Genomic DNA, 141,520 nt, shown 5'->3' on the forward strand with positions numbered 1-141,520 from the left:
TATAATTACGTTCATTAGTGCCGTCGGGAACAGTGGAACGTCTTTAGGTTGATCAGTCCTGATCAGACCCATTTCTGAGCACAACAGGCTGTTTATGGCAGAGTCTGTTCCTCTCTCTGTTTGGTTAAGACAAGAGTAAACAGTGGCAGTAGACAACACAGACATTTTAGGAAATAATTTCAGTGACTCAACTTAACAATTTTTTTTTAACTTTTCACTTTACTTAGTTTTCTTAAAAACATTAGATGTTGCCAGAAAACAAAGGGTGGTTTCTTGGTGGACTCCTCTTCATCAGCAGAAACTTTGTCACTTACTTACACTGACAGAAACCTGCTGGTGTGACAACTTCAATTATTTACTAGTGTTCACCCATTTAGTGCTCAAACCACACAAGACCTTTGTCTTGCATGTAGATAAAATGATTCCTCTTACAATGCTGTAGTCATAAGGCTGATTGTTTTGATATTGGATCAGTAATAAGCGTGAAGATGCCGAGAAGTTTAATTGGGAAATAAATCCAAGCACATACAACAGGGGTGACACTTAGAAATGATGACAAAGAAACAATAGAGACTGTATTCTGTTTAATGACATCATCAACAACCTTTGGGTGTTGTGTCATGAAGGTTAAAGCACAGAGTAAAAAACATAGACTGAACCTGCCTCAGTAAAACTAACACAAACCTTTCCATTAGTTCTGCTCACTTCCACTGTTATAATGATTCACTCTATCACTTTGACAAAGACACAAGTGACCTGCCTCCAGTCTGATCTAATTATAGAGCAATCGTTTCCCAATTCCACAAAATAATGGCAGAAAGAAAATGATTCTCTTTGGCTGATTTTAAGGTTTGACTGATCACAAGATGTGGCTTAGGTGAAACAGGACATGTTGTGTAACACCTTCATGCCTAGTCTCAGCGTTGTCAAGCAGCTAAAGCACATACCATTTACACCAGGCTTGAGTCTGGCTAGTGTCTATTCCATACGTAACAATGATAATATGAAGAAAATCCTTTTTTAAGCGAGAATATTACAGATGAAGCTCAGGTGTCTTGTTGCAAACAACCAGTTTGCTGAACAGTCTTTGAATGTTATTATCATAAGCTCTCCCTTTGACTTATAAACACATGGTCTATATACATGTAGATCATTCATATACAATATATACGTTGAGGGCCAAAAGGCTGAGACCCACTTTCTGATTCATGTAAATGTGGTCTCAGACTTTTGGAATCTTTTAAAACACAAGAAAATTAGACAATGCATTAGTGAGAATATGATTTTACTACACATTTGCTTTTCTTTTGTTGGGTTATAGCATAGACAATATTGTACAAATACCATCACTCAGTGAGCGACCGTGTTCTTTTAAGAGAGAGAAAATGTTTATCAAAGTGACAAATGTAATTCACAGCTTTTATACAGTTGATATTTTACAGCTTCTTTGAGGCAGACACATTCCGCGTTTCAAACTTTAAACAATGAGCATGTATTTATTATCTTATATTAATTAAAAAACACTGTGGTTTTTTCAAGAAACTTACTTCAGTAAAAATGTTACTTATTTGAATTCAATTCAAAGGACGGTGGTATATTTTAAAGTCCTGTACTGTATGAACTGGTATTTGCTCTTAATTCATGATTTGCAGAGACATAAAATAACAAAACACTTAAACACACCGAGATTCTTCATATTTTACTCACTGACTGAATCTCCGTGAACATGAAAGTTCTTAGTGAGCTTGTCTTAAATGTGAAGAATATTTTTACACATTAAAATAACTGCTCCAAGACAAAGAAGGATGTACAGAACCTCAGTGTCCAACTTGCTTTTGGTTGACCTCCAACACCTGGAGCACAGTTCTCATTCATGTAGAGCCCAATTCTGTCTTTTCGGGACTACTTCAATGACAAACCATCTTTACATGTCAAAGACCCAGAGAGACTAATTTCGTCCTGTCCTCACATTTCCAGTTCAGAATAACACATCATCCAAACAGATGCTCTGCAGGACCTACACGTTTCAATGCAGGATCCCCCCCCCCCCCCTTTTTTCTATACTTGTTCTCCTTATTTGGGCTCGGAGACATTTTTGAAGCTCATGTACAATGTGCTGACCAGCGTCGCCTCGTCCTGCATTGAATCGCCGTTGGACTCTCGCTGACAAATGAGTGTGAACAGCCTTTTGGGAAACTGGTCGCTGAACGCAAGGTAGATGCAGGGGTTCGCGCAGCTGTTCAGACTGGCCAGCAACATCAGGATGGTGAAAATCGCAGCTGGAAGAAGAGGAGAACCGCAAAGTGTCACAACGTTGCAAAGAAAGACAATTTGATACTTATTAAAGAGTTGTGGATTTCGCGCGTAATTACGCACATACGAGAGCGCACCGAGGCCCCAACTGTACAGTTAACAAGGGTCAGGGAGATTCCCCAAAGCGAATGACACAATCAAAAATAATGAAACAGAGAAACCAGTCCGAATAGTTTAACGACTTACTTTCTTTTGGTGCATGTGTATCCCAGGCGGACCAGAGCTGGACAGTGAAGAATGGAGCCCAGCAGACAATATAAGCCAGCACGATAAACACTGTCATCTTCAACGTCTTGATTCTGGCTCTGGACATACCGGCCACACTGCTGGCTCTGGATGGCAGAGGGAGACCTAGCCGCTGCTGGGTCTTTTGGTACAGGTTGATCTGGATGGCCTGGCAGATGCGCACTTGGCAAAAAACGATCGTAATGACGGGTAAAACAAAAATGACCAGCGTTGTCCAGGTTACGTATGTCTGCAGTCCCCATGGCTGGACGAAGTTCGCCCAGCAGTCTAACACACCGGGTGCTACCTCGACCTGTGAGAAGATGAAGACCTGGGGCAGGCTGCCAAGCAGAGAGACGCCCCAGGCGACGCACACGGGGATGTTCAGTTTGGTGCGGGAGCGCTGGAACCTCACCATCGGCTTGCACACAGCTTGGTATCTGTCCACCGTCATCACCACAATCATGTAAGTGGATGAGAACATGCCCAGGACCTGCAGGTACTTCACCAGGCGGCACACCAGGTCAGGTCCCACGAATCTGTCCGTGATGTCCCACATGAGCTGCGGACACACCTGGAAGAAGGCGACCACCATGTCCGCGACGCACAGGTGGAACACGAAGACGCGCATCCGGGACATCTGTTTGCGCTGTCTCCAGAGGCCGACGAGCACGGAGGTGTTGAGGATGGAGGCGCAGACGAAGATGACGCTGAGCAGAGCGATCTCCACTACGGCCAAGCCCTCATCCCGCGCCAGGTCCTGCGCGCCCGTAGAGTCGCTGTCATTCAGAGGACACATCGTGCCCGGGTGGTGTGGAGCGATCAGAGCTGCCAGCGGACCGAGACACTCTGAGGGAACTAAAGAACAAATAGATCCATTACATGGAAATCTGAAACGGTTCCAACAAATCATACATGGCAACTGTTCAATAATGAATGACACTTTTTTGATTCTGATGAAAACTATTTGTAATCAACATACTTAAAAAGTATACTTAAAAAGCTTTGGTCACCAAGGTATTTTATTTCTACCCACCTTTAGATTACTAATGTGTCCGCCTAAAGTCGAGAGTAAAGTGTTGTTGAGAAGCAGGTTGGGGATAGACTCTGGAGAGGAGGGAGGTCGGGCTCTGGAAGGTCTCTCCAGCTGTGCCCCTGGGTTTTATGTGAGGATGAAACAGGGAGGAGCTTCCATGTACTGTAAAGAGTTGGAATTCAAAGTCTGACGTTTCTTTAATTACAGGAGTAAAATAATCCAAAGCCTGTCAATGTGGTCAAGTGACATGACTGAAAGCTCCAGACTAATAAACGAACGATTTTTTCAGCACCACTAAGACCTATATGAGTATTCACAGATGGGATTCCTTAATACAATTATACATTCCATTACAAGTACTGCATTCTGTTATATATAGTATTATCACATAATAATTAAAAGTTATGCAATGGAATGGGCACTATCAGTGAAGCTATTTCATATTATATTTACGTATTGGAAAAGGCCAACTAAATATAGTTGCAGGTATCCCTCGGGATCATTTTGACTACTTTTAATTAAATTGGCAGAATAATATTAACATTGTTTTATGACACCCATAACATGTCATACTGCAGGTTTTGTATATGGAATAATACTCTACAAAGCATTCATTATTATTATCGGAAGGATCATTTGGAATCTCCCCCAGAAGAATTTTTATTTTTCACCAATGGACTATTTTTTCTATGCCAAAATCTGTTGTACACATATAATAAACATTAATATTCCCATCTCCAGGATGAATGGATAAACGTCTCCACAAGCGGAAATCAGCTGTTTGTATCAGACCATGCTCCGTTTAGCTTTGGTGATCAATGTATTAATTATCGATAAGATTGCCTAATTAATTGTGAAATCGATAGAGTGTACATTTCTTCATATATTCAATTGTCTGAGACCATGTCCATTCCCGATGTCGTCATGCCTTTCTCGGCCAATCACAGTACAGAATAGTTTGACGTCCCATTTCCAACCGGAAGAGAGAATGTAAACAAGATAGTTGAGGAGAAGTAGAGACTTTTGCTGCGGGGCTATCATGAATACATCACCGTTTACTGGTTTTATAAACGATCTAATGCCCTCGGACTGACTTTGTTTTACGCTTCTGATAAATTGTTCAACTTCCGCGATCGATCACAGTCTTCGTTTATGCATATCTCGTTAGCTAGCTGCTAGCCAACGTTAGCTTCAGTGCTAATCTCGCTGCGCTCACGGTTCAGCGGTAAAGTAGCCACTGATGCCTGAGGAGGGGGATCACACTGTGCCCCTGGTTCGATCCCTGAACACACGGATACAGATCAGCGCCGTGTTCTGCAACCGCACGGCCCGTGTGGTCCGACCGCTGTGGATAGATTACCAAGGCCACGCTCAGAGCTACGATGATTTACAGCCCGGGACTGGACGGAGAATGTCCACGTTTGTTGGTAAAGCAGCTTTTCCACCATCATATGTGTTTGAATAACTGCGCATCAGAGCTACGTCTCATAGAACAGGGACAGCTCATATAGGGAAGGTTGGTGTTTGTGTAAAATAGCAAAGACTACAGCAGAAGCACCATTAACAGAATAACATATATCACCTCATCTTAATTTGTGGACATGGACGTGTTACTCCCCAAGATGAAGTTTGTTCAGATATCTCCGGGTGTTTACTCTGCAGCAAAAACAGAAATATAACCAACAGAGTCACCAATCAGTCTGTGGGACATGCACCATTTCATTCAACACTTGATGTTTTGATTTGGAGTTTAAATAATCCATTTGCCTGTTGTCAGTGACATGAAACCACCAGTGAGCTGTGCATGATCATTTTTAACGACCGACGTGCATGTTCCTCCAGGTCACCCGTGGATGTTCAGAGATGCAGAGACAGGTGATCCACTGAGGGTGAACAGCAAAGAGCTGTTCCTTCCTAAACCAGCAGAGGGGGGAGATGCTACATTTGCTAACATCACTCTACCAGGTGAGATTAACCAAATGACCTTAAATACTAGTAATCATTTGTATAATAAGACAATTCCACGTGTAGGTACATGTAGTTTTACCTAGAATTGTCTTAGGACATACTAAAAAACACTGCGTTAAAAGGTTTCCTCTGAATCCTTCTGATCACTCCCACCTGACATCCGAAACATTGACTCCTTCCCTCAGTTCAAATCCTCTCTCAAAACCCACTTTTTCAGGATTGCATTCACACTGTAGTTGCCATGCTGTTTTTACTTGCACTTTTAATTTTAATTGTTTTGTTATTTGTTTGCTCCTGTTTTAAATTGTAAAGCGTCCTTGAGTGACTTGAAAGGCGCTGTGAAATAAAATGTATTATTATTATTATTATTATTAAAGCAGAAAAAACAGCTTATGTTCTGCCTGTCAGTTGTCTAAAAATGTATTTTTAATAGAAATTATAGCATATATACCTCAAATAATGTATCGTCATTGAAAAGGGAATCCTACATAAATGAAACACAGCGAGTCAGGTGCTGTAGTGACCAGTTACTGTAAAAGTGCAGTATGGAAGATGAAAGACGGTGTGTAAATTATGAAGCCTGTCCCTGTGCATTGTGGTGATTGAAACCAAACGTGGGTATTTAAAATTAATTGTAATCCTGCCATATTTCTATGAACGAATGACATTTGATTTACTGTATTCCACTAAGTTATTCTATGACACTTATGTTATTCAGTAATTTGCAAGGAAATATATGGAAAGAGATGTTAACTTGACATATTGCAAAAATATGATTGGTTTATACAGTTTACAGCCTCAAGGATTGTGCTGTTCAGGCGATTCGGCGTCTCGTGCGACCAGAAGACTACAGGAGGTTGGAGATAGCGCGGTGTCTCCATGAAGAACTGGAAGATCGACCCAGTGTGCTGAAAGACCTGCACCGCATGAACCAGCGAGTAGAGCAGCATCTACTGGAGAGGATCCAAGGCCAGGAGGAATGAGACATGAAACTGGACGGACATTTTTTACTTTTGGGCAGCAAATCCATATTAAACATGATCGGAAAGGCAAAATTGAAAAATGAGATAAAATGGATATATTTTCTTTAAATTAGACTTTGTTTGATCTGCTGCCTATTTGTCATCTTCACTCAGTGGCTTTAGCAAATGTCTTCCTCAGCAGCAATAAACTATAAGTAGCTTTTTCCCCTCAGTAAGTGGAGCTTGTATATAAAGTGACGACAGCGTCCTCTGTGGGAGAGCACTGTTTGTTCTCCAATATGTTGTCTTAAGGATTTCAATGTTCATTTATAAATGGCCACTATAGAAATGGGGAATTTCTTGCCATCTGTTTGTGTTCTGCTCTACTTTATATTGCCATATACTTGCATATTGTGTTACGTTAACTCCTTAAACAAAAATCCTATTTAATTGACAAGAATATTTTTTCATGGAATCAATCAAATTGAGATGAGTCTTTGTTAAACATTTAGGGAGAATAGAAATTATGTTGTGAAACTCCCCCTTCAGTCCACCCACACAGATGTTTTCAAGATTATGCGAGTGTGGACCACATGTTTGACCAAGAGCTCCACTCTCCTGTTAGTACTGTACTTCACTGACCCCATTCGTATTGGCTCTTAAAGGTTTGTACATCTAAATCCCCCCCATTTTGTGGTCTAGAGTATTTCAAATGTGCAGAGGCTGTAATATTATTACAGGAGATGACTGGTTACCAGCTAACTTCAAAACTCCCCTTAGAAAACACACTATTACGTTATCTGAGCTGTAAAAAGAAAAAATCCCGAGCCTTTACACTTTAAATGATTGGGGCGAGTCTCTTCTACAATGTTGTACTGCAGCTCATTTCCTATGGAAAAAAAATGTGATAGATTGTCTTCAAATTTTAAAGATTTCGCTGTGAAACACTCGGCGAGGGGCTTATATTTTAGATTTGTCTACTTTGTGTTCCTTTTCCTCTATTGTTCTTCTATGGAGACATTGTTTATTTATGTATAAAGGAAATATATACTGGTGGGCACATGCTGTGAAGAGTATTTACTTTAGTTACTTGCTCAACCCTTCAAACAAAATCATGAAACTGAGATCATTTCTTAGACTTGATTAAAGCATTCAAAAACTATTACATCTGTTTATTTTGTGAAAAATACAGGAAAACAGTTAAATCATTAGAGTCTAATGACCAGAGCCTGACTGAATTTTCTCTGCTCACCACAACTGGTCGAGGCAGATGGTCGCTCTCATTGAATCTGGTTCTGCTTGAGGTTACTCCCAGTAAATGAGGGATTTTTCTGTCTCCAGCATTTCCAAGGCGCTCTATCACTGTAGGAATTTGTAAGGTCTTCACTTTCTATGTAAAGTGCTTTGAGATAATGTATATTATGATTTGCTATATACAAATAAAACAAATTGAATTGACAATACACAAAATATTATCAGCTACCCGAGTTGGCTTAGTGTTTTATCAATTTATCTGCTGATTGATGATTTAGAAATAACTTAGTGGTGTCTGAAACAAGAAATCGATTTTTATTGAACAATCTATGGTCCTTTCTTTGCTGTAATCTTTGTGATTCACTGATATCAAGCGCACAAACTTCTCCGGGTTATCACAGCAGGGGTACTGTGGCCAAACGTGTTGCTAAGCGACAACGTAACAAAAGCCATCTTTGTTTGTGTGTGTGTGAGACTTCGGGAGCCGAGTGCAGTATTAATATGAATATGCAGGACAAGAAGAAAACATGGGACTCGAGTCGTTTCAGGCGAGAGCAGTAAGTCTTTGTTCACGGTCTCACTCACGTTTATAGATCCAGTGTTTGTGGATGATGTGACAAAGTTCAACTGAGTGAAGTGACTGAAACTGATGCTGATGGTCCTTCTCTTTTTAACTGCAGTTTTACTTTCTGGCCAAGGAGTCACCCAGTGATGTTTCCACATCTCCAGACAGATCACTGGAGCAAAATGAAAACAATGGTAAGAGAAATTGAAGAAAAAAAACGTTTCCTACGTATGGACTCAACTCTCAAGATTTGTTAATAACAAAAACCTAACCTTCTTTGTATTCATGCGATACTATGTGATGTTATCCCCATCTATAGATTCCAGGTGGTCTCACATCAGTCCCAGCTGCCTTGCTGAAGGACAAAGGTTTGTACAAATTATCCTATTAATAGACACAGTAGAGCACAAACCTCCACCAATGCCAGTCCCCTTAAATTCAATCAACCCAACTAACTCAGACTCATAGATATCAGTCCTCTAAATACATAGGATTGTTTTCATCAAGATCCATCAATTATTCCCTGGGAAACTGATGCAAATGTATATACAAAAAAAAAGCCCTATTCACAATGTTAAAGAAAGTGATGAGACAATTCCACCCCTTTCTTCATTCAAACTTTATGCCTTTTTTTTCCATACCCTGTGCATTTACTTAGTTTCTTTAAAATCCATCCAGTAGTTTTTGTATAATTCTGCTGAAAAATCTAACAATTCAATGATCAGGGGTGAAAAACATAATCTCCTTGTCGGAGGATATCAAATAAAACTGGAGCCCAGTACAAACAGAGCTCTGGATAGACTGCATGTTACAACTGTTTTAATTACATACCCTAGTGTATGAATCAAACAACACCACCAGCCGCCTGTTACCTGCTCTGACGCTGGACGAACCAGCAGCTCTTGTTCACATCCCCTCCACAGTGCGAGCCTACGGTAGGTCCCACATTTAGGAGAGTCTCAATATTTCTGTTTTATTTTCTTCCCTGCGCGTTTCACTCTCACATGTTCCTCTGTAGGCATCAACCATAAACAAACCTCACCTCAAAACATGCCCCAGTACAGGAACGTGTTCAATAACCGAGCCAGGATGGGATTCTGCTACTGGACCGTGGAGAGGAAGGCTCCAGCTTGTGAGTGATGATCCAAGCTTTGACTGCAATGTGTCAGATATACAGAGTGTGTATCACCTATAGGTGAATGTGTGACGTACATATTCATATGGGGGTGAGACCCACACATATCGTAATCCTGATTCGTCTCAAGGTTTTGCACCTCACAGTTAAAAGACATCCCTCACTCCGTCCTGATGTCGAACTTGGTTCATTGTTGTGAACAGCAGGGCCTTCGTATTTTATACTATTATACTTATTTAGGAGTGTGCATAGTGATTGAGTGTCATGATCAAAATCTGCTGCATCTACAGTATATATGTAATAATCACCATGCTCTGTATTTCATAAAATAGATTATAGGCTTCTGAACGTGTGTCACAAGCAGTGTTTATTAAAATATGCATCTTGCATTGTAAAGAATAGACTCTATTCTGTACAATACAAACTCTGTTCAATGGAGTAACGTGAGTCCGTTATTCAATGGCCAGAACACAGATGCATCTTTATTCCTTCTTTACAGGTAAAGGCTACAGCTTCGGTGCCTACAAGACCTTTTTGGGATTACCAAAAGTCTGATGAGGGTCACTCAGATTCTTTATATTTTCTCTCTGGATTTGCTTAAATGACTTAAATGAACCAGATGATTCAACTCTGAGGTTATCATCTCCTCTTTACCAAAGATAAACACAGTTAAAAATCTGTCAATATGCGGTTTTTGCTTTCTGAAAAGTGATTTGCTTGTTGTCAGTTTGAAAGAATAAACCTGCAAATACAAAAATCCTGAGTAACTGCAATAATGTGTTTACAATTATTTACACATTAAATGTGTGCTTTATCTACTATTTGCTCAAAAGCTTTGACCAGATCAATGGGAGTATACAGTGTCTGACCAATCACTTTCAGTTACAAGATTATTTCCTGCAGAAATTAATTTATTCCTATTATTTATTATTATTATTATAGATGCACTGTGTAGCTTTTGGCATATAGGGCATGATGGGCCATTAGGTCACGTGTGTTAGCGATCTCTTTTAAATCCCTTGTTAAAATATACTTTCAAAACTAATCGTACCTCTTTTAGAGCTCTTTCAAATAAATATAGTCTGTTAATGTTTGTCATTCCTTAATTTTTTCTGTTCTCACGATTTTATGACCTTTCTGTTTTATTTTGCTGCCCTTGTAGAGCTCCTTGTAACTTAGATTTTTGAAACGTCCTCTTTAAAAAATATATAAAATAAAATATGCATGCTGTACCTAGCAGACCAGTTCAGAACAGAGGGCAGAATACAGCTCATTATAAAGCCTGGGTCAACTCAAGCCGGAAAATGGAGCCAAAGAAATGAATGAAGAATGAAGAGCTCCCGGAGGGGTTCACTATGTGCTCCAGACGCATATGCAACCTTACATAGAGAAACACTTTAATTCACAAGCATTACATTACACAAAAGGTCCACACTAATATTTTGGATAATATATTACTTGAATTAGCTTAGCCTCCTTTGGGAATCTCAATGCTACACCACATCAATATCCTGGAAACATAACTGTTTAAACTGTTTTTGGAAAGAACTCACATATTGGAATATGTATGTGTTTCACATTATTTTGTTTGTTAATCCGTTAGCATGTCTGCGCAATAACTCTAAAAAAATAACGTATGGAAACACTGTCTCCTACAAATTATAAGCACTGGACAAACTTCACTCTGCTTCAACCTGTTGCAGATACATATTATACAGATTTGTTTACCAGCATCAATTACCAGAGTCGTTCACAACTTACCCTGGAAACTTGTGCGTCACAACTACCGGTATTGACCAAATATACTTATATTTATGAGTGTGTGTAATTAAATTAAATTAAATTAAATTTAATTTAATTATACACACTCATAAATATAAGTCCAAAAACTCTGCCTCCTTAATCCTGGGCAGTTCTCTTCTGCGCAGGAGGTTAATAAAAAAACATTAAATGAAAATCCTCCAGAATCAAAAAAATGTCCCCACTTTCAAATTTTCTGCAATTTTTTTTAAGAATGTGAGCATGTTAAAACCCTCAACAAGCCAATTCATTTGCCTGAATAATAATAATAATCCTTGACTGTCTGTCACTGCCTGTCAGTGCTCGGGCCTTAAAAATAAAACCATAAATCAGATGATAAATGCCACCATGACGGATTATTTGCTGACTTGGATCATGTGAAAAACAACGACATCACCAGATGGACGTGTTGACGCAGGACTCAGATACACAATAACTATAAATGGGCAAGACTGATTTGAAAAAAACAAAACATGAGCATCTTAAATCAAATCATTTCTGAAAGAGCAGGACATAACCCAAGTTGTGATTAAACTGTAATATTGTAAACTATCACATTGATATGCTCAGTATTTCAGTTAGGCATCATTTGTAGCTGATGTAAGGTGTCTGACTATTTTACTTTATATTTCATTTTATATCTCAATAAAGGATTTCTGATGGATTCGGACAGACTAGCAGGACAAACTATTTATTTCTTTATTTAGTTAGCTAACTATGTGTTTATCTATTTATTCAATTGGGACGTATGGTCTTCCATATACTTTTGAATCGATCCAGGACCAGTTTTCCTGTGTTGTTTTTGTTCAGAAACTTTATCACTTCAAAGTTGTTGAGGCTCCCGGACAGAGACGCGTTTACTGACCCACCGTCAGGAAGCTCCGCTTCGTCACTGTTACGCACCTGCTGCACCTGAGAGGTAACTCCACTGCTCTTCATCACCAACTGTTCGTTTTATCCATGTAGAGAGCGAACTAGTGAAGTGTGAGTGGGATAAATATCTGTAAAGTCTCCATAAGGCGTGTGACATGAGCCAACCCCAGTATTTACTCCCTGAGCTGCTTTTTGGAGCTCGTGAAAAAACGGCTAATTCTAGCAGTTAGCTAGTTGATTAGCTGGAGTAGAGATGCTAAGCTAAAGCTAAGGGTCTCATTTGTCGACGGAGTGTCAGACTAATGTTCCGCTGCATCTCAGGCCCAAAGTTTAACCGTTTTACAATTACATTTTATTTAAAAATAGATTGACTCCATTATTCTAGGCTTGGGTCATATAACAATAAGCATTACAAAAAAAAATTGACCGAAAGCAATTATTTATAATGTATAAATATTTATTTTTAGCTCTACAACTATATCTTACAATTATTGAAGTTGGTGAAATCAAGCCTCGTCATCACATCAGTAACTCCTTCCAATGTTGTTGAACAGCAGATAGTCATCAGTGCATGGTCAGGCACATGCAAAAAGTACGACTCTGTTGATGGGTTCCCAGGCCTCTAGAAAGTCTGCTCAAAGAAATATAAATATATCAAAATCTGTGATGGTGTGGACTAAAAGTATGATGATTTGACACGGAACGACCCTGTAGCCATGGTCAGTTAATTCAAATATTGGTGTTATAAGGCTTATGTATTAGTAAATAAAGCCGGACCCATGATGATCAACAAAAGTTACAGATGCTGCAGATTGTGAACACTAACAAGAATACAGGAAATGCCTGATGATCACACAGAACTGTTAATTCATGTTATTTTTGTTTTTGTGTTTAATAAGGAACATAAACATGGACAGTAGCAGAAAGAAGTTGACGATCAAGTGGCGACAAAAAGCCGCCACCTCACCCGTACATCTTGAGAGGAGAGGAGCTGGCTCAGCCACACCATTGCGCAGGGATATGTCACCAGATGAAGATTCAAACACTTCATCCCACAGTGACTCTCCAGGACCTGAGGCCTTCAAAGCACTCAGTCTGGACACCCCCAAGAGAAAAGCAGAGGTGCTGGATAAAAGTGTTCCCTCTGTGGGAAAAGATAAGCTGAGGAAGCTGTCCAGAAGAAACCACAAGTCATTCACTACTTCAAAGGTAAATCTTTTACTTGAAATGTTGCTCTACCCATTGACTCCTATTTGCTTTCTAATGCATAATTTTCAGAAATGACGTGTTGATTTGTCCTGTCGCACTTAACCATCAGCAAAAACCTTTGGGCAACTCACCCAAGCAGCTGAAATCCACAGACGCCCAGCAGGTGTCACTACCTCCATCACACTCATTTATCCTGAAGAAGAGGGAGAGGACATCCCAAGAGGGATCGAAGGCCATCTACAGGATGGCAATGTTAGCTGCCCTTGACGGAACAAATGCAAGACGCAGCCCTCCTTTCATCCCAAAGACTGAAGTGTCTTTGCCACCTGTGCCTTCACCAGTGGAGACTGAAGTGCAGAGTCCGGCATCACTCGACAGAATTGTTGTTGATATTAACTGCGCAAAATCCAAAGACAACTGGTTCCTCCCTGAGATGAGTGAGGACACAGAGACCCTAGGTGATAGCTCTGATCTGAAAACAAATGAAAGGGTAAGTCAACCAACACTCAGTAACAAAAATATTTGTTTCAATATTTAATTAATTTAATCTATTTCTTTATGTTTTACAGCGTGTTGTGCTGGAAGGACAGGACTCACCTGGGAGGTATGTTGCTCAGGACTCTGTATTTGTCCAGACCACTTCTCAAGATACAGAAAAAGAGCCAGAAGATGGTTGCAGCTTGTCCCTCCCTAATCTGGAATATATCCCGGATACTTTGTGTTGTTTCATGACTCATCAGGAGGGCTCTTCTGATGACCAACAACGCCAGAGTCCTTCAGTTTATCTTCAGGGATCTGCTGTGTCCCCTTTCCCCTTTATGTCTACTCATGAAACTAGTGCAGCTACTGAGGACATTGAGAATTTCTCATCACCGCAGAGGACAGTTTTTATCTCCTCTAAGCAGCTGCAGCCATTAAATACTGGCCCTTCAGAGACTGAGACTTTCCGCTCCTGCAACATGAATGAACCCTTTGCTCTGCCACTCATCTCAAATACAGGAATATCCAAACCTCACTCAAGATCAACGACACGCAGGCAGTCAGACGCTGGTTCTAACATTCATTACCCCCCCTACTCTTTTACTCATGGTGGCACTCCCAAGAGAAGATTTTCCCTGGGGGCAGAATCTGCGTGGACCAGTTCCCCCAACCTGGACAATCCGGCTGGTTTCATAGACACTCACTGCCACATAGACATGCTCTATGGAAAACTTGGCTTCCGCGGAACGTTCAGCAGCTTTCGAAGGCTGTACCAGAGCAGCTTTCCTTCAGAGTACAGAGGCTGTATCGCAGACTTCTGCAATCCTCGGGTCATGGTGAAACAGGCCCTGTGGGAGGGTTTGCTGAAGGAAGACATGGTATGGGGGGCATTTGGGTGCCACCCCCACTTTGCCAATGAATACTCAAGTGTCCAAGAACGCAACATACTGATGGCTATGCGACATCCAAAAGCTGTGGCATTTGGTGAGATGGGGCTGGACTACTCGCACAAAAACTCAACTAACACCTCCACGCAAAAAGAGGTATGTTCTTAATTGATAGAAACAGTTTATGTTGACCTAGATGGTTATGTACTCTAATTTTGAAGTACTCTGACCTGTATTGTGTTTAATGAAATAATGATTTTTTGCGTCTTGATTTGTTTCTCTGCTTCTCTGAGAAGGTCTTTGAGCGTCAGCTGCATTTGGCCGTGGCCATGAAGAAGCCGCTGGTGATCCACTGCAGAGACGCAGATGACGATCTACTGGTCATCATGAAGAAGTGTGTTCCCAGAGAATATAAAATTCACAGGTGTGTGCTGTGGAAAATAGACTTGTTAATATAATTTTATTGTACATATATAATTCATATTTGTTCTATTTAAATTTATAATCCACCCCCTTAAAGAATCAATCCCCATTCTGAAATCCTTTATTGACATTTGTTCGGCCACCTCTAAGACATGTAATTCCTTAATCTCCCTCTATAACTTTAACTGTTGCACATTTAATGAGAATTTTCTCTCGACCCCTTGTTTTGTTTCCAGACACTGCTTCACAAACAGTTATCCAGTGATCGAGCCCTTCCTGACAGAGTTCCCCAACTTATACGTGGGCTTCACAGCCTTGATCACGTACTCCAGTGCCACCGAGGCCCGAAACGCTGTCCGCCAGATCCCTCTGGACCGCATTGTGTTGGAGACAGATGCACCTTACTTCCTGCCAAGACAGGTCTGTATAAATTAAGGCCCTAGAAAAACCAAAACACTGCTTCAGTATTTTTCCCAACTGTCAATATTATTATAACTGTAAATTATTTGTGATTTATATCTGTATTTCAAGGGTCAATGTTTCTCTTGTGCGATTTAAAACATTGTTCATCTTTTTGTCATTAGATGCTACTAAATTCATTAAGCAAATTTGTGTGTAAGTCTTGGTTTAAGTTGTAGCTCTTGATTGTTTTAATATTCTTTCACAATACCAAGAAGGGATAGAGACAAGATATATTGATATAATAATAAATTCAACTGTTGCCACCTATTAACCAAAATCTTCTGGTATGAATTAACACCACTGGTACATTCAAACTGGGGAGTCAATTATGACTGCGTACATATGAGTGTGTCTCACTGTGAACAGGTGAGTAAAGCTGTCTGTCGGTTTTCACATCCTGGAATGGGCATCCACACTCTGCAGGAGCTGAGCCTGTTGAAGGGAGAAGACATGGCCACCGTCGTCTCCACGATCCGAAACAACACCACTCAGCTGTATGGAATCTGATCATCAGGCATGATGGAGGAGATAGAAATAAGAGGCTCTGCAGCTGGTTTGTGACACATAAACTGTTTTTATGTGGCTTTTTGTTCAAGATATATAAATCCACTGATAAAGAGATGTTGCTGTGTTGAGGAGCAGTCTTAATATAAAAAAAAGAAGCCTGAACGTGTCTGACAGAGATACTGTACATTATTGTTTATCTGATTATATTTTGCGATTGTTCATTGAAGAAATTAATTAATAAGAAATTCTAGTTTTAATTTGTGTTCTCGTTGTGTTGCTCTGCCTTGTTGAAATGTGCATGTATGTTTGAGTTATCTGCTCTCGGCGTAGTTTGATTTCTTGCGGTGCAGATACATTAAAGGCTTTAAATTCTTAATGTTTACATTTCATTTTATTTACGTTCTCATTAACCTAAATACTGATTTAAGAGCATGTGACCAAGTGAAATGAAAAGAGTAAAGATAAGATTCACCATCTTTTCTTATTTTCTAAAACACAGTGAAAATGTTTGATTCTTGCCTTGGGCAAAGCTGATTTGTTACTGAAGACTCGGTGGTGAGACTGGTGCATTAGCCTGCTTCGATTCCACAGTGTTCGCCTCTCACATTTGGTTTGAGTGCTTTTTATTTTGACAATGAAGGCTCCTGACGTGGAGTTCCACTCTGCCATCTGCGGATTAATGGAAGGTGAATAGAGCTCTTGTGTATTTCTGGTCTAACAAGAGGGATGTGTTAAAAATACACATGTTCCTATTTCTACCGGGTTGCTAATGAACGCATATTTTTCCAGGTGTTTTAGCTTCTTTTCAGCTTGTAGGACAGGGCACACACTATTCTCAGTTCTATATCAGTGCTTTTCCCTCTGGGCTTGGTAAAAGGTAGCCACCCTCATAATGCAGGTAAACTTAGTCAACGAGAGTTTGCATTCAAAGATGCAGTTCCATTTGAAAAGGAATGAATGTTCTTTGTTTTTATTTCTGAATGCAGCATAATACAAAGGTTTATCACAAAATCCATGACTTGGAAGCCTCTGTCAATTGTGTGTACTGATTAAGAGGGAGAAATCAAACCAATCTGTTCTTCCATCTCTTTCCAATTCCTCATTTCACCCATAACCTTGACCTTCTCAGATATGAGACTGAGACGAAATGATATCTTTACCACCACATGTAAGTCTCTGAAGACAAATAAAGACTAATTTATTTACTAAGTTATATTCTGTACTGCAGCAAGTGATTTTGAAAATAAAATATACAGCGGTGACCTAAATTTGTGTATGAGAACCATAGTTTGACAAATAAATTAAAACTCTAGTTTTATATATATATCAATATTGAATTGATATTAACTATTATTTTTAACAACGATCTCTCACTAATGGTGGCACTGAGATGTGGTTGAAAGCTCTGAATATAGACATACTCATAGATTCACTTGATGAACATCGGTTAATTGTACAGATTAACTACCAACAGTGTGAGTAACAATGTTTTTAAGGCAACTGACATTTTTACTCATATTTTAATGATCACTTTCTAATGAAGTAGAAATTTAAAGAAATAAAAAGGTAAATCTGCAAATCGTGTCCTTAATCTTCAAAGTTAAGATGGTCTCTCTGAAACAAAAAGAGACAATAGTTAAAAATAACATTTAAAATTGTAAGTTCCATTATCATACTATGCATTGGTCGAGGGAAACAACTTGTGTGTGTACCTGCTGCCTCCGTGTTTCCCAGCAGGCGCTGAACGATCTCCCGCAGCAACACGCCGTACTCCTCAAAGTCCTCTGGTGTCATGGTGATGCCAATTTCAAATGGGGCACTCACCTGCTTAAGAGCAGAAAGACACGGGTGATTTTTGGTGCTGTGCTGTTGTCACGAGTGTGATGTTTTCCACTCACTGTGATGTGCTGGTCCTCGGTGGGTTGACTCTGCTCCTCTGTGATTTGGCGGCCGGCTCTCGGAGGTTTCCCCTTGTTCTGTGTTTAAACCAGATTTATCATGATTGTAACCAATTCAGCTACACTGGAGAACAAAATGCAGTCACTGTATTTTCCTGGCAATGATTGCACTATCCATATCACAGCTTTTGACTCCAGCTGACAAATTTAGATCACATCCATGAAATAATAGAAAACAATACCTTTTAGTCAGAACATTCTAAGCACAAATTTACTCATTAACAGATCATATTTTGAAACTTGCTGGAATTCAAAGAGTGGATTCAGCGGCAGGAGTTTAGATACGCTTGCTACGTTGTAAGGCTGAAAACTGAATAAGTAAAATATTGATATCTGGAAGGTCAGACAGTTTGAAACAAATAACAAGTCCTCCATTATGGTATATTGAGTAATGTTGACAGTGAAGCTCAAGGGAGGATTCACTGATCTATTTTTGCTGTTGTTTCATAATGAGCCCTGGAAAGCATCTTACCGGAGGTTTGTGTGAAGGGCTGAGGAAACTGGAACCTGCGCTGGTCGACTTGCACCACAAGGTCAGAGAACACAGTAGAAAAACCAGCAGCTGGGTGTTTCTTTTCAAAAACATGGTGGAACCAGAGTCTCTGCTGCAAAATGATGACGCAACATAGAGCGTCAAAAGATTTCAAATCAAATCTGCTGTTCTAAATCTGACACTGATACCTGTAGTTCTCCTTTTATAGCCTGACTTTCAACCCCTCCATGCAGATTTAAAATGCATTGAACAGAATGGTAACCGATATTGTCATATCTAGGAAGCATTGGACCGTTCAAATGTTTGAATTGATAACAAAGTGGACATTTCTCTTTTGACCTGCTAATCATCTATTATATTCAGTTTGGTAATGTGGGTAATAGCATTGCAGTCAAAGAGATCTAGTCTATTCTGCATGTGTACGAGAATATTTAAGAACTTGTCTATTACTTAATGGACTGATACCAATCACCAATAGCGTTTGTTCAGTCCGAACACGGCAACTTATGTCAACACAGTTACACCGCAGCTAAATTCCATTTCTGAAATAAATAGAAACAAAGCTACAGCAGAACTTTGCAGTTCTCTTCTCAGCGCTCCTCAGTTACCAGTAAAACCTCTTGTTGACATGACGATGTGTTAGTTATTAATTTAGATATTAACGCATGGTTTACTTGTATAACAAATAATTCCACATGTGACCTGGATATAAGTTATGTCTATTGAAGGATTTGATTTCAGTGGAAGTATTATTCGCTCCTTTTACAGCAAATAAACACCCTTTATAAATCCTTGTTATGAATTCATAATATCACAAAGATTGTAGCATGAGGAATTCTATTAAATACTAAATACTTTTTGAATTTACATTTGAATTTACACTGAGGCATAAAAGGGTGCGGCTGTGGCTCAGCAGGTTGTCCAATGACCAGAAGGTTGGTGGTTTGATTCCCTGCTACAGATCATTCACATACATTTCATTTGTATATGCTGCACAATGATGCAGGTCAGAGGATCTTAACTGACCTTGATTTCATGAATCCAGACCTCTGCTGGAGGTCATAGTTGTAGTACATCAGCTGAGGAGACCTCCTGTATGAGAGATGGAGGCTGATCCACTGAGATCATGAGGTACAAAATATGAAAATGTTTTTTACCAAATTTATTTACACACATTTGTTTTTTTTCTCGGACAGAAACACCGGATCTAGTGAGTCTTGGATGTGCTTCTGTTTTCTTCCTCAGGGATAATACCATCTCAGGGAGACGGTGCTGTAGTTACACGAGTGGCGCCGCTAGTTGGCGCTTAGTCCACATTTCGCCAGCGGGACAAACACTAACGAAGAAGTGAGTGAGGCTAACACACAACAGTAGCCTGGAGATGAAGGTGGAGAAGAAATCATAAAAATGGACAAAAACAAGAAAGCATTCAAAGTGACTGCTTCTTCGGTAAGTTTCCTACAGTTACAATTAAAATGTCGGACCCTGTTTGGCTGTGAGAAGTTTAACTATATAAAAAGCTAACGTTAGCTACCCGGCTAAACCATTAGCAGATACAAGAGTTGTGTTAAAACAGTTCCAGGTTGTTTTCTGCCTATATTCACTGATGTTGTGTTTCCTACAGTTAGTGGACCTTAAAGCTGAGCTGTACAGGAAGCAGGAACAATTCAAACAGGAGAAACTCGGGCAAGACAATACTGGAGCTGGATCGAAAGCTAAATCCAACGTGAAGGTACAGTGTGTTTGTGTCGTATCTGACCTTTTACTCGTTTAATCTCAGACAGAAAACACCGTAATCAGCACATATTGTCCTGATCCTCCTGTAGAAACCGAATGTCTGGAGCAAACCAAACCCGGGTGTGTCCGCTCGGGCTGAGAAAGATGCAGAGCAGCTGGACGAGGAGCAGAAAACTCTTGATACATCAAGGTGAGTTCAACACATTAACAGAGGATTTACTGCCATGACACTCGTATGAAGGAAACGTCTCACTCCTCATCCCTGCTCTCGCTACAGGCGCAGGTTGGAGGAGAAGGCCAAACTCTACGAGCAAATGACAAAAGGAAACTTTCCAGGTCGGCGAAGATTAAATCAAACTCTCACGATAATCGGTTGCGTTACAAAATGTGCCCGTGCCATGCTTAACTTTCTGTGTCATATCATCTCAGATGAAGAAACCGAGGGTCTGTTCCTGGTTGATTTCACGCAGAAGATTATTGACCAAAAGAGAGAAACATTTGCACAGAGGAACAGGGAGAAAGATGAAGAGGAAGACTGCTCGATACCTATACCTGCTCCTGAAAACCCAGATGAGGAATGGTAACTCTATAAATAATAGTTATTAAACTGTATTCATCATGAAAGCATAAGTCTGGCTGCATGCTAGTACACAGTTTTTCGAATGTTTTGATTTTCTGAAGGGTGGACTTTGTGGATGCTTGGGGCCGATCTCGAAGATGCATGAAGAAAGACCTGCCCGATTTTAAGAATGTGGACCATGATGTTAAAGGAAAAGGGTAAATTAAGAATTCCACAAATAAGTAACACTTTTAAGTTACAGGCAATCTTTTATAAACATAGAAGACTAGATATTTGTCATGCTGACCATTGCAATTCTAAGCGTTTATAATTATTCAATGTAGGAAATCCTCATCGGAGAAGACTTTACTCTCAGAGGACATGCGTCGAGAGCTGCAGAGGCAGGAGTGGGAGAGGGAGGAAGAGGAGGCTATGAAGAGGCCTATTGGACCAATCCACTACGAGGATATCCGAGCACAAGGTTTCTATCAAAACATTTTCAGAACCTTTCTGCTTTTGTTGAAATTAAGGTTTTTTTTTATGTTAAAAAAAAAGTATGAAAAAGTTCTGTGTGTTTGTTCATCTCAGAGGCTCGAGAGCTTGGTGTTGGATACTTTGCGTTTTCTCAGGATAGAGAGCATCGCAGGAAGCAGAGAGATACTCTGGACATGCTCAGAGACCAGGTGAGCTCCTGATCTCCTTACACACACAGGGTTCTATATTGATAATCATGGTTTATATCACATGGCACAAGTCCACAAGTTCCATTCACTGGTGCTAGTTTAATGGCAAAAAAGTTAAATGGGGCATGGTGCATGGTTCAAAGGTGTTGTATTTAGCCTTTTAATCAATCATTGGTGTGTTTAGGATTACCTGTACGAAACCAATCCAAGGCCCATCTCTCATCTCCCTAAAAACTAGGTGTGCTTGCAATTTTTTTTTCATGTATATTGTTTCTCCCTTGCATCTGTCCTGTTCTTCAGACAACAGAGCAGCGTAGTAAAAGAGAACGACTGAAGGGGAAGAGGCAGGCCATCCTGCAGGCCAGATTGGCCAAGGTAAGACAGAGGAAGATTAAGAAGAACAAGCTCGATGGCACTGAAGAAGAAGACGGAGACGAGGAGAAAGAAGGTAAGAATCCACCCTATGTAAGTCACCTTGTATACTATATAATGATGATTTCATCGATGATATTAAAGCTTTAGTGTAAATTCTTGTCCCCCAGCAGAGGAAGATGAAAGTAAATTGATGGGAGCCCCGCCGCCACCAGAGGACTGTCCTGAGGTCAGTACTGTGAAGAGGGTGCAAGTTGAGATCCAGGAAAGGAAGGACTCTAAACCAGGAGTTCCTCATGTCAGAGAGTGGGACAGAGGCAAAGGTAACAGCGAATACGTAAATGTGCATTTTTAAATTGCTGATAATCACCTTACATCAAATGTATGAGGGAGTATGTTGGAACCAGGCGTGGATCAAATGAGTGTGTGTCTTGAACAAGTAGGCCTTTTACTTTTCAGATATTTAGATAGATGTAAAAGCGGTGAAATTAAAGTTTACCTGACTAAAAAAGATAATATTAATAATGAATGATTTCCATTTCCTTCCTTTGTCCAAAATGACTAAGTTATTATATAAAGATAACCATGTTTTATTTTAGGTATGTAAATATGTATAAACTGACCTGTCTTTAAACATCTGCACATGATCTAGATATATGGTTCCAAACAGCTGTTTTGTCTGTTTTTTCTTGCAGAGTTTATGTTTAGCGAATGGAAAGATCGGCGCCGGGATGAGCGAGAGTCAGACTTTGCTCCTCCCTCTGCATATTTCTCTGATGGGAAAAAACATGCACCATGGAAGAATAAAACTCAGGAGACTCAATCCAAAATGTCCTTCAAGTGGTCCAAGGGCCCTGAAGAAATATCTGAGAGTCAAGAAAAAACAAAACCTCATCCTGAAACTGCAGCTTCACCACCACAACCTCAACAAAATTATCCCCCTACTTCACCGCCCCAGACCACGTCACAGCCACCCCTCTCACAGCCCCAAGTTGTTTCAGCCCCTGTCTCTGCTCCTCTTTTTAATCCCCAATATCCTCCTCCTCCTCCATTTTATCCTCAATTTCCACCTACTCATCCTGCCCAGTTTGCAGGTCCACCTCACTTACCTCCTCACTACCCCTCCCAGTATCCACCCCAGTTTCCTCCCCAATTTCCACCCCAGTATGTCCAACAGTATCCGCCTCAGCCTCAGAGCCAGGCTCAGCAACCCCCCGTGCCCTCGCAGCACAGCCAGGCTGAGCCGCCTCCTCCGGGTTCTTCTCAGAGTCTGGATGACATGTTGTCCTTCTACAGGAATACTATGTGAACTGACGTTTGCTACGTAGTTGACTCATATAAGGATTTGTAAAATAATACTGCTGTTTAGTTTGGGCCTTTTTCTTATTCTTGTCAAAAGAATATCGGAGCCTAGTGTCACAGTCGGATGATAGAGGATGATGCTAGACATCACCCTGCACAAAGGTCCTGAGGCAGCCAGAGGAGTGAGACAATAACAACTTCATTATATAAACTGCTGTGACCAAGTATGGCGATATAAATACAGAAATCTCTCAGTAAATCGGCAAACCATGATAATGTGATGAACAGGATATTAATGGTATATCAAGCTTATTATAGATATTTTTAATTGAATCCATTTTGGTATATGTAGAGTTCAATTTCATTCACTGGAATCCTTGAAACAAACAACATTGTTTAGCCCTGTGATGACAGGTCAGTGTGTCTGTTCATGACTCATACAACAGACCATCTGGTCACGTGAATGTTGTTTGAAGATAATTGGTGAAGGCCACAAATTCCCTTTAATCATTCAAACACCAGGTGTCACTTGAGAACTGTTCTGTTTGCACAACTGATTCTTGCATTTAATAAATAACAGGAGTTTTTTTTGTCCCTGTAAAAAATTCAGTGAATTTTTGATTTCTGAAAGTTTTGCATTTACATTGAAAACTTCAAGACGTTTTTGCATATAATAGGGTATGAAATCATGTGGTTAAAGCTTGGAAGTTTATTGAAATCTCAGCACTGAGTTGCAGTATGTCAATGTCCACCAGATGACACTGTACACCTTAATGTGGAGAAAACCTCTGATCAGAATGGTTGTGATCAACACTGATTATCTGAACTTGAAGAGGGAGGGATCATTCTTGAGCTGCAGCTCACAGCCCTTGTTGTATTATTGATGAACCTGCTGATCTCCTCCATGAAATAATTCATCTTTATTTCAGAAAATGACAAAAGAAAATTCAAAGTTGTACATCATAGTTCCAGGATGATCACAGTCCAAGTTGATGGCTTGAGAGGACTTCATTTGTTGCTACAGTTGTTCCGAATCCCAACAACTTTCCCTTTATGGTCACAGTAAAGAGTAAAACAGTAGCTTCATAACTGAGAAACTGGAGTGATGGATGGTTGGAATTTCTTCGAAAGGGCTGATTAATTGAATACCAAAATACTTAAGTAATCTATTCAAGTAATTTATAGAATTTCTTTGACAACTTCCTGAAGTTTTACAATTTTTTTTTTTTACAAATTGAAACCCTACGTTGCCTCATATTTCTTAAACTGTCTTTGTTTAGACCTGACAGCTGTGAAAAGGCAGTTGTGTACGTGTGAGGGCTTTTAGTTTCAGAAATGTATTTTTCTGTGAACTAGGTGCCAGGACACTGTTATGCTCAAACTTAAGCCATTAGTATCCTGAAGTGAACCTGGACTGCTGCTCCCTGGTGCCTGAACGGACGCGTCCTTGTATTCTGCATCGATCACCTCCTGCCTCTGTCCTGCAACACATCCCTAATAAAAACAACTCATGATTCTCCCTATTTTCACTGTGTGTAGTGAGTCTCAAGTCAGTCCAACGTCATCTCACGTTTAGTGAGTTCATGCTGGATATAGATACATTTTCTCTTGGCTACAAGCCCCAAACCCTAACTTCACAGTTCATATAGGACCTCACTCTTCCTGAGCATCTGTTAAATGATCCCTGTGTAATGTTGAGAGAGAACATGTAACTGTAAAAAGGCGTCTGACTCCGACCTCCAGCTTCGTCCTGCTCCACAGGAACCATGTGATTAAGCGGTAGTTTGATTTTATTACAAACTGGATCAACAATCTATCCACAGATCAGACATCAGATCACCTCATCACCCTTTTAATTATGTATTTGGCCTGAATTTCTGGCTCGTGTTCCCACCATCAGGCGGGAGAAGAGGTGGTTTGGCCCATTGTGTGTGTCTGGCATCTACTGTATGACGAGGTTGTCCTCTTCCTGGTGTTGTGTCGTGTTGACCCCACTGTGACTTTAAACACTGTTTTTTCCCCTCTTTGTTCCTCCGGCCTTAAGTTAGACAAGTGCACTCAGAGTGGGATAGACAAAAGTCAAATAGCTTCTGCACAAGGACCTCCACCGCCTCTCTGGGAAAACGTGTGTGTACGTATTGAAGTACAGGGCCTTTTCATTGCAGAAAGGAATTTTCTGCCTGAGTGACTCTGCTGCCTGGGGAGATGAGATGATGATTCAGTGACAGGAGCTCAAACAGTGATAGTTTACAGATGCTCTTATATGAATACATAATGCAGCACAGATTGCAACCCTAATAACAATAAAGAAAACCCCTGTTTAATGAATTTACCAGCAGAATAATTCAGCAGCCTGATTTTAATTATTTTATATCAGTGTGTCGTTAGGTCAATATTTTGGTCCAGCCTGAAATATTTTGACTCCTGTTGGATGAAGTGGCGTAAATCTTCCTACAGATGTTCATGGTTGCCAGATAATTGATTCTTATGACTAAAGATCACCTGACCTTTCTCTCCAGCCGTGCCCCTTTTTTACGCTATGTACTGTATCATGTCCCCACAGGAGAAGTTGTTCTAACTTCGATGATCCTCTAACTTTTCTCTTTTTTCATGATCCGGTGTAAATATTTGCTTGATACTTTACTTTATGACCAAACATGGTAAAAGACCAAAAATAAGCAAAGGGGGACAGAGCTTTTGCAGTCAGGGTCCCGAGGCTCTGGAAGAATCTGCTCGAGGAATTCAGATCAGCTGACTCATTAATTTCCCTGCTTCAGAGAGCCTCAAATTTTCTTTTACAAGTTTGTGTAACTTTAATAAATATCGTCTCTTAATTCTGCAGATTTGATGACGATTTGGATGTTATTGCTGCCTTGTGAAGCACTCTTCTCAATTTTGAAAAGTGCTCTATAAACAAATAATATTATTATAAACCTACCCTCTAAACATTCAGCTTTTTAGCAATAATCTCACTGTGAACTTGGGAGCATGTTGATGTTGGCAGCTTCTAGTATACAGCCTCACAGAGCTGCTGGTAGCCACAAATTGTGACTATAGAGCATTTAGAGTGGCTTTTAGTATTTTGTGTTCATTTATTACAGCACAAATAAATAACAGAGTGGAGAAAAGTATACATCTTCTCATTTTAATCCGATTTGCTGACTCACCACTGTGACGGGTCTAATCCCGTATTGGTGACGGGAGGGTGTGCCTCATTGACGGGTACGTCCTCCCCTCAGGGATCCGCTCCACTGAGAAATGAGCTCTGAATCGAGTCCTGGCAGTTTAATCCTGCTGTGGTCAAGGAAACGGAAACCTGCTGCTTTCATAATAGAAAATAAAATAAATGACCTTCAGCACGTGGAAGCAGCTTCAGATCCAATGTAGTAGGATTTAGTTTAGGGTACTCCATGTAGGTTTTTGTTTATTGTTGATATCGCTCATAGTGCGAGCCATAAAGCTGCTGTAGTAAAGGGCCAATGGAGCTTTTATGAGTAAGGTTGAGTTGAATCCTTTAGACCTGACCTGGAAATCAATGTTGTCTTTATGTCACTGCAGGTCCCTGATCGGGGGTGGGGGGCAAACATGAAATGGCGAAGGATCTCGCAATGGAAAAAAAAATCTGGATCTGTCCTACAGATCCACATCCTCTATAAAATGTAATGGGTTCTTCCTTGGGTAATCTACCACCCTTTAAAAAACCAACACCCGATCCCAGATGAAAATCATAACCATCCTTGGCAGAAGTAGCTATGGAAGAATTACCTGGATCATCTGAGATGCAACGATGAGGTCAATCACATTAAATACCTGAAGCTTGACTTACCTTCTTAAAATTCATTGCAAGTTAAAGGATAAACTGGAGTTTGTGGACATCTTCAGTAACAAATTAATTGATTGATTTTTTGCTCGCCTTAAAGAGAACGTTTGACATTTTGGGAAACTACACTAATTCTTTTTCATGTTTAAAGTTAGTTTAGAAGTTGAATGCAACTCCCCTGAATTTCTGTTAATTTGAAGCTATAAAGACAAGAAAGAATTTGTTTGACTCTGTACGAACAGAACTGACCAAAGAACATCTCTTGTTTGTTTGTCTGAACAAAACCCTAAGTCTAGAAAGCAAATTTCACCATTTTATTGGGGGGTTATGTACCTGACTATTCCCTCTCTCGGAGCAGTAACTTCCTGAAGTCTCTTTGCTTTGTACTGAAACATCCCACAGGTCTTACAGAGAATCTCCTCACAATTTACCCCTGGCTTTACTCCAGCGGGGCTCAGATGTGGTGCGAGCGAGCTCAGACAACACACTCATCTGTAAGAGGTTTTTAATCCTCGGTGCGGTTTTATGATGCGGAGCTTCAATGACCCAACAGGGGACTGAACTCACAGACTGGGAGCGAGAATCAAACTCGTAAATTGTCAAACCCAGGGTGGTTGGTACGAGTACAAGTTCACTGAGCTGGATGAAGCCTTGAGATTGGAGGGTTTAGTCAACAGAAGACCAGTGCAATTTTAGACGGCAGCTATAGAGACAAAAAACTGCCTGAAGAGAGAGCGTTTTAAACCTTTATGATCACTTTAAGATTCTTCTTTAAATTACCGACATTAACATTAAAGCAACTGAAGGGTGTAAAGATAATAGGTCATTAGAGATAATAGGTCATTAAGACTCCATCAGTAAAATCTACCATATTGAGGCAACAGATAAATTTAGAAAACTAGAAGGGAAGGGTTAGGATAATGAGAACTTTGTGAAAACAGGGAATTTATAAACCAGACTTGAAGAGCGACTTTAGTTTTCATTTTAAGTCTAATGCTGGACTCACAGTGTGAGAGTTTGGGCTGTCCCAGATGAAAGATGATCAATGTGTGGCCATTTCTTCGGTTGCATGCTCCTGTGTTATGGTATTAAAGATGGCCATTGTCATAGTCCTTCTTCTGCAACTTCTGACAATGCGTGAAATCTAGGATGCAGCATGAAACTAAAATGGCGCTGAGTAGAGCATATATGTCTGCCAAGGCCCAACTGTCCCTTTAAATTTAATTTAGGCTTCATAGTGAAGCCCACAAAACAATGTAGGTCTGGAAATCATAATCTCCATTATATAGGAAAAAATAGATTGGTTCCCTTCATTCACCGACATTGTTTTTACTAGCGTAAAATAAAGTACCCAAAATAAACAGGTTATTGTTTTGAACGCTTTTTGATTACAGTCATAACCCTGGTGGTCTCCTCCTTGAAATTTACAACCAGACTCAGAATCAATAAAAGAGACTGAACCAAAGCTTTTGCAGTGAAATATTGTACGATCCGAAAATTCTTTGCACACATAGAATCAAGAGAATTCCAAGACTCCGATAACAACCGAAACTCACCTTGATGCTACCAAGACCAAAGTGTATTGCAATTGATTTTTTAAACCTTGAAGACTTTGACATAGAAATAGAGTAAAATTCACACTAGTCTAAGAGGTCTCTTGGAGATGCCGCATCATATCAACTAATAAATAGAGTGATGAAAGCTGAAGGAAGCTAAAACACAAAGGTGCAAGGAGAAGAACCGCCGTCTTCCTCTTGTTTTACCTCTGTTGCTACTTTTACTGCTGTGATTTCTTCATGCTGCTTCCATTACTGCTATAAAAACTCATGCTGCTTCCACTACACTTTGTTAAAATTAGTAAAAGGTGTCCCCTAAAAGGCTCACTAATTAGAAGTGGTCATTTTAGTGGTAAAGGTGAAAAAATAAAACTAAAGTCTTAAGTCTTATTGACCTCAAACTTTCAGATGAGAGCAGCGTCCATAGTGCAGACAATTACAACACATTGTTGCCTCACACTGCTCAATGACAGCCCTGATCTGCTGCTGGAGGCTCCTTTAATGGTCCATCGGTGAGTAGCGTCTGCCGCCCGGCGTGCATCGCCACCTCCACACAGTGAAACAATGTGCTTCAGATGGAGGCCTGGGTCCCTTCCTTCAGCATCACCCCACAGTGAGCTGTAATGAGCTGGCGTGTGCGTAACGAGAGCGAAAGCTGCCACAGCCGCTGAGCTGCTCCTGCCACCCGGCCTTAATGCCGCCCCTGCTGCGTTTGTGTCAACCAGCCACATGTAAAACAGACTGGTGGCAGGGAGTTGATGGCAGGCCTGCTGCACTGTGTCCCCCTGCAGCAGATGGATCAGAGGAAGAGGGACAAAGACCCCGTGGAGTCTCCTAATGACAGCGTTTGGCTGCTGTTCAGACTTGCGGGGATGTCTGAGTTTATGTTGTAAATAACACCTTTCCTCTCTGTTGACCACACATTGTTAGAACTGGGTGGAGGTTTCTCTTAATATTTTTCAGTTTAAGTGCAGCTACAACACCTGGGTTTTGGTCCTGACCTAGTGCAGAATGTTACTTATTATTATTACTTATAACAATTTATTACTTGTTCGTTTTATTCAAGGAAAGGAGCAGACATCCATTCACATTAAAGAATAAGACTGGATATATGATACAATTCTTATTGTTAATGAATTCAGTAACAAACCCATATAAACATATTTTATTAACTACTATTCTGTTCAGCTAAAGCCTGATAAATAGTATGAGTTATTCTTCTGCCTGAAGACCTTCACTGTTGTCCACCACCTATTGGAAACTTGTTGTTATTTGTAGTGACTGACAGTTATTTTATTATTATTATAACAACATCATAGCAGCGCAGAAGAGAGCATACCTCCACCAAGGCCCAAAAATTCAATCCAACTGCACCAGGTTTCACACTCATATGTGTCAGTTTCGAAATATGCCTGATATTATCTAGATATTTTCATCTAGATCCATAATTATTCCCTCTGTTCGAACAAACGCCTATTTTGTATTTTAAGTGAGAAAAGATCCTGAATCCACCCCTGGATATGTACCAAAATTGAATAGGTTCTTACCGAACAAATATCACATCCTTCAAACATTCAAAATCCTACAGGTAAATCAGTGGTGTTCACAATGTACTGTAGTGAAAGTACTCAGGGAATACAGTGTTTTTATATCCCATGTTTAATTTCGTATGATTTGTTGAAAATATGCAATTAGCTTGAATCGTCTAAAGCTGGCGACGTTTTTGAAGAACAAGTAAACAAAATTACAAATCTGTTTTATTTTTGCTTCAACAACCGGCCCTGTGCATATGAAGGTGCACCGTATTGATTTTTAACACATCTCCTTTAATGCACAGATTGATTCATAACAAGTGTGTTGGATTCATTGTTTGGCCACATTAGAGAAACCAGTCAAGGTGTAAGAGATGCAGAGACATGTTAAATGTGTTCGCTCGGAGAGCCGTTTGTCTCCTGGGCGGTGCATGTGTCGTCTGACAGCCGACCCCTGCACAGCGTTGGATAAAGATATTAGCTTGGCACTGTTGACACTGCATGCACACTTGTAATGGCCTCATAAATTCTGCGGGTGTGAAAGAGAGAAAGGGAGTGAAAAGGGAAGGAGCTGTGGACTCATTGGCAGTCAGCTCTCACTCTCTGCCTCCTCTACAGCAGCCAGTGTTCCTCCTTCTCCACCTGCAGTTAACACATGCAGCGAATGGTCCTACAAGCAGCGTTTGACATTAAGATTTATGATCCACTTCCGAGAGCTGGCATTGCTTCGTATTGTAGTTTTACTATAACAGTAAAGATTCACACAAAGATCGAAGCTTTCGCTCGCCCAGTGTTGATTTTAATATTTTCCTTTACATTTTTAATCGTATAGCTATAAAAAATACATGTACATGTTTTAATTTAATGTTATGGAGCTTTCATGCCGAAAGAGACGAATCATCCAGAGTAAGACTATATATACTATGTGACCCCATCCTTAGTTGTATAACGGTTGAATTACAATCTGCAGAACAAGGTGGTGAATGACATACGACACGTTATCCACCGTGTTGAAAATATTTTTTCCTTTAGGTGGCGATAGAAGCTGCTTTTCATGAAACAGGCTACAGATATACCACCGTGTCCACAGCGCATACAGCTCGAGCCTTGTGTTGCATTTAAGCCATCGCCATCTTGCTTTAAAACTAGAAGTTACCAATGACCGAATAATGCAAGGCCAAAGTGGGCATGTGTCCAAGGTCCTGAAGCCAGTGGGAGTCCTTAGACTGTAAGTATATTTGTTTTTAATGTATTGGTGTAAATATCATTATCATTTTTTTGAATGTCTTATAAGCTAGCAGATTAAATCACTTCTTGTTATAACATTATGTTACGACTGTATCTGAAGATCGTTCCCTCTCGCAGATGTCCAGGATCTAAATATGAATTATAAAATAATTAACATAATTTTTAAGTGATATGGGCTGTGGGCTACATGTTGCCCTAGGGCAATGCCCTAGGGCAATGTGCATATAATATTGGTGTGTGTGTGTGTGGAGGGCCTGAGTTCATGATAATGACCGACAGCTTGTGAACACTGCAGGCCCACCTCCACCTGCAACCTATGGGTACTAGCTGTCAATCCCACAGTACGCCCCAATGAATACCATGCTTTATCACCCACTTCCCTTTGAATGGGAGCATAAATTACCAAATTGGTCAACTCTTTTCAAAGAAAAATAAAACTCTTCAAAAAAAAGTCCTCTGACAAATTGAAAACCTGAACCTCATCAATGAACTGTTGGTGTGAACGGCCTCTTCTCTTCCTGTTTCAACTACTGCTTTTCATATTCATGAACATCTTCCTGGACTTGGTTGCTGCTCCTCTTTGGCTCTTGACCTTTTCAGCAGTTCTCTTGGGTCGGCCGCTCTGGTGCCGTGGCCCCTTTGTGATCATCTCCACCTTCTGTGCAGCCTTTGCTCACTGCTCCGCTGCTGTTCTCTGTGTTACAGGAAACCGGTTGGATGACCTTCATAGTAAATGTCACCTCTTCCTGTTACAACTTTACATTGAGCTCTCGCCCTACAATACTCTCTCCAGCAGCCTTGATGTTTTCTTCATGCCACGTGAGTATGGCGGCAGGCTCCTCTGTTGCTTTCTCTCCTGTTCTCCAAAGATTAGTCACATCTCTAAATGTCTTCAGCACAAGCAACTGAGACTCCTTCAGCTGGGCTTTCAGAAGAGTTCATTTCTAAATCGGCTGCTTCTTCTCCTCACTGTGCTTTGGATCAAGCTAATTCTGAACTACATCCAGTGTCTCCAGCTGTGTGTTCAGATGATAGACCCCAGGAATGTGGTCCTCCAGCTCGGGGAACTATGTAGCTCAGGTTTGGTCACGGCTGTGGGTTGAAGTAGTGTCCAACTCCCTAAAGAGCTTATGTTTTCATTGTCATTCATTTGTCTGTCTGTCTGTAGGATTACTCAAACAGATTTCTATAAAATGCTGTGGCGGGGTGGTGCATGACCCGAGGATGACCGCATTAAATTGAGAAGCCGATAAGGATAAACAGGCAGATCCTTCTTTGATGATTTTGACTTTAGGTCTGTATAACGTCTAATGTCCAACACCACATTTATGTCCAGAATTCATCAGGTCAGTCATCAGCGGCAAGATGCCTCTTTAATAAAAAAAGGTTTCTTAGTTAACAAAATAATCCTCTTGATTATCTAATTTATAAATGTGGCATGCTTCGAGATCTAAAGGATTAAAATCCGAAGATTCACTTTAAATCTATCTCCTCTCTATTAAGTTACAGCTTTCTGTTTCTACCTTGGTTTTCAAAATAATGCTTTTGATGTATTTCTGTATTACAGCCTACAGAGTACTGTTTTCACAACATGACCCAATAAAGTCTAAATCATATGTGGGAGTCTTCTGGGAGCCGCAGTTGAACAATAAGTAAGATCTTAAAATTGTCAGATCAGGTCAATGAGGTGAGTTTGATGGTCGGACGTGACAGTCGCTATCTTTGCCTTAATAAGATGCGGCAAATGGAGGAAGTATTGTTTCTTGGCAGCGGCGGCAATGTCACTCTCGCTTGCTCCGGCATCACATGGGCAGTATTGATTGTTAGATCCAGGGGCCGTTAAGGGGCTAGTTGCATCTCAATGTGTCCTTCAGCAGAAGATTAATGACTCCACTAAGAAAACGGACTCTATCCCAGCTGCATTTCTCTTCATTATTAATGAAACTTAAAAGGCAGTTTGCCAAACTAAAGGAAACATCGGAGTTTAAACACAACAGTTCGTCCAGAGACACTGATATTAACCACTAACGCAACTATCAGGGTGATCGTGGAGTACGTGCTCTACTTTCTGTCAACTAACAGGCTTCAAGGATTATATACACATTCATAAGTAAAATAAATCTTTCTGATTGGTCAAGACAACAGATTTAGCCCACATCAGCCTCTGGTGCCATCTCATTTAAACTGTGCATTAGTTCCACTGTCAGGGCCCTCAATATTTGTATCAGTGCAATCTAAATATACTTCAATGTCCAATTCTTTTTTTACTTTTGACATGTTCTGTTTATATTATATATATTACTTATAAATATTGAATACATATTTCTCATGCTCATATTTCACATTTACTTATCTAAAGCTCTTTTACTGATGGTTCTTATTTTCACTATCCCACTTGCTGCACAGCTCATTTCCCGGTTGAGGGACTAAAAAAGGATTATCTTATTTTATCTTCAATTCAAATGTTTTTTGTCTTGTGAAGTGATTGAATATGTGACAATGTCATATCAATTCCTTTTGTCATATATTAGCATCAGGATTGCTGAACAAGGAATCCCAGTTACTGTGTGTCCATCACCCGGACATCGCTGTATTGTCAGGTAAATATAAATACACACAGTGGCACATTATTGAACACACACATTAAGACTCATGACAGAGGGTCAGTACAGGTTAATCCAGTGTGGCGTGTGATCAGTATTCACATAAATATGCTCATGAGACTTACTGCTTCACAACAAGAACCCGATGGACGTATTGTTCATCTCAAGGTTAATAGCCGTCACTACGCTATAGTGATAAATTAGCTAAAAGTAAAAAGCCAATGAATAAATCTGACCTTTAATGAGCATCATACTATTGAGCTCTTCAGGAGAGACCAATAATTAACCAGTTTACTTGTATTGAATGCACTGGTATAAGCTTGACTGGTAATATATTAAAGATAATAAAATATAACATAATATAATATATAATTGTTTTCACTTAAAGACATTTAGTACTATACAAATGGTTCTGAGCATGTAGTCTGTTGTTTATTGTAGTGAATTAACTGTTATTGGTTCCTATGTAAATAATGTTGTGATGAAAAATATCAGGACAAAATAAATATCATTAACCACAAGTGAATAATGAAGATAGATTTTACTATAGAGGATATTTCGGTGTCATAAATTTTGTTTTTCTTTACAGTTTTCCTTGGTAAATGTATTCCCATTGTCAACGTGTCACAGAGTTCTCACAGAAGAACAAACACAACCCTCCAGCTGTGTTTTCTTCCTCGTCACGTTGTGAAGCGGTGCTAAAATTAGGCCGCCATGACACCAGATTTGTTCCCACGTCCCATTGGTTCAAAAACTCAAAAGTTTACAGGATTCAGAGTTTTGCCAAAGTCAACTCAGGTTAACAATACTTTCCAAGGACACACAAATATGCATCTGTTTATTTTTCTGTACATGCGTTTGTCAGTGGATGTCCTTAAAAATAAAATGTAGAACTTGCTGTTATATATAATATTCCTGTTTGTTATTATATTCTTATTTAATAAAATGTGTCTAAGGGTCATTTAGCTTTCGGTAAACATAATTTGAATATGGACAATCAATAAATGAATAGACTTACAAGTTAGAGATTTTCTTTTATGGAATTTCTTGTCAACTGGTGACACATGCAATGCCAACAGTGGCAATTTTTCCAGAACAACACCAACCTGCAATGTTCACAAAACAAAGGACTGTGGGGCCCATGTTGAAAATAAATGGAATTATCCTTTAATTTCGGTGCCTACGCCCTCCCTGCTCCAGTTTCGCTGAAAGACTTGAAAACAGTCACAGGAAGGAGTATATCAAGATGGAGTTCCTTTTTAAGCCCCAGTCTTATTGTTTCACCTCAGAGCAGGAGAGAGGAGGAGACGCACTCTTTCCTCGCCTGACGCAAAGAGGAGACGCGCAGACAGAGATGAACCTCCGAGTTCACACTGCACGTAATTGTTTTTCTAATCTAAAAACATACAGGGATTGTTCAATACTGCTTATGTACACAGCCCATACATCATGGCTGCACGCATCTGACCTGGATCTCTTATACACCAAACAACCTGAGAGCTCCACATAAGGAAAAGGGCGATTTATGCATTGTATTGTATGTGTATGTGTTGAACCGCAACACATACACACATTCGTTTTGGGACACAGACCTTTGCGTTGCAGCTTGAAAGAATCTGCACAAATGTAAAGTCAACAGACTCCTTCAAAAGAGACCAAAACCAGCAACTAACTGATCCTATAACACATTCTTTGTTAGTATCCATAGCCAGAACACTGTGGCCTATTCCTCTGTGCCACAGAGCTCCATTGTTGCCCATAAACTATGAAATACACACTGCACAGGGTGACGTCCTCTTTCATCACTAGAAACATGGGGGTCCCAAATCATTTGTGTTTTTATCATGGTCCCAAATTACAGTATCGCAAAATAAAATAAAATTGAATATAATCTGCAGTGGCCTGGATTTTTCTAGAGAGAAGCCAAAAAGTGCCCCAAGTAAAAACTAACACTCAAATACAAACAAAAGTACAGTAGACAGCAAAACGATTTTTATTATTGTATCCAGGGTGTGAGAGATCATTTGGTGATTTTCTCGGCCCACACCCTGATTCTTATGAAGTAGAGTCCTGAAGGGAGGGCAGGGAGAGCAGGGAGCTCCCAATGACCCAGACAACAAGTCGTAAAGTTTTGTGAGACAAACTAACATTGTTCTGGCCTTCACATGGGATTTGTCAACATATTTGTTTTGAGCAGCCTCGTGCTTAATCCATTATATTGTGTGTGGGAGCATGAGGAGACACCACACACACACACAGCATGTTTTCATAGCGGCCATGTTTGTTATATATATCTTTATTCTAATGCTATGGATCACCCTCCTCTTACTATTGAATCAATATGAAAATTCAACAATTGTGTGTTCAACACCGCTGAGATGGAATAATGTGTGTAAGATTTTCTTTTGTAGCTGTGAATGGATTTTCAACCTTCAACTAAGAAGCACAAAAGAGACCTTCATCAAACTGTTGTACAGCCTCAACATAAGACTGACCATGGTTCTTCAGTTTTCAAGAAAGAGCCTGTTTAGTGTGATAAGTTGTTTAACAATGATAAGCTCCAATAACAACACTTTATATTGTACTATACTATGAGAATGACATCACATCATATTCTTGTGTCATGGCCTGTGAGGTCAGTCCATAGATGGCACCAAATAAAAACTAGATGTGTGTTGGCTGTGGCACCAGGATTCAACTTTTTTAATTCTCACTTCTGCATAACGAGCCCCCACGGAGCCACTCCCAATCTTTATGCTGCCGTTTGTAGCTGTGATACACGGCAGAGATATTTTTTACTAAAATAAATCTTCACCAGCTGACCACAATTCAAGAGTATAAATAGCTCCTCTTACTTCACCGCCTGTGAGTCACAGCTAACTCACAGAGGGGTTAAATGTGAACATGATGTCCATGAGCTGCTGAGGATGTGAGACTGGGCTGAGCAGGAAACAGGGAGAGCAGTTTCCTGTTATGTAGAGCGGAGCTTGTTGTACACCAATCAGACCGTCAGATGGGTGTGCAGGAAAACAAGTTTATCAATGCAGGAGAGTTGATTTAAGATCGCAGATACAGACTGGTTTCTAATCAGACGTGAAGGGGAATACTGAGAAATGTGGCTTTATACCAACTAAGATCTGAGAATACATTGTTATCACCTGATTATAACTTGATACAATTAAAGTCTCTAATACTGGGGAGTGCTGGAACTAATGGTGTTTTTTTAAGGTGAAACAACATACATTAGTACTAAGTCCTCATTAGGCTCTGTTTTTTAGGGGTTTTTAAGTTGTATGACTTCATTAATGGATGCTAAGGAATTTGCCAATATTTTATAAAGAAGCTATAAACTACTAATAAGAACAACATTTGGGTTGCCAGGTTGCAAAAATCTTCTTGTCTGTTGCTTATCCTTTTCATGGGCCTTTCACTTTCTGATAAGCTAATGATGATGATATTTGTATTAAACTTCACAATCTGGCAACCCAAAAGGTCACTCATGTCTTACGACTGATAAATCAAGCATTAGTAAACGATCTATATATGATCAACGAAGACATTTGGTTACAATCTTTTAGGCTGTTGTTATGTGTAAAGCATAAACGTTCTTATCGACGATGCTTTTAATGTTAGAATCCTTCTGTGAAGTTTGTGATTGCACAAGATAGTCCTATTTCGCACCATATAGAACTAATATAACAGCCATTCCTCCTCCAAACAGTGAAGTTTCAGTCTGAAAAGTTTCAGACGCTTTTAGGTCTTACATCTGGTCAAAATTCAAAGAAATTCTCTTGAGTCTCAATAGGTAAAAAACATGTTTTGTGAATCCATTTTGACCTTGACCTCTGACCACCCAAATTGAATCAGCTTAGCCATGAGTATAAATCAATATTTGTGTAAATTGTATCTCCAGGTGTCATCTTTGAGTTAAAGTGAACAAATATGAATAAATTACCTCAAGGTGTTCCTGAGAAACTGCATTTACTAGGCCGGTAAAGGTGTTTTGTGTCATTACAGCGACCTTGACTTTTCACCTTCATTCAACGAAATGGAATAAGTTTTCACCAAATCTGAAGAATTTCCCTCTCTGCGTTCTTGAGATGTCATGTTCACAATGGATCAGATAGAGCAACAACCCCAAAAACAGGTCTTAAAAACACTAATCAGCCTTTAAATTCACTTACATGGGCTGATGTATACATCTGCATCACTGGAGTCTGGACTGGAGCCACTGCTGCGTGAGGAGGGTCCTGTGGCGTGATGGGGGGGGGGGTCGAGCGTCTTTCCATTTGGTTTCCAGTCGCGTCCCGGACGCACAGCGATCAGCTGAGCAGCGTCTCTCTCAGAGGAAGAGAGAGCTGTGTTCAGTCCGTCTCTCTCTCTCTCTCCCTCACAGAGTGTGTGTGTGTGTGTGTGTGTGTGTGTGTGGACAGTTGGACGGAGTTTGCTGCGCGCTCCGCTCTTTCACTTGATGCGTATCGCAGCTGCTTCTCTGGAGCGAGATGTTGGAGCTACGCGCTTCTTCGACAAGATGAACGCAGGTGAGACGTTTATTGAGAGGAGACGGGAGGTTTTAACAGCCCATTATCACTGTGGACGTGATAGTTAACGTGAAGCTTTTGTTACGTGAGTTCGACAGAGAGGATTGACAGAGAGCACCGAGTTTGAGATCTTTCGTCTTTCTTTGATTTACACCGTTTCTCATACATTCCTGTGGATAGATGGTGAATTCAGTGGGGGCAACAACATATGAAGCAGTGAGACTCAGTGATTATATAGATTATTGTGCTTATCAGAGTAGTGGTTGTCGACTTTAAACCAATTCTCTGTGGTTAAGCAAAACTAAAAGCAGCTCATTTGAGGTGTAAAAACTCAAACCACTGGAATTCTCAGCCGGCTGCACTGCAGTCTACATGAAGGATGTGTTTTATAGGTTTGGTGGGTGAGGGTAATTTGCTGGTTATGCTTGATTAGCCTCATTCCCGGTTCCTCTCTGCAAATGATTATATGTTATCAATTCAATTTATATACACACATGAAACAGGCTACAGGTTGTGTTTTTTTCATTATATTCTGCTTTTAAAATAAAACTCTAAATGCAGCAGCAGCAGCCTGAGAGGGGTTTCTCTCCTTTGAATCACAGGAAGTGAGTCAGGGAAATCCCTTAGATTTTTTTTTGTATTCTATTAGAAAGAATAGATGCCATTCTTCTATTCTATTACCTTTATCTTTATGGAGCATTTTTTTTTTTTTTTTGAGCGGCTTTTAAATGTTAACTATAAGGAAGCTTTAAGTAGACTTGCATGGTCTGTACAGTTGGTTGCCGAAACTGATCAGCTTGAAATATATTTACACGTGAAGAGGGAACCTTTGGGCAGTGTTAGGTCACAGGGACACAATACAAATGACCTGTTTGCTATTTTAAAGCTCATAATCTTACAGTTTCCCTTTCCTGTTGTTCTCCCAGACTGCACCAAGCCTTCTGTTGCTCCGACGACAAGATTTGTTTGTCACGCCAACCTGAAGCTGCCCTCCCCTCTCATGTCTGCACCCAGGGGTCCCAAACCTAGCATCGCCCCGAAACCTAAACTCACACCAGAGATTAATGGCAACCTGGGAGTATGCAGTAATGGCAGCTTACTATCTTCCGACGGCGAGGCTGATGAAGAGCACGAGACGCAGAATGGTCTAAATGGAGGGATTACAGCACAGGAGCAATTTAACGCCACTGTCCTAAAATCACCACTAAAGGATTTGCAGAATGTGTCACAAGGGCTGGGGCACGGAGAGGTGACAGAGGAAGAAAAGGAAATGGAAGAAGACATGATTCAGAAGATGGATGAGGACTGGAGATTAACGGACAGTGCGTTAACAGAGGAGCCGGACTCCCTGGAAACCCTGTGGGTCAGTGCTGAACTCACGGCTGACCCTAAGGAGGTTGTGGAAATGATTGACGCAGACCTAACGGAGGACATGGACGCTGAAGGGTGTGATGCAGGTGAGGCGCTGGCTGACACAGATGGCCTCTCAGTGGGAGATATTTCAGTTAATAGCATTGATGAGGAGGTGGGAGGCTCTACTGCTGTAATTCGAGACATGAAGGAGAGGCAGGAAAAGCTTCACATTGAGGAGGTTGAAGCAGGCGACTGTACAGCAGATGATTTAACTGAGTCGCTCACAGATGAACCTGGTTTCCCCATCAACGAAAACATGAAGGACACTGATACACAACAAGGTTTCATGACAGATGGAGAGGAGAGGGAGGAGGAATCGGTTTCAGACTGTGGCATCACTTGCAACATCCTCAAGTTGCGGTGTGGCTGTAAAATGAAGGAAAAAGGCGAAAACCCACAGAACATTAGTTTTTATGACTTTGTCCCTGAAGACCAGAAACACTTCTGTGATACAGCAAAGGAACACGTTGCCATAGAGAAGGATTCAATCGAAGAGCCTTATTATGTTTCTTCAAATGACATTATTAACAGAGAGATGATGGCAAGAAATAACAAAGTTGATAGTCCACAAACACCTCAGAAGCTTTCGTCTGTATCAGCTGGGAACTATAAGAAAACAGCAGAAAACGGACAAATCGAATGTGTATCTTTTGAGAATTACGTGAAAGTTATTAACAGTGATGGATACGGCTGTGAAAACGGAGAGAAGAACAAGGTGAGAAGAAGTCAGAAGTGGCAGTCTTTCAAAACTGAAGAGCACCAAGCTCATACAACTGAGGACTTCTTGAACGATTTGGACTACCAGCCGAGGTTCAGGCTGGTGTCCATCTCAGTGCCAACGGACACTGACACCTCGCTGACCTCTTCTCTCTCCATAAGCCAGCTGCTTTCCCCGAGCGACTCAGACGTCTTTCGAGACGATGATGACTTGGACAGTCACATAGTCCCATTCCTGGACGACACTACTGATACGGAGCAGGACATCATTGATGATCATGTTTATGAGGAGCCGGGGCGCAGTGCAAGCAATGGAAATATCTTTCCATTGGATAGAAATGCCAAAAGGATACAAATTCGCTCAATGTCACACCATATTAATAACAACGTGGCTGAGGTAGGAATGCAGTATGTTCCGAGCCCCTACATGAGTGGATTCAGACAACCTGCCCTAAGCAGCAGCCCTATGTTAAACTCGGTGCGGCACAATAGCTATTCCAAACCCCACTATTTGTCCTTGTACCCCCGCTCCCTCTCCATGGAGGCACAAGACACGCCTCTGTGTGCTTACCGAGACAAAGACGAGCCTCACAGACAGAGAGGAGCCATTTGTTCTTCTGGAAGCTTCTCCAGATGCTCACCACTGTCATGCAGCGGCCTGTCCACTCCAACATCTGTGGTAGATATTCCTCCGCCATTTGAACTGGCCTACATCACCAAGCGGCCCATCACAAAGAGTTCCCCCTCACTTCTCATTGAGGGAGACTCATCAGAGAAAAACAGGAAAAAGAAATCTTCCATTAAGCGCTTCCTGATGCTCAAGTTTAGGCGGAAAACTGAGAGCAAGTCTGCGGTGGATGTCAGTCCGTGCTCCTCCAAGTCCTCAGCAGAGTCCAGCCACCACATGCCCAGCAGACTGCTGGATTTAGATAGACACAGCTTAAGTAGGTCTCCACAGCTCAACTCACACTCTGCTAGTAGACATCAAGTTTCAATTGAGCCGACCTCCAACTTCTTGCTCTACAACGAAAGCATAAGAAAAGGCAGCGCTGTGGCATTCCTCAATCGCAGCGTCATCCGAGTGGAGTCCTTTGAGGACCGCTCCCGTGTGCCTTTCATACCTCTGCCCCTGACCAAGCCTCGCTCCATCTCCTTCCCCAACACTGATACCTCCGACTATGAGAATGTTCCTGCCGTCAGCTCAGACTATGAGAACGTCCAGGTCTCACAGCGGAGGACTATTCCACGGGGACCTTTCACAGACTTCTTTGACCGCCCAGCCTCCAATCGAGTGCTGTCGTCTGCCAATGACACGGACGGTTATGTGGATATGAGCAGCCTCCCGGGGTTTAAGAGCAGAACTCAGTCACCTGAAGAGGAAACAGAAAGGTATGTGAACAACGCTATCGGCCCTAGCTCCACTGCCCACGTCGCTGGACCTATCTGAGCACTCATGGGCAGGTTGGTCCTAAAATAAGGTGTGGTCAGGTGCATTGTTGGCGCTTTGCTGTTTAGAAGAATTGGCAGGTAAATGTGCATTTGACCTACAAAAATCTGGCCTTTGGTTATTTTTAGATGCACTATCAAAATAGTAAAAGAATAAAGTAGTAGTAGTGATGCACCTATATGGATTAATACCTGGCAAATCTGCCATATATTGACAATCCATAAAGGTGCAAGCACACCTGGCTTTATAAAGTAGTATGTGATGAAGATTGGTTTGTCGCAAATAAACAACCATTATAACTTAAGAGAACCCTTAGGAATCATTCAACTGGCATGATTCCTAAGGGTTCACGCCCCCCCTCCCCCAAATTGGACAAGTCCAAAATGCAGTTGCACCATGCTCTCTATTAACAACACCCTTGTATCTATCACCAACATCAGTGGGTTTTATCATCGAGGAATTATGAATGTATGTACCAAATATCATGACGCTACCTTTAATGACTGTTGAGATATTTCAGTTAAGAACAAAGCGGTGGACAAACCAGCCAACCGTCTGGTCATCCATAGCCTTTGTTCAATTGTGTGTTCACGAGTGATCCTGCTGGACATAATGTTAGTGATCCTTGCCACCTTTTACACCAACCACTGGTCTTTTTTTTTATTACGTTGACTGTGTGGGTTTAACAATGCCCCTGGGGAGGAAGATTTATAACTATTTATAACGTTGAGTCCCCTGATGCCGTGATCACGGCCGGCAGGGTTGTGGTGATCAGATTTACAGGAAAGTGATGTACAGTATAGCTTCCCCTTTTCATTGCAGTGAGATCAGCAAACCCCCAGCTGTGATGTATCCCTGTGTGTTGTTGAGGCATGTTGGGTGGTGGAGGAGGAGAGAACACTTGGGGTGGTGGTGGTGGTCCCCTCAGGTCTGAGTTAAGCACAGGGTGGTTTCATTCATAAATCATCTGCTCTGTGCAGAAACAGCTTGTTGTGTTGATGCTGTTGGTGGAGCTTCTTGTTAGCGTGCTGTGGTGATATTTGTTGGTATGATCAGCCGTGCTGTGCTGACATTAACCCCCCCAACCCCCCATCCCCCTTGCATTCCTGTTGGTGTGTTCCCATATCATACAGGCTGCTCAGGATGATTAATAGTCAGAGCATTTTGGAGTCATTGCTCTTCTCTAGCCAGTGAAGAACAACAAGCTGAGATACAATCAGTTCAGCGTGTTCTGTAGTCAGCAGTTGTTCACTGCAGTGGTTTCCTCTCATCGTGCTAACCATCATGGTGTGTGTGCAAATCTATACGATTAGCTCTACTGTAAAAATCTGGTTTTATGATAAAAACAAGATGATTTAATCCGGAACTTTTTTATTTCATCCTTGTGTTGATTATATGTTAATGTTTATTATAAAATACTAACTGAAAGGGTTAACCCTAACCCTAACCCTGGATTCAAAATCTACCACTCACATTCACATTCGTGCTAAACAGTAGCTTGTGCACACCTGCTATGAGGTAACGTGACTCAGAACAACTCTAAATAAAGTAGACCACAGCTGTTCCTGTAGGGATTTCATGACATCTTCTTATTGCACCCTGCTGCACCTTCAAAGCATGAACTGTTTCATCAACAAGTGGAGAGAATACTGAACAACAGTGACGATACCATGAACAGGACGTCCACCCAAATCAAGAAAAGAAGGAGGAAAGGGTCAGGTTGCATAGAGGTATAAAGCAACATTAAAAGAGCTGCAGGAATTTCTGGCGAGTTCCAGCTGCTCCCTAAATGTGACAACCATCTCTCATCGTCTTCATACTGCATGTTTGGTCTATGGAGGGATGAGATAAGCCTTGTCTCATGTAAAAACATATCCAAGAATGGCTTAACTTTGCAAGGGAAAAAAATCCATTCTCCCAAGACCACATTGAAAAATGATGTTAAAATCTGACGGAACCCAATCACTAAACGAGCACCAGATGAAATCAGTGATGAAACCTGATGGTTGTGTGGTTTTTTTCAGCCAGAACTGAGGCTTTAGTTAAGGTAGAAGGATTTAGGATTCACTCCAATACAAGTCAAGTTAACCTTTCAGGTGTTAGCTAGAGAGCTCAGATGAATTGAAACCCAAACCCTCTTTCAGACCAACAATGACTCCAAATAACAAAGTGGACTTGATACCTTGAAATCTGAAAAAAGATGTCACGTACCATTGTTAACCTACATTTGAGTAAATAAGAGTTTAATGTCCTGCTTTTCAATCACAAACAGTGGCACAAGTTTCACATCATGTTTGCCCAGGTTCTCTGTGCTAACACTAAACAGAAGTAAGTTGTAGCTGTACAAAAATTGTTTTCTGAAAGAGGAGAATGTAATCAGAGAAAAGCAATATCAGTCCAGTGGATGTTTATGAAACTTTATTTTGATAAATTTGAATTGATAAGACTAAAAGATATAGCTTTGCGATAGCCTGAAGGGATAATATTAGCACATAGTTTGATCGCTGGCAAATTTGCCCCATCACTCTTATCACTGTACGTTGGCTCACAAGGAACCTGAGGGAAAAAGAAAAATAATCCATTTTATATCTCCTTCTGTAAATTATCCCCATTGCCTTGAGCCTTCGAACAACATGGCAGGACAGTGAGACGTGACGGAGACAGTGCCAGTGATATAAAAGCCTAATATAGAAACATGTAGTTTGTGGTTCAAGCATCCCTGGTATCTCATCCGGAGTAAGACCCTATGAGCAGTAATGGGCCATGCTGCTTTAATGTGTGCGATGCAGAGATCTGAACGGCCCAAATATATCCTTCATATGCAGCTAATTTGCATCTCAGTGGGATTCAGTCCATTGCTGCTGGGAGGGAAACGTGGCGGGATCACAGTCAAGGCAATTGGTCACATAGAGGTCTTCTGCAGTTCTACTGTAACTTAAGGACCTGTTTTTATTTGCGCTGTGTACGCTCCCTGCTGAGCTGCACATTAGCATATTCATTTGGGCTCCCTGCAGAAGAGAATCGCGTCGCATAAAACACAGACGTGCATCCCTGATTGGGATCAGTCGTCACCGTAGGCCTTTCATGATGACTTAATTGGTTTCTGTAATACTTTATCAATTTATTTTTGCTGCTAATACTGAATGCAGTACTTTTATTATAGTGATTTTTCAAAGGACCTTAAAATGAATTTGAGGTTTAAATGACTTCCATCTGCTTTACTTGACAGTTAATGGAGATTATAGATTCTACAGCAAATTTATGATGAAAACCGAATATTTCAGACCAGACCAGTGTTTCCCAACATGTGAAACAAGACCCTCCCAAGTGGTGCCAAGATCAATCTGAGGGGACTCAAGACGAGTGATGGAATAAGAGAAAGAATTTTTTCTCTTACACAATATTTGTTGATTTACTTTTTCACCCATTCTTGTAATTATTCCTTTTGTTTTGTGAAATACTAGAAACTGTCATATCTTCCTTACCCCTTAAAAGGATTAAAGAAAACGCCGGGTGACATTGTCCCAATAGAGGATCAATGTTTCCTGACGCTACACTCAGGCAGCCTATGAAACATGTTTGTTGCTTGGCCCTCATTGATTTTAGTTATTGCTTTCTACTTACTGCATTAGTAAGTGTAGATGTGTAAATGTGATTATATGCAAACTGTCACAGTACATATCATTGATATATATCGACTGTGTGTTCCCTGTATTTCACCTGTGGTTCTCCCCACAGTGCCTACACAGAAGCCTACAACGTGTGCTCGGTGGCCGTCAGTCCACAGACTGGTTCAGTGTGTGATGTCAGGGGGGAGACGGGCTGTGAAGAGGAGCAGGGCCGCACTTCTGAGGAGGAAGATGGAGGCACAGACATCAATTATAACAGACAGGTTAGTTCTGGCAATGGGAGATGAGCTTGTGTCAAGGTTACAAATAATATTAATGCATAGAGTAGTTGTGACATGTGTTGTGTGAATTTTAATAAAATTGTAATATCCTGCCTGGATAGACTCAAAGCAGGGTGAAGACAGGATAGTGTTTTGAAGCACTGCATGTCCACCATCTAATATTGGAGGAGAAAGAGTCCCCTAACATAAACTCTGTGTTTCCCCCTGTCAATATTTTTTGGGGGTTTGTTTAGCCTTCCTGTTGTTGATGGTTAAGGACAGAGGACCTTTTTAGGACCTATGAGACGAATAGGGATTTGTGAATATGGGCTATACAAATAAATTTTGATTGATTGATTGATCGCTTTGATTCTAATATTATAGTTATCTTAAACTCTGAGTAATTACTTTGGAATATCTCCACCTTTAGGTCTTCTATAGTCCGTCTTCATCCTTTAAAATGCAGTTTAATCTGTTTTGTTTTGTACCAGCGCTTATGAAGACGTGGTATCACCTTTTTAATTATGCTAGAAATTAAGACATGTTTAAAGACCAGAAATCAACCAAATAAAACAAAGTTTTCTCAGGTTGGGTGACTGCTTTCACATGCCAGGATCTACAACACTGTCCTCGTTATTTAGAAGTTTGATTGCTGCCTAGAGAAGATGTGGTGAGGGCCAGCTTCAGCTCCTCCTGACCCTGGGCTTATTAAATATTAATAATGCGATCGTTTACAGGCTGACGGACGATCCAGAGCCTTTTACGTAGCGAAGGAACTGGTGGATACAGAGAGATTGTAAGTTAACTCATTCCCCTTTCACACATATCTACCTCTCTGTCAAAAATAACATTGTTCTTGATGAATAGTGGAAATGTTTCTGTTCACAGGCACGTGAAAGCCCTCAAGCTTCTTCAGGAAGTGAGTTATTTTTTATTTTTATTTACTCAGGTAATAAGTTAGCCTGACGTTGTCAGACTCACACCTCAAATGTTGTGGGTGGGGCTAAGTTCGTCTGGCATCCAGGCTAGTAATAAGTGTGTCCAGATATTTTCTTAGATTCTATGTGAGGCTCCAAATAGTAAGATGTCAGACTTTGGCAAAAAGGATCAAGCTTTACACATCTTGAATTCCCTTACATGTTAACATCTGTTTAGTTAATGCATATTACATTTATTTATTTGCAATTCTTAATTTAACTTTTATTCAATGCTGTTTATGTTGTTTTTCTGTTCATTGAGCATGTCCACTTATTTTCATGGTCATAGAGTGCAAACTGCAAGTGCTACGTTGCACAGAACAAACATAGTCTGATCTTTTGGCCCGGGAGCAGCTCTACTGAAGGAGTCCATGCCTTGCTCAAGGGCACAGAACGAGTGCTGCTCTCTCACTTCCATACCTAGAATCCCTCTCAGTCTGGTGTGTGGATTAAACCAGTGTTAGCTCAAAGGGATTCCTTGATATAATAGCTCATGTACACCCTGCTGTCAGATATCAGATATTATCTTGTTGTTCAGTTGCGGTGGGAGAGAAGAAAATGCAGACCTAAGTGAAACAGTAAGTTTAGTAAGATTTCAACGCAGGCGATAAGAAGTGACCTTCCCGTCCTATGTGCCAGGACTTTCGGGAAGCGGTGGGGGGGGCTGTCGGGGACGAGGGCGAACCTGTGGTGGAGGAAGAGAGACTACGAGAGATTCTCAACGAGCTTCCGGACGTTTACACCCTGCACCGCCGAATCCTCACAGAGCTGGAGAATCGAATCCGACACTGGTGAGAAGTCACATGTACACTGCTGCTGAAATAAGGAATACTGGCTCACATCCATGCAGCCATATGCCACAAGTTAAAGGACCCCCCCCCCCCCCCCCATCCTTTTTTCATGGTTCCATAGGGAGCACACATAAATATAACTGCTATATTCTGCTTTGACTCCTATGACTGTTTCTCAACTCAGGGAGGAGAGCCAGAGGATCGCTGACATCTTCCTGAGCAGAAAAGCAGAGTTCTTGGTTTTTACCACCTACATCGGACACTATGACCGGAGTATGAACCTGTTGGAGGACAGCTGCCAGACTTCACCTTGCTTTGCTGCGATTGTTCATCAGTTTGAGGTCAGACTGATAGCAACTCCCTAACACTAAACACTAAACATATAATGCAACACAATGCAGTCTGTAAAAATCAATACTTAAAAACAAGTCTAGTGTAAATTCTAATTTATTATTTATTAAATATTCACACATGTATCACAAAAGTCAGAACTTTTTGAGAATGAAATGTTCTCTGATGCAAGCAATGTGAAAACTTACCTTCTTTATTCACCACAAAGTTACAGCTATGAATTTTTAACAACATGGACTTATGTATCAATTAATGTTAAGGGTCTTTAACATATACGTATGCAACATATTTTTACATTGCATAAAGTCTCCATATATTCGTCATCTTGGTCCTCCTCAGCTCTTCTCCTCAGCTCTTGCTCTCTTTGCAGTGTTGCCCTTGATTGGTAGTCTGTAAGAAAAAAACATTTGGAATGAGCCTGCATGAAAAGAAGAAAACATGCCCAATGGGAACGTTTGGAATAATGAGAGTACTTCAACATAAACCTAGATGCTTCAAATAAAAAACAACAGAGACAACATTCCGAGCCAACCTTTGATATTTGATCTTTATCTTTCTTATCTCTGCACATTATCTTTAATCTGCAGGGTTCAGTGTGTTTGTGTGTGTGTGTTTGTTATTTGCACTGACAAAGATGAAGTGCAAGTTTTTGCAGGAGCTGGGATGATTATGGCAAAGTGTGTTTGGTGAATGTGTGTATATGTGTGTGTCTGTGAGGCGGGGACACTTAAAGCAAGAGATCCAAACCTTAACAAAAGGTCACGTGTGAGGCTAAATGAAGTAGTAATTTAATTTAATGGAAGCACTACACTGCGTTCTTGGATGTTAAGTGTAACAGTCATGACCCTCAAAGGAAACATATAAACTTTATGTATTTTTTGTGAGTAACAAATATGTTTGGCATGAGCCACTCGGAACAACAATGAAACACCACTGAACATGTTTTTAAAATCAGGGGAATAATAAAATGAATTATTTTCCCAGCAGCTTTTCTGTACACTTTAGTGAGGAGTTATAATTAGCCTCAATTAAATTAACAGTTTTTCAAACCATTCTGCCTCAGACGTTCTTAGAGAAGATATTAAGTTGATAGATTTAAGGTGTAAAGCTTAGAAAAATGGGATGATATTATATGAAATGCTTAAACATTCAACAGGGAGATTTCTGCATCGGTTCACAACTTTATGTAAAATCAACAGTGACCAGCCAGCTGCTAAATACAGGGCCTGGCAGAGATCAGTGGTGCAGCCCTTTTTTACTATAATGTATTTGGATTGTGGAAGGAAATCCAATTGTGCCATATGCATTCATCCTATTTATCGATTTAGGACTTTGCTATAATTCCCCCTCATTTTATAGACCACTGAGGAGACGAGTTGGCAGGAAGTCTTTGCAGAGCTGGGCAGATTTCTCTGTTTGATTCTAGGGCGAGCAAGTGTTTAATAAATCCTTGGATTCTCCGAGGCACTCTCCGTTTCTATAGCAGTGCAGCTACTTCATTACATTACATTTCATTACATGCATTACAGCGGCTTGGCTCTGTGGAGGACGATGTCAGCCACGCAGTCGGTTCATGGCTCTGGTCCAAACTAAAACTGATTGTCATGAAATGAGGATGAAGGATGAATCATGCTCTCTTGACTTTTCCTCTGTCACGATCATGAAATTTACATATGTGGTTAAGAATGAAATGTGAAGAGTGAAAATTAAATAAAGATTAAACTCAACAATAAGATACAAATATATGTATACAAATATACACACACATGCACATATGTATAAGTATGTATACACAATGGATATCCATTGTTCTACAAATAGCAGCAGCAGAAGTCCCTCAGGATAAACTTGAATCACTTGGGGGAAAAACCCTCAAATCTACATCTAATGTTAATCTATCAATTTGACTGTGTCCCCACAACAGTAATAAAAGTAACACACGCCCACACACACATACACACTCATTCTGCAAAGCACTGTGCTGACCAGCAGCCTTGTTCATGAATATGAGTGGTGGTTGTGCTCAATGGTCCAGTGCTGTATAATTTACTCCTCAGTAGACCTTTGATTCTCTCTGTAAACTTTTTAATCAGCCCTTGACTTTTTTGTGAATCAGATGTGAATTTGTATTCATTCATGTGAAACTCTACAGTGAATGAGTCCTGAATATAAAGCGAAAAGGTTGAATTTGTTTTTTCTTTATGTCTCAGCAGCAGAGTCCAGTTGGGGAAAAGGTTTCTCTCAAACAGCAGCTCCTGCAGGTCATCGTGCGAGTGGCTCAGTATCGGATGCTCCTCACTGGTGAGGATTAATGAACCGCTTAGGTCTCCTCTGAATAAGAATATAGTTCTCCTATAGTGGTTTGATTCTGGTCTCTTAGGAATAATTAATTTATTTCACCCCTCTCACAGATTACCTGAACAACCTCTCCCCTGATTCCAAAGAGTATGAAGACACCCAAGGTACCGTAAACAAACAGCAGCCTCAGCTGCTCTGTGTCGCCACACGAGAGCATTACCGGCCTCTGTTTGTCGCTGTGTGTTTACAGGGAATTTATATGTGCTCATTTGGCATGGAGAGATGGCCATGAGAGAGCCAATTTAGATTTCTTTGTCTGTGGTGGTAACCCACCAGGAAGCTATTCCAGCCCTCTTCTGTGTGAAGGCTGCAATGTGTAATTCATGAGAAGGCAAGTTGCAGCAACACTATCTCTGACTGTATCTTTGATTAGAGAGCCACCCGAGTCCAGACATGCAGTCACATCCACACTCTTGACTCACTCTGACTTTTAGGTTTGGTGACTTTCGACACAGACGCGAGGAATAAGAACCATCTTATGAATTATGAATATTCATTGGGACTCTGTCCCCTTGTGTAACATGAACTGATTTCTGTGTTTCTGATGTTCAGCGGCTGTGGCGATTGTGTCGGACATCGAGGATCAAGTGAACGACAGTTTAAAACATGGGGTAAGTATCATGTGTTGCCATTTGTAATCAAGAAAATAAATATCTGTAAAATCCACAAAACCTAGTACTTTCTGTACATTTCTGTGTATTTCTTCAACTTGGAACTTATTTGCCAAAAGTCACCTTAAATTCAGTTTAAGTCTTTTCTCTTTTCATGAAAGAAATTAGTTGTTACAGCCTTTACCATTGCAGAAACAGAAATAACCACACCATGCTTTTTCACTTATTGTCAAGTCTGAATCAGCTGGTGCTCACCGGCATGGTCCTCAGAGGATGAACCCTGTTGAAATTGTTGTTCTCGTGACTTTGTATGCCTCCACACCGGTGATAGCCAGCTGCTGGAGGCAATATGTTTTTCGAAGTTGTCCCATTCATCAACTCAACTGATTCGATTTCAGTGGTTAAAGGTCAAAGGTCAAGTCGGAATAAAATATATGTAGACTGAAACTGCACTGATTGACAATTGCAGTGTGGTAACTTTTGCTTTATCTTTGTTACTAGGTGGCCACTGTTACAGTATTTAGAGTAGCATGCCTGCATTATGAATGAAAACAGCCAAGCAGAAAAAAAGTCTGACTGCTTATGCTTTTTCATCATTTCTGTTATCTTGGCATCCTAATCCTCTTCCCTGTCTTCCTCTTGTTTTCTGTCTTTGTTCCACAGGAGAACTTGTTGCGTCTGGTCAACATCGAGTACAGTGTTCACGGCCAGCGGGACCTGCTGCAGCCTGGCAGGGTACGACTCTGATAACAGCATTGTTTCTGTCTGAAGCTCGCCAGCCCACCCTGTCTGCCCTGCACCACCCTGTGTTGGCCTTTACTCAGTCACTCAGCCGGGAATCCCCACCCGGCTCGGAATAAAAACACTGTTAATAACTGCAGACGTCCTGTATGTGTCATGATCAGAAAACCTGAAATGTTCAGTTTGATTTAACGCTGTGTTTTCTTTTTTCTTGTTGTCAGGTCTTTGTGAAGGAGGGCACTCTGATGAAGGTCAGCAGGAAGTGTCAACAGCCCAGGCATCTGTTTTTGGTAAATGCTTCTTCCTGTTTTTATTACTTAAGTTAAGAGATACCTGTTAGATTATTTTGTATGTTTCTGGGTCCAGACGGAGCTGTTTAAAGCAGAGGTTCCTCACAGGATGTTTGTGAATGCTCACTTCCTGAGCCAGGTCTTTACTGACAGAACAGTGAAGGTCAACAGCAGCTCCTTATAAACTATACAGTCCATGTACATCTGTCAGCTAATATTAGTCCAATGTATCTTCAGCATCTAAGATCATTTGAATTGAAGGGCCTGCTCAGACGGGGCATCAACTTCCCTCTTGGTTGATCTCCTCATGATGACTAAAATCTTATCTCATAGAATTGCACGTGACCCCTCCTGACCTCCGGCTGTCTCTCCCTGTCTTTTTCACACAAACACACACACACACACACACACACACACACACACACACACACACACATACATATACACCCCATACACACACACACACTGACATCAGACCCATTTCTATAGTCTAACTGCTAAAAAACATAATTAAACCTTTGCAAAGAGAAATTATAAACGTGTCTATTTGCATATAGAGCGGCGATGTGAGATCTGATCACAAGGGGACACGTGGAGACACTAATTCCAACCTTATTCTGATCAACTCACCTTAGACAGATGTTAATACCGGGTGCAGACTAAATACTGTAAATGACACAGAAATAGCTGGTCACAGCCAGGTCAACACCACGTGATGAGTTTCACAAAAGCGACAGTTGATAACAAGTGAACCAAAGCAACAGACAAGATAAGAGATGCCCTAAAATATTGATATCAAGAGAGATTAAAAAAAAAAGATTGGAATTAAACGCCTTTGCAAATTACCCATAGAGCATCATCAAAGCCCACAACCTCTCCCTCCTGTGGCGTCTTTGAAATTTGTGATCTGGGCTTGACACTAAAAATTATCGTAAATGTCTCTGCTGGAGGAATGTCGGTTATCATCGCTGCGTAACTTTTTATCCTGCAAGTTTATCCAACCAGCTGCTGATCACGTGTTTTTATCTGTTATTAATGTTGGAGACGGCATAGTAAAACAAGTCTGCAGGAGCTGGCTGTCTCCTGAAGCAGGTACTAAAACACACAGGGACAGTGAGTAAAATGATACACTGAGAAAAAGATAATACAGAGGTTAATGATGCAATTTAATCGCTATTTACTCAAGTATCTCAGTCATGTATGAAAATTGGAGGCAGGGGTTTAAACTGTGTAGTTCCCCTCCAGTCACATTTTAAGACAAATACAAATGATCCGCTCGGATTAATAAAAAAAAAAAAAAAAAATGAAACCAATGATTTTAAGTAATTTCCTACTTTAGTGAAATGTCTGTCCCCAGTGGACACACACTGGAGGCTGTCAGTTTCCACATCAACACTTGTTATCGTAGTTGCCTATTGGTGATGACTTGCAACTAGTTGTGATGTCACAGATCCAACTTGAATCTGTTTTCAGTCATCCAAGTCATGGTATCTTCAGGAGCTGTACAAGTGAACACGTGTGTGTGTGTGTATATGGGTGTGTTATAACATAATGACTCTCACCATAGCTATAGACCCACAGAGGTTAAATACCTGAAATATCCCACTACACATATACAATTCCTACAAGATACCACTTGAACATATACATGTTAAACTCACATGAAAAACTTTCCCTGATCCAAACAGCCTTCTTGCATCAAACTCTACTTCACTCTACATCATCCTGCAAACATCCAATTGAAGCATCAGCTAGACTGACACTGTAAAGAACAAACTGTACATCCATCAAAGTCTAACAGTCCTTTTCAATTAAATCAAGACTCATAGAAACTAGACTCCAACTGCATTGCAGAAGAAAAAAAGTAAGGTCTGCTCAACCCCTTTGTCCGGGTCTGTTCCAAACTTTAATGGATTCTTTCTTGGCTCATATCACATCCTTCCACCAAGTTTTATGGAAAATCCGCTCAGTGTTATGTATTTACGCTGACAAACAAACAAAAGTAATAAAAACATTTTAAATTTGAACTTTGTGTTAGTGATTGTGTGTGCGTGTGCGCGCCTAGAGTGCCATCTACTGGAGAAAAGCTGCACATAAATGAATGAGGAAATCTGGGCAGCTGATTTATTTGATCCTTTAATAGATCCACACATCTGCTTTTAAATATGACTTGAATATTCCTCAGATGCACAGTGAGTGATTCAAGTTAAATCTGTTGTCAGATGAACGACGTGTTGCTGTACACCTACCCTCAGCAGGATGGAAAATACAGACTGAAGAACACGCTGCCTCTCACCGGGTTAAAGGTCAGAGTCTTTCATCAAATCACCCCATGTCGTCATCTCTCTTATTTCTAGCAGTGGGATCTCAGGGGTTGAAAATGTATTTATAGCAGATACACAAACTGATCATATTTGTAACACTGAATCATGAAGGTTGTATTTCCTGTTTTTGTGGATATGTTGAAATGGTGCTAACTACAAATAACAGAAAATAGAATAGAAAAAATTGTTGGTCCTCAGTTATGTCCTTTGTTTTTTGCTCTCTCTCTCTCTCTCTCTCTCTCTCTCTCTCTCTCTCTCTCTCTCTCGCTTATTTAGTCTTTCTGACTTTTGATGTGATATTAAACTGATTACTTACCCAGGTCAGTAAACCCATCATAGAGAGTGTCCAAAATGCACTGAAGATTGAAGGAACAGACATCTCCATCACGTTGTCTGCAAGGTGGGTCCCTGTTTAAATGACGGGTGATAACTAGTAAGGTGCAAGATTTCTCATCATCAGTGATTTTTTTCTTCATTTTTGGTGTTAATAACATTTCAAATCAACTCTGTAATGATATTGTATTGAATTTATTTTTTGCATTGTGCAGTTCGTTCATTGAAAGAGAGGACTGGTTTTACACTCTGAGCCGCACTGTCAGCGAACACACCAGAGGATCTGCAGCCTTCAACAGCTGCTCAGGAGAAGTGAGTTAACTCTTTATGCCTGAAATATGCCTGTTGGCTTTATAATACCACATTCGCCATGGATACTAAATTTAACCAACACATTTAATACAGGTGGTTAAAACGATTGCACTTTCACAAGAACATTGTGCCGACCACATGTTAGGCCATGTGTTCCTCTAGTGAAGTGTGGCTGCATCGACAATGATGCAAAACATGTCAATATGGTGCACACTGACTCATCAACACTGTATTCTAATGCTAACTGATGTTACATGATGCAACCCTATCATCAACATGATGCTTCTCTGAATGGTCTCCTCAGTCTGTGTAGACACTGGTTCTCATTCATTTCACAGCGATATGAGAAACTAGTTGCAGGGGTTTGAAATTGCTAAATGTGTGTTTCAGGCCAGAGATCGTCTGCATCTGTCTCTCGGAGAGAAAGCTCCCACACTTGTTCCAGTCTCTCAAGTGATGATGTGTATGAACTGCACAGCAGATTTCAGCCTCACCCTTCGTAGACATCACTGTCACGGCTGTGGGAGAGTGAGTCACACGCAATTAAAATAAAGCGTTCTGTGATACTTTGATATTATTATTATTACTTATTATATTATATATAGTCAGGATACAGTAAACTTTTCCTTTGACCAGAGCACTGAGTGTGCTGGATGTTCTCATTGTTCCTGTGGTGCCTGGATTTTGCAGATTGTCTGTCGAAGCTGCTCCAGGAACAGATATCCACTGAAATACATGAAGGACCGCATGGCTAAAGTGTGTGACCACTGCTACAATGAGCTAAAGAAGAGAGGTGGGGAAATGCTGCTGTTTTTGTGATAAAAAATGCTAGGTCCAGGCGAGGAGAGAGAAACAGGAAACTCTGTTTAACTTGTATCCATCATTTTGACACCCAGTCTGCATGTGAGCACCCAAATGTTAGTGTTGCTATTCTTCTTATAACCAAAAGAGGGAGTATGGTTACACACTACACTGTAACTACATCTCTCATCTTAATCAGTTGCATCAGTTCTAAATACAGGTGGAGTTTAGCACTATTAACAGTTAAAATACAGGAAGAAGTACATTTGGAAAAGTAGAAATAACAGTAGAAAGTCGGCATTTATTGAAATGGTATTCTCATCTACCTTATATAGTTCAAGGAACATTCTATTCTTTAATTGGTGCAGTGTTTAGTACTGTACAGCAAGTAAGTTCTTGGTTAAAATCTCAGTTTGTATGTACCTGCATGGGTTTTCTCCAGCTTCCTCCAACAGTCCAGAGACATGCAGATTGGGGTCAAATTAATCAAAGTTTCAAAATTTTCCACAAGTGTGAATGTGAATCTTTATTCAGTGCTTTTGTTAGTCTTGATGTTCCCTGTGATCCCTTCAAGTATTATATCGATTCAGATAATGAATGGATGGATGGATGTTCATGAATTCATACTGTTTCATTTCCACTGTTCCACAAAAATGGATGTAGCCTCTTGTGCAGTAAAGATCAGACAGTCAACCCTCCATGCTCTGGAGTCTATCAGTGTGGGTGCTGTACTTTTGTACCTGTCCTGTGTTTCGGCTGATATGAAGTTGTCTGCCTCTGCAGGTGTAGATGTGTCTGCACTGACAGGTAAAGGCAGCCCTCGTGCAAACCGCTCCAGTCGTCCTATCTCTGCTGTGTTCCAAAACATTCATCCACCCAACATCTGGAGGCATCGGAAAGGCACTGTCTCCTTCAACCAGGTACAACCTTCGCTCTCTGTGAAGGAGCTGTGTTCACCGCAGACTGCAGATTAATGAACAGTTGAAGCTGCGATGTGACTGTCCACTCTGATGTGTTTTGGTGAGTAACAGTGCTCCTGTTGTGCAGGTGACAGTGTCAGAGGAAGGCTCCGTTAGTGGCACTCTGCAGCGCAGCAAGAAGAGCAAGCGGAACTGGAAGAGACTGTGGTTCCTTCTAAAAGACAAGGTGCTTTACACCTATCAAGCTCAAGAGGTGAGGGGAAACATGCACTCCCCTTTAACCTACTCTGCTTTCACACATGCACTGAAATCTGGACATTTTTCCGAGACTAATGTCTACAGGAATGAGAAGGGAAATGGCTGGCAATTCCATTTGATGTGTTGATGTTTCTAACATGTGGCAATTGCAAAACTGGAAGAAAACAAATATCTCAGGATTAAAAAGAGGAGGCATCCAGGTTTGAGTTTTTAGAAAAACAATGAGATCCAAGAGCTGTTGCTAATTATTTTTTAGTAACACTTGCTTTCTGCAGCAGAATTTAAACGGCATGTCCTGCCTCCTACATGCTGGACCACGACGCCAGCCCTCTTATGAATGTTCTGGAAATGTTCCTGTCATTGTGAAGGCATCTGACCCAAACAGTGTCGTGCTGTGCTCTTCATATGTGAAAGGAAACCCCTGGAAAATGTCAGGACTCAGTTTTTCTGGGATTTTCTGAAGTTCATGCCTGAAAACAGTTCATCCCAGTTCATTCTAGGTCACTCAAACACACTAAACATAGTGAGGAGACATCAGCTGTAGTTTGAGTTGTAGCCACCACTCAACAAAAAATAAGTAAAACAGCAAAAACAGTTACATCCTTATATCTTTTAATACACTTCATTTTTCCTAATTGATTTTTTGTATCTGCAGGAGAAAGTAGCATCAGAGAGTTTGCCTCTGTTGGGTTTTACAGTGAAGCTGCCTGACAGACATGAAGAGGAGGCCAACGTCTTCCGGCTTTACCACAAAAACACTTTGTACTACACCTTTAAAGCTGAGGACAACTACACAGCACGGAGGTGAGATGCCTGTCTGACTGAGAGCTCATTACAGCATGTATGTCAATGACAATTTCAAGGCATTAGTGGAACTTCATTTGGGAAACACTGTCTCACTCTAACAGTATGATTGTTGCAAAGTAGTCATACAACTTGTGTTTTAAATGTTTATTACAGCAGCAGAACATAGATAGAGTTTGACATCCAGGCAAAGACTCCATTACTCACACACATATGGTGAGGTGGAGATAATGGGGAGCATTCAAATTCTACACAGAATGAACCAGGATTCGACCCACTTACCATCTTACGGCGAGACGTCAGTGCTAACCACTGCACTCTGTAACTAAATCCCCCTGGACATGGTACACTCATTTAAATCAAATTTGGGAGTAATATATAATAATAGCTCAGTTGATGATGGTGGTACACCCGCTGTAGTTCACCTGGCACCGTCTGTTAGTCCCCAATCCTCTCTCCCCATTTCCCACTTAATGACCTGTCGATAAAGGCCAAATGCCTGTGGATGATGTTGTATGCTGTGGTAACAGGCACAGGATTGGTAGTTTTAAGGTGAAGCAGACAGAGATGACACGTTTATAAAACTTGAGGCTGCTACTGTAACTTGTTCCTAATTTAGACTCTGCTCCTCATGCAGGTGGGTCAATGCCATGGAGGAGGCCACAGTGTTATAGGATCAGCTACTCTGGCAGGACAAAAAACATCTTTCTTCTACTACTGACTCCTGTCACCGACGGTGGAACCAAAACTGCCGGACAGGGAATTAAAAAACTGTATTTGATTATGTCTGGAAGCTGTAACTTTCTTGGCTTGACTGATGAAAGGCAGACATTTTGTTCTTTGTGCGGGTACACGTTCACCTACTTTGTCAGCTGCTGTTACAGCAGGTGTGATGCTGAGAGCCACGAGAGCCGATGGCCCAGATACCTGCCAGTGTGGAACATTACATCCATGGGACCTGTACGTCATCACCAACATTCCCCCAAATCAATGGATTGGGGATTTTTGGAAAATAAATTATATATATTCTATGATCTCTACTACTGTTCAGGATATCCAATATTTCAAGACATTGTACAAACAAATGTTTTCAGTAAGATTCACAGTCAATTTACTGTTGTTTTCAGGGATGTGTAAAAAAACAACAAATATTTTAAACCTCACTCAGCAATGCCTGAATCTGGATCACCCTGATTTTCAGTTTCAAAAATGTATTAGTTATGCCTTCATTTCATTTTTTTCCATTCTTGTATGCATTTATATGACTAATTCTTTGGAGCACACGCTGAATCAAAGAACTACTATGTTTTTATATGTATAGAAGTGTGTGTAGCTCTGTATTGTTGGTGACGGTGCTGCCAGTGAATAGTTTCTATGCTTTGTTTGCACTTACATGATGAGGAATTTACCTGGAAAAGTGATAGAGGCCAAAAACTAGAGCCACTCTACTTAAATCAATTAAGTTACTTAACATGCTCTTCTGTTGGGTAGTACAGTATTACACAGGTTACATATATCTTTATAGATTTAACAATAAAAAGTATATCATGAATTCATATTTGTATAAAGATGCTTTGTCCTGTTGTGCAAAGATTTGTTGCCCTGAACACTGATTTCACTGACGTGCAGAATCTGTGTCCTGGACTTTGTACTGTATATTTCTAACACTATTATTTCAAAATCAAGTAAAGGAAGCTGTACTGATGGAAGCCGTCTGTTTCTGTGTTTTCTCTTTATCCTCCTCGTGTCCTCTAGATTAATATTAAGATTAAGATGCATTTATTACTCCCAAACACATGCAAAGGCACACTCATGCAGGTAGGGAAATTTAATTTCTGCTTTTGACCCATCTGGTGCAGGACACACAGAGCAGTGAGCAGCCATGTACAGCGCTCGGGGAGCAGATGTTGAGGGAGTAAGGTGCCTTGCTCAGGGGCACTAGACAGGGTAGGGAGACTCTTGGATTTTTGGACAGATCAATCCAGGTTTGTCGCTTTGTTGTCTCTCCGTGGAGTCGAACCAGAGACGAACCAGAGACCTTCTCTGCCCATAGTCAAAGTTTCTGCCCCTAGACCACCGTAGGTGAACTTAACACCAAATGACAGGAGGCTGTAATTGACTTCCTGTCGCATGTGTCCTTGCTGATGGAGCTCGGTGCTTTTACATTCAAATAGGAAAATCTCCCCCACTATGCTAAAAAACTGTTTGCACTCCGCTTGTAGCTTTTGCTATGTGAGCGCATGCTATGTGAGCGCATGCATGTAGTGCATTTGTGGCCTGTGCTGATGAAACTGCTGGCGAGCGTATTAGAGCACACTCTGAGCTGCTCTGTAAGACACCAGGGATGCAGTGATACGCAGCGTGGCCAGAGAAAGGCCAGGACTGTTCTGCTTCTCATCTCCCCCCGGGTTATCCTGACCCAGAATAATATCAGGCGGAGAAGTTTTCTTTCTGGGGCTCCTGAAAAGTTGCAGACGTTTCGTCCTACATAGAGGCCAGAACATCCATCACTCTCTTCTCCCCATCCAGCCCCAATTCTCTGCCCTCTCTCCCTCTGCTGCGTTTACCATCTATGTCGTGCTTTCTTTGCTTTGACTGCTGTTGCTTAAAACCCAATTACAGCATTTATCAACACACACTTCCTGTATATACTGCAAACTTCCACTGGATTAACCTTATTTTATGACTTCATTTTGTCCTCATCACTTCAAGTACCAAGTTTATATTTATTTCCAATGGTATTTTCTTGTGCTTGTTATTCTCTTTTCACCAATGAAGCAAGAAACGCTGAAGAATAAACCGGGCTAAAACAGGAATGCCCAGTCACACTTTTATTGATGCTCTGTGCTAATTAATTAAAACAACAAGTAATGAAATGCAATGAGCGCTTGCAGTGGGATGAATGGTTGAGGCTTTTTTGTTCTTGTTCACAGTGGGCAGCAACAGTGTGTCATAATCAGAGCTTACTTCCATATTGCCGCGGGGAGGAACAATGCAGAGAGAAGCAAATAATCAATCATAAACACCCAGCCTACCCAATAAGGTCGAATGCATTCAGCACTGTTACATGTGCACAGCTTTGAGACTCATTAACGACTGAGGAGGTGAGGCATTACCTGAGCTCACCTGCGGCCTTTTCTTTAACCCAAGATGCTCTGACAGCAGAGTTGTGTGAACTTTTTAATGACTGACTCACACTTTCAACACGAGAAGCCAATGCACAATGTCGTGAGTAACAGCGAGGCTTCTCATCTTTTTGCAGTGTTGTGTGGGCAGCAGATCCTCAAGAAAAATGGGAAGATTTCATTACATAATACCTGGAGATTTAAATAAATATACCAAAAAGCATGTGAGAGAGAGAGAGAGAGAGAGAGAGAGAGAGCTGCGAAAATAGGTGTGTCAACTTGACATTGGCTCGACAGTTCTGGGTCTGCGCCTTTTCTCCTGATTCCCTGCACCCCTCGGAGATGGGGAGAGGGAGCCGGAAAAATATGTTGTGGAGAGGGTGGAAGAATAGCAGGACACACTCTAATGTCCCACTTTGCAAACTCTTTGCAGCCCACACTGCCAAGTCAATGTTACACCTATTCCACCTCCCCTAAAGCTTTAAATAGCCCACTCTCCCTCGGCGGGAAGGAAAAAAAACACACAGCCTTAAGCACACCCTGCACCTGACTGAACATTTATTATCTCCCTTGCCTTAACATGGGGTCTGCATCGTGTTTTCCATTCTCCTGCAACACATGTCTGCAGAGGAACAAGGAAAAAAGTAGGTCCCCAGGTCTGGTACTTTTCACAAGGGGAGTCAAACTCTGTCAAACTCTTTTAGCCAAAACAGTCAGAATGTTGTTTTATTTGTCCTTTTATACTTAAAGGTAAAAAATAGAAAAGTATAGATTATCCTGCCAAATTTAAAATATAATGATTACAGTAAATGTGTAGCCAGCAGCCAGTTAGCTTAGCTTAGCATGAAAAAGAGGATAAACAGCAATCATTGGCAACATGCACCCCACCACTACTTCTAAGTAAAATACATAATCCAGACATAAATTGAAAAATACAAAAAAAAGCCTTCATTTATATATAGCCCATTATGGCTTGAAGGCCCTATTTGTCTGGTAGCAGTTGCCAAGCAACCAGTGAAGACTCCAGTATGGGAAATTAACTTAAACCAAACATATAAACACATTAAATACACATTTCTGGTTTTAACACTGTTGTTTTTGTATCCAGATATAACTTTACTATTAGGTTAAAACCCGAATGTGGATCTTTATGCCTTTGAGCTAACATGCTTGTTCAGACTTTAGAGCAACATCATCTTCTCACCTATATCTTACCCTTTTCCATATTTGCTTGTGTTCGGTAAGATTCATGTTCCTTAATCTGCCTATTTTTGCTTATTTTGCTTTAACGTTTGAAACCTTAGTGCTATAAAATATAAACAAAGGACAGTTTTACATTTTGTTGAATTTTCATCTCTTTTTTTGGCTTGAAACCCTCTACAATGATGCAATGTGTACTTTATGACCCTTAATCCCAGGTTAGGATCATAGTGCTGATATAATTAGTTAGGAAGGCAACCAACAAGTGATCTCTTCTCATTGGCTAATTTACATTATCTTTAGGGGCCAGATAATATTTAAAAAATCCAATATTTCACTTTTAAAAGTATTTTTCTTACTTTTTAATCATTGCTATGTTTTTGATTTGTCCTGGGAAAAATCAAAAACATTTCCCATGTCCTGGGAAACTTGGGGCGTGGTCACAACCTTCATGAAATTCACAGATTGTATCAATTCACTACAATTTCACCTTCAAATGTTTTCACTATCCCGACCGTACCGAGACATACATCTGAATGCTTCGACTCCATGCAAGTAGGTTTCTGCATTGCTCTCTCTCTTCTTGCTAAATGTAACATCCGCCTGTTCTACAACCTATACATCCCGGATAATGACAGGATGTATGTGTGTTGGTGTGGGTGTTTGCTCCAGGAAGAACAGAAGGGGAGGCTTGCTTGGACTTGAATGTGTGTCTGTCAGAGTCAGAGAGGAGTCAGTGAGCAATGAGGTCTCTAGTGCGCGCACACATAGACCCACATGCTCACATGAGACTGGTCTATGCTATAGACTTCCTGTGTCTGCCATGACTCACAATCTGCCTGTTATGCAAGTCCTCGGCAGAGAGGGAGAACACTGACACACCTGTGCCCTGTCCGTCTGCTCCTGGCAAGTTTCACTTAAGTTTCTCACAGCAGCACATGTAGTTGCATGGACTTGTAAACTTCAACTAAACACTAAATTATGACTCACCCTGCAATTCTCGGCTGCTTTCTTTATTTAGAGCTTTGTTCACTTCAGTCAATATTTCATTTGTGCCATCAAGATGAAAATAGCTCAGTTGGCATGAATGAGGTTTGCACACGGATGTCTGTATGTATGTGTATGTGTGTGTGTGTGTGTATGTGTGTATACTTGTTCTTTCTACCTCTTAAAGACCTTTTCTAGCATAAACACTGACCTTGTCAGGACCATTAGACCACATGGGGACCAAAGCTCAGCCCTAATGAGGCAAAGCATCATTCCTGAGGTCCTGGATAAGTTTAGGTGTGAGATGTGAATCGTGGTAAGGTTAAGGTTAGGGATAAGGCTTTCTTTGGCTGTTGAAAACGAATGGAAGTCAGTGTAAAGTCCTAATGAGGATATCTGTGCAAACCTATGGTTACAGGTATTACTCGTGGGGACCAAAATTTGTTTAAACAAATGATGAGGTCTGTCTTCCTTATAGGGACATAACCTAAATCACAAAATGTAAGGTGAAGTTTAGGTTAAGGTTTGACTGAGTTTCCAGGAAATTAATGTTAAATCCTCCGAATTCATGGAGACACGGATGTGTGCAAGTGTGTGTGCATGTGTGTGTGTGTGCACGTGTCTGAGTGAGGGGGTGGGGTATGGGGGTGTGTGAATACAGGCATGTATTATAAGTTTAAGGTGCTTGTGCTTAGTTTAGAACAAGAACAGATCCTCTCGGCTGCAGGAGGAAAAATCTGCCACCTCCTCACCGGCAGCAAACCTTAGCTCAAACCTCAAAACTGCCCCCGCAGCCTTCCAGCCACGTGACCCCACCCCCCTTCCACACAAATGTGGAAAAAAAAAAAGAAAAGAAAATCTTCCCCCACATATGAGACTAAGCTACAGCAATCTAGGGCACTCTCAGCAGCAGTGCAGATATACATGTGAAACCGGTGGAGTCCAGTGATGTCTAAGTTGGGATTTCTATGGTGGAGCGAACGAGAATCGCTTTGGAGACGATCGCTGTATCTTCTGACAAAACATCTCCTGTCAGTTTGGACATTTGTGGAGCCCCGATACGCAAATCAAACACCAGAAATATAGGTCACCATATGTCGCTATAACTTTCATCCAACAAGTAAACTTAAAAGACAGTCATACCAAACATACCAAAACTTGAATGACAGAAAATGTCTCACAGGATCAGGCCACCCGTGGAATCGAAGTGGCCACCCCGTTAATTTTGAGCAGTTGCTTTTTAAGATCAGGCTTTATTTAAATGTGCCACCTTTCCCTAAGTGTGTGCCCCCTGACCCCCAGCAGAAATGTAGATCCACCCCTGATGAGAGGAACTAGCAATGGAGAATTAATCCAACTACACATTGGTTTCTGTGACTCACAACACTGCTGTATGATTGTTATTGTAACACGTGTACATGTATTCATTCAACCATGTCGGTAGTTTCCCTCTCAACTCAGGTGATAAACAGGTCTGCAGTGATTAGCACACACTGACATGTGAATGGAAAAAGACGTATTAGGCTGCAGCGTGTGCACGTGCGTGTGTGTGCATGCATAACAAGTGGACAACTGTCCTGATCGGGCAGGCTCTCTATTCAAAATAGGACAGCTGGTGTGTGTATGTCTGTCTGTGTGTACACCAGGTAAACGTCACAGCCTGTAAAGAGAGAGAGAGAGAGAAATAGAGAGAGCGAGTCTCAGTGTGTGTGTGAAAGAGAGAGAGAGAGCCTCAGCAAGAGCGAGAGAGAGAGATAAATAGAGAGAGCGAGGCTCAGTGTGTGTTGGTGAGTGAGAGAGAGATCCTCAGAGAGAGAGAGAGAGAGAGAGATAGGCACCTCACTTCCTCAATCGTCGGAATAAATGAGCGAAGAAAAGGAGAGGAAGCTAAAGAGCAACTTTTCCTTCGAGCTGCGGTGATCAAACACCTCGCACCGCAGCTGCTGGACGAGGTGAGGCTGCCATTACTGTTTCTGTGTGTGTCTGAATGCTGAATTCTTACGTTGGAGTTTGCAGAAAGTTGTTAAAAAGGTTGTAAAGGTTTCCGCCAAACCAGTCTTCCTCTTCTTCTTCTTTGATGGACACAGTGTAACTTGTGTGTTGTTTTACGCCACCAGCGGCGCTAAGGTTAGCTAAATATTACACAAACATGAGCGTTGACGTACATGGGCAACTTTTACGTGTTCATTAAAAGCCCATTCGTCGCTTTACATAAACAACCGCAGCAACTTTTTTGGAAAACACCGCTGGCTCGTTTTCAAAGGTACGTGAATTAAAAATGGAGCGGCGGAATCTGTGACCTGTCACCACTGCGGGAAGACAAGAGATTTGTAATGGCCACCAGCTTTATGCAACGACAGCTACCACGGATCCTGTGTGAACACTGCGGGTGTGTGACAGCAGTTGTGGGGCTGTGGTCGCGCTGTGGAATTCCAGCTCACGAATCTCCCGGGTCACGAAGTAGGTTGTTACACCGAGAGTGCAGACGCAGCAGCAGGAATGTGGGCAGGTCCGGGCAGCTAACAGAGGGGAGACGTGCTTTCTGATATTAATGGTAAAGCGCTAGACATACGTGTGTGTGTGTGTGTGTGTGAGACAGAGAGACAGAGCAACAGAGACCACAGTGCTGCTCACTGTGGTCTGAGTCTGTGACATCTGCTCCTCCGCCAACTGACAGTCGACCACATCCTTCAAAGAGAGAAAGAGAAATCAAATGCACTGACTGATCCTGTAGGTTGTTGCCAGTGGAAAGTCTCAGTGATTCAAACCTAGTTAGAGTGTTAATAGCTGTGGCGGTGTTTTTGTGTAACTGGTGTGTCAATCTGCGTGTAGTTCAATGCAGACGATCTGCTTCAAATCAGTCTGAAGTGGTTTTACATGCATTTAAATGATTAAGTATGACAATCACAATGGGGGGAAAAAAGGAACACAAATATATAAATCAAAATATACAGAACAATTACTTTTACCTTTTTATATAGCTTGAATTGGAAGTCAGCAATCAGAATTGCCTGATTGCTGACTTGTTGACTAGCTCTGGCTAATGCTGCACAACCGGAAACATCTTATTGTAAAAGCAATACTTGGCAAAGAAGAAGAAGTGATTTCGTAAAAAAGGAACTTGCAGTTTTATCCGGGTGAAACTAAGACGTAGTATCAGATTGGTACGTCCATTTGCGTACTTAGGGTCTTATCTGAACATTTCCACTCTTTTTCTTCCTGTCCTGATGTGAGGTCTCACTCTCCTCATTTGTAAGGATTTTAAATTGCCCTCAAGCTACCAATGCCACTACTGCCACTGTATTATAGTTATCCATGCAATACTTATATTTCAGTGGCTTATCTCATATTTTTAATATGGTATTCAAACACAATCTCAAACATGCAGATACAGAGCTTTTTTGGTCATTGCACCTAGTCTTCGCCCAGATTGCAGGTGCAATAGTATAGTATATTTAATTAGCCTTAGTAAAGGTACTTGCTACCACAGCTAACAAACACACAATGTGTTGCTCATTAATAGAGGAAGTGGGGTATAAAAAAGAAGTCTGTTAGTACTGGTACAAGAGACGTATCTACTGAATTTACAGTTGGGACTAATCGAAACTGCACATGAACAGTTTGCTAGGAAATCAATCACCACCGCCCTCTATCACACAGTGTGCTTGCTATTGATTAACTCCTAAAACCCTGGACCACAGCTCCCACAAGCATCAAGTGTGGGAACATTATTATTCATCTATTTTCCCACCCTGTTTGTTCTCCCTGTGTTTTACTCTGATGGCCTCAGTGTGGATAGTATTGGGTTAAGGGTTGTAAAAGGCAGCCGGGCCTACTGCAGAGCGCTACAGGCTTCTATCTGGATTGGAGACATGTCAAGACTCGCTCTGCTCTCGTCGGTACATGCAAACACCTCGGCTGCTGCTGCTGCAACCTCACAGAATCTGTACTGTGAACAAATACATCCACAGTGACAGGGAACCAAGCAAGTTGGCGAGCCACAAGTATGATGTTGGCACATTTGTGTTTGTATTTTATACATAGAGGTGAGGAAGTCGTAGAGCAGCATGGGTGCGACTGAAGCTCCTGCCAACTCATGGAACTGACGGGCGTCACCTCTTGCATACAATGTAGAAACTGGTGTTAAGATTGTGGCTCTGCCTGTGTATAAGCTTAATGGCACTATCTTATAGAAACTGGTGCGCTGCATGATCCCACAACACAGTTATGTAATTTGTCATACAACAAAAACAAGAAATACAGAAATACATTTTAAAGATGCTATCTTTTACTCACAACAACCAGCTTTGGAATCAGATACCTGGCCTCCATACAAAAACAAGTGTTGTCAGTGTAAAAATGTTCCATGTGGGTGTGACTTATTTAAATGTCCTGTTCACACCTGATATTAAAGTCTGTCATTTGGAACTGATCTCAAGTGGACAGCTTTGAGCACATGTGTGAATGCACCAAGGACCCATTTCAGATCCGGCACATTCGGAGGTGGTTTGGGACGAATGCGGATTCATTGTTTTAGCTGTTTTAACACTCGTGTGTCCTGGACCACATACTCAGCTGACGTCCTCAGGCCTGGTCAGGTTTCATAATGGACCAAAAATATTTTAAAACATGTCTATGTTTATGATGTGTTGATTTTTTTATTAGAAGCCCGCCACAATATAAACACTGAGTGCCTCACAGGCTATTGATTTTCTTTATTGTTTTTTTTTGTTATCTCGAAACACTAAAACCGTGTGCCAGTGTAGAGCTGTGCACAAAGCATTGATTTGGTCTCCCTCTCTCTCTCTCTCTCTCTCTCTCTCTCTCCCCCCCCTCCCTCCGTATCGAGCAGAGAAGTAAGATTATAAGTGGCCACTTGAGATTCTATCTAATGTCAGGTGTATACTTACTGCTCTTGTGCTCAGATCACGCATGTTCATGTCAGTTATGAACAGGGTCAAAGTGAGAGCGCAAAGTATGAAAGTAAACGCAGTGTCATGGTGGAGCCGGAGTCAGATTTCTTTCTGCTTAAATATGATCCAGCTACGTGAGAATATACAACTTTGTGTATGTATTTAATATAACGATGGATATACTGATATCTATGTGTGCAAATTACATAATATAATAGATAAAAGTCCCCATGGTAACACTGAGTTTGTCTGTCTCTGAGAGCAGGTGATCCCAGGACCTGTCACCATGGCTCCTTTCTTGAGGGTCACCTTTAACTCGTACGATTTGGGCGTCCTGCCTCCTCTGGCAGACCCTCCGTTCTGTGCAATCAAGATGAAGGAAGCAGTAACAACTGGTGAGAAACTCCTTCACAGGCTACACAACTCTGTGTTTCACACAAGGTTTCATTCCTAAACTGTAGCTCCTGCAATATTTTCCTGCGCTGTATGAATTATAATATTAATATTAATAATAATTCGCTGGACTAAACATTTTTCTTCTTGTCTCTCTTTCTCTCTCTCTTTTCCTAGAGCGAGGTAAGACCCTGGTTCAGCGGAAGCCCACAATGTACCCGGCTTGGAAGGCCAGTTTTGATGCGCACATCTACGAGGGTCGTGTGCTCGAGGTTCTGCTGATGAAGACAGCAGAGGAGCCACTGGCTGAGGTGTCCGTCGGTGTGTCCGTCCTCGCCGAGCGCTGCAAGAAAGCCAACGGCCGTGCTGAATTCTGGGTATGACATTACAAATTATTATCTGTTTTTACAGATCAATATCTCAGACTGTCTGTTTGTAACTGTCTGTATGTTTAACTCAGGTGGACCTCCATCCTTCTGGGAAAGTGATGATGGCAGTGCAGTATTTTCTGGAGGGAATGGAATCAGGTGAAATTACATAAAATTAAAAGAAAATCCTCTTTTTTCTATTCTTTGCTCTTTATTTCTTGAACTTCTTTCTTTATGATTTTCCATAGTTACGACCTTTATGTACTAACTACATACTGTCAAAAAGACTGGTTTCAAGTCCCTATCGTTTGATATTCATGACAAAGAGTTTAGAAGAAGATATAGTTTGAAAAAAGAGTTTAACATTAACTCGGCTGGTCTACTTCATCAGCTCTGTGTGGGTGTCAGTTAAATTGCCAGTTCATGGAAACACAGTCAAACCACCATACCGCAAACCAAGTTTTTCTCTGAATTCTGATTGTTTCACAGGGTCATGTCATCTTTTGAATCACTACTGAAACTCCACTTGTGTGTAGTGAAAACCTCATGTGAAATAACCCAAATGGAGAACTTTGAGTTGATGTAATTCCCCCTACCATCACCATCAGTGATTGTTAAAATAGTAGAAGTGTGAGTGCATATGGGGAAGAATATGTTCTTGATCTGTAACTTAACTTTAAAATTGATAAAACCTTATCAGCAGGTCCGCAACTAGTCTGATTTATAGTCTGTCGTTTTCCTTCCTTTTATTTTAACCCCACCCCATATATTAAAAGGCTGTCCAACCAGTGTTTTTCCTTCCCATCACAGCAGCCATTCACATCAGCAATTGTTTGTCCCCATAGGTTAACATTGAGACTATTCTTTTATATATTTTACATAAACAAATCAGCACTTTTTTCCTTTGCAGTGTTGTGGGATTAATGAGCTGTGTTTCTCTGTGTATCTTGAAGAGGGTCAACAGGCTGGGAAGGAGGAAGATGTTCCTACTCTGAACCGCAGACGTGGGGCCATCAAGCAGGCCAAGATCCACTTCATCAAGAACCACGAGTTCATCGCCACATTCTTCAGACAGCCCACTTTCTGCTCCGTTTGCAGAGAGTTTGTCTGGTTAGTGAGTCCCACCTTTCAGCCCCATAAACAAATGTTCAGGGCAGCTAAAGGAGAAATCACAAGCCACTGATCAGATAAGCTAAAACATTGGATGAGCGATCAGAAGGTGTTACAGATTTGCCGGAACATTTTTCCAGCAGTTTCACACTCTGAAAAGGCAAATATTTTTCAAAGTTAGTTTGATGACCTATTTGACCAAATAGGTCAACTTTTCCTTTAAGTTGCAAGGTTTGTCTGTGCCAATGATATAGTTAGTTCTCCCTGGAGGGCTGCATATCGCCACTAATGTGCTTTGAAGAACTCACAGGAAAGGATACTTGTACACAAATCTGCATGGGTGTCCTCCAGCTGTTCCTTATCACAAGGATTAATCAGAACCATTTACAAGATCAGGGAATGAGTTGTGTCTCTCTGTCTCCCACAGGGGACTCAACAAACAAGGCTACAAATGCAGACGTAAGTGTGCAATCATTTATGAACTCCAGTGCATCGTGCTTTAATTGAAGTGTAATATAACTAATATTTGCTTCAAAAATACCTTTTGGTTATTTTAGTATCATTGCTAGTAGGCTCAGATACAGAATCTAACACAAATCTTTTTTCTTTATCAGAATGCAATGCAGCCATCCACAAGAAATGCATAGACAAAATTATTGGCAGATGTACCGGCACTGCTGCCAACAGTCGGGAGACTATGGTACGTAACACACTTTTCTGCAGCACACCATGTTCTGTTAGCGTTGTCCATATGTCACTTTAGTGTGTGGGCTTTTCTCACTCCAGTCTGTGATGTTGTAATGAATCTTTCCTCAACAACATATACAATGGTTATTTAAATGAAATGGCATGTGCTGCTCAGTCAGAGACTGATGGGGAGATAACAGTTAGGGTCCACTCTATTTTCAATGATCATCAATATTGGAGGATAAAAGCAATCAAAGACCAACTGAATGATTGAGTACACACACCCACACAGTGGGTAGGTGCAGTTTAAATCAGAGTGGGGTCGAACCTGGGAGGGAAAAAAACAAGTAACTTTACATCCAGCAGTGTGGCAGTGTAAACTCAAAGAGGGAAGAAGAAGACCAAAAGGAAAACTGATGAGAAGAACTGAGAGGTTTTCAGAGGGATAAGGATCATCTTGCCGGTCATTCATTGAGAGAATGACTTCTGTTTTTTCACGCAGTTCCAGAAGGAGCGTTTCAAAATTGACATGCCGCACCGTTTCAAGAACCACAACTACATGAGTCCCACATTCTGCGACCATTGTGGAAGTCTGCTGTGGGGTATTGTCAAACAAGGCCTGAAGTGTGAAGGTACATTGTAGATGTGATTGTGTAATCATGTTTAGTTTGTTTAGTTTGGTCTTTAACTGACTTTTTTTTGTATTGTTTTTGCAGATTGTGGCATGAATGTTCATCACAAGTGTCAGGATAAAGTTGCCAACCTTTGTGGTATCAACCAGAAACTACTAGCTGAAGCTCTAACACAAGTCAGCCAGGTGAGTTCCTGGAGACGGACACACATTGTAATCCTCAAACCGAGTATCACCTGAAAACACCCACTCCCGAATTGTTCGGTGTGACACCTGACCACGACGGGAACCTGAGCCTCCTGTCCTGGTGTGTTTAAGGACCAGCTCTTTGTGCAACTTCCAGCTCTCCTCTCTGTTTACAGGCCCCTAGTTTATAAACCAAATGGCTGTAATTTGTGGGACAGTCACATAATTAATGTTCAAAAGAAGAATCTGACAGAATGTGCTCTCATTGTATCAACACACACAGCTAGACTGGTAATGATGGGTGGAAAATTTCAGTCTGTTTCATGCCTATTTTTTGTCTTTGTTCCATCAGAAATCGTCCACTCGCCGTTCGGATCCAAACCTGCCTGATCAGGCAGATATTGGAATCTATGATGAAGTTAACAAACTTTCTGGACTGGATATCAATGGTTAGTGAGTGTATGTGCATGTAAGCAGTATAAGCTTGGTCCGGATTATAACACTCACAGAATAATATGTGAAAAAGTTAAATTTTTAGGATGATTATGTGAATGAGAAAATGCAATGTTTGGTAATTTGTTTGTCCATTAGACCCATCTCCCTACGGCAAACTGTGGGAGGGGTCTAATCCTCGTTCTCAGTCTCGTATCACCCACCTGACACAAATCAACGTGGACAACTTCATCTTCCACAAGGTTTTGGGAAAAGGCAGCTTTGGCAAGGTACCGGAAATGGAAATACACAAATGAAGCCTTTATTGTTATGGCATTGTATTGTACAATGGAAGTGTGAAGGTAATTGTGAGATCAGGTAGACAAATGGTGAGTCAGGGCGAGTAAGTGAGTCACACAGAAGTGAGTCCTGTCAGCCAGAACAGCATGTCATGGCTGCATTTAACATATAATTTGATTTGATTGTTTGTTGATTTATGTTTTGTATTGCATTTTACTCTTGTTTTGCTAAGTAGATTAAATTGAAGGTTTTTGTTTTGTAGTATATAAAAAATATTTAAAAAAAAACCCATCTACATAGATTATACCTAAGTATTTGATCAGACTGTGAGCTGCAGCCACTTGAAACAGACCTATGGAAATCTGAATTTCAATAATTTATTCCTCATTTAAGAGAATCCCAGTAGAACCCGAGGACAGCAGCTACCCAGAAATTACACCCAATCCAAATTATTGTTCACCTGAACAGACCTTAACACAGTGAAAAGATAAACACTGTTAGCAGCAGTTGCGAGCTATCCATTAACCTTATTTATTAACAAGCACTTGTACGGGAAAGAGCAGCAACATCATAATAATGTAATAAAATATAATATAAATTCATATAAAATACAATCATTTGTTTCTGTACTTTGAAGATGAATTTATATTTCTGAAGAAAACAGTGAAACTGTTTAAAGACCTCCAGTATGATAACATCATTCATTATCTACACTACTCTACTCGCAGGTTCTCCTTGCAGAGCTGAAGGGTCGTGGAGAGTACTTTGCTGTGAAGGCCCTGAAGAAGGACGTAGTGCTGATGGATGATGATGTGGAGTGCACTATGGTGGAGAAGAGAGTCTTGGCTTTAGCCTGGGACAATCCCTTCCTCACCCACCTCTACTCCACCTTCCAGACAAAGGTATAGTCTTATCACAAGTCCTTAGGTCAAATTTCTCTCAACATAATTAGCTGTGATCATGTAATCAATACTGAAGTTAAACTTGTCCACAGGAGCATCTGTTCTTTGTGATGGAGTACCTGAACGGAGGAGACTTGATGTTTCATATTCAGGAGAAAGGGCGCTTTGAGCTCTACAGAGCCTCGTGAGTCACACCTGTCCCACAGATTTGACGATACACAATCTCTGAGGAGAACACACACAACCTGCCATCGTTCTTCAACACTTTCATGTCCATGTTGCTGTGTAGAGACTCACATACAGAATCAATGAGCTGATGGAAAGCAGAAACTCGTAAAGAAGAGCCTATGTTTACTCTCTCCCTTTGTCACTCTCTTTGTCTCTCTCCCATTACGTGTTTTTTCCTTTTACATTATATATACTGAGCCCTGATGGCTTCGAGCTGGGATGTTGTCCATTAGTTGCTGCTGCTCACTAGCGTAGTGGCCTTGTAAGGACTGAGCAGCTCTTAGTGTATTCTTTGTGCGCAGCTGTATCAGTTATCGCCATTCCCCTCGTCACTCTGTGGGGAAACCTCCAGGAAAAAGACAATACCACACTAGTTGGAGAAAGTGTAATTATGTAGAAATCTTGTTGGCGCCTGTGTAACTGCCACCTGAAATTTTAAAAATCCCCTCGTTTACCAACATATAGGTGAATGCTGAGGAACAGTTCTAACAGGTGCTTTTAGATACATAAATCATGCTTGAGGGCAATTAACAAAATCTAAATAGTTTTGTTTGGAAATGAGCAAATTTTGAAAGCAAATTTACAAAAGCTGATTTGCCCTATTTTATGAAATATCTTCGTCACAATGTATTAGTCAGAGACTGTATACAGACCAATACATACGCTCGACCAATCAGCAGCTTTCCTCAGCTAATTTAAACCAAATTTACCTAGAAAATTTGCTCTTGAACAAACTGTGATTAAACTGTGATTAAACCTCCCTAAAATAACAGAAATCATCTTTGGGCTAAATGTATTTGACATGCACTTTTTATGGTCCATGTTCCCATGGAGGAGGCAGGGTTTATGATATGTACTGCAGCCAGCCACCAGGGGATTGAACAAGATGACTTTTGGAGCCATCATGTCGTCCATCTTTATGAAGTCTACTTAATTAGTCTTTTATTGTGCTATGTGCAGATACCTCCCTCACTCAGAGCAGAAAATTACTTTGAAAGGGAAGCAAGATTTCTTTTTGAGTGACTGTGACTGTGAAGGGAAAGTGAAGTGGAAAATCACTTTATATTATTTAGACTGGGACTGCTTTGTTCTATTCACTGCTTAGTGTATGTTATGGTCAGGCACTGATCTTGTTGTGAACGGTGCAGTTATATCTCCTGTAGTTAAAGTGGTTTTGGCCTCCTGGATCCATGAGATGACAGGAGTAATTATCTTCCTGGCATACACTGACTGACACCTGATCTGGTGTTGGCATCCCCAGTCACCCAGTGACTTGTATTCAGCCTGGATGGATAATTTACCCTCGGCGAGCATGGGCTGATTTAACATCTCAGATGTTTGTTTGCCTACATGTTTGAATCTATGAATACATTTGTGTTTTGCTGCACAAGCTGCTGCAGAGGAATGGAAACACTGCTGAATTCAGTTTTTCTTGGGCGAGTGGCCTCTGTGCTCTTTGTTAGCACAGTAGATGCTGCTAACCTGTTGACCTTGTAACATAGTCTACTTCCGCAGATACATGCAGCAGGACCAAATGTCTTATTCTTCCCCTACACAATCAATATTTAGACTTCATTTTACATTTTTGAAGTGTTTGTAGGGTTGTTTGTAGAGCACATTTAGACATGTACATGTATATGTGTGAGAGATAATGAGTAGATAAAACCTGACAGTCTATATGGTCCTTGGCGGTTGGTCATTTACAGAGAATAACCAGTGAGTGGGTTAGAGCGGAGGTTTCTCTTATCTACCCTTTGGACTCTGTTGTTTCACCTGAGACAGATGACCAGAGGAGCTGGGCAGTGATAGGCTAATCCTTGAGCCCTGAGCAGCTCTCAGGTTTCACATTATGAGAGTGTTATTCATCTGTCTCCTACTCCATACAAATGTCCTCCTCAATAATTCAGCACTACATTGAAATTAGTCTGCAGTGACACCACTGTTTAGCGGCCAACTCTGTTGTTAGATCACTGCAGATCAGGACGTGTGTCTTTCCACCGAGGATGATGGGTAGTTAATATCAATACTGTCCCCTCCATCTTTGTTTTCCCAGGTTCTACTCGGCTGAGATCATTTGTGGTCTCCAGTTCTTACACTCCAAAGGGATCATCTACAGGTCAGAGCAAAATACTAACTACATCTGGATGGGCTGTATACACAGTACATTTAAATGACAGTACTACTAATTCTTCATGTTTAACAAACTAGAAATACTATTTCCTATTTACACCAAAACTGACTAGTTTGAATTATTTTCCTATCTTCAACAAGACCTGTGATTTCGGTTTATTTGCAAGCACGATGTGAAAAAAAACCTACAGAGCTTCTAAACTTGCTATGTTAGATAATCCCACACATTTTAACACTTTTTTTCTGAAAGTGTCATTATGATTGTGTCATACTGCAGTTGACTGTTAGAAAACTCTATGGATGTAGTCCATCAATCCATGAAACATGGATTCTGTAAAGACAAATGGCAAATTGTTAATTTCTTGCATTAAATATATCTGTCTCTGAAAACTCAGGAATAGTGTTTGTAGTTGCATATCCAAGCGTGAGATACGTATAATATTTTCAACATTTTGGGAAAATCTACATAGGGGAATAAATATTCAGTTTGATGATTATGATTTATTGTTGGCAAGCTTACCAGAAGTAAAAAATAAACTTAATTAAATTAGGTTGAAGACATTTTAAATTAATGTCAAAAATCATGGAAAATAACTGATATGGTCCTGAAAATTATTTGTCATGACTTTTGAGTTTGTTTCTTTTTAGGTTTGGAAAGACATTTAATTATCAAGGAAAGATTTTTTGAATTATTGTGATAAACCCAAAATAGTCAGATTAGACACAAATTATTGTTGTGTTCAAAATCATGCGTGTTTCTTTTCTAGTTAATCACAGTAGATTGTTTTGTTGCCAGAGATCTAAAGTTAGACAATGTGATGCTGGACTATGAGGGACACATTAAGATCGCTGACTTCGGGATGTGCAAGGAGAATGTGTTCGGAGAGAATCGCGCCACAACCTTCTGTGGCACTCCTGACTACATCGCTCCAGAGGTACAGTTCTTTACAATTTAGAGATGCTCTTCTGAAATAAAACAATTCCAAAAAAACAAGTATCATGATTCTTATTCATAATATTTTGTTTCAACAGATCCTGTTGGGACAGAAATACTCATTCTCTGTTGACTGGTGGTCATTCGGGGTGCTGCTGTATGAGATGCTGGTCGGCCAGTCGCCTTTCCACGGAGACGATGAGGATGAGTTGTTTGAGTCCATCCGCATGGATACTCCCCACTATCCCCGCTGGATTGACAAGGAGGCCAAGGACCTAATGGAGCAGGTCTGTACCATCTCTCCCATATGTCATATGACACTGACTCTTTCATATTTCCATGTTTGATAATTTTATGGTTAAAATTTAAGAATCATATGCTTTGGTGTGTGATTCTAAAATGTAACTTTTCTTTTGGACAGGGTTAATTCTGTCCTGTGTTTATGTTGTAATCGTGTCCATGCACGCCTTACTTACTGTTACTGTTTCCTTTCAGTTGTTCGAGAGAGACCCCACCCGCAGACTCGGAATTGTGGGTAATATTCGTTTACACCCCTTCTTCAAGGCCTTTCCCTGGCAGGCGTTGGAGAATAGGGAGATTGAACCCCCCTTCAAACCCAAAATAGTACGTCTCTAACACACAAATCACTTAATGAACATTTTGGGTTTTGTTTGCATACGTCTACAATCCTGTGAGGACCTGTTTCCCCTTTTAACTGACACTTGTACGTGGTTGATTACAGAAAGCCCCGAATGACTGCAGCAACTTTGACCGGGAGTTCCTCAGTGAGAAGCCTCGTCTCTCTCACAGCGATAAGAACTTCATCGACTCCATGGACCAGTCGGCGTTCGCTGGGTTTTCATTCATCAACCCAAAGATGGAGCACCTTTTAGAAAAGTGAGCCTTTTAAAGTCAGACTCAGGTCACATCTCTCCTGGTTTCTGGGACAGTTCACTTATTCTGTCACAGATTAATCAGATGTTCCACAGTCAGTGTGCATGTGACCTTATTTTAAGCACAAATATTCTCCTTAGGTACATTTAGAAATAATAAGAGTAGAAATTGGCCCTCGTACTGTATATGTTGTCAATGTATTTGTGTGCATGCTTATTATTTGTCTAGGTTCTGAAGGCCTCTGCTAATAATAATATTAATAATAATAATAATGAAAATAATATTAGGCCGGGAGGCCTGAAATCCTTACATTCCACTTGACATCACTGCTCCCAACTGCAGCCATACTGATTCCCTTCTGGTACTGCTCAGTTCAATTCGACAGGGATTGAAAAATGATGACGAGGGAAAGAAACGCATACGAATAAATTGTACTGTATACTTAAAATGTAGAACGTGTGAATGAGGCGACTGCATGTAAAGAAATCTCAGACCAACAAAAAACCTTATCCATGTTTGTTTTAGCTGAATAATGAATGTTACCTGTCTTCGGAACACCTTCTTGACTTCTTGCTGGATGAATCGTGTCTTTATAAAGAGCTTGTGGTTGTCTGGTTGACAGTGCCATGTAAAGATCAAATGTAAACAGAGCCTCATCTGCTCTCTGTTGTTTGGAAATGTCTCATCTGTGGATTGAGACTGAGCGGGTGCAGAACATTTTTGTAACGGTTTTGTGACTGTAAACAATGAGCAGGAAGTCACGAAAAAGGCTGTATATAAAGAAAAAGACGTATATGTACAGTATGTTGTTGTAACATGTATATTGGTTCACTGAGGATGTACTTTTTTTACTGTCTCCATCTTTTACATCTGATTAAAAAAAAAAAAATCATCAACTCCCAACTCCGATGTATTTGTTCTAAAACTCTTGCACTGGTCTCTTCTTCTTCCTGAGTCCATGAATGAACTGTACGTTTCAAGGTCAGACCAGGATTTATTGTGGTGGAAGTTCACACATTATCAATGACAGGTTCCTTGAGTTAGATGTTTACTTATTACTCCTGTATAAATATTTGGTTAGTGCTGAAGCAACATACATTTAAATATATATGCTGTTATATTTATTTTATGGTCATTTTTTCATTCTGACTTGATTATAATGAACGGGGAACATGTTCTCACTTTATCATGCTTTCCCTTGAATTTATTGTACTTTACAGATAGATGGATGGATATATATATTTATAGATAGATAGATAGATGATAGACAGATGATACATAGATATTAATTTAGATGATTATAACAATGCCATTATTGGTGTTAGTATTTTGTTATTATTATTATTATTAGGCCATATTGAAATTGTAAGGATTATTATTATATTATTATAATTTTTCTATTTTTATTATTGCAATGTGTGGTCATGCTTCAATTTCATCGGTTTCTATAAAGACATGCGTGTGTTGGCAACAGGAGATAAGCCTGGTTTTACAACTTATTAGGGCCCAAGCATGGACACGCACTGGCAGATAGGGAGGCCCTATTGAGATTGTATTATCATTAATTTTTTTCAGGCAAATGAATTGGCTATTTGAGGGCTTTAACGTGCTCAAATTCTCACACCCATTGAAAATGGCCCAACCCCAGGAGGTTCACATTGACCTCTCTTCACAAAAATCGATACACATGTGTATCATTACCAGACAAACAAAAAAGGTGCAATTAGAAGAACGCAACAGGAAGCCTGCTGTTTTGTATTTTGTAGCCATTTTAGCCATATTCCACATATTCCGAAGTCATTATTTAATTTTTTCAGGCAAAACGCATGCAACGCTTCAAAATGCTTGTGCTTGGGTCCGCTCAGTGCTGCTTTGCAGTCCTAGAAATTATGTTTCCAATTATCACCAATGAGTCTCCTCATTTCTAATTATTATTATTATTAGTTACCTTATCAGAAGGATGACTGCGACCTCTAGCGGCTTCACGCAACAGCCATAACGCTCTGTGACGTCAGCTCGTAACGTGACTCCATTCAGTGTGTACGGAAGTGGAAGCACTGCTATCACGCTGTCACACTGTTGTTGGAAGAAGAAGTAGAAGAAGAAGAAGAGTTTTAAAGTAGAATGAGACAGTTTTCTCAGTTTGTCTCCATGATGGTTTTACTTCGTAGAAGGCAGCGGCCATCTTGTCTGATTAACTCTCTGTAAGAGTCACAGTAGAAAGTCCACGATGAGCTCTGAGGACGTGCTGAAGAACGCGTCGCGGCTGGCGTCTTACAATGTGTTGCTACAGGTACATGGAGCCCGAGCTGCAGCCCCGTGCTGACACAGCTCTGTCAGGTAATGGCTGACGTTGTCTTCTCTCGTTCCTTCGGTCTCAGGTTATGTTCCGTGTGCTCACCTTCCTGCTGAACGCGTTCACCCTGCGCTTCGTGTCCAAAGAGCTGATCGGGGTCGTTAATGTCAGGTGAAGAGAAACAAGAGACAAGAAGCACAGACACATTTCACTGCCTCCGCTGTTCTAACGCGCGTGTGTGTGTGTGTGTGTGTGTGTGTGTGTGTGTGTGTGTGTGTGTGTGTGTGTGTGTGTGTGTGTGTGTGTGTGTGTGTGTGTGTGTGTGTGTGTGTGTGTGTGTGTGTGTGTGTGTGTGTGTGTGTGTGTGTGTGTGTGTGTGTGTGTGTGTGTGTGTGTGTGCGTGCGTGCGTGCGTGCGTGCGTGCGTGCGTGCGTGTAGGCTGACACTGCTGTACTCCACATTAGTGTTTCTGTCCAGAGAAGCCTTCAGGAGAGCGTGTCTGAGTGGAGGATCAGGGACCAACCACAGCTGGAGACAAGTGATCAACCTGCTGTGGCTGACGTGAGTTCAGTTTATAAAGCATCTTACAAAAACTAAACCGTACACTTATCCCTATCCCTGAAAGAACAAAGTTGGAATATTGCATGAATTGAAGTTGGAACATTATGATAATAACGTTGGACCATTATGAGAACTATTGTCCGTTATCACAAGCATCAGGTCTTTGAATATAAGACGAAAAATGCACATATTCTATGTAGTTGTAGGAAGTTGTCTCTTAAAGTTGTCTCTTAAATGGAGGACCAAATACTGAATGAGAAGTGGTCAAAGTATGAGTCTATCATTTGTTACATCTGTGGGAGGATTCATAGCATCTCAAGAAACAATAGGGTTATTCATCACGATGTTGGATCCAGAAGGAATGGAACTCAGGGGAGCGCAGGTTTTTGTGCTTTTTCCTAAATGTTCCTAGAATGACTTTTTGTTTTCACTCACTCTGCCAAGCCTGATGTTATGGAATGGTCATTAATGCATTCATCTGTTATGGACGTTGACTCATCTTGTGTATTGGATGTTTGTCTGTGTGTCTTTACCTCTGTCACCGCTCAGGCTGCCGCTCGGTGTGCTATGGGCCTCCCTGCTGGTCTGCGTGTGGCTCTGGCTCCTGGAGGTCCCAGATCCCCAGACCGTCCCGTACTACGGCCCTGCTGTGGTGCTGTTTGCCCTGTCAGGCGTGCAGGAGCTGCTGGCTGAGCCGCTCTGGGTCCTGGCCCAGGCTCACATGTTTGTCCGCCTGAAGGTGGTCGCCGAGAGTTTAGCGATGATCGCTAAGTGCAGCGTAACCGTGGCGCTGGTGGTGTCGGCCCCTGAATGGGGGCTTTTCATCTTCTCTGCTGCTCATGTAAGAAACCAGCTGAAGTTTCTCTCATCATTACAGTCAATTGGTCTTTCACGTGTAATCATTAGAATCTTTTGTCAGTTGGTGTACACAGGATTCCTGGTGCTGTGCTATGGGGTTTACTTCATTCGTTTCCTGGGCTCTAAAGAAGCAGAGAAAAGGAGTTTTCCTTTGAGCTGTGTCGGAGATCTCTTTCCCTGTAGAGCAGAGGGAGAGGTAGTTTATCACCCAAAGTCAAAAGAATCCTCAAAATGAAACAGATTTTCAAAAGTGTCCAACCTGATTATGTTTTTGCAGGCGCTGGTGGACTGGACTCTCGCCCGGCTCACGTGGAGCTTCTTCAAACAGTCCTTCCTGAAGCAGATCCTGACGGAGGGCGAGCGCTACGTCATGACCTTTTTAAACGTCCTCAGCTTCGGAGACCAGGGTGTTTATGATATCGTCAACAATCTGGGCTCCATGGTGGCGCGCTTCATCTTCTTGCCCATCGAGGAAAGCTTCTACATCTTCTTTGCCAAAGTGCTGAAGAGAGGTTGTGACGTCAGAAGTCAGAAACAGGTTGGAATTTTGGAAATAAACAAAAGGTATCTTCGTACGAGAAACTGCTTGTCAAATTTGACTCCATCTTGCCTCCTCAGGAAGACATTGCCATAGCAGCAGATGTCCTGGAGTGTCTGCTGAAGCTGGTGTTGGTGATCGGTCTGATTATCACAGTGTTTGGCTACGCATTCTCTCACTTGGCTCTGGACATTTATGGCGGCTCTCTGCTGAGCAGTGGAGCAGGTCAGTGAACTAACACTGTGATCCCAGGAGAAACCCAGATATTATGGAAATGCATTCACTTGAGAAAAATAAATTCTGCTCTGTTTTTCTGAATTAACTGGATAGTTCAAATTCCTTGTACTTCCCATCTGAACAATTCCTGAGGCCAAGCCAACTAACTTACAATAATGCCATCTATATTTCTTATAGAAACAAGCATCTTTCGATGTCTAAAACCCAGGTGGGGATTTGTATGACATGAGGAGATTTACATCCCCTTAAATTGATAATGTGTAGAATTTAGTGACATCTAGTGGCGGAGTGTCATGTTGCAGCTGAATAACCCTCGACTCACCCTCCCCTTCCAAACATGATAGAGAACCTGTGGTAGCCTTCTGTTGTCATTAAAACTCAAAAGGTGTTTAGTTTGTACAGCTTGGACGAGTGTAAAAAACATGGCGACCTCCGTAGAGAGGACCTGCTCCAGTTGTTCTCTGCTGTCGTCCCCCACAACCCTACTCCGGGCAATCTGCTCTCTTCATCTAGAGGAACACTCCCAAGTAATATTCACAATATGGGGAAAATCCCTCCATGCATTGTTGAGCTATAGTGAGCATGCACACACACACGCACACACACACACACACACTACGTGTAAATTACTTTTCAATATTTTGGCGGCTTTGCACAAGACGCTCTCTGGACAAGGACTTTGAGCTCTGTCTTTATTTTAGAAAAACAATACAGAATTCTTTTTTTCATCTGAAGTGAATGCAATAACCTTCCATATGATACAACCCACAACAAGATATAAAGCTCTATATTGTTTGATATCCTAAATGGTCTCATATGTAACTTTGTTGAAGGGCCTACTTTGCTGCGGTGCTACAGCTCCTACGTCCTCCTGCTGGCTGTGAACGGCATAACAGAGTGTTTTGTATTTGCTGCCATGAGCCAAAAAGAGGTTGACAAGTAAGACTCTCAAAATACACAGAGATACAGGCGTCGCAGAGTTTATCACCTGTCGGTTAACATAGTTTGTTTTGTTCTCAGGTACAACCTGGTGATGCTGGCTCTGTCTGTGTCTTTCCTCCTCTTGTCCCACTGGCTGACCTGGTGGGCCGGCGCTGTCGGTTTCATACTTGCAAACTGCCTCAACATGGGCCTCCGCATCTCACACAGCCTGCTTTACATACACCGCTACTTCCAGTCCAGTCAGTGGAAACCACTGCGCGGCCTCCTGCCCTCCCCGCTCCTGCTGCTGGCGCTGGCAGTCAGTGGAGGTGTCACAGCAGTTTCTGAGGTATCAGACAGACGTCCTTATTAAGTTGCTTTCTTTTTTTTAAATGTTCCTGTAAAACCTGATATGATATCGGTGGCCCTAACTTGAGCTTCTCTTCCTCTCTGGTTCCAGAGTGTTTTCTGCTGTGACACCGGCTGGATACTGAGGATGGTCCACATTGGAGTCGGTGCAGTGAGTCTACTCTGTGTGGTTGTAGCTGTTCTTCTCACGGAGAGGCGGATGATTCAGTTTGTGAGGACTCAGCTGTTTCCCCAGTACCGAAAAAAACACTCGTAAACTTGAGTGAAAATGGAAGGAAACGTCTGCACCGATACAAACAGCGGATCCAAAGCTACTAACTGACATTGACCGGTTGTGTGAATGAAACCCAACCAGGAAACGGACCTCTTTGTGTGTGAGAGAGATATTTTCTCTGCAACATTCCTGTGTCGTATGAAGGAACCTGTCGTGACTGTTTCAGGATCTATTTAAGCAGATGAATGTATTTTCTGAAAATGTGAATCTGTTACAAGGATAGTTTGTCCCAACCAAACATAACTAGGGAATGCTTTTCATATTTTCAATGTTATAATTAAACAGTATGAAGTTTTGCGACATCAAATGACGACCATTTGTCATATTTAATTTCACTCTTTTGGAGGTTCCTGTTGTTATTTAGGTAAATTTCAGGTTTCAATAAAATCGGACTAAATTATGTGACACAGCACAAGACAATACATCTTCCTTTAAATCAGGGTTTTAACTCTGTCTCAAAATGTATATTCTGAATTTAAGGCCTTAAAAAGTCTAAACATTTTACGCAATAGGTCATAAATTTGTGTAGGTAGGTTTTAATTAGGTTAACGTTCATTTGATGCTACTTGCATTGTGAGTTTTAGACATAAAGAAATGTTTGGGTGGCCTGTGTAGTTTGTAAAGACTCTTTCTCTTTCTTTCTTTTGTGTTGTTGCTCTTTCTCAAATATACATATATGCCTATGTTGTAATGAATTAACAAACAAGACCAACATGAAGTCTATAAAGGCCTTGGTCATAGTCTATCTCAGTTCACTTGGCTTGGCTGTGGGAAAGACTATGGTCACTGTCACTGAGATAAAGTGGCTCTTAAGGGTACTTCTATCTTAACTGCTTCACTGTATCTTCAATTATGGGGAACTGTAAGTAAATCTAGGACTCAGATATGCCTTCATATCTGTCAAACTTGACAACGACTTAAAAATTCTTATGTCAAGTGATAAATTGATAAATATTTCATAACACTTTATTCATTCCAACACTATAATTATTTCCTTTGTCTCGTAAATGTTAATTTTCCTGGTAATAAATGTCCCTTTTATATTAATATTGTCACACAGGAACACAATTTGTGATGCACAGGTTTAACACAATGTTTGTGATTTACTTTTTAGTCTGTGAGAACCTGACTGGTTTTAATGTGACCACTTTACTGACATGTTGCTGAGAAGCACTGGTTATTTGTTGTTCTTTCCTCAGTTGGGTTCGTCCCTACGGGCGAGTCATTACATAATTATAGGAAACAAGCAGGAAAGCATGGGAGCGGCAAATCATTTTCCACTCTCTGCTCTTTTAAGGAAGTTTTAGGACAAAGTCATTTCTTTTAAACGTTGAGTCCTGGTTAAGTAGCTTTCAGGTCACCAGTGCAATTAGAAAGGTGGTTTGACAGCAGGAGGGAGGAGGAGGACACACAGACGGAGACGTGTGTCACGTTGTTGCATCCCTGGGATGTTCTCGGGGGGGGGGGATATGCTGCCACCACTCTCAGCAGTGAGCTCGTCATTTTCTCATGTAGCAGCGGGGGAGACAGCAAAGCAGGACAAAAAGCAGAGAGAATGAGAGGAGGAGGACTCTGAACAGTCGTTACGTCATTTGTTAGTGTTAGGAACAGATTTATTGTCCTCTGGAGAATCTCTTCCTGGTTGTGTGTGTATATGCGAGCTGGACGTACAGGAGGAAAACAGTACAGCTGACACGGGAGAGGAACCTTACCTAACAAGATATTTTCACCTTCTCAACCATCATGTCTCAGGTAAGTCACTGTTTGAGGAAACAACTCCTTGTGGATTTGATGCAGAAATTGACATGGAAATCTCTGATGTGTTCTCGACTTGTTTCTCCAGCCAGGACAGGGAGAGGATGAACAAATGCAGCGTCCTGAGGTGAGTGAAGACGATCTGACTGAGGCAAAGGGCAAACTGGGCAGTGGTGGGCCAGCAAAGAGCAAGACGTTTGAAGTAATGGAGGAGTGCGGTGAGGACACACACACACACACACACACACAAATAATTTGACACTCCTCTTGTAGATGGATGCCAAAGGAAACTCTAACTTATATCATGCATGGTTGAGCTTTAGGCTTAAATCTTGTCAGTGTGCTTGTGTGTGGGGCGTTTCTCAGGATGTTTCCACTCCATATACAGAGACCACACTCTGTCTCACGCGGTGGGATGAGAAATGAAGTGTGTGTGTTTAGTGTGTGTGTTTAGAAAGAGCATATCCTCACTCTGACTCAACCTCTCTCTCTCTCTCTGCCTCATCAACAGTGAAGTATGATGATTGTTTATTTCTCTCTCCTTCACAGCCAAAGTGGGTAAAGCTGCTCCCTCTGTGTTCAGTGGCGCGAGGTCCGGAGCAGAGACGGTTTTGAACACACGTTCAGCTCGACCGGTCAGAAAGTAGCTGAGGGACTTTCTGACCATGAGATGACGACACCTGTTCCATGTTAGGGGGGTTTGGTATACGTTGATTTACAGCTGTATTTACACTTCAGTCTGTGAACCATCGTGTTAAAATAAATTTGTAGTGGCCTGGCTTTGTTAATCTTTGTCCTGCTTGTGTTTGGGCTCTTAACTGGTTTCTCCAGGTTTTAACAAGTCAAACTTTAAGACTATTCAAAACCATAATGAATGAAATTTAAGATTTGTGTAGTGTGTGACAGATATGATGGAATATCTCAGAATAAGTTACATTTAGCTGTTATGAGTAGGTGAAGTAGCACAATAAATAATTCTCACTCCACATTGAACTTGTTAATATTTTGTGTAAGTTTCTCAAAACTTATTCCCACAACCAACTGCTCAAGAAAACTAGAGATTAGAAAAAACAAAGGTCTTGTTTGTAGTTTCATTAGTTTGCTCATATATCTGTCACGTTGAAAAAGAACTACAATACATAATCAAGACCGATATGTATTTAATGCCTCAAACATAATTTCAACATATTTAAGACTTCAGGGCTGAAATTCAATGGATTTTAGACTTTGTAAGACCCTGCGGAAACCCTGATGTAAACAAAACTGTTTACGTCAGGGTTTCCTCAGGGTCTAGAATATATTTTTCTAAATATATAATTTCTTAATTTTTTTAAATTTATTATTTTTTGTGGTTTCCTCTTTCTGTTTTTCACCTAGTGTATAAAAGCATAGGATAATAAGACAGCACCTGCCATGTGCTTTATTGTTATTGATCCGTTCATTAATACAAATAAAAAAGGTACAGTTGCAATCAGAAATATTCAACCCCCTCACCTCAATAGACATTATAGTGATGTGGATGACAGATAATGACAATAAATGACAAAAAAAACTAATAAAAACAACAAAAGATATTTATTGATGCGTATTTTAGTTATTTTGACAACAGAAGTTGACTTAACTTTGAAGTTCAAATGAAAAATGTAAAAATGCAGTATTATTCAACCCCCCAGCTTCAGTACTTTGTGGCGCATCCTCTAGCTTTTATAACTTCTAAAAAATGTTTTCGGTAAGTGCGGACAAGCTTCTTACACCAAAATTGGAATTTTTGCCCATTTTTCAAGTGCAAAAGCCTCTAGATCAGTGATGTTTGATGGCTTCCATGCTGCAACTGCCTTCTTTAAATCCCACCAAAGATTTTCAATCAAACTTGAATCTGGTGACTGTGAATGCAACTCCAGGACGTTCCAGGATCTTTTTCTCAACCAAGCTTTGGTGGACTTGGAGATTTTGCTTTGGATCATTGTCTTGCTGGAAAGTCCAATGATCACCAAGGTTTAATTTGTCAACAGAAGGTATCACATTCCTCTTTAAAATGGCTTGGTATTTCTGTGAATCCATGATGCCATGTACACGATCAAGATTACTAGTTCCTGCCGCAGAAAAACAGCCCAACACCATCTTTGACCAACCTCCATGCTGGACTATGGGGATGGTATTCTTCTGGTCATAAGCCTGTCCTTTCACACGCCAGACATACCGCTGGTCCATACGTCCAAACAGTTCCAGTTTGGTTTCATCAGTCCATAGAACTGTCACCCAAAACTCTGTAGGCTTATCCAAATTCCTCCTGGCATATTCTAGTCGACTTTTGATGTTGCTTGTGGTCAAGAGCTGAGTGCATCTTGGAGCCGGCCATTAAGTCCTTTATTATTCAGTGCACGTCTTATAGTTGCCACTGCAGCACTTGTACCAGCCTTCATCAGGTCATCCTGTAGGTGTCTTGCAGTCACACAGGGGTTTATCTGAGTTGTTCTGACTAAGTTGCTGAGGGTCCTTGATGAAATGCTGGGCTTTCTTCCACGGCCAGGCATGTTTGAAGCTGCTCCATCAGTTGTAAACTTCCTTATAATGTTCCCAATTGTGTCTCTTAGAATATCATTTTTTGGGGAATTCTTCTTCTACCCATAGCCTTTCAGGTGTGATGAAATAATCTCCTCTCTCAGCTTTTGTGTAAGCTCCTTTGTCTTTCCATGATTGCAACTCACCTTGAATACCTTCATGGGTGGGGTTTATATATGCATCACAGCTGAAGCAAATGAAGAATCAGTATAGAGTTCCCAAAGGCTTAATAACGTTTCAACTCAACTTTAGGACAAAAAAAACTGTCAGACAGCTTTAAAAACAACAATATTATATAGGGGTTGAATAATTGTGACATGGCTATCTTAACAAAATATACTGCTACACACAAATACTACATCATGCATTTTCCGTGTTGATTTTCTTTATCACTCAACTCATAAAGAAGGCATCCAAAGCAGAATCTTGATCATAGAACAACAAGATAAATCCTTAAAATCTTTGGGGGGTTGAATATTTCTGATTGCAACTGTACCAATCAAAGTAAATCTGAAAGAAAGTCAATGTGTGTTTTCACTTTTTATTCAAAAAATGTTTCCATCAACAAACAATGGATAAAATGTATTAGAACAGAACTAATGTTACAACAGTTAATGAAACGTGGAGATCGATGGGAAAACCAAAAATAAAGTGAACAATGATAGAACCAGCTCTGTGTTGAAGGAGGACAAAAAGAAGAAGAAATCCAGTTTTATTTCATGAACTTGTGATGTTGGTCTTGGAGGATTTTGGCGGAGGACTTGGCGTCGTAGAACAGCTCGTTGATCTCCTCCACCTGCTCCCTCTCCACGCTCTCTTTCCCCTGAACACGGCCCAGCAGACTGGCTGGTGTCAGCAGCTGCACAGCGTACCTGCAGGGAAACACACTCAGTATGTTCAGCTAAAATGATGATTATACGTGTACTGCACATTAATTACTTCAACCTCAGTTACACTGGTGAGTTACAAAGCACAGGGTAATCTAACAAAGCATATGGTTTTCTCGCTTTGTTACTAAATGGGAATAAATGTTGTGGCACCTGAAAGACAATTATTCCTCAGAGAATAATTGATGGATCTTGATGGAAAATATTCAGTCATGTTTAAGGTACTTTTCACGGACACACACAGACAACGTGTCGGTCTGTACCTGAGCGTGGTCTTTGTGCCGATCTCTGCCAGGTGCGAAAGTGCTTCCTCACTAATGGTGATGCCCTCAGTCTGCGCACGGATCTTGACGATCTACAAACCACAGCAGCATTAGTGACACACGCACAGACATGACATCACACATGGAGAAACTATGACTCTAAGACTCACCTGCTTCAACTCCTGTGGTGTGTACAGCATGGTGCGGATTATCATGACTCTGTCCAGTAAGTCCAGGGGGATCCCATGTGGAGAGCTGATGTCCTCTGTCCCTCTGATGAGCAACACGTGGTCGTTAATACTACAAATCTAACATCTTAGTAAACTTCTCATCTCCTGTTGAAGGTGGATTTCTCATCATCTTACCTGATTAAACAGTTTCCCCTGTTCGAGGCAAACACAACTATGGGCGCGATGGTGCTCTCGAGCGCCCGATGGAGGTAAGTGAAGCATTCGATGTCCAGCATGTGAACCTCGTCCACGAACAGCACACCAGGTACGAGCTCAGCTACGCCCTGGTCAATGTAGCGATTCACCACCTTGTTGATCTCAGTACGCAGTTTATCTAAAAAACAGGAAAATAGATAGAAGAGCATTCATTTAAAAAAAAGGAGGCACTCAGAGCACATACCCCCACCATGGCCATGCAATTCTACACATGGTTGTCAAGTTGAAATATCAAAGAAAAAAATAAATGGTCTGATAACATAATACATTTAATACCTTCTCCAAGGAGGTTATGTTTTGTTCTGCATTTACTTGTCACTTAGCAGGATTATGCAAAAAATAGTCTATCGATTTTCATGTAATGTGAAGGGGCAGGACAATACCCAAGGAAGAACCCATTACTTTTTAGTGTTCAATGGATCTTTATGGCAAAGAATAAATTGGGTTTAAAATAACAAAAATGTAATGGTTGTATCCTCGGCCCCATCTCTCTTACTCGCTCAGTGGAAATTGCTTAATTAGTTAATGTGTGATCCTGCCAACTATTGTGTGTAACTAATGTTTTTTTTCCTACCTGTTATTTCTGTCTTTTTTGGCTTCATCAATTGTCCCATCATGGAGAGAATGTCCTGTCCTCCCTTGGATCGAATAATGAACAATTATTTTCAAGATGTAGAGGGATACCTCAGTGGGACATAAACAGCTGCACTGATTTTAACTTGACGCTGCACAACATTAGTGTTTATGTACCTGTGGTCGGGCATTTGCGATGTCCAGGTCGTGCAGAGTCACGTCTTGGACTATCTCCTTCTTTTTGTGGACGTCGCCTTTGGGCAGCGGCACGTACTCCTCTGCCTCCAGATCAAACTCTGTCGCAAAGGTGTCACAACGACCTTGTCTCTGCGAAGACAAGAGTGCAATAGCCAAGTATGTTATTAATTTAAAATGAAACAAACTACCCACTGTTTAACAGCAGTGAAACAAAGACAACACACGAGAGGAGGGATAGCAGGTGTACGAGGGAACCTGGGGCCAGGCCAGCACGGAGAGCCTGCTGCGGGATGAAAGGGGTTTGAGGCGGCGGGTCATGAGATGCTGTCATCAGTAACAAATGTGTCGCCCTGTCCGCCTCCTCCGGCCTCTGATGAGAGCAGACCTACGCCCCCCCCCCCCCCCCCCCCCCTCAGCCCACCTGCACTGATTAAAGGAACCGTCATCTCAGCCTGTCAACATAGCCTACAAGCACCGCCGCTGGTAAAGGGGCATTGTGGGAGACGATGAGATAGAGGGGGCATGAGGGGCCGTAGGAATGAGAGACGCTAATTTCAGAGCACAGCCGAAAATGCAACAGAGCTTTCATGCAGAACTGAGAGAGATGAAAGAACGGGGCCGTGAAGGACAGAAGAGGACAGGCAGGACAGAAATCCCTCAACCATGGCATAACCAAGACTTTCAAGATTTTAGTGAAATGTTTAATTTATTAACTAAAATTTACGATAAAAAAAAACACGACTGTGCGATAGTAACAAGTGGAAGTGATAGTGATACCTTGACAGCTCCACTGTTTGATTCAATGTAGATGACGTCTCCCACTTCCACACGCTCTTTCTGTAGACTCTCATAAATGCTAGGATCCAGCTGAGGAAATAAGACAAGAGACTTTAAAGGCACTTACAGATCCTCATCTTGATCATCAACAAAAAAAAACACAGCTAGAAATCAGCTGTTATACTCATTCTGTGATAACGCACAGGCTAATCAAACAATTGGTAGAGAAACAGGACTTGGGATTTAAAAAGTAGTTGTTGGGACACACAAGAGGAAGAAGAGAGAATGTGTTTTTGCACCTAGATTATTTGATTTAATGTAAAAAAAACCTGGTTACCGTTTTTTACATAATTATATTTTTACTACACTGTGAAAATCAACAAGGTAGATCAAGGTGCCTTACAAGCAGCAGTTAAACATGCCCTAATGAAGAAGATTAAAAAAATACATATTTCTCAATCTGACCTTGAGCTGCTTTGTGCCTTTGCCCGTCTTCAGACCGATGATGACATGGCTGATGGTTTTCCCGTAGCCGCCCATGGGATTCTCAGTCTCACAGGGGCTCAGCTCTGTCACCTCCCCCTCATATACCTCCTTGGTCTCTTTGATACGCAGTCCTGAGGGCGGGCGACATTACAGTCAGACACAAGCAGTGTACCGAGTGAGAACTCAATCGGGCCTTCATATTCCTGTGTCAACTAAGCCGTCACATCCCGCTGTCTATTTTATTAAAAGGGAGAGAACACGTGTGCGTGCCCATGAAATTTCTGGGCATCGCTCTGTGTAACATGATCACATTCTATCCTCTTTCGAGCATCCCGAGTACGAGCAGCGCGCAGGTGGACCATCGTTTGCGGTGGGGGTCGGGCAGCGCTGCTTAAGGCAAGGTCTGTCCATTATGATGCTCTCTATCGACAAGGTGATGACAACCTTCATATGAAAGCCACTCCGCCTGCAGATCGTGTTCAAGGGGAGGAGTGAAGGTGCTGATGACCACGTCTTCCTCTGGCTAAGCTCCATTTCCTCTCCTGCGACAGGTGCCATCAGCAAACCCCTCCCCCCTTTTCCTTCCTTCTCAAATCCACTATAGTGTTGCCTTTCTGCTCATGAGGATGGTGTGGGCAGGACACAACTTCCTGCTCAATGACTTCTCCTCAGGGACTGAACTGAACACATTAGGAGGTTTTACGCCCAAAAGATGCAAGAACCAAAGAAATTCAGAGCAGGTTGTGCACAACCTGCCTCAGGAGCTGCTGATCCTGTTTTACACGACAGTCATCGAGTCTGTTCTGTGCATATCAATAACTGTCTGGTTTGGATCGGCCACCAAACTAGATAAGAACAGACTCCAATGGACAGTCAGGTCTGCGGGAAAGATCATCGGTGCCATCCTGCCCACCACCCAGGACCTGTACACTTCCAGAGTCAGGAAACGGGCAGGAAAGATCACTGCAGACCCCTCCCACCCTGGACACAACCTATTCCATCTCCTACCCTCCGGGAGGTGCTACAGATCTCTGTTCACCAAAACCACCAGACACAAAAACAGTGCACTTCATTTCTTTCTTTTTCTTAGACCATCACATTTTTTTTTTGTTTTGTGTTGTTATGTGTATTCTATGTAAGAACATTGAGAGCCACTTCACCATGTCAAATTAGTTGTTTGTACATCTTACTTGGCCAATTAAACCTGATTCTGATGTGCTAAATCTTATTTGGCAAATAGAAAATAAAAAGAGGAACATTTATTTGTGTTGATTTCATAGACATTGTACCCATTACACTTTTCAAGGATACTAGAAAAAGAAAGGGTCTCATAAGAAAATAAATACGATTGTCAGTTGCTATATCTCTGATTCCTTTTTGTTTTATTATTTGCCCCCTCTTGCTGCAATTTGGTATCATGTCAACTACCTGTAATTCAAAATGGTACCTAGTAGACAAGCTGAATAGAACCAAAAACTCAAATGAGTCAGGGCCCATAACAAAAATATCAAGCTCAGTTATAGTGACTTGTCTGGGGACTAGGAATCAAAATGTGCTGTCAAATTTATTAGCTACGCGACACTCACCAATGGCCCTCCTGAAGTTTTCCATCAGCACTTCTGTTTTCTTAATTTCAAATGAGTAGACCTCACTGCCGACCATAGGACAGAAGGGCACCTTGTTTCCCAGGTCCTGCGCTATAGCTAGGGCCAGAGCAGTCTGAAGAGAGGAGAGGAGAGGAAGACAATTTATTTAAAAAAGCACAATCAGAGGCACAAATAGAGGCTTTTACCTCTGTCCTGTTAGTTAATCAACACTTACCTTTCCTGTGCCGGGTGGGCCCGCCAGTAACACTGCCCGTCCTGCCATCTTTTTTGAGCGAATGAGGTCAACAATGATGCCACAAGCCTGGGGAGGGACACAAAAATTGTATTGCTATTAAATATTGACATATAGTCACAGAGGTCATAAGGAACTTATGTTAATTCAAGTAGCTGAGGAAGTCTGGAAACAGTCATGGGATACGTAACTGAGCTGAATACTAAGTTGTGAATATTGGATTCAAAGCAAGTTTCTATCGTCATTTTATTAATAAACTGTAGGAACGGGAACTTGAGCACAGCTATTAACAAATCCACTTTGATTTGTCGATCGCTATTTGAACTGTGGAATATAAAGTCAGGGTTGGGGCTGACCTGGTTGACCACGACATTGTGGTAGCCATGCATGTCAAGGAAACTAGGGCTGCAACTTATAAATACCTTCATTACTGATTAACCAAATTATATTTGGGGATGAATGATTTCGGCTGATTTGAATGATTAAACGTTTTCACTAACCTTTAACTAGTGAGAATATGCAGTTTTTAGGATTTTAGCTATATAGTCACAAAATAGTTATCAAAATAGTTGCTATGCTGGCTACATTTCTGCTTTTGTATTAATCAATTCGTTTACAAATTATTTCAGCTCTGGTCAAGTTATCTATAAGCTTGACAAAGTAAATTTGAATGCCTTGACGACTTAAGCTTGGCTAATATTTACATGTCAAGTATTGACAAACACTAAATCTGATCTCTTTTTTAAATATATAAAATTTACTAAGTTTAGGATTTTAGATGATTTTAATTTGGCCCTTTCCCTTTGGAAAGTACATATTAACTAGTTTTAAGAGAAAAATATAACATTCTAATATTCCCATGTTGAAATGAAATGACAACTGGTGTATTTGTTTGAAAACAGATCCATTGGTCTCTGTATTCAGTTTAACATTTTAGCCTCTAGACCAGACTGGTTCAAATTCAGAAATCCAGTATATACAGTGTATTGGTAAACACTGAATATAAGAGATTTCTGTTCGGGGTGAACTCTTCCTTTAACTCACCTCCGACCCCAGCAGGAAACAGCGACACCACTGTGCTAACTAAGCTAGCATGCTGTAGCATCGTACCCCCTGAATGGAGCTAGAACTTCCACGCAAAACCCGCATCACCTCATTACGACATTTCTGAAACAGTACAAGAGTCGCACGGCTGCATTGAAAGATGGACCGTACCTCTCGTGCAGCCTCCTGGCCGACCAGACCACACGCGGTCGGTTTAGCATTCCCGGCCTCGTCTAGCCCGAGTCCTTTGACATGACTGTGTGAGGCGATCCGCTGAGTCTTCGTGGTGCTCTTCACCTCCTCGATCTTCATTGTGGTGTCACTTGTTCAAAGCTGTGGTGTTAGAAATGCAACCGGGGGCTAGAGTGGGTGAAATGCTCGTGTGTATCAGGTCACGTCTCACAGCAGCAACTCGGCGCCGAAACTCAAAACACAGGGAAGTCGGTTTCCATGTGGGGTTACTAGGGAACGTAAAGGGAAGTGATACCCCGATGCACCGCCCATTTCGACCGTCCGAAGAAATGATTGGACCATTCGAAGCCGTACAACACGTTCGTTGGCTAAGGCTTGTGTCAATCATGTACACCAGCGTCCTCACTTCCGGTCTTGCTTTGAATCGCTTTGTCGTGGTAGAAACTGCTGGAAACTTGACAGCAAGGAGATGTCGCTGAATGAATGAGGAACTTGACGACGGATGTTTTTACTTATCATGTCAACACGTTGCTGTTAAGTTTTAACCTGAGAGACGTTTTGACAGACACGGCTTTTCTCCTTTATTATACTAAACTTATGCTAACTGCTAAAAACAGGACCCGCCTCATCATGCTGTCCTGGGGAAGAAGTTATGGACAACAGGGAAGTAGTTCACACCAAAGTAAAGTCGAATAATTTAGTGAGCCATACACTAGTTAAGCTAGTTAGCATAGCTTGCTGCGTGGTGTGTTTTCTGTAAGGACTGACGGGTGCTGACGAGGGGAAAGTTAGCTGACAGCTAGCCAGCACTGCCGTCTGCTTCCGTCGGAGCTGAGTTCAAGGTCCAGGTCAGAGTTGAGGAAGGCCTCGAGTTAAAATGTCAGAGTCCGGGGGCGACAGCCGCATTAAAACGTTGAATTTTAACGTCGGGGTGCTCGGACATGTCGACAGCGGGAAGACGTCGCTGGCCCGGGCGCTGAGCAGCACCGCCTCCACGGCCGCCTTCGACAAGAACCCGCAGTCCCGCGAGAGGGGTATCACGCTGGACCTCGGCTTCTCCTCCTTCACGGTGGATCTACCCGATCAGCTGCGGGCCAGCGGCGGACAGCAGCAGTACGACAGCCTGCAGTTCACCCTGGTGGACTGTCCGGGACACGCCTCTCTCATCCGCACCATAATTGGAGGTGAGCACTGTGAATTGTCTGCACGTTTGTTCGATGCCACATCGCACTGAGATAACTGTAGATCAAAGGGTCGTGAACTAATCGTGGGTACACACACAGGGTGTGTTGATCACTACGCCGCCGGATGATGATACAGGAGGAGGCCAAGTCAGATATATTTTTAAACCCGTTAAGTGCTTTACAATGTGGTAAACAAACGAAAGTGTGTATATTAAGAAAGAAAAAACTGTGCAACAGAACAGTGCAATAAATAAACACGAAGAAAGTAAACCTGATAAATAAATGAGGGATATTAAAAGGATCAGGGTGAATTAAAAGATGAAAGGGGTTTGAATTAGATTTAAAAATTTTAATAGGACAAGATCGAGTGGACAAGACACTATTTCAGAGCTTAGGGAATAGTTCAGATAACTAATGAATTAATATATAATGACCTGTTTCACATAGTGTTTGCAGGTTTCCTCCAGGTACCCAAGTAGTAATTGCTGATATGCTTATATTTGAAGTAATGTAGCGCACCACATAATAATATTTCTGTTGCAATATGGCATCAAAGATAAATATGGACATACTTTGTACTTCCTTAGATCTATTTCTTCGATCCAAATAAGTATAAAATATGTCAAGTTACTATGATAATGATTGAGTGTAAACAAAGTTGTAGAATGTTTTGGAAGAATGTTTTTTATTGATGACATCAGCTGCAGAAAACGTTCATGAAGAGAGCAGAAGCATTTTGAACTCTCCACAATCTTCCACCAAACTTGAGTCTAGGTTTCTGTCGTAGCAGAATGTTGATAACACTTAAGAATTGAAAATGATACATCGATACCTTATGATCTTGACAAGGAGCTTTATAAATTATTCTCACTACTACTACACACGACTTTGATCTCTCCAGCAGAGGGTGTCCTCTCTCTGAAGGCATCTTGCTTGACCATGCCATATTGATGAGGACGGTGGAAGTACAAGTTATGAGTTGTGGGGTTCCTGAGGAAATGAAACAAAAAAAAAAACAAGATCCCACTTTTAAAACTTAAGTCTCTGCAGGGGGCAGACTTTGATCGGAGTAATGGTTCTGATATTAAAGCAGACTAAATGCTGCTGTGTCATGTAACCATCATACTAAATATGAGCCAGTGGGGTGGCACATGCTGTAGATTAGGGAGGAAGGAAAGTGTTTGGATGGGGGTATGTGTTAAACTTCCCGTCCTGTCTCAAGTGGGGAGAGCACAGGAAGGAGAGAGAGCCAAATAGAAGGAGAGAAAAGTGGGGAGCACAGGAAAGAGAGACAGCCAAAGTTAGGGGAAGGAAAGACAACCAAGTGCGCTTCAGCTCGGGTTTCAACCCTCTAGCCCTTTACTCTCTCTATGCCTCCATGCACCCCTCTCCTGATTTCTCGTCTTGTTCTACTGTTATTCTTGGGCGTCTGTGTCCATTCCTGTTTGTGTTGCTGTTGCAGTCTTCATGGCCTCTTCACTGAAACTATGTACAGTTTGACGTCTTTTTGTAGAAGCACAACAGAAAAGCATGAATGTATGTAACAGCAAATAACTGGGCTATTGTGCTTCAGATCACTGTTTTTTCCAATTAAGTAAAATGTATATTCTCCATTATTATCTGTCTTCTCCAGGTGCCCAAATCATTGACCTGATGATGCTGGTGGTGGATGTGGTGAAGGGGATACAGACTCAGACGGCAGAGTGTCTCCTGATAGGAGAGCTGACCTGCCCTCGCATGGTGGTCGTCCTGAACAAGGTTGACCTCCTGCCACCCAACAAAAGACAGAGCGCCATTGAGAAGATGACCAAGAGACTGCACAAAACACTGGAGACCACAAGGTCTGCATCTGATCAAATATAATAAGATAAAATAATTAAGTGGGATAAGTGTAGAGATGTGAAATTCGGGCTATAACAGGTAAGACGTTTGTGGCATACAGCGCTAGTTCTATACATGGTGCTTTCCTAACACACAAACAATCACAAACCAGTGGCGCATTGGTAGAAATTTGGCATTCTTGCTTAAGGACACTCAGACATTTGGACATAAGGATCCAGGGATCAAACTATTGACCTATAATTTAATGGGGAGAGCGTGGCCTAGGTGATAGAGCGGGTGTTCTGCAACAAGAAGGTTGCCGGTTTGAATCCCACTCTTTCCCATCTGCATACCTAAGTGTCCTTGGCAAGATACTGAACCCCTAAAATGGCCCCTCATAAATGCTGAGTGTTCTAAAAAATGTAAGTCGCTTTGGACAAAAGCGTCAGCTAAATGACATGTAATGTAATGTATGACCCGCTCTACCTTCTGAGCCACAGCTACTCATCTGCATTAACTATAGTACTATATTTTTGCATTTATTTGACCTTAAGCAACTTAAATCATTATTTAAACATCAAAGAATAAAGTAATTGGCGCTTCATGTATTTTTTTGTTGTTGGCCAGATTTAAGGAATGTCCAGTGATTGCTGTAGCAGCAAAGCCCGGGGGCCCAGAGGCCCCTGACACAGAGGAGCCACAGGGATTGCCCCATCTAATAGAGGTAAGGTCTGGAAACGCACTTGAATATAATGCAATTTGTTGATCACTATTTTTGATCTATAAAAACAAGACGTACACATTTGAGATTAAAACAATAAACTTGTTAGTTCTCTCTGTTGGATGGGATAATAAAAACAAACTTTCTCAGTTATCTTTGGCATAACTGTAATGTTGTGTTATTGCTGAAGTCAATATATTTCCACATTACTCCTGGCTGATTTATCAGTCAGTGTTTTCTTTTAAATTTTTTCAATATCTGCTAATTAAGAACAGACAAAACATAAATAAACTGATTTCATCGCACAGTATACTGCTGTAGAAAAATTATTATTCTCATTTCCCTTGGGTGTTCAAATAAATGCACGTATAACAGGAGGAAATGTGTACTAGGTGTTGTTTCTGAAGCCACCATAAAGTCAGACTTGGCACTGGATCAATATAGATATGATTATCACCTCTTCTTCTCTTTCATCTGGTTTCATATTTTAGTAATTGTGTCCGTACAATATTATGACAGCAGTCATATCATTGTGTGTGAAAATGTCTGCTTCTCTTTTTTTGCTTGTCTGTCTCAGCTCCTGAAGAAACAGACGTACCTCCCTAAGAGAGACCCTTCAGGTGATCTTCTGATGGCTGTGGACCATTGCTTCTCAATCCGTGGTCAGGGAACCGTCATGACCGGCACTATCTTGCAAGGGTCGTTGGCCATCAACGACACTGTGGAAATCCCAGCACTGAAGGTATCCTCTAGACGGGCAGGAATTCAGAACCTCTGAGATTTACATAGAAAGGAACATTCCTGAGAGCCGGTAATGCTTTGGTAGAAACCACAGAAGTTCGGAAGTTCAGTTGAGTGGAAGTGGGCAGACGGAGGGAGGGACGGCTGAGCGGGTCCAGAGGATGTGTCAGTTTAATGTGAGAGGAGGATGAGGGGACCGGGGTGGGTAATATAGAACAGATGGAAACTTTCAGTAGCTCGCAGCAGTTTTGTCTGCAGTTATCCTATTCACCTCTTGGGGTCAGCAAATGTCTTAATGTTGGAAGACAAAGACTCAGCCTGGTCTAATTCTGTTGATTTGCTCTGTGTGCGGTTGAAGAAAACCACAGACACTAGGATGAAGTAAATATAAAGAAAGTTGGATTGACTAATAGGCAGACAGATAAATGGATACTATTTAATTTACACTACAAGTTACTGAAACAACTATGATGTAAAAATAAAAGTCAAATCTGTGTTAAAACTTATTTTATTTATTAAACAAAGAGATGTAAATGTGAGTTTTCACTTGAAGAAACCCTCCAAATTTGTATCCCCAAGAAACAATCAATTGAGAATAATTTTCGTTTCCCGGAGATCTTTATTAATTGATTCTTTTAAAGTAATTGACATCCTCAAAGGAGATTGTAGTCATCAATAATGACATCCAGAGAGCCTCTGTTATGCTTCAATAAGAACTGTAAGTTGATTTTAAGTTGTTTACTTATGTGCATATTTTATAGAGAAGATGTGGGCCTTCATTTCCTAAATATTATGTCTGTGGGAATAATAAGTGATGTTTTAATCTGTATTTAATCTCATGCTGTATTCCAGGGTCAGTGTCCATCTTTTAAATGTGAAAGTAAGAGACCTGAAGAAATACAAATTAAAAAAAATCCACCCATTTTTTTATTTCATGAAAAGATATAAATATAACCTTGAAGCAGCCCAGTCCCTGTATTCATAAAGTTTGTACTTACTTTGTATCTGTGTGTAGTTTTCTCAGACTGTTAAATTTAGTTTTAAATTGATGTTTGTTATGTGTAAATAATTTTTTACACAAATTGTTATTTTCTGTATTTCTACACTCTGACATCAGGTGACCAAGAAGATCAAATCGGTGCAGATGTTTCGGAAGCCAGTGTCGGGGGCAATGCAGGGGGATCGTGTGGGCGTGTGTGTGACACAGTTTGACCCTAAACTGTTGGAGCGGGGTGTGGTGTGCACCCAAGGGTCCCTGCACACACTCTATGCAGCTGTCATCTCTGTCAGGAAGATAGGCTACTTCAAGGGTTCTCTTGCCACCCGTGCCAAGTTCCACATCACCATGGGTCACGAGACAGTCATGGCAAAGGTTACCTTTTTTGGCCTGCCACCTGTAGAAGCCTCCAAGTCCTCAGCTGACATTAAACCACCTCCATCACTGCCCTTCTCTCTTGAAACTCCTTTCACCTGTGACAAGCAGTACCTCTACCAGGATGAGTATGTCACAGGTCAGGGAGAGTCGAGTTCAGGAACTGACCCAGAGCAATGGGCCTTGTTAGAGTTTGAGCGGCCTGTCACATGTCCCTCCCTCTGCCTTGTGATTGGCTCCAAGCTGGACAGAGACATCAATGCCAATGCATGTCGGTTAGCCTTCCAAGGCCGTCTGTTACAGGGGTTTGAAGATAAAAGCTATGCAGAGACTGCCCTGCCTCAGCTGCACATCTACAAGACCAAACACAAGGAGGGACAGGTGGAGAGGGTAAGTGGATACTTTGTGGTTTGATATTTAAAATGTTCTTTTTCAAGATTATCAATCTCTCCTCTCACCCTTGATTGTTGTTCTTACCCCTCTGCCCTCTATATCACCTTTTTCTTCTTCTGCCTCTGGTTCTTTGGATGTTTCTCATTGCTGGTGGCACTGGAGCGTGCCTGTCAGACAGAGCCCCTATTGTATATTCATAAACAGACACGTACACACAAACAAGCATGTATATGCAGCCCTGATGAGCAGGGTTTAAGGTAGGCTGCGTACGCATGCCATTGGATGTGTTGAGACACTGAGGTGTGTGTGGGTGGCCGCCTGACGCCAGTAGCCATGTCTAGCTGTCAGTGGCTGGCGCTGTTTGGACACACCTGAGTGGCACAGGAATACCCACATGACTGTGTTAACGTGACTCTGTCTCTCTCTCTCTGGCTCAGGATCTTTCTCTCTCTGGCTCAGGATCTTTCTCTCTCTACCTCCACTCCTCTCTTTCACTTACATGCCATCTTGATTTTAGTTTTTGTGTTATAACTGTTATGTTCTTCCCTAAATCCCTAATTCCAGTTCAAACCGATATCTCACTTTCTCTTATTGACTTCAACATCAGATTAAATAAATTTGTTTCGGTTACCACCATCCCAAAACTTTTGCTGTATGTATTTTGGGTTTTGTGTGCCCGGAAGATGTTATGACTCATGTCCTTTGGCATGCTACAGTTAAACTGTGTGCACCCTTGTGCAGGGTTAGATTCAGGTTAGGGGTCAAGAGTGTGAACTAGTTTCCTGCTGTTAGCACCTCAGGCTGTTGACAGCTCCAGTCGCTGCCTCAGGAGTAAAAGAGTGCGTGCGAGAGATCTGATCATGGTCATGTGACATTGCATTTGTCGTCTTCCAGAAAAAGACAGTTATGTTTCAAGACTTAAGAATTCTATTTGGTAAAAGAACACATTACTTGCATTGCAGAGATATGACAGCCTCATCCAGCCACAATTCATACGGTCTAATGGAAGTGTATAGCAACTGTAATTTTTGTCTTTATCAGTGCATCAGTCACGCTTGAGGGAAGTCAGGGTCAAACGTTCAAGAATGAATGAGGGAAAGGACGAAGACAGTGAAAGGGCTGGCGGTGGGGGGGTGAGCAGGAGACAGAGTGGTGCCCTGTTCTTATCATATTAGTGGCAGGTTAGATCGACTTTCTTGGCCTTTGTCATATCCTTCCACCAAGTTTAGTGGTACTCTGTTTGGTAGTTTTTGTGAAATCCCGCTAACAACAAAACAAACCAACCAACAAACAAATGGACAGTGGGAAATATAACCTCTGTCACATCTTTAGTTTTTATTGTGTCTTTTATGAAGTCCCTTGCTCATAAGCCTCTTTCCCACTCTCTTGTGCTCAGGTGAGTGATGACTACACTGTGATTGGCCGCAACCTGTTCAAGAAGGAGACCAACCTCCAGCTCTTTGTGGGGTTGAAGGTCACACTGTCGACGGGCGAGAGCGGCGTTATCGAGGGTGGGTTTGGACAGAGCGGGAAGTACAAGATTCGGATACAAGGTAAGGAGTCCCAGGTGCATCTCAAAAGTAGACACTGACCGTAGCTTGACACTGGAAGGTGTGGTGAAGTATCCCTCTTCATCAGCACACACATCCAGAACACAGAAGACATCTCCTTGTCTTTCGGGGGTTCTACAGACAGTTTTCAGGATGTGGTAATCCTGAGCCACATTCCCAGGATTCCTCTGGGGATTGCGCGTGTTCCGGGGGAAGTCTGTTCTCTGTTTATTTTACCTTCTGTTGCTCCAAACCCACGGCTCCACACCGGGAGGGAATGAGAAAACAAAAACATTTAGAAAGAGAACCTCACCTACATCCTCTTCACTGCCTCACACTTGCACACACAAACTCGCATGCTGAGCAGTGCGCCCCATTCATTATTTTGACTGTGGCCAGTTGCTATATTCAAACATTTCCTGTCACATTATCATAATGAACCAAATAGCCTTTACACTTCCCATAATAACACGAGATGTCTGACTTGGTGTGCAACACGATTTTCAGCACTATTTGCCACGATGCTCACCACGCCTCTGCGCAACTGCGAGCTACCGCATTCTCACTATGATCAATAGTGTTTTTACGGTCGGACCTCCTAGTTTCAGCTCCAGTTCTTCATCTTACATGAAAACTTGGATTTCTCCCAGTGTTACTGATGGCTATCAAACTGCAGCGTTGTATGACATTGGATCTGTTGTCATTTGTGTTTGTAAGACTGAGAGAGAGAATGGGGCAAGAAGGGGCTGAATGAATAATTGCAATGCACATAGCTCTATAGTGAAATCCTATTTGACCCCATTGTACATTCTAAATAAGTTGGAAACAAGTACGTTGTTTTCAATGTGGATTTTGTGCCGGGTGCCACAAATTCATCAATTTATTTGAAACACTGAATAGCAACAAATACTGACATTTTCAAAGCCTTAGTTGTTGAGTACACATGAATTGATCATTAAGATATATGCAACTCACTAATTCATTTGTTTAATGTGAATCTATTGTGATGTTTTACCAGTTCCCGACATATACCGTACGTCTCACTGTATGTGCAATCATATAACTAACTACTCACAACTTTTGTGATAGTGACTGATTACTAACTATGCAGCACAGTATACAGTCACTGTGTTTAGAATTTCATTAACTCGCATTCAGTGTATTTGATCTTTCTGTGGTCACAGAAGGCAACAAGATTATTATTACTCCAAACTCTTATCTGGTCTAAGCACTGAAAACTCTAAAGTAGTCGGAGACCCGTTGTTATAATTCACCCCCCAAAATATACCCCCCAACTGCTGACCCAATTTCTTTTGCCACTTAACTCGTGTTTGGTTTTAGTTTGGTGAAATGTTCCACCTCGTCTGATAAGGAGGCCACCAGTCAAATCCCTGATGCTTCATGTGCACTTATCTTGGTTTTGTAGACCTCAGTGATAGTCCCGTCCCATTAGGTCTGTGCAGGGTTTTTATTGTATAGTTGATGTGGTAGATGTTTTCACGTTTTCCGAGTCAAATACCTACAAATGTATTTGAAGAAAAACATGAGAAAAGTGCTGCTTGCATGCAAACACAAAACATTTAAGTTCGGGTGTATGAATGTGCTTTGTGGTGGTAAATGAACGTTTTTCAGCTGATCCCAGATAACACAAGGAGATTTCTGGCTACGCTACAACCATAACAACCCTCACATTGGCATAGAGATAACGAGAATAATGCTGGCGCCGTTGTACGTGAGGTCAGACAGGCAGCATGTTAAGCAGTGAACGCAGAACATTTCTTACCTTCCGCGTGTGAAAGCCAGACAGTATTTCATCCTTGAAAACATGCACATACAAAAGAGGTGCAGATATGACTACACGGAAGAATTTATAGTGCATGCATGAAGTGCACTGAACAGAAACTCAGCGTTCACAGGAAGCAGCTCAGTACGACTGAGAATGAAGTTTAAGGAGATAGAGGAGACACCATGTTGGTGTGCACGTGTCAGGATGAACCAGAAGAGGCCACGAACCATAAGACAAAGACTCGACAAGCAACTGAGATATTTTGATCAGTTACATCAGGAGGATGCAGACATCAGTTGATCTCGAGGTCAGAGCACCAAACAGGCTCCAGCACTAATAATGTACACATAACGGGGAAGAAAAGATCTCTATCATGCATCAGATACACCCACCCTGAGATGATATAGTGCTGCACACAGTGTAGGACAGCATACATTATACTCTGGATTTATTACATAAAGGGATCTATTTATATAATGTTTTTCTTTTAGATGTTTTACCCTTTTGTTTGAGCCGTCTGTTTATCCTTTCCTCAGAGGGTCTTCACCCGGAAACCAAGCAGCTGTTATCCTCCACCTCTAAGAAGAAAGGAAAAGGTGGAAGCAAAGGTACTCCAGGAAATGAAGAGGAGTCCAAAGCAGATTCTCAGCCTGTTGGCATCCATTTACATTTTAAACGTTATATCTTTGATCCCCACAAAAAGATGGTGCAGTCCTGATTTCTGTTGCGAACACTTGGGCTGACTCAGAGTCACAGTGCTGGAGACGGGGAGAAAGAGACAGCCTCAGAGGTCATGTAGAGGTGAGGGGAATACTGGCCTTGATATCAGGACTGTGTAACTTCTTCAATTAGCCTATTTTCTGCAGTTGGCGACAGTCTGCTGAAATGCAATGATTGTGGAATGCTGAGTGCATTTGAAACAGTGGTTGTTTTTATCTTCCTTTATGGAGATGGACTTAATCCAGTTTGCTTCCATCACAAGGATGGAAGCTTGTGTACCTGATGCTTTTGATTTGTATCAGGAAAAAAAATCACTTTTCTTTTCCTGTTTGTTGAACGAGTCTCAATCGATTCCTTTCATTAACAGCAAACTTTTTTTTTTCCTGGATGTTTCCACTTTAGCTGAGTCCTAATTGTCCTAAACACATTTTCTGGCATCATAGCTTCGTTCAAATCTATGTCCTCAGTGCCTGCGTCACTCCAGATCATGTCCTGTTTCAGGTTTGGATGCATTGTCTACTGCCCTGTGATTTCAGAATGTTTCCATATTTCAATGTTTTTTTTCTTCTCACTTTATTTTCCTTTATTGTATTTTGTAGAGCTGCATTTTAGCCCAGAATAGCAATTACATCAGGGGTTGCTTGAGTTGAATTGAATCCTAATCATTGAGAAATAAACACAGATCTATCCAAAAAAAACTCCAGTTCTGAACGTTCTCTGTTTGACAATTGGTCGTGTCCTTAGGAATCACAAATTATGTACTAGTTGTTTTTTTACGTTACCAGGTAGTTGGGTGATCAGTTCATTTCTTTAACAGAGAATTAAACATTTTGATCATCACTTAACTGTTATTAAACAATTTAACAAACATTATCTTATTTAAGTTCCTCAAATGTAAAGAGGAACTCAGCTGTACAAACCTGTGGTGGACATTTTCACTTGCTTCAGATGTTGCACAGAACAAAATATGCAACATTTTATCTGACAATCTGTGTCTGATGCAAATAAGAGCAGAACATGCTGCTGCAGATATTTATTGAAAGAGACCTTGCAAACATATATTGCAATTAATATTCACAGCATTTGCATACTGACCCTAACTGCAGGTTATCCGTGGTTGTTTTGCTCTGCTGACAATTTTCTATTCTGTACAGTATAATGGACAAATTATACCATATCATTTCCTTTTGCTTTGGTCAAAACCTATTCTATAAATATACAATCCCAGCAGTTACTAATATCCATAAGAAGTGTACCTTCTGCTTTAGGTAGAATCTTATCACGGACCAAATGGCAGAGTGCCACTGACTCCCAGGGTTCCACAGACCCTCATCAGAAAACAACTGCTTTAGGGTTTAAGTTACCGAAATTGTATTTTAAATACGTTTTAAATGACACTCAGTAGAGTGCATACCTTAGCCATGGCTCAACAGTCCCTTTTAAATTCAATCAAGCACCAAATTGCACACACTCATAGATATCAGTTCCTTAAATATACCTGATTTGTTTTTTCTCATCAATGTCCTCACAAAATTCCCTGGCACACAACGTCAAGAGAGTGATGACAAATTCCTGGATTTGCTCCCTCAACCCTGATCTGTACCAAAATGAAATGTTTTTTTTTGTTCCTTCCACCAAGATTTGTGGAAATCTGCTCAATAGTTTTTTGCATAATCTGCTGGCAGTCAATGAACCAACAAACAAATGGACAGGGTTAAAAACATAACCCCCTATTAGCTAAGGGTATTAATGGCAATGAAAAATATAATGCTTTATAATAATTGAGCCCTGCAAAGGTTTTGTCAGTGGGCGTCTGTGCAGATGCGTGTCCGTCCTGTCACAGGCGTGTGGTGGGGCGGTGCAGTGAGAGTGCAGGATACTCGGTATGTAGCAGATGATGTCAGCAAACTGTCCCTGTGAACAGCGACTATCTCAGCAGGAATCTGTGGAAATTGGACAGAGAAAGGGAGGGAGGAGCAGCAGGAGCAAGAGGGGACACTGGAGGGATTGTTCCTCTGAGTGACAGTCCTTTTAGTCTTATCTCCTCTCCTTCCTCTTATAGAGAACCAGACAAGAAAAAAAATCTTTGTCGCTTTTTACTCGTGAGTCTCTCCAGTTTCTCTTTCTCGCTCCACCCCCCTCTTTCATTCAGCATCCATTCTAGTTTTTATTGAAAACCTTTTTCTCTTTACTGCGCGGATGTCTCCTAATTAGACAATAATGGAAATCATCTTATAGAGCTCTCAATATTTGCCATAATGTTATAATTACACTGGCAGGTCATGATGAGGCCCAGACTTGTGTCATCGCTGAGATGGATGTGAGAGGTTTTTGGAAAATATAAACACAGAGTTTCTTATTTTCAATTTTTTTTAAGATAATTTACATTTTCATACATATTATCTTTAAATTTGTATGTATATTTTCAAATAAAATATATATATAAATAAAATAGAAACCATTTAAACTAATATATAACTAAACCTAAGTCAAAATCCATTGTTTTCTGTCAGCTTTTTAAACCATTAAAAAAAAATACAATGCATTATGCCTCAATAATAATTGTTAACTGCTGAATCACTTTTATTTTCCCCATCCTTCTTGTCTTGATAAAGATCGTCTCACGTTCCACTTATACAGACACAGGAGTGTGGCTGCAGCACGTTTTACCTACTATGTTTTAACATGCATGCTAATCCTGTTGTGTGTGCGTGCGTGCGTAGAGTCCCCTCTGAGCTTAGGTGAGGAGGTTTGGATGGACTGAATAATCCTCTTTTAGGGCCGTAGCTGATTGTGGCAAGAAGAGGAGACAGGGAGGCTATGTGACTGCAGCTGGGAGTGTGTTCTCACCTCAGCTTATCATACACACACATAAATCATCATCATCATCATCATCATCATCAGTCTACAACCAGGAATAATACCGAACATGGGAAAGCAGTCACACCAACTTGTCTTCCCAAGACATTTTGATATTATGCAGTATTTTTCGCCCTGGCGCTCATATTGTAGTTCCACATATACCCTCATACATATTTCTCCTTTTAAATCTCTCATCCTGATTATTTCCCTTCAATAGCGCTCTTTCTATTTTTTGCTGATGGCCTCCGGGTCAGCCGAGAGTCGAGGGTCAGCGTCTCCGCTGCTGAATGTTTATAGATGGGAAACAGTGGCTGATGAGCAGAGATAACAGGACAGCACAGAGGGAAGAGAATATGGTGGCTGGATTATTGACGAGGCGAAAAGAGGAGGGAGAGAGAGCGGCGTTTAGAATGTGGTTCAAAGCAGAGGAGATTGAAAAGACTAATTAGCAGCCGTTTGACTGATAAATGGCTGCAACATTAATTAACTGTTTAACCAGTGGCGAGGTGGTTAGGCTGCTAACGTGCTGAAATATATTCATACCTCGCTCCAGACTATTTGTTAATGTTTGACAATGTATTTATATTTTTATATTTTTCAACCTGTCCTGCGATCACAGTAGTTACAGGATCACCCTGACAGAGGTTATGTTTATTACTGATTGTTTGATGACAGAAGTCGGATGTTGCCACCAGACAGCTCCACAGCACTAATGAGCACAGACACAGATACCATCACCCTCCCTCCCCCTTCATCCTCTCAAACCCTGCCTACAAATATAATTAGTCATGATTAAAATGGGCATTGTTTAATTAATACAACCGAAGCTGCTTTCATTAAAGTGTCCATTTCCGAAGCAGCCTTCCCCCCCATCCCCCCCATCCCCCATCAGCTGCGGACGTCTTTTGCAGTTCTTTTGATTTTGTCGCGAAACCTTTGTAAATGATTTATGCCTGCTTTTGTAAATGTATGGTTACAAACACTTTCACTGCTCCTACAACAGCTTGAATTTTGGTATCATCACAACGCAAACCCATCAAGGTACAAGTAATCGTGATATGAAAGAACAAAATGTCCTCTTTTCAGAGCAATACCAGAAACTATTTTAAATACCTCTGCCAAATTAGGTTTTTGTCTGTGTTTGTTTGTTGTTAATTTGTCTGGTAGTTTGCAGGATTGTGCATCAGTACTCGTACCTCTAAACTGTTTTGCGTTGGCTGTTTTTTGTGTGCAAGCGGTATTTAGAATATATCAGATCAATTTAACATAAAAAAGACAGTATATTCTCTGCTTTTATGTTGCAGCAAAAAGCCACAGCATTCAAACCATCTGTCTCATATTGTGTAGACATGGACTCCACAGGACCTCTGAACGTGTCCTGTGTTATCAGGCACAAGACGTTAGTATCAGATCTTTTTAAGTCCTGTAAGTTGTGACGTGGGGGCCTCGGTGGATCAAACTCTTATTACAGCACGTCCCACTGATGCTCGATCAGATTGAGATCTTGGGAATTTTGGGGCCAGGTCAACACCTTGAACTCTTTTCCATGTTCCTAAAACCATTCCTGAACAATATTTGCTGTGTGGCAGCAGCACAACTGCTGAAAGAGACTTCTGCCGTCAGGGAATACGTTACTGTATGGGGTTGGTCTCCATCTGCAACAGTTGGTATGTAAAGCTTTACTAAGTGCCATCTTTACTATTATGTTTTATATTCCACATTGACTTCTCTTCTGCAAGGTCCCTGTTAACATTTCTCAATTAATCCATAAAGACCTTGAGTATATTTATGTAAAGATAACAGCCATTTTTATTGAAGTACTTATCAGTCTTGGTGACTTTTTTTTTTTTCACAGGTTAAGCAGTACTTCCTAATGAAAGACAAGCTTTTAAAACCACCATTGTTCTCCCATCACCACTGCGTTGTTTGCATATCTATTCCTGTCTAATTTACACAGTCAAAAAAACATGCAAATGAGGGCTGGCACCTCAACAAGGCAACCTATTGATATACTGTTTCCATACCCTGACACTCTGTTTTTACTGCCGCTGTCATCATCTCGTCTCTCCTCCCGCGTCACCTCAGGACGAAGGGACGTTATTGAAAGGTTGACGGCAGAAGAATAACAGTCGATATTTAAAGCTGAGCTGTGCAGAGTCCAAGTCGTCCGGGTCACAGGTCACCTGCAGCGTCACCTTGAAATATGTCAGCCAGTAGTCTGTGCACCTGTCCGTGTCATGTTGTCTCTCTCATTCACCTTACATACAGTGGAGGGGGGACACTGGTGCACATCAACACATCTGGATTGCAGTTAAAACACAAGTAATCAAAGATTCTCCAATACCCTCCCTTCATTATCCATCCTTCTTACATGCATCTTTTTAAATGACATTACTGACTCCTCTCTGCTGATCATGTACGTTTCGAGTCAAACAACAAACGATTAATATACTTCAACAACGAGTGAACCATATGTTTTGCATTAGACCTCAACTATTATGATATGTTCTCTTATTCAGAAAAAGATCAGGAGGAAAGATGTTGAATAAACAAAGAACAACACATCCATGACAGCACATTGCATGGTTTACTGGACCTGTTGACATTCTTTACAAAAATATAAATAAGATATCACTTATCCTTTGAGGGTGCCAGGGGGATGGAACCAGAGTACCTCTCTCTCCTAATCAGCATTTTTGTCAAGCAAACTTTCATTATATACTGTGCCACCACTGTTGCCATCATCAAAACTGTTTTTAAACCAGTTTTTTGGTTTGAGCTCTTGTGTAGGCAATGTAGTCCCCATTGATTATGTTAAAACAACACAGTAATGAGTTTGAAGGAAAGGCCTGAAGCTGTTCCCCTTTTGAGCATTGTGTTACTGCTGAGGAGACTTAAAGCTTCAGGGAGGAGGATAAAAGCTGGTGGTCCGGTTCATCAGCTAACGTCTTGCCCAGTGGGGTCTGTGATGTGTGGGGTCATGTGAAAACCCACTTCCACTCTGCATAACCTTGTGAAAGATGTCAAAAACATGTCATCTATTCTTGGGACGTCATGCTTGTTATACCATCTCATGAAATGTCTAAAAGGGGGGGCCTTGGGGAGTCCGTTTGACCCGCTGAGACCTCGAGGTAGATGTGATGTTTATTGCATTAGTCACCAAACATGATGGGACTAAACAAAGAGACCAGTTCTAACTCACTCCTTATGTGTCACACAGTCTGAAAGCCATTTGATTATTCGGTCCACATTAGCCCAAAAAGTGTTGATGATGATTTGGAGCTGTGGAACAGTAACATATCTTAGAGTCTGAAATGGGAATCATCTGTGTCTTTCTTTTTTTTCATATCATATTTATTTTTATATTTTATGTCTTTGTGTGACTTTAAAAAGACAAGTATCGATCAAATGCTGTAAAATATATTATAAATAGAAATTCTTAAAAAGTAATATTTTTGCCCCATGTCAAAGCTCTATGAGACAAATTGTGATTTGCCAATATGGGCTTTAAAAATAAAATTTGATTGATTGATTGATTGCACTGAAAATGTGCAAGACTACCGGTACGCAAGTAGTATGAAGAAAAAGTTACTTAGAAGTATTGAAATTAAAAGTACTCTCTTTTAACTATATGATTATATGCTTGTCATTAGGTCATTGTTATTAATGCATAAAAGAAGCATTTTGTTGTTGAAGCTTGTGAAGGTGTAGTCAAGTTTTCTGCTCTACCCTATTGTCTAAAATATTAGTGTTTTTGTTCGAGTTTTTTTTTACACAATATCCATTTTTAAAGAAGTGTCAGTCAAGCAAATGGCAAGTAAAATTATTATGTCCCATAGAATTTTTTTGGAGTAGAATGATCCAATAAAATAACCTTTAAATACTACAATCTTGAATCAAAAAAAGTATAATTTACTATAGAAGTACAGTATTTGAGTTTTCTAATTCTGTTGTTGTTGGTGCAAATAAATCTTAAAATCAAAATTATTTGGTAAAACACGTCCTGCCTAACCTTTAGACAGATCTTTACTCAACAGCGCAGGAGGGTCTGAAGGAGCTGAGATTGAACCCAAAAAGTCAAATTTGAGCTGTAAATAACAAACAAAAAGACACCATCTTTAATAATCTCCATTAGGTGAAACATGCGTCATTGATGGACCAGTCATCCGACAACATGTATCCCTGGAGTCTGAACTGCTATTATTGTTGGCTGTTATTGTTAAGACTGTGGATAGGTTTTTTTAAACGTCTTCGACTGCTCCTGCTCTTCCATGTGGAGGATTTTTGGTACGAAAGAAAAAACCAAAAGCACATTAAGAAACTCATAATCTTAGTTTGAGGAAACCACTAACGGCTCTTGAACTTTAAGTGAAAACTGTTTACAGATTTAATAATCCGCTAACGTAGCATTTCTAACCCTCAAAAGCCTCTAAATAACTTACTTTTTTAAGCAAGCGAGAGGTTATCAGATTTAAGGGATATTTATTGTGCCCTGAGGTTGACTCTGTGTGTTCTTTAATGGGTCAGTGTGTATACAGAGTTAATCCTGGACTGACAGGCGGGGACAATGGCGTTCTGACGGGCCACGGAGCTGTGTGCCTGTGGGGGGGAGGGACCCAAACATGGCTCTGGTTCTGTCTGGGACACGTCTGTAAAGCCCAGCACTGTCAGACTGGCCCAAACACTGGCTGATGGGGCTTTTAGAAGAGCAGAGTGAGTGACGGAGGTTTAGAGGAGATCTGACACCGCAGCCTGTGGTGCTGCTGTTTATGTATGTATGCTGGCCCTCCAAAAACTGTGTTTATGAAAACAGTGGCGCGATGCCCATCAGATTGGAACTGCAGGGCTGGGGCAGGGACAGGTCCTCTGAGGGAACTGAAGGGAGAAGGAAAAGAGACAAAGACGGAGAGAAATGGACGGAAAGACAAAAAAAGAACACATGAAAATGTGGTGGTGGTAGTGGTTGTGGTTGGGGGGGGTCATTTGATGCAAACGCGGTCTGAAATAACCAAATCAGTTTTGGCAAATGTCTCTTGAACTTTTTATTCTCTTCACTTTGTTTCGTCCTCTCTCTTTCCAAATGTTTGAGCTGAACTCCAGCAGAAAGTACTTTGCCTCTGCCTCTAATCCCCTCCTGCCTTTAATTTGATTTCTTCCCTGTCTTACCCCTTTGGTTGTCTTCCTCCTTAATTAGCTCATATCCCTCTGGTTTGCCAGATTGAGGGTGAAGACATGCACACAGCACAGCCCCAAATCAAATACATACAGAGCCCTCGCAAAACCACTAACAACGCACACACACACACACAGACACACACACACACACACACACACACACACACACACCACACACTGACATACTCATACACACACACGCACACACACACACACACTTTCCAACTTCCTCTGCATCTTTCAAGGAGCTTTAACTGTTATTGTCGTTTGCCACTGGCTGCTGCAATAATCTTTTGTTTGCTGTTTAAAGTGACATATGCAGATCATGTTATATCTCCATTTTGTTTATTTCAATATTTAAAAGTGACAGTTATTTAATTTTGTACCAACCATATGGATTCATCATGTAAACGTAAACAAAACATAATTTATACTTCCATGTTTAATGGCTGTGATTTTTTTCTTGTTAGTCCGCTGACGCTCTTTTGTTCAAAGTTTTTTTTCACGTGTTCCAGATCGCTGTAACGTTATCACAGAAAAGTGGAGGGAAAACTACTTCTCAAAGTTCACATTTCAAATAATTTTTAATTGTTTTGTGCAGCTTTCATTTATTTTTCTAATAATCCCCCGAGGCAGCTGGAAGACTGTTTACTGTCTTTGATTCGCAGTCCTGTAGCTTTCACTCCAAGCGTTAATTAACCTTCAAATGGAGAAATTATAGCAAGCACACAAGGATATGTGGTGCACGTCTGACAACCACACACACACACACACACACACACACAAATACACAGACTCCAAACAATGGAGGAGAGTTCTTTTTCTGCTTTTCATCTGAGATCTACTTCTTGCGTCTCTCTCTCTCTCCTACACACACACACACACACACACACACCAGACTTTGAACATGCAAGTCGACATTTATTCTCTCTTTCTCCCGCTCGTTCCTTTTGTGCACCAAAGTCTAACTCAATCTCGGCTCTCAGATTCTTTGAACTTCTGTCGGCGCAGAAATAACATTACAGGTTCAAAGACAACAGATATCTGTTTTCTGCTAAGAACCAGTTAATCTCCCTGCCTTTCACGGCGCTCGTCTCTCTCTCTCACTCTCCTCAGCTCTTTTTCGTCCTATATGTCATCTTTTAGTTTTTTTTGTTCACTTCGTACAACGCTGGTAAGACATTCTATTATTTTGATATAGGCTCTCATTAGCTCTCCGGTTTAATTAAAGGAGCTCATTCATATGAAAATGGGCCGACTGATAGGGATTTTCCTCCTTAGCAACAATCGCTAACCTTGCACAGCAACTCTTAATTAGAAACCAGCTTGACTGACGTATACACACATGCATGCATAAGCATTCTGTTAAACAATATTACACCTTTAGCTGGTGTCACACCAGTGACAGTAAAGAATCGCCTGCAATTAAATTGATTTAAAATAAAATGTACAATTTATGTAAAGCTTTATTGCTTTTAATAACATGTTTTCATTGACCATATTATCAGTATAGGTCATATCTGCTCTGTCGTCTCCCCCTCTCTTCATTTGTTTTTCACTCTTGCCTCATGTTGTCAAAGGTCTGTTAGATTATTGCATGTGGTGTTTACTGTGCCGGGAAGATTCCCATCAGCCCTTTCTCTCCTGCTGTTTTTGTTCTGTCCCTTGCTTCTCTCTTTCACGGCTTCATCGCTGCATAGTAATCGTCAGGTGTGTGTACATAAGATCATTGGAGGCACAGAGCGGCGAAGAGACAACAGAGGAGCGGGGACCAGTGGAGGGTGACCCAGTGAATGGCAGATGCAGTGACTGATAACGCAAAACATAAAAAATCCCCTTTTCCTTTTTCTCCATGTCGTGTCACATCTGTATTTAGGCGCATTAAATTACCTGTTCATTTTATTACAACTCCATAGGACGTATCAGTGCTCCTCAGTCGTATCGATTCATCAGTAACTGTTTCAAAAATACACTATTTGTTTAGGCTGTAACAACAAAGACTTATTTAATTTAAAGATCCAACTGACGAATGAATGGGAAAAACTGCAGCATTGATTTTTTTCTGCATCTCTTTGAAATGAGATGACAGATATACAGTGATTAGTTGTTTTGTGAAGTGTAATCAGCTGTTCTATTAAATATGTCAACATGAAATGAAGATTTATTTGTTTACAAAACTCAGCTTTTTCTCTCTCCATTCTTTATTGGTTCATCATTTGTTATTATTAGTAAGTTCAGTGATAATCAGTTAAAAAATGTGTTAAGTTATTTTTAAACTTTTTAATTATATGTCCAATTATGCCTACACTAGTATTAATCTGACAGAAATTACAGATACAATTTGGAGTCTGAAAATACAACTTTTACTTCTACTAATGCAGTCTTTTGACTCTCTGCAAGTTTTCTATGTTTCAACAAATGCATTGTTTATAATCTCACAGTTGATTTTCCACTGACACACATACAAATAAACACATGAGCAGACAAACAGAAAACTAATCATGAATTCAGTCTGTTTGGGTCTGATGTTTCACCTGCCCTGCCACCAGCATGTCGGACTGTCTGTCTGCTCTCTGGGGAAGACGACCAAACTGAGAAATCTGATTAGACATACTGCTGCCTCCTACTCCTGCACACAGAGTGGGTGGATGGGAAGATTTAATGGAGGGATGGGGGTTGAGGGGTTGTCTCTTTACTGATGTCAGGCCCAAGGCTTGAGGGGTAGTGTCCCACGGAAATGAGCCATTAAAATTGAAGATTTATTTATTTTTCTCCTTTTCCTTTTCCGTCTCTGCATTTGAAGAAGTCAGGCAGACTGTTTGGGAAATGGGGGGGACAGGACGGACAGACCCTGTATGTGTGTGTGCGTGTGTGTGTGTGTGTGTGTGTGTGTGTGTTTGTGCGTGTGTGTAAATGGAAATGCTGCTTCGATTATTATGACTGCATTATTTAATCAGCGATATCTGGACAGGGGTTATATGTCTTGAATGCTTCCGATTTGCCCAGACAGTAGTACAAGCGTGTAACTGGATCTCTTCTTTTCCCTGGCCTCCTCTTTTCTGCTCCATTTTTTTCTATAAAATATGTTCCAATCATACAAGTACAAGCTGGTGTCAAGCAAATAAAGGAAGATAGACCAGAGGTGAGGGATCTTGTTGAAGTTGACGCACTGCTTTATCATTGGCGTGCTGAGCAGAACTTTGATTTGATCTGAGATCCAGACAGCGAGGAGGAGAGTTATCGCACTGTAATAATGAGGGGTGATGAAAAGAGAAGGCAACAGAGAAACTCTGAAACAAACTCAGAACACAACAAGTAAATCCACCAAGTTACACAACAAAATAAATCTGAAGAAAGGACTTTTTTTGTTGTTGAGATAATTCATAACTTGAAACCGTAACTTGATTGATGATTGCATATTTAGACCGCATAATTATGTCAAATTGCCCTCAGTAGAGTTCCTACCTCCACCAAGGCCCAACAGTTCCCTTATGAAGCCACATTTAAATTCACGAGATCTGGATTTTATTTGGATCTGTACCAAATTACACAAACTCATAAATATTATTCCCCTAAATATTACTTCATATATATTTTTTCATCAATATCCCTGCATTTTTCCGGAGAAATCATTGAAAATCTCTCTGAGTTAAGGCAAGAGGGAAAATACTCCTGGATTTGCCCCCTGACTGTCGAATTAAATCGTGTAAATTAAATATAATTTTATAAATGATCTCAGTCAACGCTCAGCAGAAAGTGATAAAGAAGAGAATAGGGAGTTCACCAAAACCCCCATATCTGGATCTGATCCATGAACACTAACGTTCACGATGAGTGACTCTTGTGCAACACTTGTATTTGAAAACACAACAGACATGCTTTTTGTTACTGTGTGAGTTTTCTGTAAACACCCGCACTTTTTGTTACTGTCTCTCATACTCCATTTTGGAGATTACACGTCACCACAATTATATGTTGAATTTTTTTATTTTGCAGTGTGTGTTTTTCATGTTAATGCCTGAACCATCCACTGCTCTATAGTTTCTGCTTTAATCTTCATTATCACAGTGTTTGTTTGAATATGTGGTTGATTTGAAGCCTCAGTGAACAGATTTCATCATTTCATATGGAAAGGATTAGCTGATTGAAAGCACATCTTGGTTCACTTATCTATTATCTTCCCTTTGTTAATCATTTTCTTTCCTCTTCATCCTAATGAACCAAAACTGTTTTCAAACACGAATGGGGTTCCTCTATTCCTCTCATCTTCCTCCTCTTCTCAGTGTGATCTATCCTCACCCTCCTCCTCTTCTCTTGTTTGTTCATTTGGTAACTCTTTATTTAAATCTTTAAAATCAGGTGACAAATTATAGCTCTTGAATTTTTTAGACCCACACTTCAAACCGGGGGGCTCGGAGAATTTCCCAGAATGCCTTGTCAATCGCTGGCAAGATGGTAGAGAGGCCCACGAATTTTCTATTTTCTACATAAATAAGGATTTAAAAATTACTATAATAATTGTAATATCTTAGTTTAATACCGTTTCTCATTATTTCATGTCACACCCCACAAAGTGCTGTCCCAATTCTTAGGGGAAGATTTTAACCACTAACCCTTGTAACTCTGATTAAGGGGACAAGATAACCCTTGAAAACAAGGGGTGAAATGGGATTGGGCCTAAGAGTCTTTACATACTGATCCAGCTAACAAATAGAAGTAATGACATGGTGGAGCAGTGGTTAGCGCTGTCGCCCTCAAATCCTGTTTTTGTTGAATCCTGGTTAGGCCAGAGTCTCTCTGTGTGGAGTGTGTATGTTCTTCCTGTGTCTATGGGGTTTTTCTCCAGATATCTCCCACAATCCAAAGACATACAGATTGGAGTTAGGTTAAATGATGATTACGAGTTGACTGTATGTGTGAATGGTTGTGCCCTACCTTTCGCCCAATGTGAGCAGGATTGGCTCCAGCACCTGTGACTCTTATTGGATAAGCTGTATCCATAATAGTAGATGCTCGGACGACAAATATAATTACGTATTGTTTGATACCAGACGCTGCCATTTGTTCTCATAAAGGCTTTTCAAACATGTTTCATGTTTGTTAGTAATCTTGGAAGTAACTTGTCTAAAGGGAGAAAACTAAATTCTTTACCTGATGTTTGAACTCTGTCCAAATTCATTGTCATCTTTGTAGGCATGGCTCTCCTTCCAGGAACTCACTCTATCTCTACTTTTTAAAATCCAGTTTGTGTTGTAATCTGTATACAGTGCAAGCTTCCAGTTGCTGCTGATGTTTTTTGGTATAAAAATGGATTTGGATTATCACATACTGTCAGATCTCCGAGCCGTGACTCAAATCTCCTTGTATGAGTCAATCAGTATGTTGTTTAGTGAATTTACTCATACACTTGATGCTCCTTACTGGCTGTCAATATTAATGTTTGTTTTTTATAGATTTATAGATTTTCTTTTTATAGATTTCAGCGATTGTTTGTCTCGAACTTTATAGGCAACACATCTTAAATATCAGGTGACAAATTATAGTTCTAGACTATTTGCTGGATTCATTTTTTATTTAGCAATCGGAAGGTAACACCTAAGGGCCAATCCCATTTCACCCCTTAGCCCTTTTTAAGAAACAATCTTATTTAGAATCTTTATCCACCCACTATTTATTTCTTACCCCTTAATCTATTTTACCCCTTACATCCCTCTTGTATAGTCTTGGACTGTGTTAGAGATGTTGTCAGCTTAAACTCAGTTCACTTCCCTTTTGCTCCCCCTGTTCATTTAGCGTGGACGGCTCCAACACCGAGAGAGTTGTGTTTCTTTTCTATAAATATGAATGAAGCACGGCAGTTTGGCTGTGTGCAATTTTAACAATTAGAATATGATTAAAGAAATTGAAGCAATTCCACTACTTGTGAAAATAACTGCAGGCGAGGTATGAATCAACGTGAGCTTAAATGACTGTACACATTATAAGTAAGTGTGCTCATAATTGCTAAAACAGGAGGAACGGACATATGTAGACATTTACAATCAGGTTTTTCCTGCTTTGATCCGCTGGTCCAGGCCTCAAGGCTTTGAAAACATTTCAGTATCTCACTCTCTACTCAGGCCATATGGCTAGTTTAGGTGTAATATTGAGGCTTAATGACATAACTCCCACCTGGAGAAGCAGGCTTTGAACAGCCTTTATTAAGCCTGCTGCAGAGATAAGGCAGCCATTAGCCCGGCTTGATCATTTCATGGCTACTGCAACAATAAGAGTGACAGCCCTTTAACGCTCACTGTGCCCAGTGAGACGCACTGCTCTTTCTTTTTTTGGGCATGTCTAGAGGGATATGGTGGAGGGTATTGTGTGTGGGTCAGAGGCCGTTTTAAATAAGCAATAAGTGTTAAATCTGCCTGACATCTTCAGTATCCATTACTGCAAAGAGCATGCTGGGGAGGAGACAGAGATGAAAAAGCGGCAGTGAAACTGGTAGACGGAGGAGATGAGATCAATAGAAGCAGAATGGAGGATTGATTCAGGCTCTTAGATCTTTCAGATTAGTAGCTCGATTGGAGACAAATATGGAGCCTTATTCATGTGACCTTAGCAGTGACAGCCTGAACTAAGTGGTCAAAGAGTAATTACATTCAAACCCCAATATCCCACTGATGCTGTAGATTTGGGGATGACTGGTGCTCTGGTTTTTCTCAAATCTTACATGACAAAAAAATGTTTGAATGGCCCACTTTTTGACAGGACTGGTTCACTCCCCCACTAATGTTGCCTGGCGCTGCAGATTCAACTCCGTGGAAAAAGTTTATCTTTTCATTAGTCAGTGATATGACACGCTGCGTACATCCATTTTACTTTACTGACCTCTTAGATGGTACTGTGGTGTTATCCTGTGGATAACTTGGAGGTGTTTGATGCTGCAGTTTTAATAAGAGGATCCTTCATGTGGTCTTGATGTTCCTGTATAAAAATATGCCTCAAGCAAATGCACCATGTGTGCGAGTGGTTGTCTATTGGTTCTTGGTTGTGATCAGAACTGGTCTGACTGATGGACTCACTAACCTCAAATAGACAAAGACACTCAACAATAGATTTATATCAAGAGTTTTTTTTAATGTGCCAAACTAGATGTTGAGCAATGCAACTCTGTATTGCACAAGCGACACACACTGTCATCCTCCGTCATTATATGACCCATCATACCATTCATTTTCATGTAGATTTTAGAAACAGAAAGTAAGCGCCAACTGCCTCATTTATGAATCATAGTGAAAAGTTGACTTCATGTGCATTCACGTGAAAAACAGTTGAACAGTACATGTGTGGAAATCCTATAACAACCATACTGTGTTGTACGTTTCACAAATCTCCCAAAACTCATGTTTGGTCAGGCAAAAAATGAGGTTCAAAACAGTTCTGCTGTATATGTAATTTAAGTTATTGTCAAGCTGTTGTATATTCAAGTGTAAATTTTTCCAATAAGTTTGCTTTAAATTAATTATTTGATATAAAATGGGGTGAAACGAAAGCTTATACTTACTCAAGCACATTTATCAGCTGGACCACAGTTTCCTAGCTCCTCTTCTCCAATAACCACTGGGATAGTCCTAATGTAAAGTACCAGCGTGACCTTATTACGGTGTGGCCTAGGTGTTACCTAGGAGGTAGGGTGGTCGTTCTCCAACAAGAAGGTTGCCGGTTCAATCCGCACTCTTCCCCATCTGCATGCCGAAGTGTCCTTGGCAAGATACTGAACCCCTAAATGGCCCCTCATAAATGTTAAGTGTACTAATTGTAAGTCGCTTTGGACAAAAGCGTCGGCAAAATGACATGTTATGTAATGATCAGTGTTGATAAAACAATAACAATAAACAAGAATATACAGTTCATATTACCAAGCAAACATTAAACCAATAGCTCAATATTTTTCTGTATTTATGTGGACTTTTTGTTGAATGCTGTCTGGCTGCTGGTTTTGTACAGTTGTAGCATGTGTCTTGGGTAATTAATGTAGCTGACGGCTTGTTTATGATTGGCAGGTGAAGCCTCTGTTGCCCACACTGATACGACGTGAGAGATACGACAATAAACAACACTTACAGCTAGAATTAGCACTAGGAACCCCTGTACGCACAATGCTTGTGCGCGGATGGCCATTTTAAATTAGATGAATAAATTTGGAGGCCTAATTATTTTTGGTGCTTTGAGCTATTAGTCTCCTCTATGGAGAAGTGAGGGGTGGGGTGAGAGAAAGGGATATATGATCCCCAGAAGACAAATGCAGATGTTGTTGCTGAAAATCTCTCTTTTCTTTCACTTCACTTCTCTCCTTCACTACCTGACAGGCATAACTTTATTTTGCACTCCAATCATTAGATAACAAACAAAACAAACCCAATTAACCTGATTTCACCCTCTTAATTCTCTCTTTCCAGAAGACTGCATCCAGCTCAAGCAGATATATAGAACTTTCTCAGACTCTGGTTTTATAATGTTAATAGTGTCACTTAAATGGTAACTAAGCAGTCATAACAGTGTTTGGAGTCATTATTAACCAACGTCTGACAGTTTCTCCACTTTCAGCCCCACACATGGTGTTTTTTGGCCGAGTGTAATTCAATCAATTCACACCAACTCTCTCCTCCTCCCCTCTTTTCCTGCTGAACTTGCCAGGTCATGTTCTGTGGCTCATGTGGTTGATTGAGGCCTCCCTCTTGTGTCTGGGAGAGAGGGGAGGTGGACTCCACTGGGAGAAACGGCCCCGTTGCATCGGGACTGAACTTCCCTGTGCTAGGAAACAATTACAACCCCCCGTCCTCCTCCTCCTCCTCATCCTCCTCTTACTCCTTCATCTCTTCACCACCATTCTTCTCTCTCTCTCTCTCTCTCACTCTCTCTCTCTCTCTCTCTCTCTCCCTCTCTCTGGCTTTAACACTCTGTCTCTTCCATCCCAGTCCTGGGGCACTATATACCCCTTTATTTATTTATGTATCAGGAGACGGAAATGGATTCCCACCCAGGGAAGAGGGGTGAGAGGGAGGTGAATTGAGAATGTGTGTACATGGATGTGTGTGTTTGTGTGTGTGCACAGGCAGGAATACTGTATATACAGTATGTATTGTGATGTATGAGGTGAGATGCTTTATTTCAAAGTATCATGTGTGAACAGTAGTAGCACTACATCCCTGTTTTGTTTATAACAAGCTTGTGCTTAAAGACATACAAGAACCATTTGATACACTGTCCTGTCAAAGCATTAAAAAAACATAGTAACGTGCAAACAAAGGCAGCGAAGAATAATAATAGACATAGATAAAAATATCTAAATATGCAAGGGGGATTTAAAAAAAACAAAATTTGAGGAGCGATCTTGCCATGATGGACTCTAATTTTTCGGGGTGACAATACTGAAACTAAGCATAACTTTTCATAAATAAAAAGATAAGAGTTTTTTTATTTGATCTTTGCATTGCATTAGACACACAAGTTTATTTATTTTTTCATATCAAAATTGAATTAACTCTTCTTTGTTGTGCATTTTGCAACTTGAAGAGTGGAAAGTTATATGGAACTTTGCCTTGTAGAGTGCACATTCAAGTTTTTCGATTCGTGTCTCATTTTGATTAAATTTCTTAAATCTCGTTTTCACCGATCTCAGTTTTGTATTTTAAATCAACCCAGATGCTTCTCCTCATGCTACAAAGTTTCCCTTCGACAGGGGTGACTTATTGTGCAGTACACGCCTGCATGGAAAACCTCTGCCAAAAGTCTCAGCCACAAAAAATGCAGAAAAAATCAACTAAAATGGAAAAGACAAAAAAACACACCCTGAAAAGTGAAGCGGGCTTACCATGAGATGAGAAGTTCTGATTGTGTCGTGCACTTCCCAGCTCCTTCCTGTACTTGACCTTCCCCTGACCCGCGGGAAGGAGTCAAAGTCCTCTGTTCAGCCGCTTTGGGCTCGAGGTGGAAGAGGACGGGGTGAGCTGAGGTTCAGAGTGCCAGCTTTGTGTTCGCCCTAGAGTACGCGTTATCGCCTCCATCACCACTACACGCTGTTGTAATTGCAGCCTGTGATCTCTTTCTGGCCGAGCTTTCATTTTCCTCAGAGGAGAGTTTTGAAGGTCTTTCAAGTGTTCTCCTCCACCCTGATGTCGCCCTTCGGTCCATTCTCTTCAGATATACTGTACTTAGCAAGAAAGAAAGAAAGATTACTGAACATTGCCATGTGTGTGTTTGAATTACATGTATTGTAAACTTCACACACAACAGGTAACCAGCCTATTACACCCTACTTACATTTTTCAGTTGACTGACAAAGTTTTAACAGAGATGGATTTAGAAGTGTGGGGTGTTTGAGAAACTTTGAATATATGAATAATTTTCCAAAGAAAACATGCTTTTTGTCGGTTTGCTCCAGCATCAAGGCAGTGGAATAGAAACTGTATGAAAAACTGCATTTGGCAAAGTCATGTTATAAGTGTGAGGATTTTGTTGTTGCTGCTTTTCCAAACACTTACAACAATGGTCACAAACTTTGATGGACAATCAACCACAACAATATTTAAAATCTGAATATCAATATTCTCTATCCAGATTTACATCTGTTAGATGTTAAGGCCATCAGGACTTTGCATGGTAGGACCTTTAATCAGATTTAAAGATGAAAGACAACTAGTTTGATGAGTTTGGGATAACACAGTTCATTCTTTTCACAGCAGCTTTTTATGTGTGCTGCGAGACTGAACATTCAGAAAACTGTTGAAAGAAAATTAAATGCCAAACCTGTGGGAATAATACTAGTTTCCAAATGATGTGTCTTGGCATGCTTTAATATTTAAATTCTCAACACTGATTTTCAACAGAACTTTTATATTCTGAATAAAAATTATTTGAAAAATATTAAAATGACGATATAATATAATACTTTTATTGTTATTGTACAAAACAACACAAAATGATGAGTGCTGCTCTTGGTCGCTAAATAAAACCTTAATTAAAAGTTTAAAAGAACAGATATGACTCTAGGCACTAGATGTACCTTACTGGCAAAGTAGACAATGAACGTGAGAGAAAACAACTGTTTTCTGAAAAGCACCTCATAATGCAAATCATTATTTTAAGGCGAAGGTGTTTTAAAAGTTTGCTATGGTTAAGGTTAGGTTTACAATTAATGTTAGTCAACTTAATCTCCTATGTCATGGAGACAAGACTGTGTATGTGTGTGTGCATTTGTGAGCGTGTGTATTTTGCATGTGGTTTGCGTGGCTCTGAGGTCCCAGCTCATCACCTGCAGGGCCCGGTCTGCTTCTCTTATCTCTTTGTACTTCTCTGATTGGCCTTTATCAGCCCTCTGAGTTCTGATTGGCTTTTATCTCTAACCCAGGATGCGATTGGGAAGTCATAACGCCTAACTGCAATATCCCATATATAGCCCGATAATGCACTGAAACCAGAGTTCAGCTCCAACGCACTCATAATACTCATCATTATATTGTGGCCCTCATCCTGTTGGCACCAGATCCTCCCCCTCTCCATACAATTGCAATACCACCATGTTTTTCATGTATAACTTCAACAATAACATGTGGACACCGCAGTTTATAAATATTGCTTTTTATTTTGAAAATACCTGCGTTGTCTTTGCTCTCTTTTCTTCTGATTTTTTTTTGAGTCAGGTCTTTCTTTTTATTCCCAAGTTGTTTAGTGTCCCATACATTTAAAAAAAAAAATCTACTTTATCAAATTTTCCTACTTTTTGTCTTTAAGATATTCGTACACTGAGCTGTGTACCTCTAGGGGGTAGTAGTAATTAAGATTGGTTAGTCTTGTGTGTGTGTGTGTGTGTGTGTGTTTGTGTGCGTGTGTCTGTATTTATGTGTGTGTGTGTGTGCTGCAGTAACTACACAGATTTACTGTATATGGTCGTGCTTTGTTGTATAGCAGCAGAGTTGAGCCTGAACCATGTGACAAATTATTTAAAATACGCAGGAGGTTTTCCACAGTGGAAAATTTCCATTGCCCTGAACTCGACTGTTCTCTCCCTCTGTAACCGGCTCAGACCTTTAGTTTAATGGTGTATATCAAACACATCCAGATCTCAATTATCATTCTTAATGAGGGAACGACTCTAGAGGAATCCCCTTTCCATCTGCAACCTTCAAAGGTCCTTAAAAGAACATCTGAGGGTCTTTATCAGACAAAGTTTCTTCTTCATTTGAATAATTCTCTAAATCGGCCGGAGGGAGATGAGAGTGGAGAGTGAGGTCCTAAAGTCCTGGAACTGAAATGAGATCTGGCTATCACAGGGAGGGAGATGTATTAGCCCAGCCCATGATATGCATTCAAGTTTTAGGGATCTGTATCGTTCTCTCCCCTCGTTTTCCCTCCCCTTCTCCTGTTCTTTTCACTTTGTTTCTCTGGTGTTTGCGATTCACAAGTGTACTGCTGCATGTGCACCCTCACAGACACATCAACGTTGCACTTGCCCAGAGGTAAAAGGAGGGTCAGGAGGTGTCGTAAGGGAAGAGAAAACGTCTGAGATATGTGTGTTCAGGGGGCCTGTATCTCATTACATAGGAGTGTGATAGCCATCAGAGTCAGAATAATATTTAGCACATGCTGCCTGCTAATGAAGCGGTAATGTCCACGGACTGGAAATGAGAACCAGAGATGGCTCTGTCTTTTTCTTTTATCCTCTCTTCTTCGTGCCCGCACCTTCCTTACCCGCCTCGTGTTGAATAATTCACCATCAAATACCTTAATGCTACCTGGTATTTGTGCTTTTCTGTTGAAATCTCAAAATATCCATAACTATCCAGAAGCAAAATTAATGTATAATATTATTGTCTTTAATGTGTCAGCTTTTTCAAAAATTTGTAAATCATTTAATATATTATTATGTGTCAAATCAATATAACTTACCTTCTTAACGTTGATTTTTTCCATGTCTTAAAAATATACTGATACAGTTATCTCCAACAGAACTAAACCTCAAAGCTGTATTTTTAGACAATGCACTTTACATTTAATCAGTTGTAGCTTTTTCGCTTTCTGATTTTTTTCGTGTCAACTTTTAAGTGCAACTGAGGCAAAAGAGTTTCTGTGTTAGGAACAATTTAATAATTAATTCTTCAATAAAATCATGAAAGAACAACTGTGGATCTATTGAAGGCAAATTAGCAAGAAAATGGGCACATGTTTTCTTTGATGCTGGCAAGTTTTTACAATAAATTTAAAGTGTTTGATTTACAACGCCACAGAGGCTGTTAATGAAATACAACATAAGAATAATTTGTATCTGCACTTATAGAGCGTGTCAATCACTTAATCGATATCTACAGTGTCCTTTGAGAAATGATTTATGTATTGATGACCTTTTGAAAAAAATTCTCTGATGAAATTGTGAAACAGATTTCATCATATAAATGCCTTTATATATAAATATTTAATAGCAACAGGGTACACACAGACACAGAGAAAAAACCATACATACACACATATACACTGAGATAAAACTGTCATTCACTACTGCTAAATGTGCTTTTAAGAGACCACACTCACAGCTCTTATTATAGTCTAAACATAAATTAGGTTTTATATTTCCACAATGAAATACTCTGTTCTGACCATCCGCAGCTGACTTGATTTGTTTTGTTGTAGTGAAGATTATTCTTGGCTCTCATAAAAACTAAGGGTTTTTATAATGCGATAACATAAATATAATATATAGACATATATAGACGTTTTACATACATTTCAAATCACAAAAAAATGCAACTTTCCTGAATTAAAAGAAGCCAATAAAATGTTCACCTCAGTCTCTCTCTCTCTCTCTCTCTCTCTCTCTCTCTCTCTCTCTCTCTCTCTCTCTCTCTCTCTCTCTCTCTCTCTCAATCTCCTTCCCACACACATAAAACCTTGTTCAGGGTTTGCAATCACTAAAGGGCAAATGCAAATCATCCGAAAGTTAAACCAGTAGAGAAAGCAGATCTGAACTCGGCTTATTTGGTTAATGCCATTAAGTCTGTCTGTGTCATTCACCCCCCACACAACACATCCATTCTCTCCGCTCTCTTTTACACACGTGCACACACAAAAACACCTGCACAAAAGAAAAAGTGATTGTTTCAACTTTCGCCCGTGCCCCCTCTTTTCTCTCTCTCCAGCCCTCTTCCTTGTCGAAAAGATTTACATGCTCTTTTTTCTTCTGGCTCTTCAATGCAGAGACCGTCCCCCTATGTAGACACCCCCCACCAGCACCCCACGCTCCACACAGTCACTGCACAAACACAGCTGACAGGAGGTGGAGGCGCTGCCATGACACAGTCGCGTGCCGTCCAACAAATCCCTCTCAATCTACCAGGCAGCAGGCCCCGAGTGCAGGGCTTGTGTGTGTCTTTGAAACTGTCCTCAGCTTTGGGGTTTGTGTATCTACATTTTTTATTCTGGGGTCTGTCTGTCATAATTTCTGTGACACTGTTTTTTCCCTCCTTAATAATTATTTATGATTATTTTAATGCTGTTCATCCTATGGTTTGAGTAAGAGAAACACAGCCACACTCTATTATGATTCACTTAGAGAGTTAGTGAGTGTATTGGGCATCAGATGCAAGTTTGTTTTGTATCAGCCTGTTGCATTCATACATCATCTGACCTATCGATTTTGTTGTTGTTTATTAATCAATAACCGGATGGATACATTTTCTTAAGTCAGGGTGAATCAGCAGTTTTATTAGGGTTCAATTTCTTTGCACTGTGGATATCTGTTCCACCCATTCAATAGTTTTTAAGATATTATTTTATGTGAAATCCTGCTAGTATTGCGACATGAAAGTTCAGAAAAATACAGGGTTGATCCTCTGGGGACCAAGAATGCACAAACTGTTTTGGAAATCTGTGCAATAGTTTTCGAGATGATTGTTTGGACCAAAACGCTGAACCACTAAACTCACGTACCAGATGGATAGTGATGGTAATGTCTGTCTGGCGGTCTAAACAAGTGAAATCCAATGCCTGAACATAAATCATCATCGTTCATACAACTGCATATCATTGTGCTCAGAGGCTCGGCTCTATTCAGAAAGTATTTATTTTTTCAAACAGTCTTTTCAAGTATGATCTCTGCCCCTTCACACTGTGTGGAGAGGTTGCTGTTTGTCTTCTCTGTTGTTAGGACGCCGACAGACTATTGTCATGTAAATACAGACTGCTGGTGGTCTGTTGTCTATGATGAAATTCGAATTCTCAACAGAGATCGCTCTTGAAAAATAAATATACATCCAATGAAAATATACAGACATCATCAAATGTATGGTTAGGTTTCTGTTGTTGCTCGTTGTAAATGAGATGTTTATATTGTGTTGGTGTCTTCTTCATACATAATGTCTCAGAGACTGAAGTGATGCAGTCAGTGATGGATGAATGTGCTTTGCTGTGTGGCATTTTAACCAGGTCTTTACAAAACAACTCTGCAGCTGCCTCTTGCTGCATGGCACTGCGGGTTAAGCACACACACACACACACACACACACACACACACACACACACGCACACGCACACGCACACACACACACACACACACACAGATGAACGCTGCAGCCCTCCAGCCCTCCTGAGTCCAGGAGGCAGTAAAGTGGTTATCTCTCTCTTTCAGATCCTAATCTGACAGCAGCTCCTGCCTGTTGCCAGGTTACCCCTGGGGCGTCAATCTCCATTTAAATCCTCGCTGTGTCCCGCCCACCCATCAACACCAGTCCTGTACACCCACCACCATCACCCTCCACTGCCGTCCTCTACTCCCCTCTTCTCACCCCCTCAGCCTGAGGGATTGCTTTCCCCCACCGTCACCACCACCCTCACCCAAACCCCTCCCTCAGTGTGACGGTGGCATCAGGCTGAATTCACACAGGGCAGCAGGTGACACATGGATGTTTTGGATTCAGCTGCTGTTCAGGAAAACATTTTGTGTGTCGTCATGACGTAAGAGTGTATGGCAGTATGGCAGAATGTGTGAAAAATGTGTTGAGCCGCAAACTGCTTTTTGATGGTGGTTCACACACAACGTGCGCTTGGTTATGTAGAGCATGGGGATGTGGGCTGAGTGGGTATGTTTGAGAGTGGGCCTCAAAGCTGCAGGAGGATGTGGGAAGAATCGGTTCTGTCTTCGCTGCTTACACACAAGAGGGGAAATGATGGAGAGATGGAGCGATAGGGAGACGTATGTCTGAGAGAACGCTCGTCCAGTTCTTCTTCTTTCTCTCCTCCCTTGGCTTATGAATGGAGCCTATTGTGTGTGTGTGTGTGTCAGAGGCGACGTCTTGCACCTGACCCTATGACCTCTGGAGTGAGGTCACAGGGCGAGCAGGGTTGTTACGAGAGAGAGAGAGAGAAAGAGCGCATATTCAGCACAAACAGAAAGACGAGCCCACTGCGAGGCTCTGCCACTGTGTCAGCTCAACCTCAAACAAGCTGCCAGCGGTGGCTGAGCAGACGGCTGGTTACCAGGATTCTTCCTGATCCACAGATTTACTGCATTATGTTTGTCCATGTTTGTGTGTAAATGTATATGATTTGTTATGAATATTTTTGCTGTTGAAGTTGCATTATTTTTAGCATTGAAGGAAAAAGGAAGTTAAAAAAAGATTGATAGAAGCTCTCTAGTTCAGTTCTGATCTGCTTAAATACAAGAAAGTTCACAGTAGATACTTTGAAACATGGGCTGTATGTGAGAATGCAAATGTTCAAGTCGGATGCCCTGGAAATTTTCTAGAACTTCTGCCGCCGGCCACAATTAAGATTCCCGGGAAAATGTCTGGGTGATGTCTTATGAGAAGAAAGCAGGAAAACTGACAGTTAATTCACTGCAAGCGAATGATGATAACATGCTACAGACACAAAAATATATATCAGGATGAAAAAGAGGTGACATACACGTAGGAGACACTAATGACGATGTCGTCTTGAAGGTCAACAAGATTTTAGAGTTTTTCTTGATGACACCAGTGTGGATTGGCTGTAAACAAAAACAGTGTACTTTCTGCCGCAGAATGAATGCGTCATTGTCGTAACTCCTGCACGCTCTACCCGGATACCACTCCTCCCCTGAATGCTCCAGGAGTGTGTGGGTTTGTGTTTCCTGAAAACACATGTAATGACAATTTATAGTGATAATAAAAATGTACATATATAACTAATAAAAACCCAACGTTCCTATGGAAGTCCATATCATGTCCGTGTAGCAGAGTTTTGAACCTTCAACAATGTCCTGTTATTTAATTCTAGTTGCTTGCAGAACCTCCACAATGCTCACAGGCGCCGGTACGCTGCCCCTCCACAGGCCTCCGGAAGTTCGGCCAATCAGGAGAAAGTGAGCTCCGGAGGAGGCCTCTTAAGGAGGCCTGGGCCTGTTTCAGTGAGAGGCTCAGCTGAGGGGCTGCATGACAGGCAGATCTAGATAAATAAGAATTTTTAAGCGCGTAATCATACAAAGATATGCTGGTGGAGTCACAAAAATATAGAACTGGTTGACACAAAGTTGAGACAAGAGATGAGGCGGAGATGTGTGTGTGTGTGAGTGTGTGTGCCTCGCAGGAAAGTTGACAGTGATCCAGCCTTGGCCCGTACAAGCTGTTGCATAGTGTCAGGATCACAGAGGACCTGGGCATAGGAGTGTATGTATGTGTATGTGTGTGAGACAGACGCTCTCCTCTATGTCTTTGTGTGTGTGGCTGCAGTGAAATTGGCCCACTCCTGGTCAGTGTGTCAGTCAGTCTGTCGTGTGTGAGGGGGCATGCTCGGTGCATCTGAAACCTCCGGGCTGACGGCCGGCGGGCATGGCTCAGCCGCAGCCCTCCACCTGACTGATTGATGCAGGGCCTGTTTGAAGTCCAGTCAGGGAGAATGAGCTCCATTCATGAGCTGCTGCACCCTCCACACGCTCGGCCCCACCTCTCACTGCTGCCCCTCCACTCTGTTAACAGCTGAAATGCTACACGGCTCAGTGCTCACAGTGGTATGAAACCGAGGTGGGCAGGCAGCAATATGATAGACAGCCCCAGGAAATTCAACAGCGAGGAGGTGCAGCCTGTTGTGCCTTAAGTTTCCTTCTCCTCCGAATTGAATACACTGTACTGTCTGTACAAATATAGCCATTGCTAACTCTGGCTAATCAGTGGATCAATCATCCAATTACCATGTTAGAGCTACAATTTTCTTTTTTTTAACAAATGATTGTTGTGGCAATTTATCTGTTAACGGTTTGATTTAGAAAATAGAAAGTCATTAAAAGGCTTATGACAATCTCCTTCAGCCAAAGATTAAACCTTCAACAATCCAAGATAAGTACAGAAGGCAAATGCTTTATTTCTGACAAGAGAAGAAATACATATTTGGTATGTTTGGTGAATCTGTTATTTAAAATAATTTCAGATAGATAAATAATTATTCAACCTAATGGAATAATTATTTCAGTATTAAACACACATTACACACATTATGCCCACAGGATGGCTTCAGCAGATTAGCGGAAACGAAGGCTAATTTCCTCCTTCAGCGTGCGTGGCTTCGGGTCCAACACGTCCTGCATTCTCTGTCACTATTTCATGCTTACACTAACGTATACGGCCAATAAATATATCTGTTAAAATAGACTGGAAATGGCAGGGAAACTAAATTCATCTACCAACAAATCTAAAGCTTGTGTCTAAAACCAGATAAAAAAATATTAAGTGTACATTTGGACAGAACCAGGCTAACTATTTCACCCCACTTCCAGTCTTTATGGTAAGCTAACCTAACTATCACCTATAGCATACATTTACTAGACATGAGAGTGGAATCAATCTCTATTTGCTGTTGATCAAAAAGGAAAACAATCCAAAAAAGATGCTGCCTCCAACCAAGGATTCCTTGATTAGTTTCCACATTGAATTAATAACGGAAACAATGGTCTTTGTGTGTTTGTGTGTGTGTGTGTGTGCATGTGCATGTGCACGTGTGCACATGCATTCGTCTGGTCATAAGCATGGGTTTCTTGCATCTTCTTGTATCAATGAGTATGGGTTCCTTGCAGTTTCTATCAGAGCGATCTGCTGTTGACAGGCAGAGCCAAGGTCAGTTCCTGGCCCTCTCACCACGCTTTGTCCATGAGATCCCAGGAATGTGCAGGAATGTGAGCTCGGACAGGTGGAGAGGTCCCCTTCAGAGACAGATGCTAAGACACAGTCCCAAAAGCCCCCTTCCCTCCTCGGCCCCCTCAGCTATTCTCCACTTGGCGCTGCCCGGTCCTTCTCCGTCACGTTTCCCCACACTCTGTGTCTGAAGAAAGAATGTCAGGAAACAGCTCTCCCCTTTTCCCTTGCAAATGGTGAGCAGACGAGAAAGGGAGGTAGACAAATTGGACGGAAAAGGTTGATTTAACATGAGAACAAGAGTCCAGGCATTTCCTTTTATTTTTCTTTCTCTCTGCAATTTTCTTCCTCTGTCTGATTGATTGGGTTTTGTCACCATATTCAGAGGGATATTCCCATTCTTCCGCAGATGTACCGCGAGGACGTTTCAGGAAAAGAGGCTTCTTGTTCCCAGGCCTGGTCTATCCAAAAGTTTAGACTCCAGGTTAAGTTGGAAAAATAACCTTCCTCGAGTGGAGCTAGATAAAAAAAGAAAAAGAATCTTCTACTGTCAGCTTCCCTCATCCCCCCATCCACTCTCTTCCCCTCTCTCAGATTGTTATCGTCAGTGAGATTATTGCTTCCTGTGGAGACCTGTAGCTGCCTCTGCTCTCAGCTTTATGTTCCCCATCTTCCTGAATATAATGTTGGACCAAATTATAACAGTCCACACTCGGAAAACCTAAGAAAAGATCCAGTTTACACTTAACAATATGTTTAAAACAAACGATTGACACACGTTTTGAGATGTAAACACTCTCTTCACAGGTAATTTAGTGTATCAAGCTAAAACTGAAGCAGTGTAATACATCAGTTCGTCAGTAGAACCTCCTTTCATGATAGTTCTTATGTTCAGTTTCTGTTGAAAGGTGTTGATTCACCTGTATGCTCATTTTGACGAATGTAGTTTTTGATCCTACGTAACCTCTTATTAAACACGGATGCTGCTCCTCTACCGGCCATAGGAAAGAAGTCGATCTGCTTATAAGCAGGTTTACCCACGTTTAAAAAAACACCCGTACAACCTCTATATAAAGGATGTATTAGAATGACACTTTGCCAAGGTCCCTAAAATTATATCAACCTGCAACAAATTTGTTACACTCATAGATATCAGTCCCCTAAATTTTGTCCAGATTTTATCATCAATCAAATTGGTAAAATGTAAATTAGGCCTTATCTCACAATGTTAAGACTCGAGAAAAAGAAAAATCTATGATCTGTCCCTTTGGTTAGATCTATGCCAACATTTTATGGGTTCTTGGCCGATGTTCCATTCTTCCAAAGAGTTTGATGAAAAGCCATTTATTAGTTTTTTACGACATACTGATAACAATCAATCAAACAAATAGACTGGAGTGAAAACTGAACCTCCTTGTTCGAGGTAACAGTGCAAAAGCACCACAAACACCGGACTCTCCTAGAAAAGTCATGTATGCTATATCCATCAGATTTAATTATCTCAACTTCATTTCCCCTGATGTTTTTATGTACACAGACTTTTGCTGTACATTCAACTAAGTTCTCCAACAGTCGGTCACATAACACTGTGGGTGGCAGTTATACTCACATTATTCAAATATCCCATATCTACATCCTCCTCTCCTTCCTCCCTGACTACAATGCACCAGACATCAGCCTCTGAGTTCCCATTACTGCATCACTTCTGGGGTAATCCGAGCCACTCAGGCCCCTCCGACACCCACTTCAACACGCTGCCCTTTAAGACTTCTGTGTCCTCTGATTAGATTTGATTCCTCAAATTGAATCTCCCTCTGAAACAAACACCCTTTTACGCACATGAGCATACACAGAAACACACACATGCTGGACATTGAAACCATACTTAGTTCGCTGTTTACACCACGACCCTTATTCTCAGTAAAAGCTGCTAATAGGAGCAAATTACTGCCAACAACTTGAAAACATCAAGTGCCTGACTGCTCAGCTGTAATGGAGTTAACTGCTGACCAATCCAATTACAGGCCTGTGAGGGACTCAATGGAGCCTGGGGAGGGACGGATGGGATGGAGAGAGGGGCGTGTTGGCCTCAGGGGACTGGGGGAGTGGAGGGTACCTGGCTCCTGGGCCGCTAACTGTCACTGTTTTGGCTGTAATTGGATTTGGAGTGGACCATGGGGTAGAGTTGCCCCTGCAATTCAGACTTGAGTAGGAGATGTGATGTGATCAGCTGTGTGAGCAAACATAAAATTGGTCAGGGTTAAGCAGTGTATCAGACACTAGTCTACAGTTTAACCTGTAAGAACATCAAATCTACTCAAGCAGCACCAGGCCATATTCCAGTTGAAGGACGAGAAGAGGTTTTGATTGAAGGTTTTATTGAGCACTGCTAAGGTTAAGGACACGTTACACCCCATTGAGTCAAAGCAGTTTGAGCCTTGTGTTTGTTTTTGTTCTGCTTTGTGAGGGACATTAGGCTGGTGGTGACCCAGGAGGTCAGCGAGGAACACGGCTCTCGGCTCGCCAGGTCAACTTTGTTTGACGTCTGGAAATGTTAGAGCGGTAACTCAAACCAGGTCCGTTAATCAAAGCTAATGCAAGTTTGATGCCGCTGTATTTCTCCCTCTATCTCCACTTCATTTAACCTCCATTACCTCTTGCCTGGCTTCCTCAATCCACGTCCCTGTCCTCCCTATTCAGCCTCCTCCACCACCCCCCTTCCGTTTCCCTGCGGTGCTCTGTTCAACTGGCTCCATTACTAGGACCCCCCCTCCTCCTCCAACTCTCCAAACCGCTCCCCCCAGGCATCCCAAACCTCATTTACACAGATATGTTTAGCCAGCACAGGAAGCAACCCATGCCCTTAACAAAATTACAGTCCAGCCAGCGAATGAGCCGCGGGGCTGGTCTGCAGGGACCAATCATAGAGGGCCAAGGCTCTACCACTTCCTTGTTTGAAAGGAATAGTACTTCCAAAATGCAGATTCTTTTTGAGTCCCCCCCTTTCTGTGAGACGACTTTAGACCCGACCAAACGCTCACCTCTCACCATGTGAACTAATGCACTCCATTACAGCTTTAATATGGGCTTCATGAGAAGTTTTGAGTGATTTTCATGATAAGGACGGTAATGATGGTGATGTAAATGCACTGAGTGCTGCGTTAACAGACCCAGGGTGCACAGCCCTGCTCTGATCACTATCTCTGCGGCGCCTCAGTAATTTGGCTCTGAAGTTTGCTCTATTAATGGGACTCTGCTTTTACTTTTTCCCTCTTGTATCCTTTAATGCTCCCCATCCCTGCATTCCTCTCGGAGGCTCTTGTTCCTCCAGTCTTTAAGAGATCACACTGTTTATATTAAGGTTGATTTGATCATAACAAATACATCAGGAATATTTCACATATTTTTAGTTATAAAAAAGTTTATTCAAGTGCATTGAGTACATCTATTATACAGTAATACCTGGCTTCAAGTCAAAACAACCTTTACTTAAAACCAGTGGCAGATCTAGGATTTTTTTAAAACAAGGACCATGAAGGGGCCACAATTTACACAGAGGGGACAATTATATTTCCAACAACAATGTACAATTCCTGATTCAGTTAAGTCAGGCATAGAGTGTGGCTTTCCATCTCGATGATTTACTCAACAACAACAGTGTGAGGTTGAATTTCAGTGTTTTCCCACTTTAGATTTACATTGAAGTCATTATTTGTTGACTGTTAGCTCTATGGCTTTGAGCTCACGTCAATGAATAAAGTTTGAAAATGTTTCCTCTTTCAAGCACATTTTTTAATTTAAAAAAAAAAATTGAAATAAAAAATCTTACCAAATTGTCATATACTTGTTAGTATTGATAGTTAGGGGCTACGCTATAAAAAACAAATTTGAGCCCAATTCGATTTTGCTTCGGCAAGAGCCCCCCTGGACCCTGCCCTGGATCTGCTCCTGCCTAAAACATTCCTTCATGCAGTTTATTGCTGCATGTCTGATTCTCTGTGGGAGGCGAGTGTCTCCCCTTTGATTCCTGTTTAATATTCCAGTGTTGACTGTGGTCTCGGAGGAACTGTGAGGCCACTTAAACAACCTCCCCATCCCTCTCCTCCCCCTTAAAATCTGTTTCTGTATGCATCAGGGACTCTGGAGGGTAGCCATGTGAGATATCTCTCTCTCCCTCATTCCAATCACCTCTCCCTCCATGGCCTCTGCTCAGGTAATTAACTTCTCCCTCCCATCTCGATCCCCCTCCACGCCCAGCTCCTCACTCTCTCTGCTCCTTATCTGGGCTCCTTTCAGATTGTTTAAACTATCGGGCCTCTTCCTCCTCACCCTTACTCCCCTCCTCCCAGCCTAATTCCTCTGGCTGAGGGTTGGGGATAGGTAGAAACTAATCCACCCCTCCACCTGCCGCCACCTCTCCTCTCCTCTACCGTCCTGTCACTCCACACATCCGCTCACCACCTCTCTCTCTTGAGCTGAATCGCTCTCACGCTACCTGTTTTGTCCCCCCTTTAAAAGAAAAAGAGTTGAGGCTTTTCAAAGATTCCTCATCCTCACGTTGAGTTTGAATGGAGATTTAAGAGCGAGAGATTGGATTAATTAGACATGTTATCCTGATCAGTGAAAGAGAGACTTGATCCCTGTTCACTATATCCTGATTAGGACTAGCACACACTCTTACTTTTGCTCTCTCTCACACACACACACACGCTCACTGAGTAGGTGAGGTGAGGCTAAATCTGTGACTTTTGGAACTGCTGGGGATTAAAGGGAGATTGTAATTGCTTTTTCTCCTCTCCCAGTTAATTTGTATTGACAACTTGTTATAGCAAGGTCATGGCTCTATGAATGGAGTCGACAAAGACAGAGCAGAAGGAGCTTTCATCTCTCCTCAACGGAGGCTTCTTATAGGCACTAATGCCAATTTATGATCTGATTCAGAAAGTCTATAACGGCTAATGTGCAGGCAGTGGGCTCGAGAGAACGGAGAACACAAAGAAAGGCGCGATCTTTGGCAGATAATCACTGTCATAATTACCATAGTGTGATAATAGAGAGAGAACTCTGATTGAATGTTAGAAGAATTAGGTGGAGGGACATGTTCTCTACCCTCTTCCTTCTCTCTCCTCTTGCTCTCTTTCTTGCCTCTCAGTATTTATATCCCTCTCTAATAGCCTGTGACTGTGTAGTGTGTGGTACCTCTCGCTGAGTTAAAGGTCAAGTGTTGAGTGTTGTGTGTGCGCTGAGGATTTGTTCCAGACCGTGTGTGGTTAACCGAGACGAGGCGAAGTGCACTGTTAAAAAATGAGCCCAACTCATGAACACAAACGACTCAGGTGAAGAGGAAAGTTTGAGCTTTAAAGGATCAACAACCGTCAATGTGGTGATTTTCTCAACTATTAAAGCACTGGAAATCTGAATGTATCTGTGTCATCTGTCTGTTTACCAAATAGAATTTTGGTTTCTAAATCTAAGGAAATACGCAGTCATAATAAATATAAACTTTCGCTGTTTTATATGTTTTCAATAGAAATGAATGAGTGCATGTTTATCAGCTGGCTTTCAAGTCTCCAACTGTCTAATTTACCAATTTATGTCAATTAAAGTCACTTTATGGTGAAGTATGAACAGACAGTGTGGGGGGAAGTTAGATTAACATTTATAGTTTTATATTAATATTACGGCTTCAATAATGTTTTGGGTCAAATACAAAATTCTAAATATTTTCACTGTTCGCTGAATTCTAGAGCATTACCATTATTCAAATTATTGCATTTATATATGAGTGGTATGTAATAATAAATGTCATGTGTTTCTGTACATAACTTGTACTTTTCCCTTTATTCAATGACATTTTTATGAGAAGCCTACTATGTTTTAATGTGATGTTCTATGAGTTTTGTTTTACATAGATATAATGAAAGTTGTGTAGAATTGAATTCAATACTTTTTCAGTTCATGGCTGTGTATAAGCATTGGTGAGATTTGTTCCTGATCATATTTTATTTAACTATTGAGGCAACAGCAGACACAGTAAAATAATCAATTTGTCAACTTTACTCACCTGGATGTCTCAGAATTGCATTCAAATGTTTATTTCAGTATTCACACTAGTATTGAAGAACGATAGGCAGCATCTGAATTGAAGGTCCTCCGTCCCTGTTTTGTTAGCTGGCCTCTGTCAGGATAAGCTTTTTTTTTTACATAACCTTCTACAGCCTGAACCCTTTAACTCTTCAGATTAATTTGTTTTTGTTACACTAAAGATTCATTAAACACATTTAAAATTGTATTAAGTAGATCAAATCATTGCTATTCAGAGAGTGACTCCAATATTCAACATGTTCATTTCTTTTGACTGTTAAAATTCTGCAATTGACAGTGGAATGACAAGAACAAACTGTTATCAAAAAGTAATTCATAAGTCAAGTATTCAGTGTCTTATTTTTTATGAATGTCACCCAGGCTTTAAAATCTAGATAATTGAATAATTCAAACTTTTTTACAGTGTGAATCCTGCTGTGTTGGGCATCTCAGGTGGCTGTCCATGAAGGGGGGACCTCAGACCTCCACCTGGGCTTTTAGCATCCGCTGATCAGAGGTAAGCACAAAACCCAAGTCCACAGTTCCACTCTATAATCGGTATTTCTGCTTCCACTCAACCAGCAAAAAAAAACGTGATATTTTCTAATTATATGATTTCTGTCGTGAACTCCTCCATTGTGCGCTCGGCACATACATACAAGACGGAATCAATTTCTGAAGTGAGGCCTCTTTCCTTTTTGCTGTGCTGGCTGTATCATGTTGCCTGGACAAAGCCATGCTATTCCCTCCTCCTTTTACACCTCTGTGTATAGTCAGGCACAAAGACCTGATTCACACACCCTCTACACACTCTTCCCTCTCTTTGAGTATTTACTGTTTACCCTCTACAGCCTGCAGCACGGCTGCGGCTGGACTCAGACTCAGGCGTACAGCATCATGTGGTGTTGCGGTGACGGCTGGAGGGTTAAAAGGTGGCGGCGCAGATGCTGTGCTGGTCTCAGTTGGGGAGCAGGATGGACAGAGTGAGAGAATGACTGAGATAAAAGAAGAAATGGAGAGATGGGGAGCTGAAAGTGAGAGGGGGCAGTAGGAGTAAGGAAAGCAGAAGATTATTCAAAGCAGAGGAGTGCTTATCTCAAACAGAATGAAGGTTACAGTGGAGAGAGGGGACAGAAGGAAGGAGGGAGAGTGGTTTAGTGTTTGGAGCTGGTTCGTCAAAGCAGGAGAGATGAGGCCTGCAGCTCCATATAAGACCAGGATCTCTGCTGGTGAATGATCTCCCTGTGTAGTGAAATATAACTCTCATCTCTTAGCATCTCTTTTCTTCTCTTCCACCATCTCTTCATCTCATCCCAGAGAGGTTATGTGTCCGTAAGAGCAGCAGAGAGTGTGTACGATCTATTTCGGACTAAAACTGGAGCTGTGGAGTTTGTTTGGCTCTTACTTACGCCAGTGTATGTTTGCCAGCAGGATTATTCAAAAACTACTACTCAATTTTATGTTTTCCTTGACTGGTGGGGTAAAACACATACAGGAAAGAACCCATAAAATTCTGTCTTGATCCGGATCAGCAGGATTTTTTCACATTATCTTCAACATTTTCATTGATTTTTTGAGAATTATTCATAGATCTTGATGAAATAAAGAATAAGCCATGTTTTAGGGACTGTTATTTATGAGTGTGTGCAATTTGTTCCTGATCCAAATAGAAAATCTGGATCTAGTGAGTTTAAATTTGGAATCATAAGGGGACTGTTGGGCCTTGCCAGAGGTATGAATGAATCTGAGTGCTATTCTAGTGTTATAATAGAGCACATGTTCAGATAAACCTTTGAAAGGGTACTACTTTCCTGCCAACAGGCCTTTTTCAGGTAAGAATCACATAATCAAAGATAGCTGAATTCCTTTCACTTGTTTCAGTTTCCGGGTACTGGTACCATTCTCTTCATGTCCCAGTAAAGCTGGATTTGTTGCCTAACAAGCAAGTTATATTGTGCTTTCAATATATTCCATGTGCAGGACATCATTTGTTCCTGAATTCCACACTTTTTCATTAATTCATAGTACTGGGCAGAAAGATGTAAAATTAAGGAAGATGTAAGTTTTTGAATAATTCAAAAGATTTGATTAACAATTGGCAACCTTATGTTTTAGAAGGAAGAAAAAGATATCAACATACTTGTTAAACCTCAAGGACACACATACACACACATACACACTTACACACACACATTTATTTTGCTGAATGAGACTCATGTAAGAGAAACATGTAAAATTATTACAACTATCATACTTTTTCCAAGGCTTTAACCCATATCACTCAGCCATTAACAGTTTTTTCAGTCAAACTTCAGGCCAGCCTGAACGAGAGGTTAAGTATCAGTGAAATCAGAGTTGCTGAGCTCACATGTTAAATGCTGGTATGTAAGTGCATGTTGTGGTTGATTTGTCAAACAACTGTGTCTGTTTAGAATAAATATCCACAGGGTAAAGGTTTCCATGTGACTTTCTGTAACTGTTGCAGGAACACTTCTTCTGGAAGTCCTCTATTGTCTCTCACATATTAACACTGTATGTCTTCATATAGAATCATTAAGTAGACGGCAAAACATCCTCTCAAGGCTACAAATCAAATTGAGCTTTTATAAGAATTAAATTGGATGAATTACAACGTTCACAGCTGCTATTCTGGATATACTGAGCTGACACTGCTTTAAGATGACTTCACTGTAGTTTTATTCAGCTCTATTTCCTTTTTTTCTACTCCAATCCCTCTTCTACCTTCCCCATTACTCCTCATCTGTACTCAGTCTAACAAGCAGCTGAATCTAAGATTACCCACCGTACCCCTGCCGCTTTGTTGGCATGACAAAGAGCAGAACGAGCACTCAAATGACAAACTATGGAATTGCATAAAACATCCAGCACTTATATGCAATCACAAAAGACATCCAGTCATTTAACGCACCCACTATAAATCTGTCTTTGTTCTGGACCCACTGTTTGGCTGTTATTCTTCTTTGCCTGTTGTCACATACTTGACACGTTATGCAATAAACTGTCCTCTGTACACTGACACCATCATGTTATTCCTCGTCAACCTGTATCTTTTTTATTGCTTCTGTAGGTTAGATAGAAGAGTTTGATATGATCTTTTTGGGATTGTCTGAGCTGTATCTTTCATATACAAGCTTCCCTCAATATAATATATTGTCACATGTTAGAACTAGACACTCAGCAGCGCCAAGGCCCAACTCACTTATGAGTTGGGCCAGAAATTCACTGGATCTAGATTATAAATTAATCCATACTAAATGTGACACACTTAAAATCCAATTTTTTAAATAGATTATTTGGAAAAATGCCCTATCTAGCAATGTTAAAGTAAGTGAAAAACATTCCTGGATGCACCCCTGAATCAGATCCGCACCAAAATTGAATGGGTAATTTCCTAATTCATACCACATCCTTCCACTATGTTTTGTGGTAATTTGTCCATTAGTTTTCCCATATACAAAACAACAAACAAATTGACAACGGTGAAAGATCACCTGACTTTTGATATTTGGATTCATACTTTTTGCCATGCAACATTCCTGTTTTTTAATCAAGATCCATATAGTAATTCTGGGTGTAATTCTGGGTGAAAACAACAAACATTTCTAAAAACGCCTT

The 141,520-nt window shown here is 41.1% G+C and overlaps 11 protein-coding genes across 15 annotated transcripts; 8 read left to right on the forward strand and 3 right to left on the reverse strand.

Moving 5' to 3' along the window:
* Positions 1–2,073: 2,073 nt before the first annotated feature.
* On the reverse strand, positions 2,074–3,364 carry LOC133965953 (vasopressin V2 receptor-like). The gene is made up of 2 exons (XM_062400575.1): positions 2,500–3,364; positions 2,074–2,279 (listed from the first exon to the last, which is right to left on the reverse strand). The coding sequence occupies exons 1-2, from the start codon at positions 3,335–3,337 to the stop codon at positions 2,074–2,076; spliced, it is 1,044 nt and encodes a 347-aa protein (XP_062256559.1). The 5' UTR covers positions 3,338–3,364.
* Positions 3,365–4,545: 1,181 nt separating this feature from the next.
* On the forward strand, positions 4,546–7,564 carry vhl (von Hippel-Lindau tumor suppressor). The gene is made up of 3 exons (XM_062400589.1): positions 4,546–5,001; positions 5,417–5,539; positions 6,332–7,564. The coding sequence occupies exons 1-3, from the start codon at positions 4,815–4,817 to the stop codon at positions 6,523–6,525; spliced, it is 504 nt and encodes a 167-aa protein (XP_062256573.1). The 5' UTR covers positions 4,546–4,814; the 3' UTR covers positions 6,526–7,564.
* A 5,273-nt stretch (positions 7,565–12,837) lies between these two features.
* On the forward strand, positions 12,838–16,470 carry tatdn2 (TatD DNase domain containing 2). Its single transcript, XM_062400612.1, has 6 exons — positions 12,838–13,340; positions 13,450–13,830; positions 13,910–14,863; positions 15,004–15,131; positions 15,367–15,550; positions 15,959–16,470. The coding sequence occupies exons 1-6, from the start codon at positions 13,002–13,004 to the stop codon at positions 16,097–16,099; spliced, it is 2,127 nt and encodes a 708-aa protein (XP_062256596.1). The 5' UTR covers positions 12,838–13,001; the 3' UTR covers positions 16,100–16,470.
* A 157-nt stretch (positions 16,471–16,627) lies between these two features.
* On the reverse strand, positions 16,628–19,335 carry ghrl (ghrelin/obestatin prepropeptide). Of its 2 annotated transcripts, none has more exons than XM_062400634.1 (4): positions 18,530–19,335; positions 17,998–18,075; positions 17,812–17,923; positions 16,628–17,713 (listed from the first exon to the last, which is right to left on the reverse strand). In XM_062400634.1, the coding sequence occupies exons 1-4, from the start codon at positions 18,641–18,643 to the stop codon at positions 17,700–17,702; spliced, it is 318 nt and encodes a 105-aa protein (XP_062256618.1). In that variant the 5' UTR covers positions 18,644–19,335; the 3' UTR covers positions 16,628–17,699. The 2 variants fall into 2 exon arrangements, with proteins under 2 accessions (XP_062256618.1, XP_062256609.1); XM_062400625.1 differs by having other exon boundaries at positions 17,812–17,926.
* A 535-nt stretch (positions 19,336–19,870) lies between these two features.
* On the forward strand, positions 19,871–23,789 carry ccdc174 (coiled-coil domain containing 174). Of its 2 annotated transcripts, none has more exons than XM_062400645.1 (11): positions 19,871–19,999; positions 20,175–20,282; positions 20,377–20,477; positions 20,565–20,623; positions 20,717–20,867; positions 20,969–21,064; positions 21,191–21,327; positions 21,435–21,529; positions 21,830–21,977; positions 22,072–22,224; positions 22,597–23,789. In XM_062400645.1, exons 1-11 carry the CDS (start codon positions 19,958–19,960, stop codon positions 23,208–23,210), a joined length of 1,704 nt encoding a protein of 567 aa, XP_062256629.1. In that variant the 5' UTR covers positions 19,871–19,957; the 3' UTR covers positions 23,211–23,789. The 2 variants fall into 2 exon arrangements, with proteins under 2 accessions (XP_062256629.1, XP_062256639.1); XM_062400655.1 differs by having other exon boundaries at positions 22,075–22,224.
* Positions 23,790–38,277: 14,488 nt separating this feature from the next.
* Positions 38,278–59,545, forward strand: LOC133966000 (FYVE, RhoGEF and PH domain-containing protein 5-like). 3 transcript variants are annotated; one of them, XM_062400669.1, is made up of 21 exons: positions 38,278–38,503; positions 39,430–42,022; positions 45,819–45,972; positions 46,707–46,765; positions 46,858–46,888; positions 47,586–47,737; positions 47,922–48,078; positions 50,299–50,389; positions 50,500–50,550; positions 50,999–51,057; positions 51,721–51,792; positions 52,020–52,088; positions 54,311–54,394; positions 54,733–54,812; positions 54,961–55,057; positions 55,448–55,585; positions 55,748–55,850; positions 56,642–56,778; positions 56,906–57,031; positions 57,692–57,840; positions 58,478–59,545. In XM_062400669.1, exons 1-21 carry the CDS (start codon positions 38,434–38,436, stop codon positions 58,512–58,514), a joined length of 4,509 nt encoding a protein of 1,502 aa, XP_062256653.1. In that variant the 5' UTR covers positions 38,278–38,433; the 3' UTR covers positions 58,515–59,545. The 3 variants fall into 3 exon arrangements, with proteins under 3 accessions (XP_062256653.1, XP_062256670.1, XP_062256661.1); XM_062400686.1 differs by having other exon boundaries at positions 56,906–57,004; XM_062400677.1 differs by having other exon boundaries at positions 50,302–50,389.
* Positions 59,546–64,884: 5,339 nt separating this feature from the next.
* Positions 64,885–78,163, forward strand: prkcda (protein kinase C, delta a). Its single transcript, XM_062400698.1, has 18 exons — positions 64,885–65,104; positions 68,331–68,460; positions 68,636–68,835; positions 68,919–68,985; positions 69,780–69,936; positions 70,364–70,395; positions 70,551–70,636; positions 71,126–71,255; positions 71,340–71,440; positions 71,793–71,889; positions 72,032–72,162; positions 72,901–73,074; positions 73,167–73,258; positions 75,356–75,418; positions 76,229–76,367; positions 76,465–76,653; positions 76,862–76,990; positions 77,109–78,163. Exons 2-18 carry the CDS (start codon positions 68,352–68,354, stop codon positions 77,265–77,267), a joined length of 2,055 nt encoding a protein of 684 aa, XP_062256682.1. The 5' UTR covers positions 64,885–65,104; positions 68,331–68,351; the 3' UTR covers positions 77,268–78,163.
* Positions 78,164–79,293: 1,130 nt separating this feature from the next.
* rft1 (RFT1 homolog) lies at positions 79,294–83,621 on the forward strand. The gene is made up of 10 exons (XM_062400711.1): positions 79,294–79,553; positions 79,642–79,727; positions 79,995–80,117; positions 80,667–80,958; positions 81,037–81,171; positions 81,253–81,513; positions 81,594–81,738; positions 82,584–82,689; positions 82,771–83,020; positions 83,132–83,621. Exons 1-10 carry the CDS (start codon positions 79,491–79,493, stop codon positions 83,294–83,296), a joined length of 1,626 nt encoding a protein of 541 aa, XP_062256695.1. The 5' UTR covers positions 79,294–79,490; the 3' UTR covers positions 83,297–83,621.
* A 1,191-nt stretch (positions 83,622–84,812) lies between these two features.
* On the forward strand, positions 84,813–86,043 carry mustn1a (musculoskeletal, embryonic nuclear protein 1a). The gene is made up of 3 exons (XM_062411490.1): positions 84,813–85,066; positions 85,158–85,287; positions 85,619–86,043. Exons 1-3 carry the CDS (start codon positions 85,058–85,060, stop codon positions 85,714–85,716), a joined length of 237 nt encoding a protein of 78 aa, XP_062267474.1. The 5' UTR covers positions 84,813–85,057; the 3' UTR covers positions 85,717–86,043.
* A 2,109-nt stretch (positions 86,044–88,152) lies between these two features.
* Positions 88,153–95,244, reverse strand: ruvbl1 (RuvB-like AAA ATPase 1). Its single transcript, XM_062400737.1, has 12 exons — positions 95,105–95,244; positions 94,316–94,477; positions 93,083–93,169; positions 92,848–92,980; positions 91,241–91,392; positions 90,776–90,865; positions 89,978–90,127; positions 89,802–89,865; positions 89,147–89,345; positions 88,952–89,054; positions 88,782–88,873; positions 88,153–88,503 (listed from the first exon to the last, which is right to left on the reverse strand). The coding sequence occupies exons 2-12, from the start codon at positions 94,454–94,456 to the stop codon at positions 88,344–88,346; spliced, it is 1,371 nt and encodes a 456-aa protein (XP_062256721.1). The 5' UTR covers positions 94,457–94,477; positions 95,105–95,244; the 3' UTR covers positions 88,153–88,343.
* eefsec (eukaryotic elongation factor, selenocysteine-tRNA-specific) lies at positions 95,214–105,315 on the forward strand. The gene is made up of 7 exons (XM_062400724.1): positions 95,214–95,520; positions 97,154–97,361; positions 97,969–98,065; positions 98,640–98,804; positions 99,921–100,565; positions 101,965–102,121; positions 104,441–105,315. Exons 1-7 carry the CDS (start codon positions 95,214–95,216, stop codon positions 104,620–104,622), a joined length of 1,761 nt encoding a protein of 586 aa, XP_062256708.1. The 3' UTR covers positions 104,623–105,315.
* The last annotated feature ends 36,205 nt before the right edge of the window (positions 105,316–141,520 follow it).

Source organism: Platichthys flesus, chromosome 2 (genome assembly GCF_949316205.1).
Source record: "Platichthys flesus chromosome 2, fPlaFle2.1, whole genome shotgun sequence".
Lineage (NCBI taxonomy): Eukaryota > Metazoa > Chordata > Actinopteri > Pleuronectiformes > Pleuronectidae > Platichthys > Platichthys flesus.

Bases quoted from the DNA above. Each gene is read 5' to 3' on its own strand.
- LOC133965953 (XM_062400575.1), bottom strand. From the start codon at position 3,337: ATGTGTCCTCTGAATGACAGCGACTCTACGGGCGCGCAGGACCTGGCG. The intron at 2,280-2,499 runs GTAAGTCGTTAA...CTCTTCTTCCAG, and splicing joins TACACATGCACCAAAAGAAA to CTGCGATTTTCACCATCCTG.
- vhl (XM_062400589.1), top strand. From the start codon at position 4,815: ATGCCTGAGGAGGGGGATCACACTGTGCCCCTGGTTCGATCCCTGAAC. The intron at 5,002-5,416 runs GTAAAGCAGCTT...ATGTTCCTCCAG, and splicing joins GAGAATGTCCACGTTTGTTG to GTCACCCGTGGATGTTCAGA. The intron at 5,540-6,331 runs GTGAGATTAACC...TGGTTTATACAG, and splicing joins TGCTAACATCACTCTACCAG to TTTACAGCCTCAAGGATTGT.
- tatdn2 (XM_062400612.1), top strand. From the start codon at position 13,002: ATGTTATTTTTGTTTTTGTGTTTAATAAGGAACATAAACATGGACAGT. The intron at 13,831-13,909 runs GTAAGTCAACCA...TATGTTTTACAG, and splicing joins ATCTGAAAACAAATGAAAGG to CGTGTTGTGCTGGAAGGACA. The intron at 14,864-15,003 runs GTATGTTCTTAA...TTCTCTGAGAAG, and splicing joins ACACCTCCACGCAAAAAGAG to GTCTTTGAGCGTCAGCTGCA.
- ghrl (XM_062400625.1), bottom strand. From the start codon at position 18,643: ATGTTTTTGAAAAGAAACACCCAGCTGCTGGTTTTTCTACTGTGTTCT. The intron at 18,076-18,529 runs GTAAGATGCTTT...GTTTAAACACAG, and splicing joins GCCCTTCACACAAACCTCCG to AACAAGGGGAAACCTCCGAG. The intron at 17,927-17,997 runs GTGAGTGGAAAA...TCTGCTCTTAAG, and splicing joins CCGAGGACCAGCACATCACA to CAGGTGAGTGCCCCATTTGA.
- ccdc174 (XM_062400645.1), top strand. From the start codon at position 19,958: ATGGACAAAAACAAGAAAGCATTCAAAGTGACTGCTTCTTCG. The intron at 20,000-20,174 runs GTAAGTTTCCTA...TGTTTCCTACAG, and splicing joins TCAAAGTGACTGCTTCTTCG to TTAGTGGACCTTAAAGCTGA. The intron at 21,978-22,071 runs GTAAGAATCCAC...CTTGTCCCCCAG, and splicing joins CGGAGACGAGGAGAAAGAAG to CAGAGGAAGATGAAAGTAAA.
- LOC133966000 (XM_062400669.1), top strand. From the start codon at position 38,434: ATGCGTATCGCAGCTGCTTCTCTGGAGCGAGATGTTGGAGCTACGCGC. The intron at 38,504-39,429 runs GTGAGACGTTTA...TTGTTCTCCCAG, and splicing joins CTTCGACAAGATGAACGCAG to ACTGCACCAAGCCTTCTGTT. The intron at 57,032-57,691 runs GTGAGGGGAAAC...TTGTATCTGCAG, and splicing joins ACACCTATCAAGCTCAAGAG to GAGAAAGTAGCATCAGAGAG.
- prkcda (XM_062400698.1), top strand. From the start codon at position 68,352: ATGGCTCCTTTCTTGAGGGTCACCTTTAACTCGTACGATTTGGGCGTC. The intron at 68,461-68,635 runs GTGAGAAACTCC...CTCTTTTCCTAG, and splicing joins GAAGGAAGCAGTAACAACTG to AGCGAGGTAAGACCCTGGTT. The intron at 76,654-76,861 runs GTCTGTACCATC...GTTTCCTTTCAG, and splicing joins CCAAGGACCTAATGGAGCAG to TTGTTCGAGAGAGACCCCAC.
- rft1 (XM_062400711.1), top strand. From the start codon at position 79,491: ATGAGCTCTGAGGACGTGCTGAAGAACGCGTCGCGGCTGGCGTCTTAC. The intron at 79,554-79,641 runs GTACATGGAGCC...CTTCGGTCTCAG, and splicing joins CTTACAATGTGTTGCTACAG to GTTATGTTCCGTGTGCTCAC. The intron at 82,690-82,770 runs GTAAGACTCTCA...TTTTGTTCTCAG, and splicing joins AGCCAAAAAGAGGTTGACAA to GTACAACCTGGTGATGCTGG.
- mustn1a (XM_062411490.1), top strand. The intron at 85,288-85,618 runs GTGAGGACACAC...TCTCCTTCACAG, and splicing joins TGAAGTAATGGAGGAGTGCG to CCAAAGTGGGTAAAGCTGCT.
- ruvbl1 (XM_062400737.1), bottom strand. From the start codon at position 94,456: ATGAAGATCGAGGAGGTGAAGAGCACCACGAAGACTCAGCGGATCGCC. The intron at 90,866-91,240 runs GTCAGATTGAGA...TTATTTCCTCAG, and splicing joins AAGGCACAAAGCAGCTCAAG to CTGGATCCTAGCATTTATGA. The intron at 89,346-89,801 runs GTAGGAAAAAAA...CCTGTTTTTTAG, and splicing joins AAAAAAGACAGAAATAACAG to ATAAACTGCGTACTGAGATC.
- eefsec (XM_062400724.1), top strand. From the start codon at position 95,214: ATGTCAGAGTCCGGGGGCGACAGCCGCATTAAAACGTTGAATTTTAAC. The intron at 98,066-98,639 runs GTAAGGTCTGGA...TGTCTGTCTCAG, and splicing joins GATTGCCCCATCTAATAGAG to CTCCTGAAGAAACAGACGTA. The intron at 102,122-104,440 runs GTAAGGAGTCCC...TCCTTTCCTCAG, and splicing joins GTACAAGATTCGGATACAAG to AGGGTCTTCACCCGGAAACC.